Source organism: Labrus bergylta, chromosome 9 (assembly GCF_963930695.1).
Source record: "Labrus bergylta chromosome 9, fLabBer1.1, whole genome shotgun sequence".
Classification (NCBI taxonomy): Eukaryota; Metazoa; Chordata; class Actinopteri; order Labriformes; family Labridae; genus Labrus; species Labrus bergylta.
In genome coordinates, this window is record NC_089203.1 from 4095106 (window position 1) to 4239284 (window position 144179).

Consider the following 144179-nt stretch of genomic DNA (forward strand, 5'->3'; position numbering starts at 1 on the left):
AGAGAGAGAGAGAGGGAGCGAGAGAGAGGGAGAGGGAGCGAGAGAGAGGGGGGGGAGAGAGAGCTCTGGTTCCAGTCTGGAGAGTCATAGTAAGTGAATGCTGTCTAATTGTGTCCATGTGCAGATTGCTCACTAAGTCTCTATTTCTCAGTGAGCTGATGATGAGCAGCAGCAGCATTGTACCTACACAAGTGGACACACACAAACATACCCACACTAATCAAGATTTCCACAGATGCTCTAACAGGGCTGGCTGATCAGCAGAAGGGCTAGTTTCCAAGAGCGCTCGACAAACACAGGTGTGGACTCCCAAACACTTGGTACTTTCATTATCTTAGCGCCGTAGATGGATCTGTTCAGACGCCTTATGTCACCTTAAAAAATCTGATTCTAAGTTTAAAATTAACTAAAAAGAAATCGAGGAAATCAAAAAACCTATGTTTTATAAGCTAATTAGGTTATGTAAATCATTGTCTTATAGCCTATGTGTTTTGTGACTTTGGTTTATTTAAAATATATATTCCTGGGACCAAATAAATTGCCTTGAGAGTACTTGATTTACCAAACAACTGTCCACGAACAACTTCAGAATAAAAGCATTCTGTACCAACACATTGAGCTTCTGTGAAAAAGTAACATCACACTCCCAATGAGGATTTTGAATTCAGTGTCTCTTTACTCAAGCAGAGCATTGAATCCCACACAACACAAAGTCTTGTGAGATGAGCTCTCCAAATATAGAGAAGTGTCATTATTTAAACACAATACAGATAACACTTAACATACGTCATGCTACTTAGCAACAGAGAAGTTATCTCTTCTCTGAGAGGCCCAGTTGAACCACCATGTGAAACCTCGCTCTGAGCACATGAGCACAGCTTCAAGGTCTGCCCTCAGACGGACATTGGCTCCGCTTTAGCACAATCTGTTTTTTCTTTTAAAGCCATTAAAGAAAGGGATGATGTTCCAACTAGTCTGAAATTTTGCACAAACTTCTCCACTTTCACCATCGATGTAAAAAAAATGATTTTTAGTAACCAGCCTTGTCAGCACTAATGTTTCATCTCGACAACCTTTTACATCTCAGGGAAACTTGTACATTATGTTTTAATATCTGTATATTGTTCGATGTCTTTCTTCTCGTCTTATGAAATGTGTGTGGGCGTGTGTGTGTGTGTGTGTGTGTGTGTGTGTGTGTGTGTGTGTGTGTGTTGGGCGTGTGTGTGTGTGTGTGTGTGTGTGTGTGTGCATGCATGACTGGTTGATTTGTATTTTACTCGTTCCATCACTTTCCCAGGGACAACAGAAGGAAATTAGCTATAGTTAGCTAAATCTGGTACAAAACATATCTTCTCTTCTGAGGCTAATGTTTTTATGTACACTTTCCCGTTTCCCCTGATTCAAATAAACTGATAAACTAAACTAAACTAATCCCCAAGGACCCCTGCTTACTCCCACTGATCTTTAAGACTTCTATAATACTAAGACTTAATCATTGTAGCATAGCACTCAGTTACACAGATCCCAAAGAGGCTGCATGTTGGCTTTTTCTCCTTGCTGTCAGCCCTGTCTTTCTAAATAAGGTTTACCTCCATAAAGTGCATAAACTACAAGTTTTTTTTTTTAAAAGATACTCAGTTGTTGGCGTAATCCCTGGACGTGGTTTCCTGCTGCTCTCGCGGGGAACGTTGCGAGACTTGGCCAGAACCCGACGTTGAAGTTCTCTGCCGACATATTAGAGCAAAGCTGTAGGACTTTGCCACTCCAGAAACTCTTTCAAGGACAGGCCCGTCCAGAAGCTCACTCAAACAGAGCTGGTCACTCAGAGGAAAGTGGGCCTTAAAGATGTAGCAATGAACTCTGAGTGGATGTTACCTGTTATCCTGTAAATGGGAGAAGTTTATAGGCTACACTTCTGCAAGAATAGTTTCATCAGGCTGTAATTCTTTTTTTGTTTTTTCTTAGGTTAAAAAACATTGTTTTTGTGTGTCATTGTGCAGCTTGCTATTGATTTTCCGCTGGAGGCCTTTTGTTTCCTAAATAAGGTTGGTTCCCCAAACCCTCTTATTGTCTTCCCTTGCATTTCAATGATGCTGTGATGAAGACAAGGCGGTCTAACTTTGTTGCAGTGTCTCCTACTGGCATGTGAGCCATGTTTTTCCAAATCGAGGAGGAAAGGAAATCGATAGTGGTGAAGACGTTGCTGCCAGCTCATGTTGGAGGGACGCATTAAAGTCTCTCAGCCATCAGGGAGGAAAAGGCTGTTCCCTTTTAAAACTGCTGAAGTAAACTGGCTCAGCAGCAAAACATCATTGACTGTTCCTCATTACTTTTAGTCACATGTAATTCACTTCCTCTCTGTGTTGTTGGGGTTTTTTTTGTCTTGAGCCTGACCCTCGTCCATTCATGTGTGTTACAAACACCCACAAGCTGCTTCAGGCAGTTGCTGCACACGTTTCTGTACTTGTTCACATATGAAGAAATACATGTTCACAGACATGGTTATGGATGCACTAAAACCTCAAGCACAAACACTCTCCTCCTACAGAGATGCCGTAAGACTGAAGCCCTCTTCAGTGGGATGTAGCACCTCTCGTCTCTCATCCATCCAGCCCTCAGGCTCTCTCTCTCACTCTGAGTGACTGGCACTCACAGCAGGACCAGATCTAAAGACAGCTTCCAACAACGCAATGACAACACAGAGAAATGCCTCAGGACAGTGTTGGAGCTTGGTTGATTACCCAGGAACATTTCTACACTTCTATACATTCCTGCACGCTTTTCAACCACACACACATATTGCTACATGAAAAGATATTGATGGACTTATCGACTGCTCTGAATAGCATGTGTAGTGGTTGCTATAGACACAACCAAGACTCTGTAACCAGAAAAAGAGCTCGCAAGATCCAGGCAACACCTGGCAACACTTTTCTCAAGATTATAGCTGTGGTTTTAAAGCCTACCAGTTATTGACTGCAATTATAATTTAGAAAAAATACTGCTAAACTAGAATAACCACCTTGTAGTTGTTTCTCTCTGCCAACCATTCAACTTGTTATCCATCTGTGTTTCCCACAGAGTGCGACTGCTTTTCTCCAAGTTGTATGTATTTTTTAACTGTTGCCTATATTTGGATAGGACAGTGAAGAGAGACGAGAAATGTTGGTAGAAGAGAGACGGGGGAGGACATGCAGCAAATGTCGAGGGTCTGCCGTGAGGACTTCCTCTGCAATAGGGATGCACACTCTAACTCTGAAGCTAAACCAGCTTATTCTGCTAATACAAATGTTGAAAATAATATATTTAACTAACAATGTTTTATGTAGATGTACATCCAACAGAAGAGGTTTCAACAACATTACCAACAGGAGAGAAGTATAAATGTCTTCTAGCCAAGACTTCTTTTCTCATAAAAACCCTTGTCAAAGCAAAAATATGACTGGTAACTTTTGAAGTCAGAAAAGTGTTGGGACACAGGAACAGATTTTTAGTAAATGCATGCAGAAGTCAGTTATTAAGACAAAATTTAAATAAAAACACATTCTTGAATATTTTCATTCCTTCTCATTTTTTTGTCTACTTGTAAAATGTTCAAACAATCTTTCAGACTTTTCCTGCAACACTTCTCAGCACATTGTGGCATTGAGGTATGTTAGATTCACACTTTAAATTTCAATCTAAAGGGAAAGTCAAACTTTTACCCTATTGTCATTGTTTTATTGTGAACTGGTTGTTTTGCAGTACAGAAGCGACACAACATAAACAGCACAGTACAGGAGGACAGACACAGACCCCTTGGCCTCAGACAGGACAGCCTTAAAGACGGCCTCAGCACTTCAGTGCTCAGTACACACATCAAGGCTCATATTTTGAAGTTCCACTTATCCTATTAGCTGTTGATTTATGCTGGTAATGCCGTTATATCGCTTTGTAAATGAAAACCTACGAGGTTATGATGAGTTATTATCCAGTCTGAGCTTCACTGGTCCTCCCTCATCTGTGGTGTTGAGGGTCACCCAGGGACCGACAGACTAGGACAGTCAATCACGAGCAAGAGCCAGTTAGTCCCGTACCCTGAAGATTAACTGTCCCTGTTTGAGATATGTGCTTCCACATTGTTGAGGGAACTGAATACCTGCTCTGCTGCCAGGTCTCCTAAAGTTAAGGGAAAGCTGGCGCCCCTGTACCATACTTCTCCTCCTCTGTTTCCCATCCGTCCATCTCGGCGGACGGAGGCAGACGACGGCAGACGACGGCCTTGAAGGGAAGATGGATGGAGGTAGTAAACTAGCGCTGGAGACAAGAAAGAACAGGAGAGCGGGAGGGAGAGAGAGAGAGTGAGGTGGAGATGCATGACGGCCCACATCAGCTCAGACAGAATGACAGATGAGGGGATTATGGTGCAGGGCTACTTTCCACAGTGATCAAAGTTGGGGAGCGTCCCTGCACAACCCGGGTCGACTGTGAGCCAATCAATGTGCTGGATGGGGTCAAAACACAAGGTGCAGGAAATACCCTCCACTTCAATGTAATATTTCCTTCAATATCAGCCAGAATTCCTTACTCAAATGTCTCCTCTGGAAAACAATGTTTTTATTTCCATTTCCATTTGTTGAAAAGGAACTGTTCTTTGACCAGAAGAGACACTTTCCATCCTGCCAGCTTGTGCATGCCGGTGTATGAGCTGTGAGCTGTGAGTGGGCAATCTCTTCACTTTTAGAAGACAGTTGTTCTGCTCAGAGTCAGAGTTCCCTTGAAAGACACTCAAATCACTGTAGAAACCTTCTTACCTCTAAAGTTCAGCCTCTCCAAGTGCCCAATGCATATATAGTAGGTACGCAAATCAAGTTTGCCCACACAGTCACATTATCTAAATGCATTACTGCAGAAAAGGCGCATTTGGAATAATGCATTAGTCTGAATTTGTGTGTAACTCCGTGTGTGTGAGCGTCTGCAGAGAGCATGCATATATGCATGTGTGCATACATGAGTACATGTGCAGGTGTTTCTGCAGCAGCGTGTGAAGAGTGCAGGTGGGATTTTTGGTAAACACACGCTGTGAAGTAAACCCTGAATAATGGATTCAGCCCCAGTAAGAGTAATCAGTGAACCCTGAGCTCAGCCTATTGAAGTTTAATAACATTCTGAATGTCAGAACACATGACAGCAGAGGAGCATAATCCCCTCTCCCAGAGAGAGGCCGCAAACTAACTCTCCCCTGCTCTCTCTCTCTTTTTCTCTACACCATCCCCACCAACCACCAAACACACACACACCTCTCTGTCAAACAGTGTATACACACCAACAGTGGTAAAGCCTTTCAGATTAGCTGCTGTGATATAAACAGCATTTAAAGAGAGTTCCAGTTGAGCAGAGCTCGATATCCATGTAACCTACAGGGTTCTGTCACCTTATCACAACCAGGGTCCATCTGTTTGATCATTGAAATCAAAGTATCTCAACACTCTCTGCAGAATATGTACCTTATTTATTTATGTATTTACATCGGGTGATTACATCTTTCTTCTGGGAGAACACAACTTAACCTAAAACTTTAAAACCAGATCTTGATGAATAAAATAACTGAGATGAAAGATGATGGATTCAAAACAGACGCTTATCATTTCCCACTCTTTGCATCTACTTTTATAAGTACAGTATAAACTTATAGTCTAAGGAATCATAATCTAACTGAATGGCTCCTTTGGTGCACTGTTCATATATGAGAGCTATAAGAAGTTCAGACCACTTGTGTACCACTTGATCTCATTTTCAACATTGCAGAGAGATGATTAAAGGGCGGGGGAAAATATTTGAATTATCTTTAATTTTGCGTCACACTGCTGCAAAATTTGTTCTTATTGTCTTCTCAGATAAAAAATAGAATAGAAAAATAGGCTTAGGGAGTTCTTGCACTTCAGCTGATATCAGATAAAATGAATACATGAAAGTGAACAAAGTGGTTCAAAGTGATGAAACCCGTGAGAATTATCATTATGGTTTCTATCATCGATTCATCCTATGATGCAGTTTAGCCTCTTTCAGCTCAATTGTTTTGCTTTTCCTTCATAAAGTAAACCATTGTTCAAGTTTCAAAGGATGTTATCGCAGACAATGTTGGATCTCAGTTGCATACCTTTCCTCAGAAGTCTCTTAGTCCCTTTCTCACAGTAACGCCTGGCAATGTTTTTAAATCTTTTAAACCTCTTTCTGCATTCTTCCTGTTGCATTGATTCATCAGCTCTCGGCTCACCACAACTTCTTGCAGAAATTTTACAACCACGCTGATGGGAAAAGCGTCTGCTAACTATCAGGATGAAACATTTGGCTGAAGTGCATTGACACAATGCTTATGTCTTCTTTTCAGCTTGGTTCTGCAACCCAAAGAGGCTCAAGAAATGATTTTCTAAGTTTGTCTTGAGGAGAATAAATTCTTGTTTAGTCATGCTTGCCTTGTACAAAACCTCATCTGTCCCTTAATTTATTCACTTATAATCATGCAGGTACACACAATGAATGTCAGCAAGAGAAAAAACACACTGTGGCATCACAGTTTGTTGTCCATGCATATGCAATGCTAAAGAGCAAGCACATTCCGAGTCTTAATGCCACATTAACATGTGACATTTATAGGTAACCTAAATGAAAAGCACTGTGATACTCTTCCCCCTCACACTGATCATTTCCATAATGCACCTCGAAGCCAGGAGTTGATTGTTGATATTAAAAAGAGAACAGAGGAAGACAGGAACAGTGAAATCATGATGTCTAATGATGCTGCCTGTGCCTGAATGCTTCATTATCATAAGTGTGCATTAATTCACTTCTTGAATGCCTCTTTATCTCTCTCGATCTCCCTCTCTCTCTCTCTCTCTACGTCTGTGCCCCCTCACTCTCTCACATCCGTCTCCCCCCCCCCCCCCCCCCCCCCCCCCACCTGTCTTCACATTTTTTCCTTGTCCCTCTCTAATCTGTAAAACCGCACATTTGGCTCACTAGAGAGAGCGATGAGAGGAAATGTCACATTCCACTGCAAGCAGCCGACCATCACACTGGAATGTCAATTGGCCAACTGGTGTCGGGGCGGAGGGATTGAGAGGTGGAGGGATGAATGGGTAGAGGAGTGGAGGCCGACAGGAGCGGCCCTGATCCTTTTGTGTGTTTTTTAAAGACATGGCGTTTTCTGATGATTATTCTAATCCCAGCGAGGACCTTTCAGCCTGAACTGGGTGCCTTATCTCCCTTCAGCAGTCTTTCTCTCATTAAAACACAATCACAGGCCACCAACTCTAATAAACCTCCAACTTCCTCTTTGAAAGAGAGAGGGGGGGGTCCTTCTGTACGTGACATGGGGAACAGAAATGCTATTTTAAATCACTCCTAGTGGGAAAAGTCTATTTGAAAATCGTTGGGTTTGGTGTTTTTTTTGTTAAATCCATCTTGAAAAAGGTCACTCTTTGATAAAGGATACTGGGATTACAGAGTTCTTTTGGGGATTAAGGATGTATGCACCTTGATCGTTTTTTTGGGTTGCCGTGGGGACAAGAATATTCTGAAGTCACAGCTCATAGGGGAAAGTTGTCCAAACCAAGCCAACCTTCTGAAATCATGAGCTCAAGAGAAAGTTTCAACCCCTGCTGTGTACAGCTTCAAGTCTCTTCATCACATGGCCTTACAAATTCATATTGTTTGTTTGTGATGTATAAATCTGCCTGTTTTTCATGTAATTGACCAGAGAATAGCACAAATAAAGACATCAACCTTTTATGTTCACCCAACCAGTCAGCCATAAGAATCTTTAAGAGGTCACTTATTGTAGGTGAGATAACTATTCAGAGGGAGACGAATATTCAGATCCCTTACAGGTACTGTGGAGAAATTTGGGTAAAACTCCCAGCCCCCTTTTATAAATATGTGCACTGAGCTTTTAACAGCCAATAAAAGGGTCCAGCTATGGTGCACAGCATATTGGACTGCAAAGCCGTTTTCACATATGCACTACGGATAATAGCTAGATAATTTCAGGAGGACTTCTCCGGACATTCTCCCGACCTAGCTGTTCACATATGCTCCTCACAGCTGAAAACTATCCCTGTCAGAGGGGAGGGGGGGCGGAGGGTCTCCTGAGGTAAGACGTGATGTAAAAAAAACAACGCAAAGTAGTGAACTAAGCAACAGAGTCCGCTACACAACGCTATGCCTCTATATCAATGCTATGTGTAGTCCAATGGAATGACAACATCCACAAAAGAGAGGAGAACAACATACTGGAGAACAGAAAACATAATGCAGCCGTTTAATTACGTGCACGGAGATCGTAGCAATCACGTGCAGAGACTTTATGTCAGCAGTAACAGTATAGAAATGTCACTCCCCGGAGAATATCCTGCAGCGTTCTCACATCAGCTCACTCGGACACGCTGTGGACAAAACACTAGGGGTCTGGTCGGAGAAACTCCGGGTGAAGTCTGTGCTAATAATTCAGCTGTTAGCGTTCACATATACAGCTTCTCCGTGAAATATCAAGGGTTGTTCAGGAGATTTCTGCTTGTTTGAAAACGGTATAATAAAGCACTTTGGGTCGTCAGAAGTCTAGAAAAGCACTAAACTCAAGTCCATTTACCATTTTACCATTTAAATGAAAAACGACATAAAAAACAAGGCAGGTCAAAGTATAGAGAGGTTTTTTAGAGTTGTAGTTGTTCTTCATAAAGTACCTCTGCTGGCCAAAATGATGACATGACAAACAAAGATAATCTTTCCAAGAAGTGGAGATGAAACACATGTCAATAATTATTCAATACATGCAAAAATTAAAAAAGTTTTATCTCCAGGGGAATGCAAGGAGTCTGCTTGTTTAAAAGTTTTAACACACCGCTGCCATGAAGCTTGTTCTGGACTCATAAGGTTCTCTCTTTCTACTGCCAGCCTCCATGTTTCCATTGTTTGCTAGAACACTCTTCTCCTCCTACTTAATAGATCAACAGGTCAAATAATCACCATTACAAATCTAGCTTTAGCCAACAGAAAATTACAAATCAATAAAAACTTCTTGCTACCCTGTACACAGTGCAGATGATCTTCGTGTAAATCTGCAAAATGTACTTTCTTAAAGGCTTAATATGTGATTTTTCACACTTAAATGTACTATAAATCAAGTATATCCTCTGAAAATAACTCTGTGAGTCATGACTGTCTACAATGGGTGTAACACCTGAGTCCCACTGTCTGTGATGTTGTTCAAGCCCTATCTTTAGTTTGTTTACATCGCCTGGACGGCCGGCTGACTCCTCCCCTCACGTATAAAAGTTGTTTAATTGAGGGACTAGAGAAAAGAAGAATAACATACTGTACTCACTGCTTATTTGAATGTCACGTAAGTGTTTCTAGATCACGGTCATTTCGTGCAAATTTGCATGTAATGTGAAGCTACGAGCACAAGCATTAGCATGCTAACACAACAATGCAGCTTGAGTTGTTTTGGTTTCATGCTGGTACTCAAGGGCGACATCTGCTGGATCAAAAAGTTGTATATTCTTCCTTTAATGTCCTACTTATCATCTAACCCTGTTACAATATTTATCTCCGGTCGAGCTCCTGAACACATCCTCCAGATAAATTTAACCAAGGAGCTAAGCCACTCTGGGTTTGATTGCTTATTCAGTTGAACTTTAAGATATAATGATCGCTCTGCTATCGCCTCTGTTGTTTTCTAAATGTCATTTTTACCCTCTCCCTCAGGTCATAGCCTCTGTATGTATGTAAGGATTCAGGATAGCGTCCGGACCAACTTAGAGATGTAAGGAGAGGAATTTATGGAAATAATATGCATTAAAAAAGATGAGCGAATAGCCAAAGTCAGAGCAGGCAGCTGTCATTAGTAGTGATTCAGAGGTCTATGAGGCCTCTCACTTTGTTCCTAAATTATTCATGCAATCTGTCAATGCTGCTGTCTAGGCAGACTCCTCTCCCCATGTGTTCTATGACGGCAGAAATCCTACGCTATGTTCACTGCTATCTTCTGCAAATCCCTCACGGGAGACACACGAAACTTTCACAGATCCTGCACATGCTTGTGAGTGTGTGTGAGTATATACTGTAGAGTAGTGATGTATATGGCTGCCCATGTGAATCTGTCTCTCACTTCTGAGTCATTGCACATCTTTGTTGTGTGCTTTTGAGTGTTGCCATATTTCTCTGTAAGTGTTCCCTAATGCAGAACAGAAAAAGTACACTAAGTAACAAATGAATATTCAAGCACAAATGTGCTCAGGAACGCACAGCATGCTCACAAACACACAAAGAAAAACGGACAGGGTGCTTCCTCTTTCTCTCTCATCCCAGTGAGATGTAGCTTTGCTGCAGTTCCACTTCTCTTTGTGGGAGAATATAAAAGAAAGATATTCCTCAGATGTTGGAGAGCATGTATTATTGAAGCTCTCCTTAATATAGCCTCATAAAGTTCCCTCAACCTCGTGACAAAAACTCTCAATATGAATGAAAAAAAGTCAAACATAAACTTCCTCCTTAAAACACGCATACAACGAGAGCACAATGGGTGCTGTCAGTCACAACGCCCCTCTCAGGGGAAGTGGCTCGAGCTTTTTCGCTCCATTTCCTATTGTTTACGGTGAGAAGGCAGACTCAGAGGGCAGAACAAACACCTAGCTGTGGGAGTGTCACCCACCTGGGGGAGGGGCTACTGCCCTTTGTGATGTCATGAAGGGAAAATCTCCAAACGGCCTGTTTGAGCACACATTTTCTGAAGAAGTGGAGCAGGTAAAAGACGGAGGATGGACTTTTATCATAAGTTTGTAGATGGACTAGGGACACATATTAGTGTTAGAGAAACATGGTGAAGAATATTTTGCATAATATGTGACCTTTACCTATCTAGGTTAACTGATTGAACTGTCTTTTTATATAGCTTACCTACTGGTATGTGTTTATATTGTAAAAAATTATAGAATTGTTGTTTGTATATTTGGCCCTATTTGGTTTATGTTTAATGATTGTCTTTTCGTTTGTTATGCATATAGGTTAATATTATTACGGTTTTCTTTCAGTATGTAATGCGTGTGTTGGAATGTGCACTTTTGAGTTGTATTACCAGTGATGAGTAGTGTATGTGAGCAGTTAATATTTCATGTTGACTCAGCACTTTATATTCTAACGATGTTTCTAAGAGCGTCAGGCAAAGTTCACTGTTGTTTCTTGAAGGCTGCTATATTCAGCGCGTCTAACGTTTGACCGTGTTAGCTTTTTAAATGAATATTTGTATTTTGACTTGTCTTTTTTTCTGTCTTGTTATGCCTTGCTGCAAAACCAATCACCCTTCGGGGACAAATAAAGTTAAGTTGAGTTAAGTTTTCTTTGTACAGCTCTTACTGTGTTTGGGAAAATTCATTGCACTGCATAAAAAAAACAAAGGTTCATAAACAATCAATGAAAAATATGTTTTCTATTGCTCCAGCCGGGCCTGCTACAAAACCAAGTGGCAACCTAATGGGCAGGCATAAAAATAAATCCAATGGAAGATGCTATAAATTGCAGTTCCTCAAGTGGCCACTTGAAACTGGCTCCAATGCCAATCTCCAGTAGACTCCATGTTGAAATGCCAGACTCTACTGTAGATTTGAATAGAGATGACAGACTGATAAATAAAGCGAAAGTGTTTTTCTTTCTTCTTTAAAACTGTGCAGGGAAGGAGCCAAAATTATTTACTTCAAATTCTGTTTACAGCAGCAGTGAAATGTATCACGCTGAATTGGCTGAAGCCCAACCACCCCCACCTATGACTTATGGATAGATAAATTGTGGGACATATATGAAATGGAACAAAAAACACACTCAGTGAGGCTTCAAAAACCCAAATTCACTAAGACATGGAGTACAGCCATGACGTTGCTAATGCAATAAAAAATAAATTTAAAAAAGCCTTTATCTTAACCTTACCTAGGGCAGGGTGTCTTATATGTGTGTTTTTCTGCTTTTTTTTCTTTGTAGTTGTCGTTGTTGTTTTTTTTTCTTTTAATATGTATAATTTGAATGTACTCCTCCACTTTCTCTCATACAACCTGTGCTTCCTTTATAACAGGGTCGGTAATGAGTACTTAGATCTTAGATATGGTAGTATGTCATGAGTACAATGATATTACGATATATGATGAGTATACTGATATTATGATATGTGATGAGTATACTGATATTATGATATGTGATGAGTATACTGATATTACGATATGAGATGAGTATACTGATATTACGATATGAGATGAGTATACTGATATTACGATATGTGATGATTACATTGACATTGATATTGATATTATGTTCGGTAATGAACTCAAATAATGTGGTCGTAAGAGGTAGACTACTATGGACAATGTGGTATGAATTGATTACAGTGATAATAAGGACTGTAATGAGTATCTTCATGAAATGGACTGGAATGAGAGCAAGAAATTGAGTACTTTATCTTTCTTCTTTCGTACTGTGCCAAAAAAATTAATAAAAGATTAGTTGAAAAAAAAACTGCACAGGGGATGTGTTTTTTGTATATTTCACCAAATGAAATAAATAAATGCTTAGGGTGTGAGCTGTCTATTAGAGGATATTGCCTTCTTCATAGACTGCATAGTCTAGCAGCTGCTAAGCCATTGCTGCTGTCTGACCGCACCTTCTTGTCCAAGTCCTTTAGCACTCCCCCACATCACAGACCAATGGGTGATCAAGATGGCTTTGTTAAATTTTTATACAGTCTATGTTGTGAAGAAGTATGGATTTTGATAAAAGGTTCTTATTAGAAGCATTCATTGCATATTTAAGACTGCAGGACGATAGATTATGACGTTTAGTGTTTACAGCCATCTCAGGGAGGCTCAGGGGAGATACAGGCTGCTGTGACTCTGCAGGCACACACACTAATGGATGTATGGCGATGTCGAGACAGACATTAATATTTTATGCACATACATACAAACATACTTTAAATATTGTCCTTGAGAATACAGGATGTCTGTGTCCAATGCTCATCTAATTAAGAAATGCCCATGGAGCAGATTACTAATGTAACAGTAACCAAGGCCAACTGCTTTGCCTCCATGACAACCAAACCTCAAAATCTGAGTAAACTGCTGTGCTCAGTGATGCTGGGCTGCTTCAAATCAGAGCACTGATGGTACTCATATTTCATGTTTCTGGAGAAAAAAAAAATCCACTTAGTTTCTTTATTTCTTTCACCTTCATCACATCTAACTTTTCCCTTCTCCCTGTTGCTGTATATTGTTCTTTTACAACAGGACTTAGTGTAATGATAAGACCCACAGGCTGAACAGAAATACAATCTCACACATAGCTTCGACTTGCACGGTTACTATTCAGACGCCGCCTTATCTTCCACACACACCTTTGCTTTGCAACAAACTTAAATCTCAGAAATCACCCGAGGTGAGTCACGCTCTCCTGTGAGAGAACGCTCTGATGACTTGCTGCTGGGAAAATTATGACCACTGGGTGATGAGATGAAATGGACTGATATTACTGTATTTACCGAAATGTGAGTATTTGTCAAATTGAACTGGCCTCTGAATCACTCTGTTCTCTTATCTTGTTTTCTTCCCTGAATCCCTTCTCCCCACTTCTTCTGCATCATCTCACTTTTCTTCAGCTACTTAGCCTATTTCCTTCTTTCATCATCTTTATCACGATCAGTAGCCTATACTCTCCATTTTCTTTCCAAGTACTTGATATGATCTTTCACATTGTTTTTTATCATTCAGACGGCAGTTATTCAAACGTTATCTTTCGCATATGTCTCCCATTGATTCCTGTCATCCTTAAAGAAAAAATATCTCTCTTTTGAAGTTTGATGAGCTCTCCTTTTTGTTGAGAACCCGGTCTGATTTATTTTTTAGATGTCTCATCAGACATGAGTCACTGAAACCTCTAAAGTAGCCTTTAAATACTTCAATTCAATTCGAATTTAATTCAAACAACTTTATTAATCCCTCTTGGGGCAACTGGTGTGGAGCAGCTCGTACACATGAGAAAGAAACACAAACAAGGACAAGTTGATGTTCAAGCAACAGATTACACAAGGAGTTGAAACATAGAAAAAATAATATACAAACACTAGTAGCAGATGCAGAGATCACTAGCCGGTGCTAGTTGTGACTGGTTTAACACGATCAATGCCGTTGAGTTTCCATCTTTTATAGCCTCCCTTACGAAGTCGACATTGCTAACCTGTTAGCAAACAGTTCCTTTTTACAATTCAAGACACCATAGCGTTCAAATGGATTTGTGATTTTGGTCATCTGACATGTTTAAGTCATTGGGATAGTTTTGATTTTGTTTTGTGCTTCACAAATATGAGATAAATGGCAGAAAATGTCACTGCTGCCCCAAATTAAGCTAACTGCTAGCGTGCTTGTCCATACTGCTGTGGTAGTCCAGTGTACACCACACTGAAGATTTGACATTAAAATAAGTTTGAACTTCAGTCAGAAAATATCAGAAGTGTTACAGAAGTATAGAGTTTAGTTGGTTAGAGCAATTTTTTAAATCTTTTGTTTGGAAAAATGTAAAGCCCTTAGCTAGCTTGATAACTAACTGACTCTGTAGCTTAAATGTTAATGTGTTCTGAGTAAAACAATAACCTACCCAATGTTTTGAATGTACTTCACTTCTAAACTACTAATTGGCTATTCATCTCATAATGAGCATTGTTTAGTTTCTAATTCAGTCTGACATTTTTGGTTGGTTTTTGTCTTCCATGTGACATTTAAATAACTGAAGGGGGCTTTCCTGTAGGGCATGACTCATCCAGTTCATCACGACTGAGTCATTGAGTTTTGAGAGGATAATGAGAAGCCCTCAGATAGGACATTCATAGTTTCAGGTTTAGAAGACAATGGGCATAAATTACCAAGCAAATCACTCAATCAATTAATTGTTATTTATCTAATGTTAAATCATGACAAAATGAATCTCTTCACACAGAGCAGGTCTGAATCGTACTTTAGCCTTGTTCACACTTGAACAAAACTCCTGAAGTTTTCGGGGTGAGCTGCATGTGTAAGGTAATCAGCCAAATTTGTTACATGAACTTGCCAGCCCCCTTGTATTTTTTCTGTAGAAAGTACTGTTGAGCTGAGAAAGCACCAGGATATAATTGGAATAATTCTTCTCAAGGGAGTCAGATTTGGTGGGGACGTTTATCCAATGCGATCAATGCATGACCATAGATTGTCTGCATGCGACCGGTGCGATCTCCGAGCAGATAATTAAACTGTTTCATTATGATTTCCAGCGTTCTTTTTTGCTCTTTGGTTGATATCATATTTCTGTCAAACTAGCCTACATAGCATGGAAATAAAGGCAAATGCTCTCAATATAGCTTCATATAGCTGACTTTGTTGCTCAGTCTCAGAACATGTGGCTGGCCTTGAACACATAAAACACACATTCAATCATCAAAGAATCAAGCTCGCACACATCACCTTCCTTTTTATCCCCATCATGGATCTCTACCTCTGTCCTTCAGATACACAAATGTACACGAGCAACACAGCATGCTCTCAGACCACTTTACACAACTGTGAAGCTCATAGAAAAGCTGCCCACAGCCAGGTGTGCCTCATCAGGTGGTTTCTCTCCAAATCACTGAGCCATTTGGATGACATCAAGTCTCCTGCAGTGACTCCCCCCCCATCTCCCAGCAGGTGATCCCCTCTCTGCTTCATTTGTTTTTGTATTTTTTGCAACTAAAAAGGACACCTGTGCTCCCCCCCATCTGCTCCAGTGGTGCCTCAGACGATGCTTTACAGTGGGTCAAAGGGACATCTCATCCATCTCTTTTTTCATGTTAAACTGTCGATCATGCAACAGAGAGGGTCAAAATCTGTTTTTGCATCTCACAAAACACAAGTTTATGGCTTGAATCATCATGTGTCCCCTTTCTTTGGAGAGTTGAAAAGGATTTAAAAGAACAAAGAAAATATTTTTTTTGGTTAATCCTGCAGCCCTTCCTGGGCTGGATATCTTTGAGTTGTTTTTCTGTAAAGTTTTTATGATGTGTGCCATTGTGCTGATAGAGGCAGGTGGCCCATATGTTTACCTTTCTCTGTGGTACTGTCACACAAGTGAGTAGGTGCTCATGGGTTTATCATCGTGTTGACACTCAAGGGGATTATACAAAGACAGAGAAAGGTTTATCAGCTTGAGACTCATGGGAGGACACATACCCACACACACACACACACAAACACACGAGTGCACTCACACAGACACAAATATTCTAGACAAGAGACACACACACAAATAGCGAGAGAGAACTTCAACTCTTTCCCCCAATCCCCCCCCCCCCCCCCAGTCAGCTTCAATTCACCACACTTATATCTGTGGGAATTAGCTCCCTGCGTGTTGTCTTTCAGTAAAGTAAAGTAAACAAAGCGCCTTTCACTTCAAAGACAAAGTTTCTCAATTTTCTAATTGATAAATCGACTCCTGACATTGAGCTTTGCCAGACTGGGTTTTGTTGCCGTGACAACCAAGCTGCATTCATCCTCTGATGCTCTCTGTGACTGCCTTGTTGTTGTGCTATTTCGCACAGAGAGGACTGTAGTCTATTTTAGTGGAGGCCCTGGTGGGTTGTTCCATAGTAATAATTATTATTATTAAGGATTTTACACACATAACACAAACCCATTTTCATTTGTATGCTCTTCAGGACTGAGATGCTCATTTTTCTATTATTTTTTTTTGTGTTTCACAGCAGCTTGACCTTTCCCTTACATAAAGTCCAACTTTAATCCTTAACCTTAAAGTCCAAAAAAAAGTCCAGAATATCCTGTCTGCAGAGGATTTTCTTCATCTCTCGTTTCCTGAGAGGAGGAATGGTCCTCTCAACAGCACAAACACACACACACGCACACACTCACACACACACACACACACACACACACACACACACACACACACACACACACACACACACACACACACACACAAACAGCCACAGCCGGTTCCCCCTTTGTGATAACTCCTACAAAACGCCTGTCATCCTTACTCAGTCATACACAAGCAGGGAGTCAGCGCAAGCCGATGGATCAATTTAGTACAGAAAAGCTGTGGCATTCTTCAAATGTAATGGGCTTTGATGTAGACGCTGAGCTGCATTACAGAACCCCACTGAAGCCAGTGAAACCTCTTTTCATCTGCCTGCTTCCTATGCAGAGGACGTTGGCAGGAAACGTGCCTCACTTCTGCCACAATCCATTTTTTTTTTCTTCTCGTGCATACAGAAGTGCAGTTCATTGCCGATACACCTACACTCACACAACATCTTTTACAGTCACAAATTGATGCACTCTTCAGCTGCATGGGAATATCTACTTCCTTCCAGCGTGTTTTGCATGATTGGTTCTCCCCGCTGAGCTGCCAAAATTTATTTTATGACCCTTTTTTCCCCACCAAATGGCTCATTTCTGCCTTTATGAAATGGAAAAAAAAGGAATACTCTTATGAGATTTCTCCGACTTCATAAAGTATGATTCCAGCTGTAGACCACTTTCCTTTTTTTCTCCACAGCTACAGACTGCCCCCTGGTGGACGTTTTGTTTATTGCAAGACTTTGTGGCGTGTTGTTTGTTGTATTAAAATTATTATTTTCAGGATTGATTCTGCTTTGTTAAGGATGACACTTCCTCTCAAACTACATATGGGTCATTGAATGCAAAGTAGACAAAGTATTTGAAACAAAGTTTTTCCGTTGTTGGCCCATGACAAAACTTTAAAACATAAAAATGACAATATTGGTATTTGACATCTTATATGACTATATTTCTGTGAGGCTGAATACAAAGAAATAATGTTATCTAATATTAAATGAGCACTAAATATTCCCAGGGAATACCCAGTCTTATTTTAATGTGAAACAATAAATGAAACCAGAGTTTCCTCTGTGTGTTGCAGCTGCACTGTACACTCAGTTCTCCGACTAATTTGACCTGTTAACATACAAAAGTGTCTCATTATCAGTATGTGAGGCATGTTACACTCCCATAACTACTCCTCTCTACTCATTTCTGACATACTTTGAATTGCAAAATATTCGGCCCCATTTCCATTTAGCTTGAAATGTCACCTTAATGACCACAAATGTGTCAGCAATAACATATAAATAGACACACAAGAGACACTTTAAATGAAGACAATGCAGAGCTTGCTTCGAACAGCTTTATTTATAATAACATTGAAAAAGTCATCCAGGGGGGCGAGCAAAGAAACAATAATCAGATCAAGATAAGTGACTGCTTTGGAGGTGGTGGGTTTCAGTTTCTGTGGGTTTAAATTGACTCATTATGAACATTGTGGTATGTGAGCACAGGGTAGAGAATGCATGTCTGTAGTTTCTACAGACTGTAGACCACTGACCACCAGACCACATCAGTCAACGTTTCCTGTGAGCTGCAGCACATAGGAAGAACACACTTTTCACAGCCTTCCCCAGAGTCCCGAAGTGTTAAGACTCGTTCTCACGGGGGGAACGCTGCCAATAACGTGCTGCTTCTACTGCTCTCTTTTCTGTGTTGGCCATAATGTGGAGTTGGTACAAACGGTCCCAAAATCAAATGAGATGGTAAATAGGGCAAATGGACATTGAGTGTTGCAGACTGAATCAACATTTTATTCAATAATGGCTTCTGAAAGTAAGAAAGTAACAAAGAGGTAATGAAGTAGTAAGTAGTAGAAGTAGTAGTAGAAGTAATATGCATGATGTGTGGAAAAAAAGAAAGAAGAGTAAAACATGTGAGGCATGGCAGCTAAGCATCAGAGAATACACAACATTATTTCACTGTGCAAAAATCTTGGTCTTCTCTGCAAAGAAACAGGACAGGGGATTGAGATTTGCCTTAGTGGCTGCAGGCTTGTGTTCATGCGTTCGCCCTGAAGCTGATCATTTCAAAATTCTATAAGAATCTAGATCCCTTTAAGTTTTTTCGTGTCAGCTTTAAGAATGTCAGCTATCAGGAAACTGAATTCTAGGATAGATTTGAAATCAGTGAAATTCACACCGCAGAAGGAGACTGGTATGATAACTTGCACGTCGTATTTGACTCAAATCTCAATCTCAATGGCTTCGAAAAGCTCAGCATATAAACTGATAAAAAACTGTGTTTTTACCCTCAAGTAAAGTGTAAATTCCCCATTCAGAGTTAAGTGTGTAACCTGTGTTATCAGGTCATCATTGCAGCCCCAGAACCCCTCAGCCTGTCTGCTGAGTCATCCCTTAGTGGGGTATTTATTGTGCGTATTGAGTGTCATGATTTCCCCTTTAATTCTGAGCTTTGCATGCCATATGGAACGAGCAGTGCTTCTGTTCTGTGTCGTACAAAGTCTATCTGTAAGTGATATGTTGGCCATGAAAAAGATGGTAGTTTAATGTCAACCACACAGAAGGCGTGAAGTCTAAACACAACGTTCATGATGTGGACACACTCAAAGTGAGACTATTTAAGCACACTTTCCCAATAAAAACAAAGGACTTAGAAATATCTATGGCACATGTGTCAAAGTTTAAAAAACACAAAAAACTATCTTGAGCGCTAAGCTTCACCCAGTTTAGCCCGGTTAGTAAATTCACTGTTCGTAACATTGCAGGTTCAACATTCCATGGAATGTAGCACTACATCAATAAAACCGATCAAAAGAATCACACACTCATTCCTGTACAGACTCTGAAGACACACACTATTCTGGTGAGCCAGCCCAGGCACTCAAAGGCATCGTGACAGGGAGACACCATGGGTGCCAAATGTAGGTGATGTGGCCTACACAGAGGCACCACAGGGGAGGGGGGTTAGGATAGCCCTCGTCAGACCCCAGCTTCATTATTTCACAGAGCTCCCTGCAGCACAAGAGATGTTACAAGCTGTGTCCTGGGACTGCTGCTTCCTTTAGAACCTTAGTGCTCGACACCACACCATATGTACTGTCCTCTACAAGAAACAAAGAAAAAGATAATGACGATGGCGACTTACAAAACTGACTCCCTATTTACAGCTGACATCCACACTTTACCATCAACATACATATTCACACAGGTTCATAGTGTAAAAACTAAGGTGGTACTCAGGCTGCCTCCTCAAATTTACCCATTTGAATAATAAGTTGAGAAGACCTGATTCGACTCGTTTTTTTATCAGTGCTGAGAGCAACAGCAGTCTGTAAACGTGGAGAGGGAGGGGTGAAATGTTGAATCATCATTCACAACGTTTGACAGGGGGCTAAGTTATCTGCAAAGGTCTCCTCCTCCTCCTCGTCGAAAACAAATGGGCAAAGCTAAGTTACCAGAAGACACAAAATAAATTAATTTCACATCACAAAGCTGCCTCTCTTTGAATCTCTTCTGTGGGCTAACGAGATGTTATGCTAACCAAAGATCTAAAAAGTAACTAAATCATTCATAAAACGCTTTTTGTTAAAAACAACTGTGTTGACACTTCAAACACTGAGAGGGTGAACAACTGGACTTTGGGTTTCTAAATAGCTTGTGCCAGCCAAATCAGATTCAATCCACATAGTTCTGAATGAGGTGCTGGTACTGTCCGTCCTGAAGCTCTGACCCCCTTTGTCCAGTGGGAGATAGCAAATAGCATCCAAAAGCAGCAGCCACATCAGCAGCTTTTGATCATTAAAAAAGATCCTCTAACGGCTGCCCTTCTTAGTGAAGATATAAATCATTATTGCAATAATTGCTAATACTAAATAGGGATCTTAAAAGATGATTCAATAGTATAAAATTAGCCATTTTCAAAGGCTACTAAGGCTAATAGATGCAGCTAAAATTTTAGCATTACAAGTATTGCCCTTTAACAAAACCTAAATAACCCAGATTCCTTAAAATGATCACCTTAAACAACAGGAACTTTAATCCTCTAATATGCATAGTCCTGAATGCAAATTAAGTGTGCCACTAATGTTCACTCTCACTCCAAACTGCTCAACAGGCAACACATGAAAGTCCAGTGGACTGCTTTAGCTTGGCTGATGTTGTTTTTTTATGTTCCTCATAATTATTGCTGGAGAAAAACAGTGACACCTAGTGCCTGTTTTCAGCAACAGTATTTGTAAAAATTAACTGATTTAGTAAATACACGATTAATAATAATAAACCACTGCCAGTGGATCTTAATAAGCAGAATCTTTGGTCAAACATGTGTGAGTCTACTGAAATTATTCTAAAACCTTTAACACTCGGGGAAGATAATGGTCTAAGATATGCAAACCCAAACAGTAAAAACCAGATTCTATTGAACTGCTCTGCGTTTAGTAATTCACTCACTATATATTTCTGCTTTTCACTACATCATTCTGCCTTGAGCTGTGATTTTAAAGACCATCCCTTCATGATTAAAAAGTCAACCTCTCTGTGGTGCGAGTGCGTCTGTTGATTCCTCTCCATTTGTATGTACTATATTATCTAACTCTCAAAAGCATGGTGCTGCGGAGCCTAGCTCTGAGAGAAGTATTCAAGGACGAGGCGGAGGTGTCCCAGGCGGTCTTGGAGTGAGCTCAGGGACAGGACGGTGGTCTGATAGGCGGGGTCCAGTTGGAGGACAGACAGCAGCCACCAGCACCAGGCCGGACCGTTGGATGAGGCCTAGAGGATTCAAAGAATGTAGAATGGAAACATTTTACTTTGGGTATCATGGGAATGCATAATCTATACTTTATGCTACTGGCATAGATCCACCTGTGTCCTGCCTTAGAGGATATCTACTAATCTCAAGTGGACAGCTTTAAGGTCTATCAGTTCAAAGTGCACACTGAGCATTAGAGGGAGTCCTCACTTGCATCTTTAAGAGGACATATTATCCCTCTTCTCCACCTTTTCAAACAGCCCCCTGTGGTCTAAATGAAACATCTGTGCTGTGCTTTGGTCAAAATATAACATGAATCAAGCACCAGAGGAGGTTTGTGACCCTGTGTACACCAGCTCTCTCAGCTTTGTTTTGGTGTGTGTTTCTCTTTAAATGTAATGAGCCCCCCCCCCCCCCGAGCTTTCCTGGTAGACATCACTCCTCTGTAGTGAGAATAAAAATGGCGGACGTGTGCAAAAGTTTTTCTCTAGGCTGGAGGTGGAGTTTATGGGTGGAGATACCAGGGGAGGGGAGGGGATTATTTTACCAGAATCCCACTGTGACATCACAAGGAGAGCACATTTGAAACAGAGCATTTTTCTCTGTGTTGTAAGACTTATGCAGACCACAAACAAAGGACTGGATGGGTTTAGTTCACATTTTGTGGGTCAGTAGACACTCAGGTTACCCAAATATATGTTCAAAAACTCAGTACAAGTTGATTTTTTTTAAGTCACCATATGTGATCAGACCTCATGTACCAGTTGATGCGTACATCATGGTCAATATAAATTCATCATTCAGACGTCAAAGAGGCTTGAAGCAGAGAGGGAACCACTGAGCTTACTGTTTGTGGATTAATAAGAGAGATCATGTATGAATAAACATGGAGGGGTCAGAAGATCTGTATGTCATACTACAGCTCTGTGGTTCATCAGAAAAATGTTTTAGCTTCACTATAGACTGTAGTCCATGTTCACAGGGACAGACAGATGGCTCTGCAGCATATAAACATTTTTCCTCTAGGAAAGGTCTGTTGTGTATTCTAACATTCATCCTCATAATTAAGTGACAGGCTGAAAATCCCTCAGCCTGTCTCCTTGTCTCTCTTAGTGTACGAGTGGGAGTCTTTGTGTCTGTGAGTATGAGAGGCAGGCCAGAGGTGTTAGTGTGTAAGTGTGTTTGAGATGAGGAGAGAAATGAAGGGAAAGGGCTGAAGAAGTCCAAGTCCATTTGGCAAAACTTATTGGGGATTCCTGCTTTACAGGGATGTTATTTATTTATTTACAACCCAAAAAGAGTTCATCAGAGAGTTTATAAACACAGGATGGACATCTCTGTGTAACATATCAAAAGTCTACTGTGTAGTTTATACACACATGCATTAATTCAAAAACTGTATGGTAACAAAAGACTTCATATTTCAAGCTATTACTCCTAAGTGTCACACTCCCTCTGTCCTAAGCATCAACATGAGCTCTACATTATACTTCCTTATCGATTCATGACAGGGCAGTGGATAGAGTCGGAAACTGGGGAGAGGGAGAGAGAGAGGGGAATGACATTCTGGAGAAGAGCCGCATGTCAGATACGAACCAGGGCCGCCCGCTTGGAGGACTATTTGACATTCTTTTAACATGGGCCGCACAAACTAACCACTAGGTTACTGGCGGCCCAGTAAAATAAATTTAAACTTGCATTTCATTCACAAACGATTTAAAGAAGTGAGACCAAATTGGGAGTCTTTTATACTTCTCTCCTTGCAAGTGTTTTCTATTCTCTCCTTTGAATCTTAATCATGTGAACCTTTTCGTTTATTCAGATCTCCATTAGCCGCGGCCTAAACCTGACGGATGTTTTCATTGAAGTCAGGAGTTAACGCATCTGTGAGTACAGTTTGACCGGAACCATCTGTGCTGCATAACCATTGAACCTTCAATAAGTAAATGGCAGACATTATGTTTCAAGTGAAGACAAGCCTACATGTATGTGTCAACAGCTGGATTTTAAATTGCTGTAATTTTTCAAGCCATAGAGATTTCTACACAAATGCTGCACGGAGAAAACAAAACTAAAGGAATAACAAAAACAGTTGTAGTTTTTTTCTTTCAGGAGTGTTTAGCATATCATTTCTGGAAAGTGAACTGAGTGTGCTAATTAGCTGCAACATGTGTTTTAGGACATTGGCTCCATTGAACCTTTAAGCTAGGAAGCACTTAAAAGTGAGTCATCACTTCACTGGTGGACAGCATGAGTCGCCGCTGACTGACTTTCAAAACACAACAAGTGATGAGATACTCAGGGGTTCTGGGACGTTAAAGTAATAATCATATTTATTCAAAGTCCCCAACCTGAATGTTGTCATCCTTATCCGGCATGGGGCCGTACTGCCTGGTGATCTGCTCGCTAATACCGTTCCCAAGGCGCTGGTACCAGTCCTGAGCCTGCTGGTACACGCTGTCATGGAGACGCTGCAAAAGCTCCAACTCACTGCCATCAACCTGGGAGAGAGAGAGAGAGGACGCGTAGAGAGGAAAAGAGTCAGGAGAGAAACTGAGGGACTATTCATTATATCGTCAGGGTGTGTGTGTTTTTGAAAACTTTCTGTTTGACGTCAGTGACCCTAACCTTGAGGTCCTCCAGGTACTCTATGTCAGCGGTGTGGTAGCCGTCCCTCAGGCCTCTCTTTATCACCCTGAATCTGCTGCCGCCCACCGCGTCCACATAGGAGCGTCCATCAGGCAGCAGCTCCAGAGAGTTGATCTCCAACATGCAGCCGTAGTCTGCAAACCTGCAGAGCACACAAAGGAAGCGGCATGTTCACATGAATACACACCTACAGGTATCACTTATCTTTACATACGAGAGACTCCTGCCAGGCGTAAGCTCAGCAACGAGTTTCTGTTATAGTGAGAACTTGAACTATTTCTCCAAGTGGATGGCTCTATAGTATATTTGATGTATTTGTCCATATGAGGGTTTGATGTTCACATTACATATCTCTCTAGACTTGTGTGGCACTTTGCTGTGCTATTCTTTCATTTTTTAGGATTTCTTCATCTATCTCTATCACTTTTCTGAACTATAGAGTCCCCTCTACTATATCGTTCTTTCCTTGTTATACGTGACATTATGACGGTTTCTCCTGATGTTTAGTCAATCAAGTGAAGTTATTCTGGTAATCCTCAGATTACTGTAGGTTTATTTCTGCTGGAGTTGTATAATTGTTTTTTTTTTGTATTTGTGATGTCTTTGCATAGGTCCTGTAGACCTTTAAATATGAATGTCATGCATAGCTTATATTGATCTTGGTTTTGTATCACATGACCTGTCAGGTGACCTCTGGGTTGTGTATATATGTGGAGGTGTGTCCATTTCACTTGTTCATGGTCTGATGAAGAGGGAGGGCCTGAAATGTTACAGGTGGTCATTTTTCCATTACATTAAATCTAATTGGAGCAGCTTCTGGTGTGCGGACTATTTTTTCTAACTTGAATTATACTCGTGTGTTAAAATGAATCGTTTCTTGAAGAGGGGTAAACTTGTATTGTGAGGCCGACATTGACGAGAGGTTTGAAAAAGACTGTTTAATATAACAATATTAAAATTGTTTGGCCTATTTTTTAACAGGACAACATAGAGTGGAACGTGGAGAAAATATATGAGGGAGAGATTTAAATGAACAGATGAGCTCAAACCAGATTTATAACCATGCAGCTACTTCTTCTTCTTGCCACTCTCTCAAGGTAACACTGACTGATTTACACTCTGCCCCCTGTGCTGCCTGCTACTACTGCATCACTCTCTATCCCATCAGGCTCCAACCTCCTGCTCCTCTCTGTTAGAGGAAAGTCAAACACAGTCTTTTTATGTCAAGACAGCCTCTTTAGATTATTGTAAACTTCAAGATAACTGTACGGGGTCATTGCCTCGACTTTTTAAAAACTGTCTATGTCTGTGTACAGATAGATCCAGATTTTCAAATAAAAACGCTTCTTTGGGTAATGGTTGAAAACTCCAGATAAATAGCATACCCCTTTCCATGCTCATAACTGCACATGCCAAACTTCTTGGTGCCAGTCTCCATGCAGCGTCGCATCATCAGCCGATACCGAGGCTCGAAGATGTGCAGAGGGCAGGGAACGCCAGGGTACGCCACGGTGCAAACAAATATAGGGATGTCCTTAGTGAGACTACAGGGCAGGAGACAGAAAGGGAGACAAAAGGAAGATGAAGGCAAAGAGAGAAGTATTTAAAAAAAAAGAATAAAGATAAGCTCAATCAAAATCACAGATTATCGTGAGGCAGGTGCATACTTGGACAGTTCAGCCATCTCAGCATCGTGGACCTGTTTCCTCTCCGTCAGCTGTGAGGGGAAAAGGCGGGTCATGATTTCCTGAAGCACAGCTGTCGGGTTGTACTTCCTGTTTTTAAAGTACTGGGAAGAAAGAAAACACAGACATCAGCTGTCAAAGCAATATTATGATGCTCCGAGGGTATTATACAATATAAAAAAAACATGCAGAGAAATGATTACACAACGCTGACACAGCAGTTATTTAACATGGTGGTGATTTTTCAGCACTAAGCAACATACAGAAAAGAGAAACCATGAAGTTATCATTTCTGAGATAAATGTAATAAGGTAAGAGTGTAATCATCCACTATGATGACAACAAGCTAAGTTTAGTGCTGGCAATAGCAAAAGCTCTGAAAATGAAACACCCTGTAAAGTGCTAAAAACAGGACTCTCTTCCATTAGGTTTAAAATAGATGTTTGAAAGTGTCCGGAGGTGGTTACCTCTTGTAGTGGCTGTTTGCAGAGTGGGCAGCGGAGGTTGTGGTCCAGACTCCTCTCTATGCAGTTTTTACAGAAGGTGTGACCACAAGGAGTAGTGACAGGTTCAAAAAACAACCTATGAACGACAAACAAGGACATTAGCTTCGCTGTTTAAGCTATTAGTACAGAACAGCTATAAGGCTTGAGAGTATTTGTGTTAAAGCTGTATTTGTGCAAAACATTAACTAGAGAGAAAGAGAGTGTGTGTGTGTGTGTGTGTGTGGGGGGGGGGGGGGGGGTAAGCCTGTTGCATGACTCTGCAGGGGACAAGGAAAGGGCAGCAATGCATTATTGATCAGAGCAAGCACTCCAGCACACTGACCTAATGCAGAGAGGGCATTCAAAGTCTGACACAGTGAGGACAGTCAGGGTTTTCTCTCTGTGGTGACTGCTTTCACCTGAGAGAGAGAGAGAGAGAGCAATGTTCACATTCAGTGTGAGCCGCCACAGGAACACATTACACAACTGGAGATATTCAATCAAGAAATTAGCTCGTTGGTTTTGTGGGACTGGGAGAGGGAAGAATGTGTTGTGCAAACGACGACATGTGGTTTTTCAGAGATTGAAGGGACGCTGTCTGGATGTCTGAACTTCTAACAAGGGTCAGAGGTTTAGACCTAGGCAGAGACCTGGTTAAAAAGCTAACTTATGAATGTTTTAGAAGCTAGCCAGTTTGTTAGCTTGCTATGCTATATCGTTTATCTCACGCGCATCACAACCACAGCTGCCAGAAGAACTGGTCTCCCCACAGCCAAACTAACAGAACTCAACTACAGGGTCACATCCACTAAACATCCAGCTCAGCCCACTCCCCTCAGGACGCAGGTACAGAGCACTGAGGTGCAGAAGGGCTCGCCTTAGGAAGAGTATGATCATTAAAACTGCCCTGAACAAACAGGCCAGGTTGGGAACTTCTGATTGTTTGTTTTATTCACTGTGGTTTGTGTAAGTACTGTTCTTTGGAGGGCTTTGCTGTGAAAAGGAATTTCCCCATGGGGACAATAAAGTCTAAAGTCTCTCTGATGGATTGACTAAGTCATATGCATACCCCTGCTACGCTCATCCTCCTTCCTCATCATCATCTCCTCGTCCTCCTCAGCAGCAGGGAGGAAGGAAACAGCTTGGCAGAGGCTGAGGCAGCACTCCGTACCCGATTCATGCTTCACCTTTGAGCCCTGAAGAGGAACAGATTTATCTTTTAGCATTTTACTTGAATTCAAACACGTCCCAAAAATGTGCCTTTCAGTGCACAGTAGAACCGTACATGCTCTCCTAAGCCATATCAGCAGCTTACCTGGTGAGCCCCCTTCTTCCCTTTTCCCTCTCCTTCATTCCCATGTGGATGTCTGAGGCCGTCAGGGTGAGTGGGCCCCTGAGAGACACTGAGGCTGGTGATGGGACAGGGCTCTTTCAAGTACTCGGACACAACTTGCAAGATGCAGGACACCTCGTCTGGAACAGCCATGCCCTCTGCCTCCAGGATCTGAGACACGAGTAGAATGACAGACCTTCACTGAACACGATGTTTTAAATTAGTTTTCAATAAAGGCTACACATGGAGGTAGAATTTTAAAACAGCAAAGTAAATATGATGTAGTTATTGAGTCAAACGTATAATCTGAAATAAAATGTTCTACATGTCTAAAGTTACTGATTGGTGAAGTGTTTCCGGTCTTGAGTGCCAGAATCCAGCGCTCCGGTCCTCCTTTGACTCTCATTATAAGTCGCACATCCACATTTGCTCTTCTTCAATACAAGAGAGAGGAGCATCGAGGAGCGCAGGAAAAATGAGCTAATGCGCGCATTACACACCACCAACCAGAAGTAGGCAGCGGAGGGATATGTCCAATGAACTGAGCCGTAAAGAGCGAGTCATGCAGTGTCACTGGATCAGAGCATTGACTGTTTATAAAGACAGATCAGAGCAGCGGGTCAGACTAGCATGAGTCAGCTGTTTTTGTTTTTTTTAAGTTTGTCTCCACAGAGTTTAGGAAACATATGCCTGTAAGTACGAGTGCCTAGTTCCTAGGTTTTAATTATAGTGATGTTAATTGCGTTAGCCAGTTAATGGCAATTTTCAGTATGTGTTAGCATATGGATTAAGATATATATACGGGGTCATCTGTGAGAAAATGTGGTCTACCTTGGAGTCGCCACTAATGATAATAAGAACTGAACTCCTTAAATATAAAGAAACAAGTAGAAGAATACATTCTCATAAATGAAACTTTAGTCAATATAAGAAAAAAAATAGTAAATTAAATTAAAAATGTTTAAGCATAATAGAAAGGTACACAAATCAAAAGATCTCTTTGTAGACTTCAAACACTTGTGCTGAAAACAACCTAAGTGAGAGTACACAATCACAGGGAAAGCTTGTGAACTAGCGAGACATTATGTCACCTGTGATGCTAAATGCTAAATACCACGTTCCTGATGTTGTTCATATGCCATCTCTCATTCAGAGTTGATGGATGACCATGAGAGCTGTTCACAATGTGTTCTATAGGTCAATCCATTAATGCTGCAGCCTTCACTCTACGAGGCCAAAGTCTTTAAACTAAACCTCGCTGCCCTGCTGTTCGTGCAGAAATGGACTGTTAATACATGAATTGTACATCATAAATTCTTCAGCAAGATGATCAAACCTTCTTGATCTGGCTCTTTGCGGGAGCAAAGTCAGCTTGTAGATTTAGGCAACGCTGGAACTGGACGAGGGCCTCCGCCTGCTGACCCATTTCCAGCAGCACATTCCCTTTACGAAAGAAGCCCTGCACAAAGAGAAACACAAGATCAGCACATCGCTGCCTGTAAGAGTGATCGACAGCTCTACAGCATTAAAAAAAAAAAAAAAACTAAACGCAGCTTATCTCTTTCACTTCTTTAGCACTAAATGTCACTTATATCATGCATCGTTGGCCAGCTGCCAATAGCAGCAAGTGAACAGTGAAACATATGGAAACTTTCAGAGTGATATAACACACCCCTCATGTCAATAACAGTGATTCCATACAGTCCACATTTATGCATTTGCAGTGAGCCGCCCACTGGCATCAAGAGAATAAATGACATTATGACATAAGTAGCTGTTTGCATAACTTTGTGAATGACATAACATCAATAAAAGCAGAGGTAATCGCTTTAAGGGGGTCAGCTTTCCAGGCCAAATAATATATAAAGACACAATTAAAACATGACTTTCTTTATGGATGTGAGTGTCATTACATGCATGTTACAAAACCAAACACTCGAGTGGATGTTGGGTAAAAAAGGACGTGAAATGACGGCGTTGAATGTGGGTTGTTGAAGGATTATTTTAACAAGTGTTTTTGTTGATTTTCAGAAAGTACGCCTGACGTAGTGGGTCTTAACTAACACTTTCCCCATCCCTCACCTCAGTCCAATTAGGACGAAGGCAGCAGAGGTAGTCGAGGTCGGTCAGAGCGTCGGAGAAACACATCAGTCCCCTGTTGGCTTCGGCTCTGTACACCTTTAAACTCTGATCATCTGGGACTGTGGACACAAAGCAACAAGGAGAGAGAGAGGAAGGGACAGTGTTGAATAACCGCTGCAGAGCTTCAAAGATTACATTGTATTTAAAATGTGCAAACATTCAACATGTAATGATTGATGAGCATGGAGGAGCCTGCATCACCAATAGTTCTGCTTTGACTGACCTGACATTCATACTGACCTTATTTAAAAGGATCATGCCACTGCAGGTCACGACTGATCCATATTAACTTATTTTATAAGTCACAGTTATTATAAAAGTGTAACCATCCTATTTCTGTATAAGCTTTCTAGAACAATATCTTTGAAAGTTGCACAGTCACTAGATTATGCATCTGTGCATTCCAGGTTCAGAAAGTGACTATTACCTAAACCCTGCTGCTCCAGTCATTGGTCATGTTTACTGATATAATTAAGACCTTAAGGACACAATACATGTGCTTAGTAATGCACCACATTAGACGCTGAAACATTAGAACTTAAAAGCATCAGAACACAGCCTCAAAAAGGCAGATGACATAAGAAAAAAAACAGAGGTACACAAATGTGTTGGGATATCATTACACAAGAAGCAGGAGGGCAGGAGCAGCGAGGCAGCAGTGTTTAATTGGATTGGCAGAGATGGCAAACATGAAGGTAATTTAATGGAGCGCTGATTCACTTCGGTAACAATCACTCCTACAAACCCGAGGACGCCTACAGACTACATACACTCATGTAGGGCAGAAGTAGTCCCTTTTTTTTACGTCCTTGCTGCTGCCTGTAGAAAATAAGGTCAGGTGCCACGAAGGCAACTCAAAGTGTTGAGAATCTCTGTGCAGATAAGAGTTTCTGTTACAATCAAGGCATTTAGCCATGGCATTATTACAACACATGCTCTTAGACATCCCATGCTTTTATAAACATGACTAGACAGCAGAACAAACACAGCGCTTGCTCAGAAAAGATGCATTTCCTCTGCCTTTATCCAATAGATTTTTTTTAATTTTTTTTTACAGTAAACAGCTGTTATTGCTGCATCTTATATCCTACTGTGTGTTTGCATGGTGAGAAGTTCAAGTGTGAAACCAGATTATTGCTTAAATGTTTTAGGCTATAGGTCTATATCTTTCTTTAGCTGCTTATACCATTATTTAGAGTTGTTTAATCTAAAGGTTTCAGAGTGCACACAGACAAAAAACAAAAACGAGCATCTGGAGATTGTTTACTGACCCACTTATACATTTAGGTCATCAATAGCCTCAAACAGTAGATACAATGAGTCCCACTGCATCCTAGCTCCCTCCTGTCATTACACCTCCAGTATCTCACTGCTGTGCACAATATGTCAGTGTTAAGAAGTGCAGGATGGGATGCACTATCAGTCACTATCACTGAACACCAGCCGAGACAACTGCGAGCAGTGCGTAAAAGTGCGACTCCAAAACGGCCGGCCTGCCTCCTGACTCGAGTGTGATGTAAGGTAAAGAATGTGTAACAGCTGTGGTGGGGGCATCCTTTCACGCACTGTGTAATTAGCCAAACAAAGCTGCATTTCACCATTAAAAGTGATGTCTTGCACGTTGACCCTTACCTATGTCTAGCCCCTCGTTGGTGATGCGTAAAGCTTCAGTGAACTCGTTGGACTTCAGCTTCTCCTGTACATGGCACTTCATCTTGGTCTCGTCGGGGCAGCACTTCTCCACGACACTTATCAGCAGGACGTTGTTCTTCATGCTCTTCACCTCTCGCTGTTTTAACCTCTCCTTGCACGACGGGCATTTGGACGGTAGGAAACCCCCGACGCACCTCCGGCAGTACGTGTGGCCGCACGACATGGTCACCGGCTCGCACATCAGGAAGAGGCAGAGGGGGCACTCCAGAAGATCCATGGTGGATGGGGTTATGTCACCAAAACAACGTCCAAGTGGGGACGAATGTGTGGCTTTTTTTTCGTCAAAGCAACGCGGGCGTAGGAGCTTGTTCCGTAAAGTGCTGCATGGACCATTTAAATAACACGCTGACAACAAGCGATACAGTAAATGTGTCCCCACTCCGTTCACATCTGCTCGAACCAGACCCGATTCTTTCAAGCTTAGGATACGGGTAATTTGAGCTCACAAAATGCTCACCTCACAAATGTCCCTTTCGTGTTGAATTTATCCATTGAAATGATCAATTTCAATACCAATAGACTTTGGTTTGAGACACATAACGTCTTCCCTTAAGCACAGGTTGTATAAAAAAGAGCTCACAGTTCAATGCGACGCTTTCCTAACTCAACGAACACAACGCGACTCACGCAGGAATATCTACACATTAGTATGAATCCTTTTTTAGTAGTCCATGTCCGCGTTTAACCCCTCTAGCGACGTCTCCGCGACCACAGAGCTGGGTTACTGTGTAACACCATTACATTACATAAATAAAGACCACGTGACGCAGCAGCGCGCAAGCCCATTGGACGGAGTGATGGCTTTCCGCCCTGTTGTGAAACACAAGGATGCCGAGTTTCATAACGTCATTTCTGCGACAAAACTTTTGTCTTTTTAAATCAGTTAAATTAAATGACATGTGAGAAACTTAGTCGGTAGTGTGGTGAGACATGTCCAAGAAAAGAAATGACTTAGCGTTGCTGCAGTGAGTGGAAACTACCCCTCAGTGTATGTAGGGAATCCCAGCAGGGGGGGGGAGGGGGGGCAGAGTGATGACATAAACCCATATCCTAATTTTTTAATATGCTTACACAAGGAACTTATGTCGGCTTAATTACACATTAGCTTGCAACTATTGACAAGAAATAACATTCAGACATGTCAGGCCACAGTGCTGTGGAGCACCTGAGTGTTTCAAAATCTAATATATTTGTTAAACAAGTGTATGCATGTCAAGTGAAGACACCAGCCTCGGTCAAAGAGACGCTGATGGAGCCTGGTGTTCATTCTTGGATTCACATTTGTTTAGTTTGCTTCCAAACAATCCATAACCTTCAGTGTGAAATGCACACTTGAAATAGTCTGTACAAAAAACTAATGACACATTTTTCTCACATAGCCTTTCTGAGAGTCTATTTTACATGTTGGAACAGCTTCTACTTCCAAAGCACCTTATTTCTGTTGTACAACACTGAAGTACACGTGTCAGGCTTATACATCTGAAGAGATGGATCAATCTACCTGTAGTCACAGATGTAAACATGTCAATAATCAGGGGCTAGTGCCTTAAAAACTGTCATGAGTGTCTTTATGCAAAGTTTAGCCAAAAGGGGCTTTACTCTGCTCTGCATTGCAATAAAGAAATTAGGATCATTTCAGGAGTGGGATGCTTGGTAGAGTAAACCTTATTTAACAAGAGTTTCTACAATCACCTTTCAAAGGAACAAAGCAACAACACAGTGCTATCATAAAAACATGAGGTTAAAGGGATTGAGGAGTGACTATTTAACTACAGTCCACACACGATGACCTTACCATTACAACTCAATCTGGATTAAAGACCGTATGAGTCACAGTGACAGAATACATAACTGAATGTCAGCGCACATAATATTCACATAACATGTTGATGAAGTTTCCCTGAAAACATTCATAGATTTCATGAACACGATTGGGCTTTAGTTGAAAATCAATTTCATTGTCTTTATTGGTTTTATAACAAAAAACTGAAAATTGTAATCCAAGGTAATCTGTTCAATCACTCAAAATTCTCCAAATGTCTGCTCAGGAAAGTCTTTATAATATCTGCACGGTAGGTTAAATAAAAGGAACAGGATGTCGAACCTTATGAAAACATAGCAAAGCTCTCCACACGTACAATAAGTACAGCAAATAAAAGACAAACACTGATAGCAGTTCAATTGTACAACAAGAAACAAAACCACTCAACAGATAATTAAGCAATATCATCGATAATACTACACATGGCAGCATCCTTGTCCAACATTTTGTCCCTCTTTGAGGTAGGGATGCTCTTCTCCTGGGGAACTGCTGCCATACAACTGCCCCCTGCTTCCTCTACATCCATTGGTTCAGTTTTCAGCCTGGGGGCTTGTCCAGAGGAACAACCCACACTGGCTGCTGCAGTCCTTGTCCCATCACCGGGAACATCCTGACCCTCTACCTGAGGTAAGTCGTCAGGTAAGGAAGCAAGGCAACCCTGGATCATCTCCACCACCCTCTCCAGATGTTTCTGGAATCTCTCTGCCGTCTCCAGCCGTTGTCTCTTCTGCACCTCCATCATCACCCTTAGTGTCTCCCTGGCTTGATGTGGCCTGTACTCATTTATTAGGTGGTGCATATGGACGAACAGAAGCTTTAAGTCCTCCAGCTTCTCTTCACGCTTTATACTGCCGGGGCTCTTGATGAGGATGTCCAGAAGATCCAGAAAGTTCACGAGGATGGACATGTTGAGCTTCTTGAGCTCACGCTTGTGGTCAAACTGCATAGGATGGAGCCTCTCGATACCTTGGCTCTCCAGAGGCCGGATGATGAGGTCATCACACTGGAATTGGTTGCCGAACATCATGTAGCTGTCTCTGATGGGTGGAGGGGGTTTAGGGACCAGGCCCTTGCGGATGTTTTCATCTGTGTACTCTTTGATGTACTGCATAGGGGGAGGAGGCAGAGCGCTCACCTGCTGTGGTTCACCCATGATGCTGACCTGAAACAAGGACACAGAATGATCAACACTGTGTTTCTGGAAACATCTGCGATATCATGAGCAAAAGAAACCAATACATGAAGGTAGCAAAACAAACGCTAAATATGCTGTTTTACAGGTTTTTAAACATTACATGACTTACAGTAAAATAAAATAAAAGGTTGTATAAGGACATATAGTTTGATTTAATATCAAAAGCTCCAAAAAAATACTGTTTATTGTTTGAATACTCTGCTTATTGGTCACTAGGAGCGTTTTTGAAGCGTACTTAGCTATTCGGCTAGTTTGCCGCTAGTAGCATTACTGCTAATATGCTATAAAGAGTAACGTAATAAAACTCGAATTTCCGGTCACCAAAATATAGCGATGATACAACTACACACCTTTTACAGAGATCTCCTCTCAGTTGTTGAGCGTAGACTTGAGGTATTTTAATGTAAAAGAGGTATCTAACCGGACTTTTAGCTCATGACTAGCTTAGCTGCTGACATGAACGACTGCCGTTTCTGTCACACATTCCATTGGCTGACCTGCACACGTGACGATTTTTCGACCGTTCTGATTGGACCGCAGCTGATCAATAAACCTAGCTCGGATTGGTCGTAATTTTTGGACGGGAGACGATGGATGATTTTTGTACTTTTGTTTGGACGGCTTATTAGAAAAGGTATACTCACTTTATGCTCTTTGTAAAAATTATGTTATCACATTTAAGACATTGTGTTTTTATTGTTTTATTACTAAGCTGAGCTACACTAAATATTTTCAACAAGAACTATTAGAGTCAGGGAAATAAAAGACAGGCAGCATTCGAATATTATTCGAACAATTGTTTTTTTCCTTGTTTTATGTCCGTCATTTATGTAGGCCTTATAAAGTTAAAAGTCACTAAAAAAAACACTGTCTTCTTGTGCCAAATCATCTAAACAAACAAACAACAACAAAATAAAAAATAAAACACTTACAAACTTCTTATTGTTTGTGGATGCCAACAGGGATGTTGTTTTCTAGGCCATCAGGAAGCCTTGTTTTTCTATCTGGAAAAGGTTATTATATGTCTGTATGGATGGGTACAGTTCTTATTCCTTTAATCTGTCTCTACATACATGATAATAATGTGATACAAACTTGTTTTTGATCTTTTCCACAATGCAATCACCTTTCTGTGTTGTGTTGCTTTGTTTGAGACACATAGCTGTTTACTAACACTTTAACACTAATACATTCATCAAACCTACAAGACAACAATCCCAACTAACTCAGTCAACACCATTCCCCTTCATGGTTTATTGAAAGCAACTTTATGATCATATGAAAGGAAGCAAAGTTGTTTTTTCTCCTATACCCCTGCTCAACAGAAGTTATAATTTAATTTACAATTAGAATTTGTGTGTGATAATTATCAGGATGTATGATGACAGTCAAACTGTATTCAAGAAACAATGGAAATTCTAAAAGAATACAGGCAAAACAATGTTATGAAATATAGGACCCCAAGTCTTCAGAATATACCTGGCAATGACTTTTATTGAGTTATTTTTGTTTTAGTTAGTTATAAGCATAAAGTGGTTGTTGATTATATAATGTAGTGCAAATATGTCCCGAGCAAAACTTTGCATTATTATAGATTAGACTTTTTTCTGCCGGGCCCTTTGGCAGATAAAAACGTTTTTAATATATATCAACATACACAATATAACATAATATATACAGGAACATATTCCTGTAGTTATAGAATTGATCTCAAACATTGGCTGCCAAAAGTACAGAACAGCAACTTTAATGTGTGACAACAAACTGGAATAACTTACAATCCACTTTTAAAGAGGAAGGAACTTTAAAGTTAAACTGTGACATAAAACCTCCAAATTTGTGACGTCTGGTAAAAATTCATTATTAGCCTTACGTTTACCTGAAAGTACCTACATTTGTTTGCTAGCAGTGAAAAATGCTGTGCATTGCTTTTGTTAAGCCCCCCCCATCAAAACTCTGCGACCCCCCTAGGGCTCCCGCGCCCCACTTGAATCACTGGATTAGACTTTTGTCCCCAAAGTGCTTTTATTTGATTGAATATTTTCAAAAGTAAAGAGATTGAATAAAATCCACCTCCCACGAGCACATTCAACACTCTGCCTTATTGCAACATCAGTGAAAGTACATGTGAGTGCAAGTGTAGTTTGTATAAGTGTGTGTGTGTGTGTGTGTGTGTGTGTGTGTGTGTGTGTGTGTGTGTGTGTGTGTGCGTGTGCGCGCGCGTGCGCGCGCGTGCGCAGGTGTGTTTGTTTGCTTGCACAACCCATTTCATGCCGTGGATGTGGTTTACAGAGTGCAACAACTTTGTGCCGGAAGCTCCACAGCTTCTATCAAGTCACTTAAAAAAAAAAAAAAACTGTCTCGACAAGGTGCTCAGTCTCTCTCTCTCAGGGAGCCCAAAACCCCTCCATTATCTGACACCGTGTGTTTTGTTTCTGTTACTATGTTCCCCAGGGTGATTTTGAAGGGAACAATGATTAAAAAATCTCAACAAAAGAAAAGAACATCGCCGAGCAACTACAAGGAGAGGCTTTTTGTATTGGACACGCAGGAATTAAAGTATTCTGAACGCCGCACAGGGGTGAGTGATTGTCCTTTTGTCTATACGGTGGCTTTAGAAATTAAACCTACAGTCTAGAAGCTCTGTACACTTTGACTTCTGTAAAGCATGTTCATTTGAATCCATATCCTTTATACTGTTATAAAAGGAATCATTTTTCTCTCAGAAAAAGCCGATGGTGAAAGGTTGCATTAAGCTGAACACAATCAAGTGTGCCGAGACTGTGTTCAGTGATGTCCCAATACCATGCAACTACAAGTACCCTTTTCAGGTCAGTTGACATTTTATCATAGCACGCTTGCTGATAATTAAATAAAGCGTCATTGATCGTAAGTATAGCGTACAAACAAGCTATATGGGTATGACATGCCAAGAAGAAGGGATTTTCTCAAATGTAAATGTCTTTGCAGGTTTTTCATGACAACCACTACCTTTACATATTTGCTCCAGATAATGATTGCCGTCAGAGATGGGTCAGAGCTCTCAAAGAAGGTAAACAATTAGAACATCAGGCTTCAGAAAGCAGGTCATTGTAAACCCATGATTGAACAGAATTCATAATCATGCCTTTGACATTTTCACTATATTGTGCCTGAACAACAGAGACGAAGCATAACAATTTAGTGGCTAAATTTCACCCAAACTTCTGGATGGATGGGAAATGGAGATGTTGCCTACAAACAGAGAAACTGGCAGCAGGTTGCCATGTGTACGACCCAGTGGGTTATGGTTTGTATTTCTTTTTTTAAAACTTGTTTCCTTGTTTCTTTTGGGAGGTATTGAAAGTTTGTTCCTGATTTATTAGCTCATCTGGATGTAACAGTTAATCTCATACGAGCAGACACTTCTTCAACATGACGGGGTACAATCTGTATCACGATCTTAATTCAGTGTTTGTTGCGTAATTTAGTGTCCTATAAAATCCTCTTTAAGTGCTGCTTACCGCAAATGAATGTTCCCAACAAGTTCTCAAATTAGTCTGTCTCATTTCTCCACAGCTTCTAAAAAGCCACTTCCTCTCCTTCCCGATCCAGAGGTACGGCTTGTTATTTATAAATATGATGGAATAATATTAAAGTTATAGTTCTTACTTTCAAACCACAAGACAGAACAACTGTTTTTACATTTATTTTGTTGCTTTTTTGCTACAAGTTTCAAGCCTATCAGAACTGCTCTACATGTGATGAACATTTTAACACATCTCACCTCAGATAAGATTAGATTAGACAACATGTGTTCACTTTTTTTTCTTTAAAAAATGTGCATTGCCTTTTAACAAATGTACGAATGGTCTGAGAACAAATGATTATGTGTCTTTGCTGCTCTGTTAGTTACATGTTATTGCTCATATGTGGCGATTATAGGCCTCCTCTTTAGCTGGTCAAATACGAGTTGCAAAACCGAATTCAAATTGTTTTCCATCCTATGTACATATTTTGGTCTGTGTCACTTGAAGAACATGTAAAGTGTAAAAACGGCCTTGTGTTGTAAAATATGAAGAATTATGTGTTCTGAAAACACAATGCCCGTGTGTAGATGATTTATTTTTTTTCTCTCTGTTGTGTCCACCAGTTGGAAGTTCATGGTGAGGCACAGAGGACAGTCATCGCTTTACAAGACTACACGCCGCTGGGAGACGATGACTTGCCTCTTCAGAAAGACCAGGAGTACAAACTGATAAACAGCTCACACTCTTATTGGTGGGCTGTCGAGGATGACAGAAGGTAAAATACAAGTCTTAGAATGATAGAAGAATGATTGTAAGTGTGTGATTTATGTCAACTTCTTTACTCCTAATCAGGAACAGAGGCTTCGTACCCAGTACATATGTAGCCATAAAATCTGGAAACAACTTTGAGCGGTTTGGGTGAGTTTGATTTAATATCTTCTTTTATGTGAGCCTCTGCTAATCCATTTACTACTGCAGAGAGTGGATTTATTTGTGGTTTCATTTGTCTTCTCACAGTTGGTACAACAAAAACATAACCAGAGGGGAAGCCGAGAGATTGTTAATAAAAGAGGTAAAAAATAATTTCATTGTTTAAGGATGCAGTAATTATTCAAATTGATTTGTTTGCGCTTCCAGCTGCGGTTTGACAGTAAAAAAAAAATGTCCCAAATAATAATTCTGATGATAACTAGCAGGATGTTGCTCCTGTGTGACGCTGCGCTGTTTTGCTTTGACTGTGCACCACCTACAGCACTGTTGCAATTGCAAAAAAATTAATGCAAATGCACCTGCGCAACGAGAATCCAACACATGACATAGGGCATAAAAAATGTCTCACAACCACAATGTTTCCCCCAAAGCTTAATTTCCTGCTGTAAAAAATGCTTTGCTGCGTTTTGTAAGCAGGAAGAAGAACAACCTTCCAACAACACCAGAATATCACCAGGCAGCTTGTAACTGCAGCTTGAACACTCAGTGTGTCTACATGTGATGTGTGCATTAGAAATGTTTTCTTTCACGTGATTTTTTAACACATATTCAACGCTGTGCTTTTAGGGAAAAGAAGGTGCGTTCATGGTGCGTGACTCGAGGCAGGCGGGAGTCTACACCGTGTCAGTCTTCACCAAGGCACCGGGGTAATTTGACTTCCTTCATGCTTATCTTACTGATATGAAATAATCAGATCATAGCTGATAACATTTGACTGAATCGTGTAGTACAGCCTTTAGATACTGGCAGAATGATAAACATTTTACACTTTGTGCCACACACGCTTCCTCTGAAAGTGTTGCATGAGTCTATTTGCATTAAAGCGTTTTCTCTTCAGGTCAAATGGGGAGAAGAACCCGCGAGTGAAACATTACCAAATCAGACAGGCAGAAACAGGAGAGGCAACATATTACTTGGCAGAGAAGTACCTGTTCGGCACCATTCCTGAGCTCATCCTTTACCACCAACACAATGCTGCAGGTTTGGTGCATGATACAGTTACAGTCTCAAACAACTGTGGAAAAGAAGGGCACTGCCCTGACTTGTTTTTCTAAATGAATGAATGCCTGTAGCTTGTCTTATTATTGCGTTTGTGACAGGCTTGATAACCCGTTTGAGGCACCCTGTCTCTCTAGAGGGAGGCTGCACCCAGGACATTGCTGATACCTCCCAAGGTTTGATGATTCTCTTTTGTATTTGGATCTGAGTCGGATTTCAAGCAGTACTTATTACATGCATGTATTAAAAAAGGTGTTTTTTGCTGACCTCTAGTGGTCATCACAGAGGTCTGCTCAGGATGTGTTCAGATCCTTCTGTTGTGCAACAAACTTGAACCTTTCATAACGCTTTGTCTATCATACATGATAATGCATTTGTCATCTACTGGCTGCAACACACTTTGGAAGAAATCTATTAAAAGTCGTCGTCTAAACGTGCACATTTCTTGTTCACATATGACCTGCCTCTGTTATTATCTAATTGTTCATTTTATTTGATTCTTAGCGGATCAATGGGAGGTGGACCCTCAGGAGCTGACGCTGGGTCAGGAGTTAGGCAGCGGACAGTTTGGCCTCGTGCTGGAGGGGAGATGGATGGAGAGGAAGGTGGCGGTGAAGATGATCCGAGAGGAGTGCATGTCAGACGAGGAATTTAAAGAGGAAGCCAAAGTCATGATGTAAAGTGTTGTTTTCTATACACTCATATTGTTTTGTATGAATTCTCCATTATTCTCACTTTCATGTTTGTGTGTTTTATCAGGAGGTTGTCTCATTGTAAGCTCGTCCAGCTGTACGGTGTGTGCACCCAGCGCTCCCCCATGTGTCTGCTGTTTGAGTTCATGGAGAAGGGCTGCCTGTCCGAGTACCTGCGAGCCAAGAAGGGCCGTCTGTCTCAGGACGCCATGTTGGCGATGTGTTTGGATGTCAGTGAGGGGATGGCGTACCTGGAGAGCTCCAACTTTATACACAGAGATCTGGTAAAACAAACTTCATATCAATACATGTTTGTTTTGCATGAACTGTGTGAATAGTGAATCCTTCCCCTTTTACCGCAGGCTGCCAGGAACTGTCTCGTTTCAAAGAACAATGAGGTGAAGGTGTCTGACTTTGGAATGACCAGGTATGCTTGTCAATGCTGACTCATTCTTTGCCCTGCCCAGCCTAATGTTTCAGCTGTATATGTAAACTGTTGTATAATGTTTGTTTTCTGTAGATTTGTGCTGGATGATCAGTATACGAGCTCCCAGTGCTCCAAGTTCCCCGTCAAGTGGTCAGCCCCAGAGGTCATCAAATACTCTAAGTTCAGCAGCAAGTCAGATGTCTGGTCATTCGGTGTGTTCATGATGGGTCCATCTCTTTATACCTTTTTATTTACTGTATCTGTGTGCCTCACTTGTTGTCTCTGTAGTCATACAGCACAACAAGCTTTGTTTCCTTCTCTTTGACCATTTATGTCATTTTAAAATACTGTGTATAACTTTGGAATGAAAACAGCTAGTTGTGTGTGTGTGTGTGTGTGTGTGTGTGTGTGTGTGTGTGTGTGTGTGTGTGTGTGTGTGTGTGTGTGTGTGTGTGTGTGTGTGTGTGGGGGGGTTCTTACTTGTTGAAAACATATTGACTCTTTATTTCCATATGAAGAAATTGGAATTAAACAAGAACACAGTTTGGTAACAATTTTCCATAGACTCTCTAAGAGTCATGTGACAAACACACAAAACACCCTTTGACCTCCCTGAAAAACATGTTGTGTAAGCAGACGTTACAGAAGTGTTTCAGGGACACACATTCTTGAAATGTCTGGACAGATAGGAAGCATTTGTTTTTACAAGTGCCAAAACCTGCCATTATTGCTATACAACTTCTTATATTGTGCAGTGCCAAGAGATGGATTTACATCACAGAAGCTGTGACTATTTTTAATGCAAGAGCTACAAAATATATAGATGATAGAAATGGATTTGTGAATTACAAATCAGGCTGAAAGAAATGGATATCAGGTTTATAATTCAGGTTGCACAAACATTTTCCTTTAGCTAAAGCAACTCAGGGCAGTTGAGTTATAGAAGAAGAATCTTTCAAATTAAAATCAGAGTGATATGCAGCATCATTTGAAGGTGATTTAAGTCCATGTTTCCCAAGCCCCCCCCCCCCTTTTCTGCCATGAGCTTTACATTCCTTTCTTCCCATAGAAAACATTTTCTTACTAAAGACCTTTGTATAAAACCATCTAGTCACAGTGTCATCATGATTGTTGTTCAAATATGCAAACCTAGATTTGACGATGATGACAAAGCCTTCAGCCACAAACCTCAAGTAGGGAACCAGATATGTAGTTATAGCAGTGGGTTGATGAATGAATGAAAGAATGAAAGACTTTATTTTAAACCAAAAATTAAAATAATTCAGCAAAAAACAAATAAAGCAAAAGTCTGAAAAGGAGAAGGAAGAAGACAAAGTTATATAGCCCTAACCCTTTCTCACTTTTCATCTATTACATTATACCAAATATTATTCCACCAAATGCACACAATTAGTGAATTAGTGTTTAAAATGAAAATGTTTCCTAACTCTAAACCTAAGTAACATGGAAAATCCTGGAACCTCCCATTTTTTGAAAGTTATATAACCATTTAAATGAATGTATGTAACAGCGATAACATGAAACATCCACAAAACGTAGCAATGATTAACAGGATTACAAAATCAGATGCTGGTTATAGTCAAAGGACTGACCAACAGTCTGAGTGTGTTTCATACTAACTAGCATCCTGGTGGAGGGAAAAGTGGGATGCTATCTGAAGTTCTCCAACAGAAACCAGAATATAGTTGAACGTAAATACCTTATGCTGGTCTCTGATCGGTCTTTGCTGGTAGAGAACATAACGGTCTGAATTATGAGAAATCAAAAGAGAACTGCTCACAGATGATATACCTGCATGATGTAAGAAACGTGTGTACAAGGCTGTGTATACATTTCATATAAAATACAACAAAACTAAGATTAGGGATAAGGCACTAAATCAGGATGCTAAGAAACATTGAAATACATTTCATTGAATTGTTATTTATTCTGTGTCTGTTCTCTCCTGCTCAGGTGTGCTCATGTGGGAGGTTTTCACAGAGGGCCGCCTCCCTTATGAGAACCGCACTAACGCTGAAGTGGTCGAGTCCCTGAACTCGGGCCTGAGGCTCCTGAAGCCTCGCCTGGCCCCCGACGCTGTCCACCTGCTCATGGAGTGGTGCTGGAAGGAGGTGGGCTCATGGAAGAAGAGTTAAATGATGACGCACTAAACACGTAGACAGTATAAAGTGGATGTAATGATTATTTCATGTCGTGTTGTTTCCTCAGAAACCAGAAGATCGGCCCTCCTTCACTCTCCTCCTGCATGAGCTGGCCTCGCTCTCAAACCTGTGAGCCAAGAGAAGATCTGAAGTGGATAACAATAAATAGCTATATTTATTTTATTTATTGATTGTTGTATTCCACACATTAGTTTTAAACGTTGAAGGTGATCACAAAAGACAAGATGGTGATTTGCACTTTATGGGTTTGATACCTTTGTACACATTAAGTCTCACACAGTCCACTCACTCAGTGACTCACTGCTTACTGCAGGTTTATGTTGGGTTCAAACTGAGATCTTTGTGTTTAACTGCTGACAAGAAGAGTTTTTTTTAACCCTCTGTTAATAAATGAATTCATTTGAAAAAAAACAACAGTTTTTTTTACATATGTACAGCATGGAGGGGATTATTTCATTTGAAAATTCTGAGGAAACATTTCATCTATCTGTAGGGTAAAACTATGCATCATGTTGAAACATGAACTAGGTCAAAACTATATAAAGTATAAGGCACTGGTTTCCAGGAGGTGCAGGGAGCAGAAAGGGCTTTGACTTTCACACGATGTATGCAGGGATTTAGTTGTTATTTAAAATCGTCTCTTTCTTTATTTGAATACATCTATTTTTTAAATGGACGATAATCCATTTGTAAATGTGTTTACATTGTCAGGGATATGTAGGTGTACAGACTCCCTCTGCTGGGATGGAGGAGTATCTACCTGTGTATGTTTGAGAAGATTTCCTGTTACACGATGAAGAGTGTCTGATCGAAATGTTCATGTGGCAATTAAAATATAATTTTGGAGTGCTGTCCTAATTGTTTTTCTTGCACTCAGTTGTTTAAAGTTGAAAGGGAGTTGAGCGTATTTTCTCTTTCATTATTTACATGTTGGTGTACACCTATAGATAGCCTCTGATGGATTGTCTCTATACGAACAAGCTGTAATTATATTATATACCATAAGGTTCACATTTATTTATATAGAATTTATCATTTTAATTAAGATACATATGTAGACTATGACTGTATATTTCTATATTATGTTAAATTAATATTTAAATTCTATAAATGAGAAGCTGATGGTTAATGAAGTTTTAATGGAGGGGGGGATTGCTTTTCAGACAGAGCTCAGAGTTTTACTGTATTATACTTTACACTGCTTGTAATTATTATTGATTTTCCGTCTGTGTGTTCCCCTTTTGTCGTTTGTTACATGTTCAGCAGTATATATTTTTAAGTTAAATTCAGTTCAACTTGCCACATGTGACACACTGACTTATCAGAGATGAAAACGTTTCCTGTTGTTGACAGAAAAATCATCCTATTCTAATGTCAAGCTTTTTATTATTTACATGTAAAAATAGCTTCAGCTTGAATTCAGATAAGTTTGAATTGTGAGGTTAAACAGTTTCATGGAAAACCATTCAAAGACACATCCCACTGAGACTGAAATTATCATAGTTTGAATAAATGTTGGAAATGATATTTTCTTTGAAATGCAGTTCAGTAATGTTTCCATTGAACTAGTAATGTAATAAAATATCAGGACCGATGTCAGGTGGGATCATAATGTAAGAGGTGAGTTAACCAAACTACACACCACATCAGGGCACATCAAGAACTACACGTCCCAACATGCCCTCTGCTTTAAAGCTACAGTGAAGAGATTGAAGAGAATGAAGAGCTGCATTGAATAGACCCTACTGATATCTCCAAAAGACTGTCAGGATACATTTATCTGTAAAAAGTGAGTTACATGTGTCTTTAAAAATGTACAGGTTTAATCATCACAGAGATAGCACTTACTGCTTTGACCACAGGGGTCGCCAAAATCAACACAAACCACAAGTTCCTCTCAGGAGCTTTAAGTATGTTTTATTTTGTTTTGCAAAGGGACACTTCTCAACATGAGACAAGTTTAATGCACCAGTTACCCGCAATTCACACTGGATCCGTTTCTGGAACGTCAGCGCAGCCATGATCAGCTGTACACACATCACAGGAGAACTACAAGATCCCGCAGGAATTAAGAGAAAAACATGCAAACAACATGTTGCTTTGTCTTTCTGAGGATGCATTGTTGTTCATTCGGTGCCTGTTTTGACGTAATGTTGATGAAGTGATGAAAAATACGATCGCAAGTCTTGTCGCAAGTCTTGTCTGACTTGTCTGACTTCCTGTCCGGGCTGTCATATTCTGTCCAGCTTGACGCGTGCCTGCAGCGTACTCCGGCGAAAATAGACTCGCTGCGTATTTGAAACGGAGCAGAGACGTTGTACCGTCGGTGGTACACGCCGGAGACAGACCGCAGCGCGCCCTGTGTGAACACAATGATTGACTAGAGTGGAGGCTAAGTACAACGTAGTGCGCGGTGCTGACGGACCGCAGCGCGCACGGAGTGTGTGTGAATTGGGCTTTAGTTGATAGTTTGGTTTAATTCTCCCCCCTAGCTTGACTCTGCTGCTATACACCATTGAATGGCTAAGCAACACACAGATTAATAAAATGGTGCCAAAAACAAAGTGGATCTAAATACGTAGAATGAGAGAAAGAACATGTAACATGTTAATGGCAGACAGGTAACTGCATTTAAAGAGAAGCTTTAAAATTCAGCATTTTAGCCTCAAGTCTTTAAAACATTCACCAAGTCAGTAAGTCCTCTGGACAACTATAACCTACAATGATTCCAGCTTAATAATCAGAATTGAAGACATGGCTCACAATGGCGGCCGTGTCTCAGTTGGTAGAGTCGTTGTCTCTCAACCAGAAGGGCGAGGGTTTGATCCCCAGCTCCTGCAGCAATGTATGAATGTGTATGAATGGTTTACTTACTTCTGATGGTCTCACTATAGCAATTTTTACCATCAGTGTGTGAATGTGTAGGTGTGACCTGCGGTGTAAAAGCGCTTTTAGTAGTCAGTAGAAAATAAATATACAAGCTCAAGTCCATTAACCAAAATAGTCATACAATGTATCATCTGCAAGGTAATATCATGCATGACAGCGCTAGGCCTCCATACCTTTCACACATTAACATTTGCTTTTCACTTTTTGCATCATGACTAATAGGACAATATGGCACTCTTTATGTCTTGGCGACTATGGTCTAAGATGAATTTAATTAATTTGACCGCTTTCATTTGGCTATAACATGGTACTGGTTTAATTCAAAACATGACCTGGTGTTGTATCTTTAAATAATCATAATGAGACAAATCAGTAAATGATCCTTAAAAGACCCCATGTGTACGGTAATGATACACTTTCAAACTACATTGGCAGCAGAGGCTAAAAGCCAATTCAGATGAGTTCTCCTTCTAACATGACAATGCCCTTTGGTTTACAAAGGTTTTTAAAGGTCACATGATCACCCCTTCCCCATCTCTCTCACACACACACACACACACATTTACTACTGCATTTTGAAACTGGATGTATTAATGAAGTTAACAGATAAACCTACATTTTAAAGGATGTAGCATACGAACCGAAGCCCACATGGAGTGGAATCAACATGTCGGGGGGGCCCCTCATCATCATCATCATCATCATCCCCCATCACTCGGCTGTGACTGTCCCTTTAAGAAAATGCACTTGCAGCCATTTTCTGCTCTTTGTGTGGGGTGGATTAGCAGCACTGGGTAGGTACTGGGCGAAACTAGAGCATCAATCGGCACAGAAGACGAGCAAAAAAAAAAAGGGAGCAGCAAACATTGGACCGCCGTCGCAGACCGTCTCCGTGTGCCGCCGGACGGACATGTAATTTACAGGTATGTGTGGATGGATGGAGCCGCAGCGCTACAGAGGATGTGCGCTGGGTTACTGATGATGGCTGGAAACCGAAGAGCTGGGTTTTTTTTTTCCTCCATCTCCCTCTCTCTCTGTTTCCTCCCCGCATCGTCCCCCCACTACTTATTTCCTGGTGCACACAGACAAGTGGAAAAGGGTCGATCGTGGAGAAATCGCACCTAAAAGAGTTCAGAGCGTCCCGGTTTTCAGCGGATTAATCTGACACATGAATGGGATCCCCCGTTAGCTTTACATCGGCACCGTAGCTCACGCTGAGATGGGTGGGGTGAGGAGAGGGTGCCTGTGTAGCAAGTGCACTCTGATGGATCAGATGGGGGGGGAACTGGGCGATTTCCTGAGCTGATCGCAGCGTTTTCACCGTCTAGAGAGGAAGGAGATGTCCGTTATGTGAAGGAGGCGAGTGAAATAGAGCTTCATCCGGTTTCATTTCAAACCCTTTCATCATTTTTTTCCTCCTCCCCATGTATAGCCGCTTTGACCCATCCGGCCAGCAGGGCACTTGCATGTTAAATGAGAGCAGCCGATTGTGCACAGCTCCATGCAACATTTCTGCACAGCTGCAGGCGGACCCGGCTCGTTACTGATGAGCTTCAAATGACAGGTTCACCCACTTCCGTTTCACTCGCATGTCTCATGTCTCATGTCACAGCCTCTCCACTGGATCAGGATCCATCCATCCACTCATTAAGAGTCGATGTATTAATACGCCGCTGTTGCAGACTCACTGAGTTGTAAATCTCTCTGCCAGCCCCTCACCATCAAGCAGCAGTGATGTAATGAGGAGGCTGTGGGTGCTTCTCTGATACTGACCCACACTCAAAGGAAAAACCACCAACATATTTCTGTTAAATCATGTAGAGAGTGTTTATTATGCTATCCCTTAATCACATTTTTTAATCTCAAAGTGTTGAACATTTATCAGGCCTACATGATGTCACATTCCCTCACAGCCTCGGTTTGGTTGAAAATAAAACACATAATGAAATCATTTAATTGTAACGTTTGAGAAAGGAAGAATCTGTGAGAGCATCAGAGTAAGCATCCTTTAAAAAAAAAAAAAAAAAAACCCGGCACAGATATGTGATAGATGTGTTATGTAAGAGATGTCTGTCATTGGCTGTGAGGGGAGCTCAGATGTAAAAATTATTTCTCTCACTGTTATTACTGTAATCATTTCTCATTTAAGACTCATTTGTAGATCAGTCAGAAAAACGTAAAAAAAAAAAAAATGGCTGTTACCTGGTATGATTATGTTTAGCATTAATTTAAAATCTTACATCAGTATGCCACACATTAACCCCTTCAAGGTTCCTCAACGTAAAGAGTTCTCTCCCCTCTCTCTTAAAGTAGCCGTCTCTCTGGACCACTGTTTTGGACAAAGCAGAAATATCAAGAGTTCATCTTGGACTCTTAAGGGAATACTGATGGACATTAGTGTTGTTTTACACATCAAATGAGTAAACCGTTACACCAGAGGTAATTCACACTTCATGTTGATATAATGACAGCTGTGGCTCAGTTGGTAGAGTCGTCGTCTCTCAACCAGAAGGTTGGGTTCGATCCCCAGCTCCTGCAGCAACATGTCCGACGTGTCCTTGGAGAAGACACATCTGAATTACTCTCGCTGCTTCGTCAGCAGCGTATGAATGGGGTTAGTTACTTCTGACTACATAGATGCTTGCATCAGTGTGTGAATGTGAAGGTGTGAGCTGCGGTGTAAAAGCACTTTGAGTAGTCAGAAGACTAGAAAAGAAATATACAAGCTCAAGTCCATTTACCATATAACAACAATCAGGTAAGAAAGGGTGGTATCGCCATGATTTGACATTTGGTAACTATAGTCAGATCACATGATGTGGATTAATATAGGCAGGTTTTCACAGCTGGTTGTAATATTTGTTGTGGGTTTTTTTCAGTTTAGAAAAGTAATGACAGAAAACACGTGCATGTGGACAAAAAAAAACAAACAGCCACAGAAAAGAGAAGTAGAGGTTAACAACACAGACAAACTATATAAGCATAATTTTTAACACTTCTCGTTTCCTTAAGTACCAAAATCTTTACAAAGAGAACATCCTGAAGATGTGAAGGCGGGCGATGTTGGTGTGTATTTTGTTTATTATCCTCTACCTTTTTCAGGCGTGGTCACATGAGCCTGCTTCTGTATTTTTTGACCCCATTGTATATCCATGTGATGGTCATTGTTGTTTGTCTAAAAGGAGAGCATGACATCATGGGGCTCATGAGATGACAACAGTTTTGGGACACTCGCCTCTGAAATAACACAGCTAGCCTTTTTTAAATACCTCACCCAGCACAGTGTCCTACACATGGTAACACCGGGCGGGCCGCAGGGACGCTGCGCGCTGACACGTTTAAACCATAGTGTGTTTCATGGTGTATGTATGTGCGTGTCTGAATGGTCAAAGATTCCCTTTCTTCAACGCTGATCAGATCTCATCTCATGGAGAGGATGAATGTATCTTCCAAAGCTCGCCTTGGGGGGAGATCCCATTGAGTAGTGCCGCCCTGGAGTTGACACACTTCTCTCACTCTCTGTTTCTTTCAGGCAACATGTATCACACACAGCCCTAGTTGTAGTGGTAGTGACTGTCTTTGATAAGTGATGTATCATCTGTATCATTACATTTTTTATGTTATCTATCACTTTGCCTATTCTGTCTAATTCCCATATTTCTATCCAGCTGTAAGAACCTGACCGATACACGGGTTGACTGGCATGTTCTATATGCGAAATAGACTTCAGAAAACAATGCTTGATGTGATTGAGATACACTCTGACTTAATAGTTCACTGTAGTCTCAGGACTGTCTGCAGCACATAGCAGAACATCACACCTGCCCCCCCCCCCCCTTAAGTCAGAGTAAATTTATCCTCTATAAGATTTTGTATAAATATTTTTTGTATGTTCTAAACTTGTTGATAAAGACAAAAAAAGCAACAGTCAGAATAATTCCAGTTTGGTCAGGCTCTAGCTTAAAAAAACAATGATTAGATTTTACAATTTCAAGACACTGTCTCAAAACTATTAACTTATCTGATCATCAGATCCTCAGTCAGTGGCTGACACCCAAAACAATGAAAAAACAGTTTGAGTATTTCAGATGCCTTTACAAGATTGTATCTATATGAAATGTGTTCTGGCTGAATCCATTACCAAATGTCCTGCTTGATTCAACATTTAACCTGTGAGCTGCATATCTACTAGGTTCGATTCGATTTCGATTCTTGGGGTCACGATTTAATTCAGAATACATTTTATATCTACCTATCTACCATATCAGTAATCTTTGTTTCCCCTCTTAAATTGGTATCAAGAAAAGTCACAAAATAACAATATTGTTAAGGCTGTAGCTTGTATATTTTTTGTTTTTTATTTGCTTTTTCCTATCCATTCATTGGCTCCTCATGGTAGGTCACGAGGTGCTCTGACCCTTCCATTTGATGTATAGCCCAACATCAGGGGGATTTTGCTATGCCTCTGTCATTGATGTTCATTGGGTTATTTTCCCAAGAGTCCCACTGCAGTGTTGGGTTTGTAAAAAAAGAGTCCAAGTGTCACTTGGTCGTTCCGGTGTGAAACAGGCCTACGGCTCGGTTACCAAGTGTCCAGAGGGGAATGAAGAGGCCCTTTGCTTTGTAAAGATACACAGTGCACACACAGACACACACACACACCAACACACACAAACACACACACACACCAACTGTTGAACAGAATCTGGTCCAGGGTGGGAAAGTTTATTCAGCCGACCCGGGCTTCAGTCTGTGCCTGTATGCTGGAGCACAGATGGGAGTTAAGTAGCACTGAGCATGCTTGTCTGCCTGTCAGAAGCTCTTTAGTGAGCTGCATGTTTCCTTTTCTGAGCTGAACGGATAAAAATATTCAACCATGTCTTCCAGGAAGCACATAGATATGCAAAACAAGGATGTGTCGAACAGCTGTGGAAAGAAGAACACAGAAAACAATTGTCTTTTTTTAAACCTTAATATAACAAGGTAACTTTAGCATATGGACGCCAAGAAATCAAATCTGCATGATTTTTTTTGTCTTTTCATTTACCATACATATTTTGAATACAACAATCTTCAAACCTTGCCTCATAGAAAAATACTTTGGAATAAAAACAATTCCACCATCAATAATGCACGTTATTGCAGGAGTTAATTGTCGACATCAAGTCACATAAGAATAAACTATTCCCATGATACATTTCCCTTCTCACAGTCTAGATATGAATGTCTTTTTCTGATCCATTACACTAAGGTGTCATTCACTTCAGTTTCATTAGTAGTTTGATGACTCAGCCATTGGTCTGTTTTTGGCCTTGAGCCTGGCGGCTCACCTCATTGCAGATATAAACTCAGTGTATGTGAACTCTGTCAGTGTGATGTGACAGGAAACTACACCTCCCTTCTTCCTCTCACTCCGTTTGTGTTCATGCTGGTGGTGTGCCTGCACATGTGTGCATCGACGATGTGTCTCAGTGAAATTGTCTGTCATGCACAGGAAGATTGCATCATAATGTTTCATGCACTTCTGCAGGCAAATATGACGGCTTATCTTTTTATTTAAAACATTGTAAAAACAGCTTCTTGTAATTATATTCTGTTCATCAGATCCTTAGTCAGTGGCTGACATTCAAAACAAATAAAAAACAGTTTCACTATCAAAGATACCTTAATGAGATCTATCTTATCTATATGGAGTTTGTTATGGCTGAATCTATTACCAAACGTCCTGCTTGATTCAACACTTAACCTATGAGCTGCTACCTATGGCGGCAAAGAGAAGAAAGACAGACTTTGATCATGCCTATTTTCTCTTTGGTATTTGGCTCTGAGCTTAAGTTGTGCTCTTTTTGGCTGTGAAAATTAAGCTGATTATCAGCCCTGCCAGCCCCATCTGCCAGGTCAGACGTAAAACTCACATTTCTCAGAGGCACATGACGTACCGGTGGGCACATACACTCTGCTTTGGCTGGGCTGCTGTTTTGTTTATTAAGGGAAAGGACACTGCTAACGGGGTCTATTCATATATCAGGATAGCAAAATAATTAGAATAGCAGTGAATTTGTATACATGGGGAAAGAGGTGCAAACCATAGACTGTAGGAAACATGGACGTAGCAGCAGTGACGTCACCCATTGGTTACTGAAGGGGAGTTTTGAAGCCAAATGGTGGGAGTCGCCATATTGAAAATGCTGTCTCAACATAACTTTTGGTCGACATAGTAGCAGGCAAGAAGAGCTCCTGGCAAACAGCTATAACACGTCTGCTTGCAGTGAGATCAGTCGTGCCCTAATTATGCATAATATATATATTTTATCTTTTCTTTTTATCTAAAAATATATTTTTTGTACCATGCTGTAAACATCTTTATTTGTCACAATGGGTATTTTCACATAGGTATGATCGCATGGGGCCCTTGGAGCCCTTGTAGCCAGACTCAAGTGGACACTCAAGGAAGTGCAGTTTTTTGCACTTCCTCATTGGCTTCATTCTTCAAGCCTCGAGGTTGTCGCTTGGTGTACTGCATACACATGACCTGGTTGTTCATATAATTGCCCTACATTGTTTAATAGAACATATCAGGGGAGCTTCTGTGAAAAACAACATATGACAGTGAGTTCACTGCCTTTGCAAGAGAGCCAGTTATCAAATATCATTCACTGTCGGACAGTTCTCTTCCTCTCTCAAGAAAGTTAGATTTCCAGGTTTATGCACTTCAAGAATTTAACGCTTCAAAAGGCCTGGAGTCAAAGATAAAGGAAACAGTAAGAGGCCTCTGCCCATGACTTCCTCTGAGCAGTGACATTTATAAAGGGCGGATACGTATCAGGGTGAACCCGCCGCTCTGTAAAGACCACAAAGGGTCTTTACAGAGGAAGTGGGGTTGTCAAGACATTCAAAAAGAATATTTTGCATATTTTCTCTGAAGGCAAAGCAAAAGTGTGACTCTAGTCAGTGTTTCTTTTTTCTGAAATTGTAATTGTTCTTCTCTTTAATTTATTTGATTCATTTTGGATACTCTTAACTTTTTTAGCCCATTATTCTTTGTCACATTACATTTAGCTAACTTAACCGACAGCTATAGCTATAAAGCTAACTATTCCAACCAGTTAACCATAACTTTAACAAACTGTTAATCTTAGACGTTAAAACATTGATAGGCCTACGCTACATTTAACTAACTTAACCGGTAACTATAGCTATAAAGCTAACTATTTGAACCAGTTATCCAAACGGTTAAGCTTAGACTTTAAACCATTTATACGCTACATTTAGCATACTATATAGCTATTTATTTGACCCATTTGTCCTTTACTTTTAGCTGACTAATTGGATACTTATTTGACACTTTTAGCTAGCTTTTAAGCTAGTTTAAACTTTTATGCCATATATCATTTCATTTGCAGAATATTTCATTTTTTAAATAATTTAATCAAATCAAGCTTTTTGTCCATCAACTCCAACTAGTCCTCCAACTAAGAACTATTAGGTAGACGTTTCAAAGTCTTCGCTAGCTTTCATTAAAATGTAATGCATTCTTACATTCTTCATAACAACAGCACTTGCTATGTGTGGATGTAATTCTGAAATAAAAACATTTATTTTTAAGTTTTATTGAAATTATTGTACATATGGTAAAATTCTAAATAATAGCCCAGGTTTCATTTTCGGGTACTTTAGTTGATTTAAATTACCCAGCAGGCATTTGGGACAGGTGTCTATAAGAGACGGGTCTCTAATTATCTTCAAACAAAACTGATGCCCAGCAAACATGGGAGAGACCATAAAACTGTAAATGTACACCAGAAATAATATTTTACTGTGAACAAAATTAAATTATAGATAAACAAATTAAATCACAAAAGCTAATTTGATCTTTTTTTGAAAGACAGCCAATCTACTGTATGTCAACCTGCATACTATTTGTATAATTAATGCATGGGGTCTCTAATTGAGACCTGCCTTTATTTGTCACAATGTGAGGCAACACCAGGCTAGTAAAAAGAACTGGGCCTGAAATTGGAGTGGGCTTTTAATTGACGTTTTTACGGTTACTAAAAATATGGTGTAAAAGTTTCACATTGATTCATCTGTGCATCTGAAGTTTCTGTAATGGCGTCTTCTTCTGAGCCCATCTCTTATGTCATCGAGCTCTCTTTTCTTTACGTCTCTCAGACTGGGGTGTTGTGTGAGTGACGCGTTGTTACCATGACGACCCACGTTACCCTGGAGGATGCCCTGTCCAACGTGGACCTGCTGGAGGAGCTGCCCCTCCCAGACCAGCAGCCATGCATCGAGCCCCCACCCTCCTCCATCATGTACCAGGTACACACACACACACACACACACACACACACACACACACACACACACACACACACACACACACACACACACACACACACACACACACACACACACACACACACACACACACACACACACACACACTGTCCCCTCTTGTCATCATTATCCATTTATTACTACAGACCCTTTTATTATACCCATTCCATTTCTTTCTCCCTCTCTCTGCAGGCTAATTTTGACACCAACTTTGAAGACAGGAATGCATTTGTGACCGGCATTGCTCGCTATATAGAGCAAGCTACAGTCCACTCCAGCATGGTGAGAAATGTGCACAACTGTAAAACACACACAGACACACACAGACACACACAGACACCAATGCTTGCCATCATATTAGTTTTTACATCTGAGTGGCTGAATCAATTTTTTTGTTGTCCATTGTAAATAGTTGCTGTTCCCCTTTCAGTGAACACAAAGCCGACTGTGGGAAGCAGCCTCATGCCCTCAAAGAGAGCCTTGTTTAATTGTGAATTGATTATCATTTGGCTCTTTTGTTGGGATTTGGCTCGGCCCCCTGGGCGAGACACACAGACAACACTTACACACACTCATACAGACACATCCTTCACTCACGCTGGTGATTCAGCCAGCAATGGACCAGTAAAACCTCTTTCCTCCGATGGTGAATGAATGGAGAGTGTGATCTGCCTGGCAAAGAGGGGAAGTAGTGCTTTATTTAACCCCATTAAAACAGGAAGTCCCATCGAGGTTGAAGCAGGTCTATTTGAGGATGCTCCTATCTTTGTCCAGCAGGATGGAGAAAACTGTCTCGTCCTTTTTTTTTGAATGGAAGAAATGCTCCTTCCTTAATTATTCATCAAGTCTGATTCATCGGGGAATATTTGAGATGTCAACAAATATTTGTAGCTAAATGCCTTTTAGATTACCCATGGAACAAACATGTTAAAGGACTAGGAGTAATAAGAAATGAGGTCATCAGATCATGGCTTTGTTAATTGAGAACATGCTGTATCTGTGCATTAAAAACTGATGCTTCTATAAGACGTACAAAACAAGAAAGACCATCAGCAAGAAGATTTATTATTTGAATGCAGTCTGCATGTCTGTAACTGCTGTAAGCATCAGATGAGGGGATTACCAACATGCTCCTAAATCAGCCTTTTTTTTCACATTTTCCATGGCAGAGATTCTTGATGAGTGATTTGTTTGACTGTTCACAGAAAGGTATAATCCGATTTGTTGCCAGAAAAAAACACAAATCTTAAACATTTCCAGAAGTAGACTAGCACAGAGATAAGGGATCCACTCAGTCCACAAGGGTTTGCACAAAATCGACACACACACCAAAAGGTCCCTCGCTGGAGCTTTGGGAATGAATAACGTCTTCGCTGTGTTCTGTGTTTGTGTGCAGAATGAGATGCTGGAGGAAGGACACGAGTATGCCGTGATGCTCTACACCTGGAGAAGCTGCTCTCGAGCAATTCCCCAGGTAGGACACACTCAGTAACACACTTACACACACACACACATACACACACACAGGTTTGGGCTTAATAGGACACCTTATTTCTCACTTTTATTGCACCAAGTACAATTTTGTCTTTTCTCCCCCTGGTCTGATCTTGTTGCAGCAGACGAAGAGCTTCTTTAAATAAAACTCCTTGGTGCTTTGGTGCTGTTTGCTCCAAATTAAAGTCGATTATACACATTTATTCAGCGCTAAAATGGACCCCCTTCTATGCTAAGAGTTTACAAACTCTTCCACTAATAGCCAAACACAGAAAGTGTGTTTATAATAGAGGGTTTCTTTACAGTGATCCTGGCAGCAACTACACGTTTGTGTGAATTGAAAAACAGAATTGTCTGTAAATAATATTTCAACATATTATAATAATAATAATAATAATAATAATAATAGATGGTTAAGTCAGTCCAGGACTATCACACACTTTCCCAGATGCGTTTGAAAGGTGTCTGGGGTCATTTTTGGATTGGACAGAGAGTGTTATTTTATCTGGACAGCTCTTGCTCGGGCTGGAGGAGGAAGCTGAGTTAAAGAGGTTATAACTGGTATCACATCTGTTGAGTCTGGATTCACAGCAACTGTAAAAAGAGCTGCTTCCTCTCCGCCTGGCAGCTGGTGTATCAATTGCTCAGTATCGTCTGTAAATTGAACCATCAGTTCTCTCTCCCTGTGCACCTTGCTGGGGAAAGAAAAACATGACGACTTCAGCAGAGCTTGTTGAAAAAGAAGTTTGTTTGGTCCTTTATCAAACCAGTCAGCATGCTCTAACGACCAAATAAGAAACACAGCTGTCAGCATTTAGCATCTATTGATCTCTACATTGATCTCTACATTGATTGATCATTAAATTTAAATCAGATATTAACCTGTTTTTGAAATGTATCGAGCCTTACTACATAGCTGCCTCCTCCCTCTCTAACTCACGTAGTCAACACCACACTGACATTCAAATCAATACTCAAGACTCACCTTTTCCAAGAAGCTTTCAATGTGTGATTGTGCTGCGTGTTTGTTTAATATGTAATAGTTGATATGACCTGTGTGTAATGTGTAATGTTTGAACAGTGTCTTTGAGTTCTTCAAAAGCGCTTTTATAAATAAAATGTATTATTATTATTATTATTATTATTATTATTATTATTATTATTACTTTTGTTAAAGGAAGAATGTGCGACTTTTTGATCCAGTAGATGTCGCCCTTGAGCACAAGCATGAAACCAAAACAAACAGCTGTTTGGTGACACCTCCTCCATTCTGAAGCCTCCACTCTCCTCCAGCAGCACACCTCCAACCCCTCTCCACTCGCTTTCACACAAAGGAGTTATGAATCAGAACGCACCATAATTACGCACCATAATTAAGCACCATTAAGCGTCAGCGGCGGATTAAGTTGTCAATTTTTCGAGCTGCAGTCGCCTGTGTCCTGAATTGTTGTGTTAGCATGCTAATGTTAGCACACTTTGGTTAACTCGTAGCTTCATATTGCACATACATTGACACAGAATGACCGTGATCTAAACATGCTTAAGTTACAAACAAATAATAATCAGTGAGTATGTTGTTCTTCTTTTCTTTAGTCCTTTACTGAAACAGCTTTATACTCCAGGCCGTCCTGTCCATGTAAACATGATGTAAACACAGCTCTGACAACAACACAGCTGGCAGGACGTGAGCTGAACGCTGATGAAGGCCTAGTGTTTAAACACGTCCGTTGTTGTGCTGCTATTCTTACCCGCATAAAAGAAACTAAAAGGACATTTTCTTGCTGATTTTTCTGTCTCTTTCTGGGACTCAAGCTTCTCCCTCATTGTAGACAGTCATGACTCAGAGAGAAGTTTACAGAGGATATACTTGATTTACTGCTGTTTTTATGTGTAACATGTTGCAAATTCTTCCTTTAAATGTATCCCAACAGCTCTGCAGTGTCACAGAGACATTATATAATGTTTACATTATTACACCGGTACCTCTTATATAATGTGAAACAATCTCAAAAGAGAAAAGAAAAACAAAACACCAAAAGCAAAAGTCACATCTTGAGCCATAATATTGTTGTATGCACCGGCTGAACTGATCAAAGTGTAAACTGCTGTTTCTAAACCAAGTCGTGCGATGGCGCCCTCTTGTGTGTGCTAGGTGAAATGCAACGAGCAACCCAACAGAGTGGAGATCTACGAGAAAACGGTGGAGGTGTTAGAACCTGAAGTGACCAAGCTGATGAAGTTCATGTACTTCCAGGTAAGACTCACCTGCCCACCCGTGTTTTTTTAATTAATTGAGTTCTGACACATGCTTATAACTATCATTGGATTGTTATGATGGCACACATATCACCTGAGATTAGTTTTTAATGTCAAGTGGGATTTAAATATAAGTTGATGTACTAAACATTTTGTGTCTTTTCTTTGTCTCCACAGCGGAAAGCCATCGAGCGATTTTGCGGTGAGGTGAAGCGTCTGTGTCACGCTGAGAGGAGGAAGGACTTTGTGTCTGAGGCCTACCTGCTCACTCTGGGCAAATTTATCAACATGTTCGCAGTGCTGGACGAGCTGAAGAACATGAAGTGCAGCGTTAAGAATGATCACTCTGCCTACAAAAGGTGGTGACCCAAGACTAAAGAAGTGATGAATGGAAACATTGAAGAGTACCTTAAATTAAAGCTGTTTAATATGTTATCTCCTCCTCTGCCTCCAGGGCTGCCCAATTCTTGAGGAAGATGGCCGACCCTCAGTCCATCCAGGAGTCTCAGAACCTCTCGATGTTTTTAGCCAACCACAACAGGATCACTCAGGTTGGTATGCAGAGTTTAGAAAGCATTACAGGGTGTAACGTTGAAATGAGTGAACCAGGTCAGGGGGTCGGCAACCTGCAGCTTCGCCCTCCAGTGGCTTCCAGTAGCATTGCAGATAAAGAAAACCTTTTTTACATTTTTATTTTAATTTATTGATATTTTAAAGTGTTTTACATTCTCTAACTGTAAAACATGTGCAACTTTATTAAATTATTAGGCTACTATTATAATTTTAAATTTTTCGTCTTATCACATCCTGCCTCAGTGACGCTCACTGTTAGGCAATGTGTTGCCAGAAATCAGCAAACAACAAAAAAGTATGATGACAGACATCTCCAGGACAAGCACACTGCAGAGTGTGAAACTGCAAAGGATCAGCCTGCTCGGGTTGAGAGAAAGGGAGCCGCTTCTGAACCGAGCAAAGGTAGCCTACTTCAGAGAAAGTGATTCATTCTCCATTAAACTCAACCGCTGCTGCAAGTTATGTGGCAACGCCGTAAAACCACAAGGCGTGGAATGAAGCATTGGGGCGCTGACAGCCAAGTTGCTATGTTACACGACCCATGTACACAGACTATGGTCCTTGTCACAGCAGCCGCGGGTTCGAATCCGACTTCAGCCTTTGCTGCATGTCAGTCCTCACTCTCTCCTCACAGCATTTCCTGTTTCTCTTCAGCTGTCCAATCTAATAAAGGCCAAAAGAAAAAAAAATTTACATAAAAAAAAAAAAAAAAAAAAAAAAATCAGAGCATCGGACCTCAGACCACTAAAACCAAACGGAGATCCTGGCTGACTCAAGACAAAAAGACAAAAGTGATATAGGCGGTAGCTTCGGGGTACAGAACTGGAGGGTGCTGCTTTTAACCCTGAATGTTTTGAATGAGTCTCCCGTATATGATGTGAAATATAAGCATACTGTCAGATTGCCAACATCCCTGCTCTGCTCCGCTCCCCTCCCATTTCCTGCTCCCGCTCTCTGTTAAGTCTTACAACCACTCTCACTTCGCTCTGCCCGACCCTGGTAACAGCAGGTGAGATGACTCAGGTACAGGAGGAGCTCTAACTCCTAGTAAGAAGTTTGCCTCAGTAGTGACTTCTCATATAAAGATGTTTTGTTAAATGGACCACATTTCTCTTTATCCATCTGTTGTTTAATTAGCAAACCAGTGCACATATGATCCCACTGCATTCCTGTTTGTTATACATATAGACGGACAGGCAGACAGGAAGCAGTGTGCGATGGAGGGAAAACCACTGCAGAGTTTCTGCATGTTATGTGGTAAAATATATCAACCAAAGCAGATTTACATCTATTAGTACTGTGAATGGATTTATAGGCTGCATTAACTTAATTTAAAGGCTCAAATATATTTTGTGGCTCCAAACTGATTTCTCGTTGTGGAGGTGCGAGCAGAAAGGGCTCTCTCACACACACACACACACACACACACACACACACACACACACACACACACACACACACACACACACACACACACACACACACACACACACACACACCCCTGGACCAGACAGAGAAGCAGATAAAATAAGTCTTTTTATTGTCTAGAATCTTTATTTGCCGTTTCACAATTTCACAGTTCCAAATCGTTTCATGAAACAAAGCTGTAAATGTTTGTTTTCTGTTTACCACAGGATTATAGCCACCTTTTTTCTGAACCCACAGGAAGTGACTTGCTGTACAAATAGAGCAGAATGACTCACGTTTGTGTGCATGTACTGCTTTTAGGATGACATGTGACAAAGTGTGCAGTCGAATTAAAAAGTGTCAAAGTGGCACAATTTCACAATTAATGAACATCTGACCTGCTGAACAAACATGTTTGTAGCCTTCAAGCTGATGTTTTTTTACTCTTTATCGTCAGATGATAACTGCAGAGAAAGAAGTAAAAGATTACAGTTTGTTTAAAATGTCAGTGAGCAAAGTCCAGTCACAGACACCAAGTCAGGTTGAATGTTTTCTTGTGGCTAAATTAAAAGATTGCATCTCTTAGGTTGTAGAAAAAACTGTTTTAATTACTGGAATTCCACTTAAAAGCATTCGAGATTTAAAAGTTAAAGGAGCAATATGTAGCTCTGACACGTAGATTCTAAAATCGGTACTGCAGGCCAAATTCAAATTATTAGAGTTGTCTCCCCCCACCCCCTCCTCCTTAGAAAGTTGCCATGTGGCAGACATTGAAGCTTCAGTGTTTAGCCTGCTCTACATAGACCTTGAAACCTTTCTCTGCTCTAACCTCTCTCCATTTTTAAAAAGCATCTTCAGTCCAAATTTAGAAACATTGAAGAGAGCTGTCTCCCCCGTCCCCCTCTTCCCTCGATGTGAAAGCAGGTTGCCATGTGACAGACACTGAAGCTTCAGTGTTTAGCCTGCTCCATATTGATCTTGAAACCTTTCTGCGTTCTAACCTCTCTCCAATAGTGATCCTAGTTTGAGCACGTTTCTGCTCCTGGAGCTTATTAGAAACATGCAGAGGATTTTTAGGTCAGCCAGTTTGCTTGCAAGAATCTGTCGCTAGAAACGTAGAAGGAGGACATACTGGCTGCTGTACTGTTGTCTGTGAAGCCAGCACTTTAACATAGCATTTTTCCTTAATGTCTGATCACATAGTAAGGTCATTTTATGATTTAATTAGAATTTATCTGCAGGTGACCTGTTTTTCCACCTTCTCTTGTTCCTGCTCTTTTTCTCTGTAGTGCCTACACCAACAGTTGGAGGTGATTCCTGGCTACGAGGAGCTTTTGGCCGACATCGTCAACATCTGTGTCGACTATTATGAGAACAAGATGTATTTGACCCCCAGTGAGAAACACATGCTGCTTAAGGTAAATGCATTGTCACCTCCTGCTGCTTACCCACACACTGTAGCCAGCTAAATGACCTTTACTTTAATGTTAAACAATCCGTCTCTTCTTGTGTCAGGTGATGGGCTTTGGTTTGTACCTGATGGATGGGAACGTGAGTAATATCTACAAACTTGATGCCAAGAAGAGGATCAACCTGAGCAAGATCGACAAGTTCTTTAAAGTAAGGTTTTTTTTTTTTTTTGCTTCTTCAGCAGCTCTGTGATCCAGTTTTCTTTGTGTGCATGATATGACTGTGAACCATTCTTTGCTGCGCTTCTCAGCTTCAAGTGGTGCCACTATTTGGAGACATGCAGATAGAACTGTCCCGCTACATCGAGACGAGTGCTCACTATGAAGAAAACAAGTCCAAGTAAGCAGACTTGTCTAGCCATCTGTATTAAAGATTTACAGATACGCTCAGGTATTCTTGACCACAGCAGCATCTGCTCGCTTACCCTCCATCCTCTTCCATTTTGTGCCCAGGTGGACGTGCACCCAGAGCAGCATCTCGCCTCAGTACAACCTTTGTGAGCAGATGGTGCAGATCAGGGAGGACCACATCCGTTTCATCTCGGAGCTGGCGCGCTACAGCAACAGCGAGGTGGTGACGGGCTCGGGCCTGGACAGCCAGAAGTCGGACGAGGAGTACAGAGAGCTGTTCGACCTGGCTCTGAGGGGCCTGCAGCTGCTGTCCAAGTGGAGCACACATGTCATGGAAGTGGTGAGTGACGCCGTGGAGTGACTGAGTTTACTGAGTGAAGGCTGGGATAGATAGACGTGGGACATATTTTACCCACTTTCCCACCTTTTCAAACAGTCCCCTGTATAAACCAGCTCTCTCAGAACGCAACGTTTTGGTGTGTGTGTCTCTTTAAATGTAGTGACACTCCTAATACACCCCTACATAAAAATGGTTGACCAGCACAAAAGTTTTGTTCTAGGCTGGAGGTGGAGTTTATGGGTGGAGATACCAGGGGAGGGGAGGGGATTCTTTTTACCAGAATCCCACTGTGACATCACAAGGAGAGCAAATTTGAAACAGAGCATTTTTCTCTGTGTTGTAAGACTTATGCAGACCACAAACAAAGGACTGGGTGGGTTTATTTCACATTTTGTGGGTCAGTAGACACTCAGGTTACCAAATATATGTTCAAAAACACTGTAGAAGTAGATTTTTCTTAATATGTCTCCTTTAAAATGTGTGGGTTCAGGTATGACATATTTTTGGTAGTTTTGATGTATTAATAGCTCTCTTTGTCTTTTTTCAGTACTCCTGGAAGCTGGTCCATCCCACAGATAAGTTCTGCAACAAGGACTGCCCCGGCACAGCGGAGGAGTATGAACGAGCCACGCGTTACAACTACACCAGTGAGGAGAAATTTGCCCTGGTGGAGGTCATTGCCATGATCAAAGGACTGCAGGTATAAAAACGACAACAGTTACTCTTTGAAGTCTGTGCTTTGAAAGCTCTTTATATTGCCATTCATTCAACTTTAAAGGAATAGTTCAACATTTTTTTGAACTATCCGTCAGTGAGTTTGTAAAGAAGATCAAAAACACTCTCATATCAATGATGTCGATCAGAGCCAAGGCCGCCCATAAGGGAAGGGTATGGGGGAAAGATTTCTGGGGCCCAGCTTCATGAGGGGCCATAACGGGTAGCAGAAACAAAAGCCATCCTAAATCAAAGCAATGAAAACACATTTCTTTTACACCGAAATACTGAGCCTTTCTTTATAACACAATGAAAACACATATTGTTTATAGCTGCCTTTTTCAAAATGTAACCTCCCCCCTCCTTTCCATTTCTTAAAATGGTTAACCTTTTTTTTAATTGAGATTTATTTTCGGGCTTTTTGTGCCTTTAATGGAGAGATTGGACAGTGGATAGAGTCAGAAATCAGGGAGAGAGAGAGAGTGGGGAATGACATGCAGGAAAGGAGCCACAGGCCCGCTTGGAAGGCTACAGCCTCCATACATGGGGCGCGCGCACTAACCACTGAGACACCAGCGCCCCATTTATTGAACTTTTTATTGAACTTAAAGGTTAGACCAATAATGTCGGACTTTGTACACCCATACCAGGACCTGCACACAAATAAGGATGGCAGAACATAACGGATGCTCGGGCATTTGACTCCAAGGCGACAATAAGTTGTTAACAAACAGTTCCAATAGCTGTTCGGATCCAGGGAGATGTTGGCTAGGAGGCTAGCTCTAACGCTACTGATCCAATACGCGTGCACTTGCGGACCTGATCAGAGTTCCTGCTTTTATATACCTGAGTTTAGTGACTCTACAGCTTGGTAGCTCTGAGAATCAGACTTAAAAACCAGGGAAGCAGAAGACCCTGTACTACTGTTTATACTCTTAGATTTCAGATTTGAAAAATGAGGACGAGGTGAATTTAATAGATGGATTTGTCAAAACCATTTTAAGACACACATTTAAATGCAGAGTATTTCTTAAAGACAGTAAGTCTTAAAACATGGGGGTGATCTTTAATGGACAGATATGAGAGTGATATGTTGGACTGTATGTTTAGCTCTAAGCATGTTGATGATCGGTAGTGCTTGAGGTCAGGATGATGATATATGGTACTTTGTTTTAAACTGTGAAGGTTCTGATGGGCCGAATGGAGTCAGTGTTCAACCAGGCCATCAGGAATACAATCTACGCAGCGCTGCAGGACTTTGCCCAGATGACCCTGAGAGAGCCTCTGCGCCAGGCTGTACGCAAGAAGAAGAACGTCCTCATTAGGTACACTCTCAACTGGCAATTTACACCTTGTTATACATCCCTCCTCCTGGGCGATCACACACTTATTCACACTTTGCGTCAACATGTATTTCCTAAAGCGTCCCCAGTGACCACTCTGAATCCAATCTCACTTTCCCCCTTCATATGTAAAACAACACAGAGGCTCTTCGCCTACATTACACTAACATTAAAGGCCTTTGCACACTGGGTCCGTTTCTTCCGGATGTGTTTTTTGGATTCGTAATCCAGGAAAAAAAAGGGTACGCACAGACACCTTGCACACTGAGACCGATGCGTTTATTTTTCTATACTGAAAATTCGCAGTATGAGACAAAATGCCTCGTAGATCACGCAGAGTGATCCAGCAGAGAAGATGATTTTCTGCTTCTTTCACTCCTTGGAAAAAAACAAAAACCAAACAAGACCAGACCAGAGTGAGTTAAGTTTCACCTGTCAATCAAAGAGTAACCACACATGAAGCAACTGATCCTGAACAGCGGCTGACAGTTTGAGGTAGTTAAAGTTCCGAAAGAACTAAAGATGGACGAAAGTTTCAGAGTCAGTGTGCAAACATGATGGACATAACATGGGATCGTATTCTTAACGTGCGTCAATTTCGGACGAAAAAAATGGCCTCGGTGTGCAATGGCCTTAAATGATGTTAACAAACCGTGATACAAAGCTGTTCTCTCGTTCTCTGTTACACACGCACTGCACGGGCAGCAGTGATAACAGATTGATGACATGATATAAAACTTTTGATTATATGAATCGTGGTGTGACAGGTGATACAGTTCTGAGGTTTATCGTTCAATTAAAATAAAGACAAATGATTTTCACAAGATACAGTGGAGAAATATTAAATAAGTCATGTATGAGAAGGGTCTGTTAGACTACTGTGTGTTATCATTGTGTGGATATGGGGAGAGAGGGTGGACACATGAGAGCACACAATAAATAATAATGTGCAGCCTGAGCTATCATACATGTGGTGAGTTCACAACTAGCATTAAGAATGTCCTCTTTGTGTCCGATCACCCAGGATGGATGTTGATAATACTGTAAAAAGTATCTGACGGCTCTCATGTTAAAGACAGGAAGCTCTCTCTAAAATCCTCTTTTCTTCTCTGCAGTGTTCTTCAGGCCATTCGTAAGACGGTCTGTGACTGGGAGGGGGCGAGGGAGCCTCCAAATGACCCCTGTCTGAGGGGGGAGAAGGACCCCAAAGGTGGATTTGACATCAAAGTGCCGCGCAGGGCTGTAGGACCCTCGAGCACACAGGTGAGTCATGGGACAGGTCTTTACAGAGCCTTTTAAACTGGCCTGTGGGCTTGATGTTTGAGTTACAGTACAGGCCTGATGTTAACAGTTTGAACCATCCTGCATCAGGCCTTTCAAACATACATACAAAGAGCAAAGATGATATGAAGGTTATATTTCATAATGATGGCGGCCACCACCACAGCCATCTTGTTGTCCCCTGCTCGTCCTGAACGTAAACGGCTAAATGACATCATCCAAAACATTCCCATATTGGCTGCACTGCTGTTAGTTGATGATGATAATGATAATAATTATAGTTATGAATGTCTTTTAGTGGCTTCAACAGTTTGACCACTGCAGAGCAGCAACCTGTCTACAATCCTTTATTCATTTAGTTTGAGAGATTCTTCAGTTGACTTGAGATGTGAGAGCAGGCAGAGTTTTAGTGGAAGTTGTAGTAAGGCAACACTCCCATAGCTGGATCATGTTGGCACCTCAATGGAAAACAGAGAATGCAGAGTAGAAGACGAGTGAATGAATGAAACCGTATATATGGAGGCGTGTCTCCTCACTTGTTCATGTCTGATAAAAGGATAGAGCTCCAGTATACATTCCACTAAATGTGAATTGTGAATCTTCTGAATCTTCCTTTTGTCTTTGTATTTATATTTTGTGTCCAGCACCCAGTACTCCATGATTCAAATGTGTTTTTGGATGAATGAAACTGTAACATGTAACACAGTTTGGTGCGGTCTTTTAAATCCCAACACTACATGTTGCACCTCCTCAATATAGAAAAAAAGCTTAATAAAGGATATAAATGTTAGCTCTTAGTTGTCTTGAGTCAACTCGATGCTGATGCAAAGTATAAACAGGAAATCACAGCCACGTTAATGTTTTGGTACCTGTTGATGATCAATGATTCATTACAGAGATTTTTGAGCAACCCTCCCTCAGACTAGCTTCATCACTGTTTATGTCTTCACTCTCACCTTCCGCCTGCAGCTGTACATGGTGCGCACTATGCTGGAGTCCTTGATAGCAGATAAGAGCGGCTCTAAGAAGACGCTCCGCAGCAGCCTGGATGGACCCATAGTGGTGGCTATAGAGGACTTCCACAAACATTCCTTCTTCTTCACACACCTGCTCAACTTCAGCGGTGAGTGGACCACACTGAAGCCACCCTGTTTCATCTGAATCGTATTGCTAGAAGATATGTAGGTATTTGAAGAATTTCCTTTTTCTGCTCCCCCCCTGTCCAGAGGCCCTGCAGCAGTGCTGTGACCTCTCCCAGCTGTGGTTCAGAGAGTTCTTCCTGGAGCTGACCATGGGTCGCAGAATCCAGTTCCCCATTGAGATGTCCATGCCCTGGATCCTCACCGACCACATCCTGGAGACCAAGGAACCCTCCATGATGGAGTAAGACAAACACATCGAGGGCTGAAACTCTGATTGTGATTTTTTTGACTTTGAGAGTTTATTATAAATACAACTCTCTCTTCTCCAGATATGTGCTGTATCCTCTAGACCTTTATAACGACAGTGGCTACTACGCTCTCACTAAGTTCAAGAAACAGTTCCTGTATGATGAAATCGAGGCTGAGGTAACGTTGAATGGCCGTCATTTGAATTCCAAATTAAAATGTTGCAATCTCTACATCACCTTCTCTTTTTCCCCCCTTGCTTTTAGGTGAACCTCTGCTTTGACCAGTTTGTCTACAAGTTAGCAGATCAGATATTTGCCTACTACAAAGCAATGGCTGGAAGGTAGAAGTTCTTGTTTGACATTTGTTTAATAATTGAAGCATTGCAGCAGGCAGTGAACTTAATCTGCAAAATCCTGTGTGTTTCACAGCGTCCTCCTGGACAAGCGTTTCCGAGCGGAGTGTAAAAACTATGGTGTGATCATCCCGTACCCTCCTTCAAACCGCTACGAAACCCTGCTCAAACAGAGACACGTTCAGGTACTAGACACCATGAGAGCAGGTGTCAAAGCCTGTGTATTTGATTTTCTGTCTTGTACCATATTGCTGAACTCTTCCTTCTTTGTGTTGCAGCTGCTGGGTCGCTCTATTGACCTGAACCGTCTGATCACTCAGAGGATCTCAGCAGCGATGTACAAGTCCCTGGACCACGCCATCAGCCGCTTTGAGAGCGAGGACCTCACTTCCATAGTGGTAAGATCCCCCCCACCACCAGGGACACAAATACTCCCACACTAACATCAGTTCAAACTGAGCTTCATCATCCTCATGTCACATCCCGTCTCTGGCAGGAGCTGGAGTGGCTGCTGGAGATCAACAGACTAACCCACCGGCTCCTGTGCAAGCACATGACCCTGGACAGCTTCGACGCCATGTTCCGCGAGGCCAACCACAATGTATCCGCTCCCTACGGACGAATCACACTCCACGTCTTCTGGGAACTCAACTTTGATTTCCTGCCTAATTACTGCTACAACGGATCCACAAACCGGTTGGTTATTTTTTGTGTTGAATCGTTGTGTGGATACATTTTTTGTATTGGTATCTTTTTTGTCCCTGCTTTGTTTTTAAAATGTTGTTTTCTCTTCAGTTTCGTACGCACAGCCATTCCCTTCACCCAGGAGCCTCAAAGAGACAAGCCAGCTAATGTGCAGCCTTACTACCTGTATGGGTCCAAGGTATGGTGCTATATTTGATATGTTTGTGAAGATTTTCTTAAAGGGGACATATTATGAAAAATCCACTTTCTCAGTGTTTGTTAACATATATTTGGGAACCTGAGTGTCTACTGACCCACTAAATGTGAAATAAATCCATCCAGTCCTTTGTTTGTGGTTTGCATAAGTCTTACAAAACAGAGAAAAATGCTCTGTTTCAAATGTGCTCTCCTTGTGATGTCACAGTGGGATTCTGGTAAAAAGAATCCCCTCTCCTTGTATCTCCACCCATAAACTCCACCTCCAGCCTAGAGCAAAACTTTTGTGCTGGTCAACCATTTTTATTCTCACTACAGAGGAGTGATGTCTACTGGGAAAACTCAGGGGGGGGCTGGGGGGGGGGTCATTACATTTAAAGAGACACACACACCAAAACGTTGCGTTCTGAGAGAGCTGGTTTATACAGGGTCACAAACCTCCTCTGGTGCTTGATTCGTGTTATATTCTGACCAAAGCACAGCACAGATGTTTCATTTAGACCACAGGGGGACTGGTGGAGAAGGTGGAGAAGGGGGATAATGTGTCCTCTTTAAGTCTTAGAGCAGTATGTATAAAGGAAACCCCTCTTCCTACTGTTCCAGACTGACATTGTTTCTCTCTCTTCCCAGCCTCTGAACATCGCCTACTCCCACATATACAGCTCCTACAGAAACTTTGTTGGCCCGCCTCACTTCAAGACCATCTGCCGTCTCCTTGGTTACCAAGGCATTGCAGTCGTGATGGAGGAGCTGCTGAAGATTGTCAAGAGCCTGGTATTTATCTTCATTTTTCATCCCAGCCCTAAAATCACATTTTCTTCCCCGAGTGGGCTGCGTTCTGACGGTGAAATCTTTTGTTCCCTCTTTGTGCCCGCTCCCTCTCTTCCCCCTGCTGCGTTCTATCCATCTTCCCTGTCACTTTGCAGTTACAGGGCACCATACTGCAGTATGTAAAAACACTGATCGAAGTCATGCCGAAGATCTGCCGCCTACCGCGCCATGAGTACGGCTCACCAGGTGAGACTACAATCCCCACTGTCACTGTGAACAGAGGGCATGTTGGGAAAATGTGTAGTGTTAGTGTCTGTGACTAAACCCACTGCACGACATTTACGCTGTATTTTATTTGATTAGATGTTTACAAGAGTGGCAGACCTGACGGTAAATGTAAAATGTGGCTGTCATGTCATCTCTTTAGTCAATGATATAATCAGAATATGTAAATCATGTCACTCTGTCTGTGTTAGTGATAATGAGAGGGAAAAAATGAACAAACCTGACACAAGGTGCTTTGTTATATCAGCTTAATTTGATTTTGCATGAAGTTAGTTCTTTCTACAATAAACAAAGCATGAAATATATTATTATTTAAAGTTCATTTCAGGTGAATAAAAATATTTCTCATCTGAAGTACAGACGGTGTAAATGCTCACTGGTACCAAAGATGCTTTAGGGTGAGGGGCTACACTTGTCTTGTAGTCATGAAACAAAACATACTTTGTCTCTTTAAAATGGATAGAGGAGATACTCTCTGAATGCTTCATTTCAAACAGTTTCTTTAATAAGATTAATTCAAAGTAAGAGATCAAGATGTTTCCTTGATGCCTTGTCAACAGCTAAATGTTAGCCATGCTAGCAGCGTTGGTCTGTTGGTATCTCAGTTAGTCGATCATTTTGTTCTAAGGTTATGAAATGTATTTGTTGGGGCTTTAATTTGATGATTTCCTCTACTGACTTTTATGAACCCACCAGGATGTTAGCACATGTTTTCAGAAGACATTTATTTATTTTCCTGTATCACTCAGGAAGATTTTTTTATTATTCTGGTAATTCTCTGGATCGCGCTCGCATCAAGTCATAATTTTGCTCTGTCCAATATTTGTTTTTGGAAAGTCTTTCTTGACAAAACACCAAACTCTTAAATTAACATTCAAAGAAAATAAAATAAAAAATGTCGATACATTATTTGGTGGAAGATTCAGCAACCATGTAAGTTACTGAGGGTGATCACTTTTTAAAATGTAATAAATACCAGTACTTCTTTTACCAAATTTAGACCAAATACATTACCATCAGCCTCTGCTGTATTTATGTTTTTCAAACTACTTAGCATATGTTAGCATGCTATCATGTGCATAATATGCTAACGTGTTTATCTTAGATAGACTGGTAGTAGTTTTTTTTAGTAGAGCTTGGACATTCAGATATTTGACCTGCTTAGCAACAACATGTTAACATCACCACTGTGAGCAGGTTATCATTCAAATGTTAGCGTTGATCTATCAACTCTCACATAGCTGCATGGACTCTAAGCTTCTCCCCTTACTTCTGAACAAGACATCCTTTTATCCTTTTAAAAAAAACATTTTCATGGTTATGCAAGTTAGCATATTTTCTTTATGCTAGTCGATATCCTTCCATTGATAGCGAGCGTTTCCCTCCCCGTTTAAACGCCAGCTCAGCGTTCCTCCTGGTTTACCCCTCTAGTGTTTTGTGAGCACCTCTTCAAGTCGGGGCTTGGAAACAAAATCTAACTGGAATGAGAAATCACTTGGAGCAGCTGTGAAGTATTCGCAGCACATCGTCAGCAGAGGAAAACGCTGACATCATGTGAACCACTGCATCACCAGAATCAGCCAGCCTGTAGTTTAAACAGGAGAGGGGGAGTAGATGTGCTAATGTGGAACATTAGGGATTGGATGTATTGGATTTAACAAACACATTAAGACATACAAATGATCTATTTTTAAATAATGTTTACCTCTGCTAAAGAAGACTAACACCTTCACATTGAGATCAGGCACACATGATTGTTCCATGAAGTCACAGACGCTGCTTTCCCTTCATGTCTACTTTCCAGCACAGATCTCTGCGTACAGATTAGAGGTCAGTCAGATGGTCGCTCTGTATGAGGAGCGTTTAGTTAATCTGTAGATTACTGATGTTCTGTACCCAGAGTTCTGTACCTGGCTTACTGCCTTTGATCTTACTGTCAGCGGTTAATGATCCTCTCCGTCGTCTGCTGCGACGGCCTGATGCTTGGACCAAATGTGGGTCAGGGCAGCTGGGCAGACACGCTGACACCTTCCTGATTCATCCAGGTGGCAATAGATTAGACATAAGGAAGTAACAGAGGGCACACACCGCTTAGCCGTGCAGTATGTTAGACTGCAGGAATGAAGTGGTTGCATAATAATCGACTTTGTGTGCGTTCTTTTTTTTGTGAAGATTTATTTTTGGGCTTTTTGTGCCTTTATTGGAGAGATAGGACAGTGGATAGAAATGGAAATCAGGGAAAGAGAGAAGGGACTGACATGCGGGAAAGGAACCACAGGCTGGATTCGAACCCGGGCCGCCCGCTTGGAAGACCACAGCCTCCATAGCTGGTGGCGCACACTAACCACGGCGCCACCAGCGCCCCCTCTGTGTGTTATTTTAACATGTGTCACCAGAAGGGAATCCAAGCTGTACTTTTTCCATTCCAGGTATCCTGGAGTTCTTCCACCATCAGCTCAAGGACATCATTGAGTATGCCGAGCTGAAGACAGATGTTTTCCAGAGCTTAAGGGAGGTAGGAAATGCCATCCTCTTCTGCCTGCTCATCGAGCAAGCTCTGGTAAGACATTTTTTTTTTTACTACAAGCATTGATGACTATTTTTAACTATTTCATTGTTATTAAACCCCCTGACCGTATCGACGTCTGCTGTTGTTGTTGTCAATTGTGATCTTTCTGGACAAATCCATCGTCTCCCTTTTACAACCCTGCTTCCCCAACCTTTTTATGTTATTGTTCTCTGTTGTCCCTGGCAATGCTCAGTGATAGGGGTCCACTAATGTGTTAAAGTAACTGTCTTGACTGCCATGTTTTTCTGTGGGTGACCAATAACTTGTGAATCCACATCTGAAATAAAATGTCATGGACACAAACACTCCATGTGCCCCTTGAAGAATGTTTTAACATTTGATGTTGTTGGGTTTTTTTCTGAAACAAAACTCTATTTTTCATTACACGCTGGCATCGTCCTCAGGTGGTAAGGATTTAGGTTTTGTTATTGCAATCACAGAGGCAGAATATGTCTCCTTCTTTCTTACCAGTTCTTGATTTGGGGCTGCTGTCTTTCTGTTTCTTTGTTCTGTCTTTGTTGGTTCAGCACACACAGTTTATCTTCAACCGGCCACAAAAGACGAAGGACTGAGACGAGTCCTTTTCTTTGACACAGATTAGTGAAATGTCACTTCTTGGACCCTAAAGACTCAAGAAATGTCTGACATTGGGATCAGATATTTGAATCCAAACTATTTTCTTACTCAAAGCACAGATTTTGCTGCTGTGTTTTAATATTTGTAAGTCGATAGACAGCTGATAGAACTCATGTGGTTGGTTGTTGGTACAGTGTTGTGCTGAACTCTTCTGGTTCTGGGCACCTGAGAGTACCTGTCTACCTGTCTAGATAACACTACTCAGCTGTCACTTTCTCTACCATGTCTTTCTCACTGCACGTGTGTGTGTGTGTGTGTGTGTGTGTGTGTGTGTGTGTGTGTGTGTGTGTGTGTGTGTGTGTGTGTGTGTGTGTGTGTGTGTGTGTGTGTGTGTGTGTGTGTGTGTGTGTGTGTGTGTGTGTGTGTGTGTGTGTGTGTGTGTGTGTGTGTGTGTGTGTGTGTGTGTGTGTGTGTGTGTGTGTGTGTGTGTGTGTGTGTGTGTGTGTGTGTGTGTGTCTAAATCATTGCATGCCTCTGTTTTCCATCACCCTTACCTGTAGTTAAGTCTGATTCACAGCATGTGTTGACTAACAGTTGCCATGCCAATCCCTTAGCACGTTGACTTCACGTGGCAGATATATACACTAACACACTAACGTCTCAGCCAGACTGATCAGCGTTTATTGCGATGTAAACATGACCTCTTGCTGCTAAACGAGATTACATGGGATGTTGTACTTAAAAGAGTGTGACAAATGATCACCTGCTAACTGTGGCTTGTCATCGCGCCCTGACAAACATAGCAACGGACAAATTCACTTATCTCAGTCTGCGCATAAGCTTACTATCGTGTTGACTAATCCATCAATCCATCCCATGTCTGTCTTTGGAATAACGTTTAGCTTTAGATGATGTCGCTCCTTTTATAAAAGCACAACTCTTCAAACGTTTTGTGACCGAGTTAAAGGAACTCATCTAAAAACTGTCGAGCAGCATCTTTTTTTTTTTTTATCACCATCCCGTCATGGCCACCAGCATGCTCTGTAAAAGGATGTCCACGGTGCAAAGTGGGTGCTGAACTTTGAGTGACCCTTTGTTGTAATGTGTTTGAATCTTAGTCGCAGGAGGAAGTGTGTGACCTGCTCCACGCTGCGCCCTTCCAGAACATTCTGCCTCGAGTTTACATCAAAGGTAAATGAAAGCATTACAGGCAGGAAGCTTGAAAAGTGAAGTCATGTACCCACTGATGTCATCGTCTTTTTAGTACCGTTAGTACATTTCCCTGCTTGTGTTTGTGGGTTTATAGAGGGAGAGCGTCTGGAGGTGAGGATGAAACGGCTGGAAGCAAAGTACGCCCCTCTCCACCTTGTGCCTCTAATTGAGAGGTTGGGAACCCCCCAGGTGAGACCAACTGAATCCTATGTTTGCCCGACTTTGATTTTCTGTATATTTAATCCATAATCCACTTTTTTTTCCTCCATATTTTAATGCTACAAGTATTGTTGCCGTTTTTTTTATACCAGCAAATTGCCATTGCCCGCGAGGGGGATCTGCTGACCAAAGAGCGTCTGTGCTGCGGCCTCTCAATGTTCGAGGTCATCTTGACGCGCATCCGTAGTTTCCTGCAGGACGGGGTGTGGCGCGGGCCCCCTCCCACCAACGGGGTGATGCACGTCGACGAGTGTATGGAGTTCCACCGCCTGTGGAGTGCCATGCAGTTTGTGTACTGCATCCCCGTGGGCACGCACGAGTTCACGGCAGAGTAAGTAGCACATGGCTGGAGTTCATGTGTACTGCAGGATAGTTTTATAAAATGTCTAAAATCGAATGCAGATGAACTCTGAGAAACATACATATCACAGCCTGGCTTCTTTTTCCCAGAAGGAGCGTTTCCTTTATCTTTTCTATCAGGGGGAAGCAGACTTCTTTTGACCCAAAAAAGAAATGCAAAATATTGCAAAAACTTTGCTCATGGTTTATGTGGAAAAGTTGATATGAGTAGAAAGAGAAGAAGTGAAAAAAGCACAAGGGAAGCTGACTTCTTCAGTAGACTTTGATGTTGCAGTGTGGGCTTCTGCTCCCTCTGCACAAGACAAAGCATTTCAAGCATGTGTATGACTAGCCCTGTTGCAGAAGGAGAGCCTTAAAGTCAAATAAAAAAAAGGGGGGAAGTTGTAGGTGGTATATGTGACCACATCTTGGTTCAAATCCAGACAAGGAACATTATACCAGGAAAAAAAAGATAATGAAGTACTATGGATGGGCTACACTGAGATCAGAATCACACACTCCTGCACCCGTGATCCCATCACCCCCGTCCTTCATCACCTCCACTGGCTCCCCATCCCCCAGTGTATCCACTTCAAACTTCCATATTATCACATGCACACTCCCACCTGCACTCTCAGGTCTGCTGATGCAAACCTCCTGCCCCCCACTGCAGGACTAACCATCGGTCCTGGGGGGACAGGGCCTTCTCCAATGCCGCTCCCACCCTCAGGAACTCTCTCCCAAACTCTCCACCTTCTACATCGTCTACAACCACTAACAAACTCTGTTCTCATACACATCTTTGTATTGTTTTCATTGTTTTGTTTTCTTGATGTTATTTGTTGAGTGTCTGTGAGTATTCAGAAAAGCGCTAGGTAAGTCTAATGTAATATTATTATTATTATATGGAAGCACAACTCATGCGTCATTGTGCCTCTCCTTCCAGGCAATGCTTTGGGGACGGCCTGAACTGGGCCGGCTGTGCCATCATCGTACTGTTGGGACAGCAGCGCCGCTTTGACCTCTTTGACTTCTGCTACCATCTGCTCAAAGTCCAAAGGCAGGACGGCAAGGATGAGATCATCAAGAACGTGGTGGGTAGACTGCATGTGTTACATGTCCGAGCACAAAAGCAGTTCTCCATATCATCCCATTAATCATTTTTTCTACTCTGTCTTTTTTCCTTGGCAGCCCCTGAAAAAGATGGCCGACCGCATTAGGAAGTACCAGATCCTGAACAACGAGATCTTTGCAATCCTGAACAAGTACATGAAGGCAGTGGAGACGGACAGTTCTACTGTGGAGCATGTCCGCTGTTTCCAGCCTCCTATACACCAATCCCTGGCTACCACCTGTTGAAAAGAGCCTTCACGCATAGTGCACAAACACAGGCGAACACACAGAGCTGTGAAACTGATTTCTGCCTCTCATTGGTCTCATAGAGGTTAAGATTAGGCTTTTAGAATTCAAGGACAAATCTTAAGCTGTTCCTATATCTAAAACGTGACTGTCTTTTAATTCTCAAAGCTGCCTAACAGTGGGCCAGGCCAGAGGCAGAAGTGTAAACTCACACCTTTTCCTTTTTTTATTTAACTCTCTGTGGCTCTCACTCAGACTCATGCATGCCTTTGCTTCCTCCTTCTGCTGCACACCTGTGGATTGGACCACTGACTCAATTGCCAAAAGTGTAACTCTCGTCATTGAATCTGAAGCAACTTGTTTGAATTCACAGCCTAAATGCCTTTCAGAATTCACAATGAAACGCTGAGACAAACAAATTGAACTAAATCATAATAAGCTATTAAATAACGAGACAAATAACCGATTCTTAAAGTCATATAAAGAGGTAAACATGGTGCTCTCAACAGTACTAGCACAGGCACCAGTACACCTACATACTGTCATACATGCCATCTGTTATGACCCAAACCTCTTTCTTATGATTCATTTCAGCCTCTTCACTCATGTTGATCATAATCCGGCTTGCCCATGTCCATGAAGCATAACGTCTTATCATGATGCATTTGAGTACTTCTTCTTCGTCCTTTTCTTCACCTGCTTGCTTTCACAGGAATGAAGATGCATAGCGTTCTTGATTTGCTTTTATTTATCTTAACCCCCCTCCTCTTGCATCTGATTTTTTTCTTGCTTCCTCCTTAAAACACATTTTAATTCGATACCAGTCCCACTGTAAATTTCACTGTTGAACTAAGTGAAGTGTTGAGTGTTGTAATTGTTCTTGTTTTTAATAATTAATATTTTTAATTTACACATCCTTGGTATACTTGCCTCTCTACTACTGGCTGGAAACCTCATTAACTGTTTTTTTTTTGGTCTGCTGGAAAGATTTTTATATTCTGTAAATGAATACAGTGATATTATTTACAGTTGGGAGAAAAAAAAAACATCTTCATCTGGGTAAATGTTTTTGCTTTTTCAAGAGTAAAAAAACAACAAAAGAAACAAGATTAGAAAATACCTCTAGGTTGTATAAAGATAGTGCTGTACTAGATTAACCTGTTTTGAGTGTGAGTGGATGATGTTGGTCTTGCAGACCTATACTGCACATAAAGGAAAAAAACATAACTAAAATGTCAGTTATAATTAAAGGGCAGTTTCCTTAATATAGTCAGTATTTACTATTCTTGGATATTTTTCTTTAGATATAGCAGTGTTATCAAAATATGCAAAAATCTGTCCTTATTTTTCTTATGAAGGAAACAAATGAATTATGACGTAACCCTCATCAAACAGCCCTGCGATCGTTTTTCTGCTCCGTTTTGAATGAAGACCGTTTCTTTTTGTAACTCCTGTGTCTTTTTATCATATTTATTCAACTCTGATGTATTGTTAATTTCAAGGTTAATCTAGTCAAACTGAAGGTATCCATGTATCATCTCAAAACCTTAGCATGGCAAGTGTAATTTATTGTCAACAATGGCTCCATTTGTGACATGAGGCTTTGTTTATGATATTGTTGTACAAGTGACCATGTTTTGAAGTACAAAAAAAGTGGAGAAAAAGAATATAACATGTACAACAATGGTCCTGCAAAGGATTTAAAATTCAGTTGTATTTCCATGAAATAAAAAAAATGTTTAACTGAAAAATGAAGTTTTCTTTTTTTACTTTTTTTTTTATTTAATGTGGAAATTATGCTATTCTTAGTTTACAGGTAAATTGAAAGGATCAAGTGTTGTCCTGTTTTTGAAGTATTAGGCTTGTTCAGAAAATAACATTTTCTGAGCAGTTAAATAAAATGAGTATCTAGTCAGAAATGTCTGTGTGATCTAGTTATCTCATCTTTCTCTGAAATGTTAATGTCGCATCCTGTAGACTAACAATTTTTGAAAGCATGCAACCATTGATCACATGGTTCATTTAGCTAGATTACGTTATAGTTTCTGCAAATTGTAATGAATAAAGATTATTAGATTCTTAATGATTCAAAAAAATGTATAATATCTCAAAGACCGTTAATATATAAAATTAATAAACTTCACAAAGTGGAAATAGAATTAATGATGCATTTATATTTGAATTTAAGCGAATACTTTTTGTACGACAGAGGATTAGAGCCACGTTAAAAAACGTTTTTCTTTTTAATTTACGACTTTATTCTCGTAAAAATTTTTTTAGCGTGGCCCTAATCCTCCGTCGTGATTTCCAAAATCCAAATATGAAGGGACGGATGACGTAGTTCCGGACTGGATGCCCATTGGCCAAACGTACGTAAACGTGCGTGTGACGTAAATTTGAAATTTCAGCGGTGAAGCGTTTGTTGTTGTGTCACAGGAGCTGCACCGCAGCCTCATTGCTACGGTTTGAAGTGAAGAGTTATTTATATATCTCTGCTTTTAAAATGTCTTTTTCAAGAGCCCCTTTGAAAAGGTTCAACGAGCACTTAGGTAAGTTTCATCCACAACGTCGTAGCTTGTTTTATATGGTGAACTTATCCATCGAAAGTTGTAATGTCAGGTTTGTTAGCTTAGGCTAGATGAAACACAGATAATTGCTAATGGTAAAAAAACGTTTTTTCTTAAACTTAACAATATAAGAAGTACAAATAAATAACACAGTCCCTCTGCTAACAGGTTGTGCCCCTGCACCGGGATCCTATGAGGTTAAACCTGGAGACATGAGGGGAGCTGCTTCCTTCGACAGGTCTGATCGATTCAAACTTGTTAAGACAGGTGAGTAACTGCGAGGCACAGTGCAACAAGGAGAGTCAGCTTGTTGTCTTTAACATAATGTTTTGTAACACTTCTTCTTGTCCCCAGCTCTACTGCCTCCACCGTCCCCCTCCAAAGCTTTAATGTCACCTGTTCGCAGAACTATGTCGGTTGATAGGCTGGTGAGTTTTCAGCATGTTACAATGCCACTCAGCAACAGATCTGGTAGTCCTACAGCTGTTCCTAGCCTAACCCCCTCCCCCCCCCCCCTTTTTCTCTTGTGCAAACCTAGGTCGAAGGGTCAAGTGTAAAGAAAGACAAGATTGCCATGACTGTGGAGAGGAAACAACAGAAACTCTTGGAGAAAGAGGTACACTTCATCGAAGGAACATTTGTGTTTCAGGAGTTCCACATTTTGTTCCCCCCTGTAATCTGTGGCATGTGTATCATCTAGTCAGAACTGAGCCAGTGACAACAGATGTTACGTTTTGTATAGTTCCTATAACTACAGAAGTCATAACATCAGCATTTATCGCTTCCAGATAAGGTCCCTAGTTCAACAGCGAGGGGAGCAGGATCGTCGCTCACTGGCTCTGGAAGAAGAGCTGAAGAAGGTGGAGGCCAAACTGCTGGCTGCAGTTCGGGAGAAGACGGGCCATGCTGCGAATGTCACGACCCTTGAAAGACAGCGTGCTGAGCTCAAGAAAGTCAACGAGTTCTTAAAAAACAAGGTATGCTTGGCCTCAATGTCAGATGATTTTCTATTTATTTTATTTTCCTGTATTCACCAGGACCTGGATGAAATTTGTCTTAGCATTGTGGGATGAAAAGTCTGACTCTGTTTTTTTTTTTTTTAAGGTGTCTGCTGACACTACAAAAAAGAAAATCAATTCTCTCACAATGGAGTTGATGGAGGCCAGGAGCACTTTGGATCTGAAAAACAAGGTACAACATATGTGCAAATACTTCCTTTATTTAGGGTTTAAAGGCAGGGTTTGTAATTTCTGAAAACTAGCATGATTTTGAAAGTAGCATTCCCTCAGTGCTGCGTCTGCACCCCCTCCCCTCTGTGCTCCCTCTAAAGCCACGCCTCCTCACTTACATGAAAGAGCGCCGTTGCTCCAGAAGTGGACCTCAGCTCATCTCTTTGAGTGTGGGCTCGTGCATGCATGGGGTAGAGAACGAGCAGGGAGACAGGGAGGTGTGATTGGTTCATCAGATCGTTACTGCGTGGCAGACATTGGTCAAAGTTTTTACAGGCTTACAAACTGATACAGATGACAGATTTTCTTTGTTCTTTTTTCAGAGCACATGAGTTATTAATGTCTGTCAGGACCTAAAGACAATTACCAACCCAAATCTTAAAAAGTGTATCTGGAGGAAATTACCAACCCTGCTTTTAAGCTAAATGTTGAATCAGTCAATAAGCACATTTCCAGCTGCAGCAACAGTTGTTTCTTATGTTATTATTATTATTTATTTCTGTGTAGGAGTTAAGTGTACTGCACGTTAACACCAAAGGCCAACTGAAGCTGCTGGAAACTGACCTGCATGCTGCCAGAACTACAGTCACTACACTCAAAGACAGAAACAAAGACTTGGGTAAGATTAACCTTCAGCTGAAAGGACTACCAGTGAGATGAACAACGATAATAAATTAACCAGGACTGCACTGTTTTCACCTTTTCACAGAGGACCTTCATCATGTGACCAAAACCCTGAATGAAGAGTTTGAGAATGAGATTGCCAAACTGCAAGGTGAGATTTTCACTTTGATACCCATTGAGTCATTATTACCCATAACTGTTTGAAAACATAGTCTGGACTATTTCCAAGGTCTCAGTCTGTGTCATGTCCAAACCCCTTTTTGGACAGGTCGAGAGATATCTTAAGACCTTATGTGATTTAGATAATGACCCCCCTCGGTTGTGTGTTGCACTAACATGGAATCAGAAAATATTTACTGACATGTACTGTTCTCTCCATATAATGTCAAAGCTCAATGTTGCATTAGCTTCTTAAAATGAAGAAAAATCGGCTTAAACTTAATACTTTGAGGTACCTGAATTAGTCACTAAAAAATAATGATTTTCTTACTGCAAGCCCATCTTTTATTGTTCTGAAACAGGAAAAGCAGAGGGGGAAAACTTGCAAAAAAAAACACTTCCTACTAGCGCTGGTCGATATGGACCAAAACATATATCTCAATGTTGTTTTGCTGAATGAGCGATACTTGATATATTTATCGATATTTTAATTCTAAAAATAAAAACACATGGGCCTTACGCCAAATGTGTTTTATTAACAATAGGCTGCACAATGTCAACATGTACATGAACAATGAGAGAAATATTTATATACTTACTCTTATTTGTGTAAATATTTCTTGACATCTTACTTACATTCCTATTCTTTTTGATTAATATTTTATTGTATAGAACTATATCTCTACTGCTATATTGTGTTTTAGAGCAACTGTAATGAACAAATTTCCCGCTGTCATTAATAAAGTATTTCTGATTCTGATATAAACTAAAATAGCTGAACTGGAGGCTCTATGAATGACCTGTTTAACATTATTTTAATGCTACATAAACTATCCATATAAACAATGTTGTCTTACCCTATATCTTGTTCGAAGATATATCGATCTTAAAAACTATATATCGCCCAGCCCTTCTACCTTGATTGATGTTATTATCACTGATAGACTAATCATCACATGAGCCTCTGAGTTTGGCTAAATGTGGTTTATAGTTTGCATTGGATTATTTACTTTACAAATTGTGGACCTGGCAGGTTTAAACGGCATTAAGTAAACAGATGACTATTACTATTATACAGAACACGAGAGGTCAGAGATAATACTAGTGTAATGGAACAGTAGGTAAAGGTGGTTGTATGTATTACTGTCCTTCATGTAAAAAATGAACGATACATGTCACTGTGTTTTTCTGATTGTGTTTTTGTTCTTTTCCAGCTGTGATTCGGGAGCTGAGAGAGGAGATTAGAGCCCTGCAGGGATACCTGGACACGGCCAATGACAAGATCCAGGTACTTACTCGGCCCATAGGGCTCAACAGTGTGGTGCTGGAAATAAAAATCCTGTTCATATCCTGCATAGCAGATTTAATTATTAGCCATAATGTCTTAACTATCCAAGGTAGACTGACCACGAGCTACCCGAGTATAAAACGATGGTTTATTCTCCTGTAGGAGACACTAGTTTGTATGATATCAACCTGCTTTTAAGAGAATCAAGATTTAGTCAAGATATCGGTGCAAAAAAACGACACTACCCACGATCATAGAGTGTCACATCCCTGATTGGTTGAGCTTGCTGTTACCATGGCAATGTTTCCCGCCCCTCAGCGCCGTATGCTAACAGATAAGTTTCGCCAGCAGGCTAGCTAGTTAGTTAGCTAACAGTAAATGTACTAATAACCTTGTCATGCTGCAGTGAATGTAGTTTATATTTTTACACAACACAAACTACAAGATAGAACAACACTTACATTAACAGTATAAACACTAAAATAATGACAAAAGTTACTTTTAAGAAGAAACATTATCATTCCCAATGGATTGTGGGATGGGTAGTTCATTGACTTCAGAGGAACATTTTGTACACAGTCTTGTACCTTTGCCTTTTTTTCCATATTTTAATGCTGTTTTGGCTCCAAATAAACAGCACTTTAGTCATGAGTATTGGGGGTAGCTGGTTGTCTTGGTTCCAGGTGCCAATCTCTTGATATAAGGATTTAGTGAAAAATCAAGGAGGATTTGAATGGGGAAATTTACTTCCAGAACCAGAGACGCCGAAAAAGTGTGCAGTCACTGTAGAGCCCTATAAGAAAAATCTTTGGAAATGTGACCTCATTCCGGGACATGCTTGACCTGTTTGCTTTTCTAGGATCTTCGCTTGAATCTCAAAGAGCAGATGCGGGAGAAGGCTGTCGCTGGTTGTCAGGTGGAGAAAACAAAGTAAGCAAATGCCACTGGGTCCTTCAAACAAGTACGATCTCACCTGTATACCATGAAACTATTCCTTCACTTGTTTTCCTTTACAGAGAGCTAGAGACAGAACTAGAGCAGTGCACTGCTGAGTTAAACAACACTCAAGAGGAGCTGAGACGTAAAGAGGAGGAGGCTCAGAGATTCAAACAAGAGCTGCACTCTTCAAAGGCTGCTTTAGTGGAAGTGGAGAAGAGGTTGGAGGATCAGGAGCTGGAGCTTCAGTCTTCACAGACGTCGGTGAGCGACATGGAGGAGCAAATGAAGACAGCCAACCAAGAAGTCCAAGAGTCTCGAGCAACGGTCCGGCAGCAGGAGACCGAGCTTGCGAGGCTGAGGGAGGTGCTCAGGAGGACAGAGAAGGAGCTTGATGAGAGGGTGGAACATCTTGAACAGAGGTATCTGTTCTGTGAGGAAGAGAGATGTAAGTTCCCCAACATCCTGTTGCAATGTTTTAAATAATTGAAAAAGTAAGTTGACAGTCATTTGATGGATGTATTGTGGATTTTTTGTTTGTTTTTAGGCAAGACTCAAGAGCAGGGTCTGAGGAGGGTGCAGGAGTTGAAGATGGAGCTTAATTTGCTAAAGGAGGCTAAAAGAGATGAGAGCAACAGACTGATTCAGCTCGAGCAAGAACACTCCGCTCTAACTGAGGAACTGACGAAAGAAAAGGTAGCACAGAAGTTTTGTCTTTATTTGTTAGATTTAATTTGAATCACTTTGGCTGTAACTGATCCGTTGCTGATTTTCTGCAGGCACTCGTAGACTCCCTAACCGTGCTGGTGGAGCAGGAGCGGGAGGAGTCAGAGGAGAGGTTCAGACAGCTCAAGGAGGAGATGGAGGAGGTGCTGGGAGAGCTTGCTGTCTTGGAGGAGCAGGAGGAGGGGAGGCAGGAGGCTCTGAAGAGGCATCAGGAGGAAAAGGAAGAGTTGAAAAAACAGCTGAGTGACACCTGGGCAGTGTCTGAGAGGTGAGTAACAACCAAACATGCTGATAACAAGTGTTACTGGAAAGGAAAAGAAGGAACTGTCTTTGTGCTGTGACTTAGAGTTACAGGCATGCAGAGCTCAGAGCTACATCACAATGTTGACAGACATCAGGGTCGCTGTCCGATTCTAACAAACTTCAGTTTTGCAAGTTATCTCTCAACCTTGTCTTTGGAGTTACGAGGCCAGCATGTTCTTTTTTTTGAATGAGGTTCTAGCAAGCCTACAGAGAAAGAATAGTGCAGAGTGGTAGTCATGACAACTAGACTAATCTGAAGTCATAATTTAAACAAAGGCCGCATTTTGATGTTCACCTTACAGCTCTGGCTGCAATTAAAAACGTTTAATTAGGGGCGCTGGTAGAGCAGTGGTTAGTGCGTTGTGGTCCTCCAAGCAGGCGGCCCGGGTTCAAATCCGATCTGTGGCTCCTTTCCCACGTGTCATTCCCCTCTCTCTCCCATCCTGATTTCTGACTCTATCCACTGTCCTGTCTATAAACTAAAGGCACAAAAGTGGCCAAGCACAATTTCTCTAAAAAGAAAGAGAATACTTCTCTGATAAATTGTTTCTGTTTCTAACCCATCCATCAGTTCATCTGTTGTTATTTAATCTCCTCCTGTCAAAGAGTTGCTCTGTTATGTAATTCACCACTGACAGACAGATTTTGTAATGTTTGAAATATATAATAACTTTCAGAAAATGTTCCCCATTATTATCTCTACAAGTAATCAAAGTCTTTGCATTTTAGAAAAACAAATTCAAAAAGAGCTCCAATGGTGATTTTTTGGGGGCGGCTGTGGCTCAGTGGTAGAGTTGGCCGTCTCTTAACTGTAAGGTTAGGGGTTTGATCCCAAGCTCCTGCAGCCACATGGCCGATGTGTCCTTGGGCGAGACACTAAACCCCAAGTTGCTGCCACTGCTTCCTCTGCGGCGTATGAATGTGTGTGACTTGACACAGCAGCTTTTGCCCTCAGGGTGTGAATGTGTGGCATGAGGTCTAAATGTGCTTTGAGTCCATTCACCATGTTATGACAAGTATAACATGAATTATTTGTTGCAGTAAAGTCAAGAAACCTGCTTTCAACACATCTAAACTGTGCTCTTGGTATTTTTAGTAAGAACAATGATGTCGCTGCTTTAAAAGAGGAACATTTAGCTGCTAAGAGGGAACTCCAAGAAGCACTCACAAACTCACTGAGCAAGATGGCAGACGTTGTCTTGGAACTGGAGAGGTGAGTTGTACTAAGTGTTTCTTGATGTCAAGTCTTTTTGTGTTGGCGGTTACCCTAAAAATTCTGTCATAGAAAGTTCACAGACGGCTTATGTTACCTTTCAGCGCTAAAGAGGCTCTGAAGGCAGCCGAGACGAGACGGACAGAGCTGGAAGCAGAGGTGGACAGAGTAACCGACCAGATGAAAGAGGAGACGGCTAAAGTGGCTCAACAGAAAGATGAGGAGATCAACCGAGTGAAGGAGGCCTTAGAAGAGCACCAGGAGAGGCAGTCGGCTGAGGGGAAAGCCAGGGAGGAGGATTCAAGGTGTGCTTAAATTTCACTCTCTGTCTCGGGGTTAAAATAGATGCAGCTTTTTCACCTTGTAATATTTCCCTTTGTTTTTTTCTTGACTTCATAGACATTTGCTGGAGATGCAGACATCCCTCGCACAAAAAGAGGAGGAGATGAAGGCAGTGGAGGCGAGTCGCACAGCTCTGATCAGTGATCTACAACTGCAGACGAAAGAGAGAGAGGAGGCAGTGGAGCAGCTAGAGCTGCAGAAAGGTCAGAGTGTGAGAGCCCAGAAACTGCTAGAGAAGGTCAGCCAGGAAAAAGAGGAAATAATGGAACAGCTACGACAAGAAAGAGAAGAGAAAGTGAAGATCCAGACAGCCCTGCAGGAGGAAAGGGGAGCATTGGACGTTGAAAGGAAAGAGCACAAGCAGGTCAGGTCAGAGGTGCTCGGACTACAAACCCAGCTTGAGAGAGTAGACGAGGAAAGGACACGTCTTCTGTCTGAAGTAGAACTGAAAGAGCAGGCCAGGCTCGCTCTCCAGAATACGCTGAACATGGCAGAGCAGGAGAGGAATCAACTTCAATCTCGCCTGGGTGAGGTGGAACAAGGTGGTGCAAGCTTCCGGGCCCAATTAGAGCTCATGGAAGAGAAGATGCAGACTCTTCAGTTTATGTTGGAGGAACAACAACATGACAGAAGGGCTCTGCAGGAGCAGGTAGAAGTACTGACACAGGAAAAGGTCACACTTCAGTGGGAGATGGAGGAGCAGCGACAGGAACTCCACAAACAAATAAGTGAAGCCCAGGAGAAAAGGTGAGCTCCATTTCGTGTGTGTGCGTGTGTGTGTGTGTGTGTGTGTGTGTGTGTGTGTGTGTGTGTGTGTGTGTGGTATTTACAAGCATCCCTTTCTTTTTTTGATTTCTCAGCTCACAAAGTTCAGAGGTGGAACGCTGGAGGAAACAATTTGAGGAACTGTTTGCTAAAGTCAAGCCCTTCCAGGTCAGTCATTTCCAGAATGATCCTCATACTCCAGCTTATCTTCTTTTTAAAATATCTTTTATTGTAACATTTAGGAAAAACATTTGTGACAAACACCCCAGATATGTATCTACAGTAACTGTAGTTGCACTTTGCTTCATGGAGAATTTTAGTTCAGTTTCTGCTTTGGGATTAACTACAGAAGCCCTAAGTGGACATGCTGCATACTTTCCTATGATAACCAGTAACTTCTGGATGTTTTCTCAAGATCTCAATTTAATATATCTCGAGGTAACAAATGTGGGTTTCCCCTGATAACATTTTATTATCAGTCGTTTTCTTCAGGTCTCAACATATTTGTCATATTATTTGGAGATATCAAATTTGGTTTTCCTGCAACTATCAGATTCAATGCTTTTCATTATCTCAAAAAAAGAAGAGCTTGTTTTCTTGTGAGAAATGGATAACACTTGATTTCTAGTAATCTGCGAAATACTAGACTAGTCACTGAGAGGAGGATACTCCTGTTGCCCACACTAATGCGGTGAGGTACGCCTATGTCTGTGTTTTTGCAACTCAGCGAAATAAGTGAAAGTAAGTTGAGATCTTAAGAAAACGGCCAGATATGACTTGCTATCTCAGAAAAACACAGTTAATAAAATAGATGGATGCATGTCCATTCAGGACTTCTGTATTTAAAAGGCTGCACCTTCAAAGTTTTGATTCGGTCTGGTCTCATTAACTGCACTTGAAGCCCCAGAATGAGTCAAAACAATCACTTCATGCAATCTTAATGATTTCAATGTTTGATGGTGCGGGCCCACAGGAACAGCTCAATGCGTTTGCAGCGGAGCGCAATGCACTGCTCAATGAAAACGGAGCGAACCAGGAAGAGTTAAACAAGCTGTCTGACGCCTACGCTCGTCTGCTGGGACACCAGAACCAGAAGCAGAAGATCAAACACGTGATGCAGCTAAAAGATGAGAATACCTCTCTGAAACAGGTGATACACACATTCAGAACATTAAAACAATCCACATGTTTGGTCTCAAGCGCCCACACATTGCATGCTGTGTGTGTGTAGGAGTTGTCTAAGCTGCGGTCTCAGGTGAGCCGACAGAAGACTGACCTGCAGCAGCTGAAGTCGAGCCTTCCTGGAGCCGCCCGCCGCAAGTTTGATCCCAGCAAAGCTTTCCAACACGACAAAGAGAATAGGCAAAGTGACCGGACTCAACCTCTTAAAGAAGGTGAGTCCTATCAATAACCTCACTGAGACACCAAAATCTAAAGAGAGGCTGAACTTTGGAGATAAAAGTAGGTAGAACAGACATTTAACTTTTGGTTATTCATTTATTTTCATGACATCTGAGTGGAGACCTTGTTCTGTGTTTGTCTTGTCAGGAAATCATGCGTGATGGAGCTCATCGTCTTCACAAGAGCCAACAACTAATCGGGTCCCAAATTACATTAGAATGGTAATTTGAAAACTTAGTATTTTACTTTGACTCTTTTTATTTCTATATACTAAACAGTTAGGTCATCATTCTTAAAGTTTTACACTTTCTGTTTTCATTTTTCTAATAAATATTGTGTGTTTGTGTGTGTGTACAGGATTGAGAAAAAGGTCGAGTGAGCATTAAAGATGAGATGCTTTTAAGTGTTGAATGTGTCATTGAGTTAGATCTTTATATCTGTTTTAGTCATTGTAACCCTTTCATGTGAACCTTTCTTCTTTGTAAATAAAGACAGATGTTAACATTCTTCTAAACATGTCTTACTGAGATTCATTGACTTCCCAAGTGTAAAAACTCTTTAAACAAAGCCTTTTTATTTATTCATTTATGAGATCTTCTTGGCCATGTCGGTCCTTAGCCAGTAGAGAGCACTCAAGGACTGGCCACGATGTGGAGCGCAGCAAAAGGCCACATTTCATCCATTCTTTATACCAGCTTAAAAAATAAATCAAATATCACATCTTAAGCACAAAGAAGCCCCGGATTATGGGTCATGATGCTTTATTTTCCTTCAGTTAATCAGACACAGCCAGGACTAGTGGTGTGGAAGTGGACTTTACATGGTATGAGTGATGGTGTGTGAGGAGGGACGAGTCAGTCGCAGTAGCCCTCCAGGTGGTAAATGCTGCACGGCCTGTGGCAGCACTGCTCCACGATGCCTCTCTTCACCTTGGGCTCGCTATGACTCTCCATCGACCGCTGCTGCTCCTGTCTGGCCCTTTTGGACAGGAACCCTTGGAAATGAAGAAAGTTTCCACAGCCATGTGTTTAGTCTTGAGTTTGTCAAACTATCATTTATACTGTTCACACTTAATGGTTAGATAATCTCATCAGCACACTCTGTTTCATCCTTTGACTTTCTACTTCAAGAGGAGATAAGGCGGAGCTCAAGCAGAGGCATAATGCAGCCTGGACTTGCAAGTTCACTTCAAAACCCCGAGTAGACTTTTTGAGGTGGAAGATTCAAATAATGCGTTTTGGGAGTGACGTAAAGAAGCTGGGGGGATCTCACAAGATTTGTGATCTCTGGATTTGTCACATGATGTTGAAAGCAACAATAGGACGCCACAAGGCCGGCCACACCATTGGATTCAAAGACCGGCTTTGCACACTAATGATGGCTTGGACAAATACAACGGTTCATCCCGGAGGTTTTCCAGTATGTTGTCTGTAAACATTTGTCCTCCAGCTAGTATCCAAATTGGCATTCTCATTAAACTGAGTTTAAACTTTGAACATGGTGGGCAGCAGCACAAAGCCAGCCCTGGCTCTCGGGGCAATGTCATGCTGGTCCTTTTTCTGAACTCCCGCTATCAAGGGGACAATTAAAAACTTATTCTGCACACAAGTCAAACCAGAGATGTCAAACTGTTCCCAGAGTCAGTGTGGCCTTACCGAGCAGATGATCTAAATCCCGCTTGTAGGGTCGGTTGCGACTGTAGAAAAAGCCTCGCTCTCCGCAAACGAAGTAGAGGGCATCGACCAGGCGAGAGCCGCACAGGTGTTGGGCGGGGGCTGCGGACACCATCGGAGGGTGGAGCGCCAGTAGTAACAGCAGAGACATCGCCCATGATACTCCGGCCATGGGGCGCTCTATGACAGAGTACAAAAAACAAATATGGAACCCTTCTGATTAATTTAGTATTAAACTTGGTTTTCAAAGACAAACACTGAAATTTAATCCACCCATCAATTCTTAATACCCCGAGGCAGGCAGGTTGAGAGCTTGAGGATGAAGAGATGTTCAAATTTGATCAGACCTTTCTTGACAACACTTGGGTAAGACCTCTTTCTTTTAATCACTTTTGATATAGATATTTTGTGATGTTCCTGACTGGATCACCCGAGGCTTTGTGGAAATAGTTTCTTAGAAATAACACTAAAGGTAAGCAGCAATACCCCCAACTCAAAATAAGAGCTTTAGAAGTAAGAGTAAGGAAATCAATCTGTCATTGTAAATCAGAGGGCCAAGAGACGAGCAGCTGGGAAGTAATGTCATGTAATATATGATTAAAAACTCTAAAAATCTTCAAGCTGATCATGAACCAAAGCAAGCAAAGTCAGAGAATGATTATGAAGAGTGTTAAATGTATGCATTGATGACCGGGGTGGTCCTCAGGTTACCCTTTAAAGGGGGTTACAGTGAAGATGCCTCTAAACTCTTGTAAGAACGCATTGTTTTTGAAGTTAAGACCGACCCCTGTTTGATGTTGGACATTTTATAGTTCATCATGAACACAACAGTTTTTGGAGATTTGCCAACCCCAAGGTTATGTTTAATGTTACTCCTTTACAGCTCTGATTGAAGCAAATCGAAAATTGATTTTGTTTTGATTCCTTGCTTTACTTTCATCCCCCTGGTGACCCTGCAGGTTTTATCTAAGTGCCATCTTTACCAGGCGAGAAAGAAAACGCCTTGTGTGGCTGATCATCATCGTCGATACTGTCGCTGTATCCTCAAGGTCAGTCCTCACCTTGCTGTCGAGTTTAGCAGCTCTAGTGCTCAAAAATTGAATTTTTTTATTAGAGTTATTAGTTAAATCCCTTTTTTGATGGATGTTCTCCTGGGGCGGAAGTTCAGCCCCAATTTCAAGGTGAAAAACATATTTAGCAGTCATTTAGAAACTATACAGACCTTCTGTGGACCTCTTATAGTGAACTGCAGATTATTGGATCCAATATGAATCATTTTAAGCGTGTCTTTAACAATGCACCTGTGCCAGCATTACAACATTGGCAGAGCACTCTATCTGGCCTGTCACCCCTCTATCACTCTTGGCTGTAAGCCAGGCTCCTTGGCATGGTAGACTGGTTGAATTATAGATCCTGCTCAGGCTACTCTTTACTTTCATCTCTGGTTATTATACGCATAAATAAAATAAAAAAAAAGTTGAAATCTTGAGGGTATACAGAGAAACTTGCTTACCTGCGTGTGAGGCCTCAGTGCGGCAGAGCGACTGGTCGTCACTGATGAGATTTTTGGCCTTAAGTATTATACAGGTAGAGAGAACATCTCCACTTGGCTACCTTTCCCCTTTGTAACATCTTACCTCCACCTGGCCTGTATCAGCCTCAGAGGTCATTAAGCCCGTTTATCCGCTCTTGAGTGGCACTAAGTCAGTTAATTGAGTGTGCACCAACAGCAGAGTTGACATAGAGTTGAGAACGCTGTCACCCAGGGAGAATCTCAATTCAACCCCTGCTGTGAGAGGGCCTGTCTGACACAGTTTACACACTGATCGACAAACACCATATGTCACGTTCTGGCAACTTAAGTGTAGATTAGAGGACAACCAGGCCTTTCAGTGACCACTAGTGGTGTGTTAAAGACAAAGCTGTGTGCACAGTGACTTATGTGACTAAGTCGTTTTTTATTATGAATCTGTTGCACAAATCGGGAGGGAAAAAAACGGAACAATATTATGTTCAGAATTATAAGAGGCGTTCAATAATTTCTGTATGCATTGAGTACTTATGTGGCTCAGTTGGTAGAGTTGTTGGTCGTCTCTCAACTGGACGGTCAGGGGTTCGATCCCCAGCTCTTGCAGCTACATGGCTAATGTGTCCTTGAGCAAGACAGTCAACCCAAAGTTTCTCCCCCAGCTACGTCAGCGTGATTGAATGTGTATGAATTAGCTTAGTTACTTCTGATGTTCACTTTGCATAGTAACCTCTGCCATCAGGGTGTGTGAATGGATATGAATGGGTAGGTGTGACATGCGGTGTAAAAGCAAGCACATTTTCAATAACCAAGATAATAATAAGCAGAAAAAGAAAGTTTTTATTATGGAAAACACTTTTAAAGCAAGATTACAATGTTCCCCTCATAAACATCACAAAATAAATGACACACTTAAAGTCAGAGCAAACAACGTAAAATCACCTATAAAAGAAATTCATTCTTATATCATCAAAAGCTAAATAGGAGAGGTTATTAAACGTGCTTAAGAAGAGGTGGTTGGCTGTATTATGGTAAGACACTTTCCAGCAGACACATTAAGACACTTTCCAGCAGATCCAGCACTACCTAGTTGGGCTGGGAATCATTTTGGTGTCTCATGATTCGATTTTGATTTATGTGGTCAAAATCTGATTCAGAATCTATTTTCAATTCAGAATGATTGTGGAGTCATGATTCAAAGTCCATTTTTGAATGAGTACATACTTCAGGATCTTCAGGATGAAGAAGAGTCATCTGTGAGACTGGCTGAATTTATTGTTGCTCCATCTCACATTCTTCTGAGTTAAAGAGCTAGCCTTAGCACTTAGCAGGGAGTAATGAATTAGCCAAAAACAAAAGATCGATTTTTGGAAGATTCAAAATCTGTCAAGATAAGAATCTCGATCTTTATATAAATAGATTTTTTTCCCCACCTCTACTAACTGATAGACTTCCACAGCGTTGGTGCCAATAAGGACAACATTTGATCCACCTCTGTGTTTCACCTTGACCCTGGAGCACCCAGCAGGCCTAACCCAGCAGATCAAATTGGCCTATATGGACAATAAAGGGTTCAAAGGTCACTGCATGAGTTACTTTTACAAATCTCTTCTGTGTGCAAAATGTATTTCATTTTGAACTTATTTCATGAAAGAAGCGTTCTTTATGACTTTTTGCCTTCTGCTTTAGCGGTGTTTTATTGCACCCTTTGTCATGTGCAGCAGCTGTTCTTTTTAGTTCTAGCGTGCCGACAGGATCTGGGGGCGGGCCAATTTAGATGAGAGGTGACACGCTGTATAATTTTATGTCAAGTGATGACTCAACTGTCAGGCCCTGAGGAAGAAGCACACCTCGGTACTATCACCTCTAAGGCTCTGTGGTATAATTCACTTCATTATTTATAATTGAAAGTACTGTAGATATTACACTGGGAGACAGTTACTGATCTAGATGAACAAAAGTATGTAAACAGCTTGGTGATTATGGATTTGCTTCATTTCTTTCTGCGGGTTTCTTAATTGGTTGACATGTGAAATACTGTTTTGTAATATTGTATTGTAAAACTTGGATGTGATGAATATTTAGCTCTCTACCACAGACATGCAGCTCTGATTTTATAGAAACAATTCATCCTTTTAGGGCCACAATTGAACTGAACCTCTAAACCATCATTTATATCAGGGACATATTTGTAAAAGATTCACTTTACTTTTAGGACACAAAGGAACAAATCCTACAAACTCACTGTGAGTGGAGCTCAGGCTGATATTCTATCTTTCACTGCCTCTCAGAGGTCGAGTTTCACACTTTTTCAATTCAGAAAATTGAGGAGAATGATCTTGAGTTCTTCAGCTGAACTGTCCTGAAGGCAGGAATGGTGGTTTCAAAAAATGTGTCACATTCCCATTTTAGCTGTCATTGAGGCACTGAACTTAAATCTACTTCCATTTGCTTCAACTTACCTTGAAAAAACATCCAGTGGTCATTAAAAGTTTAAAGAGACAGATTTCTCTATGAACTTTTAAACCATAAAAGCCATTAAATTGATAAAACTATCATTTGTAAAAGGCCTGATAACGATTCCCCTGACTCACATCAGATTTATTTACTCTATCATATGAACATGAAGATCTATATTTGCATACTGACATGCTTTTGAAGGATCACATGGGTAGAGTACCTTTCTGTAAAGACACTCAAAGGGTACAAATTGTCTTGACTTAATTTGTAGATTCCTCCACCAGGGAATCATGGGAGTTCTCTTCGCGTTGACCGTAGTAAGGACGAACGGGCGAAACTGGCTCGAGGAAGAGAATATGTTTACTGACGATGTATCCAAGTATAATTTACTTGACGTTTTTATCCCAGCAGCACATACAGCAACAGTACAGCAGATTTCAGCAGCAGTTCACTATCCTTATGCAGAGGTCTTTGACGTAATATCCGCTGTTTCCACGGCAACGATAAACATTCTGTCTGTCATGGTGGCTCATCATGGCCGCCGTCTCGACAAGACACGTCCCGTTACAACTATCAAATTACAGACTTCTCAGGCTTTGATAACTGTTGGAAAAATTTGAGGTAACTACATCTTTAATACATTTAGATACAACACTTCACTGTAAATATTATAATAAAATTCTACTTATTGAACGTTTAAAAGTTAAATCTGCTTTTAGTTGAATCTGTTCGACTAATTTTTCATCCGAAGCTGCCCACTAACAACTAAAGTATCCACTGTATGTTTTTCTTTGGTAGAAATGCCAGCAGGGTCATGCATGCCTGTCTAAGAAAGAAATCTTCTTAACTCGTATTTTTCTGATGTGTGTTTTCCTTCAGTGTGTGTACAAACCCTTTGAAAGGGAAACATGCTAATTGGATTCTGATCTCTTCGATGTTATCTGTACTGAACATTTCAGAAATGAAATATCAAAGAGGTTCACACCAAAGCAGTCCAAATGTTACTTTGAGTAAAGAGAGCTCCAATCCGTATTATTACTGCTGGATAATGTCACTTTTTTAGAAAGATAAAGTTTCATGCAGCAGCAGAAGCTTTACTTTCCAATCTAACTAACAGGGTTTGCTTTTCCTGGTTTTAAACCTCAGAGCTTCAAACTTCTGCTTCCACAATAGAGGACGTAAAGAGCCTCATGGGGTTGTGGAAATTACAACCATAATCAATGATAAAATATAGTTAGGACGTAAGAGGTTAAAGGACCAATCAGTAAGATATCTACTGAATCAAATCAAATCATTACTATATGATCAAACATTAAGGAAACATGCTATGTTGAAGTGCTGGCTTCTCTGACAACAATGCAGCAGCCAGTATGTCCTCCTTCTAACTTTATATTCCGGTCCTGAATGCTCTGGATTTGTTTTGACCAGAGAAGGTAGGCAGTTTTATGGCTCCCCCAGACGGCCAGGTAAACAGCAAACCAACAGGTGTTGCAGTGATGGAAGCGGTCAAGAAAAGTGATTCAGATAGAAGTGATTGTACCCGACCTAAAAAGCCTCTGCATGTTTCTAATAAGCAGTTTCTAAGTTTCCACGAGCAGAAACGTGCTCAAACTAGTATCAATATTGGAGAGAGGTTAGAACGCAGAAAGGCTTCAGAAGAAGAGCAGGCTAAACACTGAAGCTTCAGTGTCTGTCACATGGCAACCTGCGTACACATACACATACACAACTCTCTACACACAGGTTTACTGGTAAAATCGTTTGTAACATATTGGAGGTTATCCATATCTTTGAGTTTTACATTAAACATTCTGATGGACTGAGAGCTGGGTTTTCAATTTTCTGACTGATGATTTAATTATAAGTGTCTCTAAAAAAATTCCATATGTGGTGATTTAATGCAGAAACGAGCCAGAAAAAAAACAGAACTTACAAACCCAAAGTTGAACTTTGTTTTTCATTTATTTTCCATGAAGGGAACAAGAGCTGTTTGTAACGAGTTGACAGTTAAGCCTTTGTAACTTTAAAGCATTTTTTTGTAATAAAATATTACCAAGCTGTCATGATCAAACAGTCTTTCAAGAAGTAAGACAATTAACATTACATTAGGGTATATGTGTGTTCAAATGACTTTTGGGCACTGAAGCAGATGTTCATTTGCTTTTAATGACACGTTTGAGCTAAATGACAGCAGAGGGAGGGCAGGTCTTTACTAATGAGAGGGGGGGTCTCTTTGGAGGGATGATAAAAGGGAAAGAGTAAGAGAAAGCTATGGAGCACCTTGACACCGCGATTTGAGGTGTTAAACGAGAACCAGGAAAGGTCCAACTTTGCCACGCTTTAGAAGTCGTTCCTCGGGGGAGCAGAGCAAAGCGGCAAAGCGCTGCGAACAACAGGCACATCCTTTCCTCCCCGGTCGCTCGGCTGCTTCAAACAGGGCACATCAAATAGCACAGAGGACTAGCAGACGCCCTAGACATGCGAGACAGACAGAAGTTGGGTGGAAAGTCAGCTGGGTCCCTGAGGTGGAGGGTTGCATAACTCGTCTTCTCTTTCTGCAGCGTTTGAGGAGATAAAAGAGAGTGAGGAGTTCATCCCAGTGAGATGTTGTTAATCTGCTCTGATATTGAGCCTTTTTACTCCCATAATTATCCTCCTCTTTCTGAGGATGGAAACTAAAGAGACTTGGAACCTCGGAAAAAAAAGAGGGGGGGGGGGGGGATCATTGGCTTTCGCAGTTTACAACAGAAACAGCTTGGATCATTATGTTTTTATAAGAAAGTTTGAACTGTAATGAGACAGAGTTCCATACTGTAAGTCAACGTTGAGTAACAGAAACAAGAGCTCTGTGAAGAGTGTAAAAGTATTTGAATATTGGACAATGCCCAAAAATCATCGCAAAAGAAACCATAACAAAGTGTCAAAAAAAAGATGAGAAGTCCATTTTTAACTTTTTGATTTTTTTTCTGCAAGGGCAAACTTGGATTGTGGCAGGTAAAGCAACCCTGTCATATGCAAACACTGTCTCCTGCATGTGTGTGTGCGGACACCAGAGACAGGCTGGACATGTCCGCCTGTTCCAGACACTGACCTCCATGTGTGTCACGGCCTGCTGGCTCAGCTTCATGACAGAACGCCATAGAGGTTTAGAAAACCTTCGCTGCATCTGTGTGTGTGTGTGTGTGTGTGTGTGTGTGAAATGTGTGTATGACTGTGAGTGAGTTAGAGAGCTGCCCTGGTGTCTGCGCTTCCTGTCCGGTTAGTGACAGTCGCTAATGCAATACTAACCTTTGTCACGACCTATACGCTGCTGCGCCACCTCTGCCTGGACCCTTACAGATCACACACATTAGTAATGAATAATGGAAATCTCTTTGTCTGAGCACATTTTCTGTTAAAACCACTTCATTCAGAGCACCAATAAGAGACACTTGAGCAGATTAGAATACGTGGTTGACAGGAACAGACGCTGGTGAGAGCACGCTTTGACAGCTAAGAAAATGACTACATGTTATAAATGTGACACGTCCCCAAGAGAGAGGTGAGCCAAGACAGAATGACGGCCGCTTTGATTCTCAGACATTTCTATTTAAACACTCATGTGACCGCCCCCTTTTTCCCGTCGAGCTCAGCGCGTCACAAGAGGATTCAATTTGGAATTGGCGTTTTTTCCTAGTCTGTGTGAGGCGTCGTTTAGAGTGATGGATTGATGAAAGAGCCTCCTCGCTTACTCACTCTTTTCACACCATATCTGAAGGGAGAAGATTGTTGTGTCCATCCCATCTGGGTATTATAACCCTTCAATTCCCCCAATGAGTAGTAGTATCAGCTTGAAATGTGCTTGATCTCGTTCATTTTCTCAATGGAGTCAGGTGTTGATTCACTCAAGCTTGGGATTGGCACGATACAGTTTTCAATTGTTGGTGCTGACTGCTTTTTGGCTGCATCCATGTTCAAAACAAGTCTTGTTTCAAATAACTTTTACAGGACAGATGTTTAAGTATTGACGGCTAAGGTGACGTTTACATTCATTCGGCCTCTTGCAAGCTCCATGTTTGATATTTTGTGTAACACAGTGCTTTTGATTAGCTAACTCTAGCTCCTGCACTCATGGCTAAATATATATACACCCCCATTGGTGGCTAGCAATCACTTAGTCTATGTACACAGCTTCATTGCACATGTTTGTGTTCAAGGCCATGCTGTGAAAATTCCCATCATACATATGCAAATGTCTTCCCCAGCTCAGCGTTTGATTTGTATTTTTTACTGTAATCATCTTATGGTCTCAACCAGATTTTTAGTAGAAATGAGATGTAAATATGAGTCTATAACCACAAACATTTGCTTGTGAGTTTTTGACACAGCTAAGGCTGGTGAAAATGTCATTTTGAAAGAAAGTTTATACAAGTTGGTATTTAGTACTTAGTAAATAGTAAATGGATGGTAAAACTGTTTTTCTAGTCTTCTGACTACTCAAAGTTCTTTAACACCACAGGTCACACCTACACATTCACACACTGATGGTAGAGGCTGATATGTAGTGAGACCATCAGAATTAACTAACACCATTCATACACATTCATACGCCGCCAACGAAGCAGCGTGAGCAATTTGGGGTTTAGTATCTCACCAAGGACACATCAGACATGTGGCTGCAGGAGCTGGGGATTGAACCCTTAACCTTCTGGTTGAGTGACGACGACTACCAACTGAGCCACAGCCGCCCTATAGTTCAAACCCTTGTCCTAAAAATAATACAATACAAGTAATCATAGAACCTGATGATGGCAGTAATGTTTCCCCAAAGTTATTACAATGTATAATGAAGGGGAACATGGCTGTTCATGACTACATCCCATTTCTAGTTATTTCAGTCTAACTGTTTCACCCTGTCATTTACAAAACTACTACCACGGCTCATCTTTCCAAGAAAGGGCATTCTGTTGGAGAATATTGCTGGTTATATGGTTTCAATGTGTACATATTGGCTAATAGAAAAACGGTCTCCAATGTTTCATGGATAACCTTCTAGTTATGGGGTAGAATTGATGGAGGTAAATCTTGAGGATTATAGCTAAAGTGTGAACAGCCACCTGCTGTAAGAATGCGTGTGTTAGTGTGTGTATCAGTGTGGCTCTGCCTATGTGTACACAAATCGATAGGGCTGGTATCACCCCCCCTGAGTCCATCTCCCCCCCTGCTCTTGGAGATTAAGTAGAGAAAGCAGACCCACAGCCAGACGTATGAGTGGGCTTAATACCAAGTGCTTATTTGCGGGAAGAAAAGAGGTAAAAAAAAAAAAAGCTGCAGATTTAGAGATTTCAACACTTTTTCATTATTTTGTGGAGAATGTGTACATCAGGTACTGTCAGGGAAAATGTCACAATCAATCAATCCAATGTTCTCTGCCAACCTGCCTCAAATTGCATATTGACTCAGTGTAACGCCTTCCAAACTGGTGGATTAGATGCATGTTGACAACTTGAATGCTATGTGGAGCTTTTCTGTATGTGGTTATTGGTGTAGCTCAGGAGTTTGAGTGGATGTTACTAAGCCCGAGCTATTCGTCTCACTTCTTCCTGCGCCCTCTCTCCCCCTCAGAAACTTTCTCTCATACAGGTGTGAATGTGAGCAAGAGAGGTGTCGTGGTGGTTGTGGAGCAGAATGCCAAACATTGTTTGTGTGTTAGGTGTGTGCGTGTAGAGCCGACACCGGAGAGAGGTATCTCGATCTGTAACTGTCTGCTATCTGCGGGAGCTGTCAGAGCGATATATATAAGTGGTGCGTAGTCGCACAGAGGGGGGATGTATGTCGCCTTGTTGGCTTCCACTGAGTTCACATATAGCATGTTGAACAGGAGGCACTGCAGCTTTGATATGATGATGAGATCCTTTTATGTCTTCGGGAGCAAATGTGTTTTACTCCTCTTGCTCAAAAGCAGGGAGGGAGATGCCTCAGATGTCTTGTCCTTTTAGTCCAGCGTCCCTCTTTGAGGAACGATGAGCCCAGGGAAACCTAACATTTCATTGTGGCTTGCCGCAGATAACGATTGAATTATCTTGTGTTCTCCTTAAGTCCCCCATTCAATTTTTTCTCTTAACGGGGATGAAAGATTTTGTCCGAGGCGCCCGAGGAGCTGCGTATCCTACTGTTTGGTAATATCTGACATTAATTCCTCCTCCTTTCCCAGTTTGTTCCCAAACAATTCAAGGGCAGTGTTAGATCCTCAAATTGAGAATTTACTGAAAGGCTTTTTCTTTTGCACCACAGCCAGTGATAGTGTTTTTGTTAGGCATAATTCCATTTATCATTACTGTGTCCTCGCACAAAACTAGCTTGTGTTGCGCAAACAACAAACCATATGTGACGCTCAATCACAAGGGTTGTTACCCATTAATGGAAGTAGATTTCTGCTCAGTGTTAGAGAGAAAAAAGAGAGGAGAGGATAAGTCTTTGAAGTGAAAGCAGAGAACTCCCCTCTGAGTTTCCACAAAGAAGAACTTCAAGGAACAGGAGGCAGGGTGGGAATGCAGAGAGGTGAAAACAGGATTTTTTTATATACGGTGCAAGAATACTTCATTCTTTCCAAGAAGGACTTGCTTCATAATTCAGTAGGATCCAGACCTGAGCTTCTCATCCACACTCTATTTCCTCTACCACACACACACACACACACACACACACACACACACACACACACACACACACACACACACACACACACACACACACACACACACACACACACACATTCACCTTGTACGCTGAGTGAATGACCTTTGACCTGGCCCAGAAGATGGCTGCCTTGGGATGTGAATCCTTCTGAATGCAGATTCAGCATCATGGTCTTGATTTAACCTGCAAAATAGAACAAAATGTAGACATGGCTAATAGAATGTGACAACTCTGCCTTTGATAAGGTTAAAAAAGGGGCTTCCTTTTCAACCCTACATTATACTTGATGGGTCTCTGGTGTTTGAGCCAAAAGTTCACTGCCGGGTCTGGAGAAGTAAAGTTTTTGACTTTAAAGTGAAAACTTTTTTTTTTTTTTTTTTTTGTATTGTACTCTCTTTCAAAGAAGAACGCAACACAGACTTGATGACACTCACAAACAAACATGGATATTTTTTATGTTTAACACCTGTCTGAAAGTCTGAAGCAGATTGTTGCAGCTCAGTCGTTGCTCAATCTTTGCTAAAATAAAATGAAGCAGCTCAAAGTTAGTGACACTTTAGCCATTAGTTTTTGGTTCTTCAGAGAGAGTTAAATTAACAGACTGATCAGAAATACTTTATTAATCCTAGGGGGGAATTGTGTTGTTGCAGTTGCTTTTAAACACAATATAGAAGTAGGACATATAGAACATATATATAGATTAAAAAATAGAATAAGCAAGAAGAGTCACAGTGCAGAGTATCTAAAGAAATAATAAGCTATGTCCATCACAGGGAATCGAATGGATGAGCAATACTTACAGACACAGATCTGTGGGAAGTGAGTACGTAGACGCCGGAAAACACACAAGCAATTATCGCTAAGCGCCAAAGGTGCCTCCAAAGAGAACAAAACAGTGATCTTAGAGATTGTTACTTTAAAGCTGAACCTTTAATCCATTAGCTAAAGCTGCTTATGAAAGGTCGTTCGGGGGCAAGGGGCGGGGTAGATCGGTTAAAAATATTGATAAGAAGAGCTCTTTATAGCTAGATATGCTAGTTTCAGACACATGAATAGGGCTTTCACACTAGCAGAAATATCCTGAAAAACTCTGGATATTTCCCGGAGGAGCTTTATATGTGAACCCAAACACCAGAATCTTTCACTCGGATTTCACCCCGGAGTTTCTCCTGACAGACCCCTAGCATTTTCTCCGCAGCAAGTCCGAGTGAGCTGATGTGAGAACGCCGCAGGATATTCTCCGGAGAATTCACCTCGAGTCAATAGGAGGGGGAGTGACGTTTCTATACTGTGACTGCTGCTCATAGAGTGTCTGTACGCAACCACTACAATCTCTAATTAAATGATCTAAATGATCTAATCAAACGGCTGCATTATGTTTTCTGTTCTTCAGTATGTTGTTCTCCTCTCTTTTGTTGATGTTGTCATTCCGCTGGTCTACACATAGCATTGATATAAAGGCAAATATTGTCTTGCGTTGCTACTTCCTGAAATGATCTAGATATTTTCCGGAGTGCACATGTAAAAACGGCTTAAGACTAGCATTTATACTGTGCCTGGGCGTGCTACCTAGTTCAATCCTTACTATTCACATGTTTTTAACACCAGAGAAATGTAGATTGTAGAAGTTAAATCCTGGATGTATATATTCTCATTCTTAGTTTTTATATTTTTAGTGCTTATTTACTTTGTATTTAATATTATATTGTGTATATTTGCTAATATTGTGTTAACCTGCTGCTGTAACGCCACAATTTCCCAGTTTGGAATTAATAAAGTAATTATATTCTATTCTATTCTATTATTGTACTTTAAAAGTTGTATCTAACATGTAGATATCAACTTCATGAAGTGGCTACAAATCAACTACACATGACATTTACTAGTGCTGCAGCTGCAGGATTCAATAGATTCTGCTGCACCAGATGTAAACAAGAAGGAGCATCTATCTAAGACAAGCAAAGATTCCCAACAGTGAGAGACAAGAAGGGTAAATATTAGTTCAGTTTCCTGCAGTAGCTACTGGCTAAAGGACAAACAGAGACTAAAATACGACCCAGACCGTGCAGAAAGTTAAAGATTCCAGCTTAAAGTATTAAGAGGGGCAGAAAAAAAGAGCTTTAATAAAGCAAACAGCACTGATGATTTAATGTGGAACAACCTGACACTTCACAGAGGCAATCCTTCTAATAGAGCCACTCTGATTTATCACCGGGACTCTCCACAATAGAGACCGTAATGGGCTTTATTCATATTTTTATTTTATGAAACACGATGAAAGGGGTCATGGTGGCCATTAAGAGGATTAATGGTATGTGTTGGGTAAAGAAGATGCTATAAAGTCTTTGAAGTTAATGCTGTCATCCGCACACTGCTGTCCTGATGGAGTGGGAGGGGCCAAGCGCCACTAATAGACATAATTCAGCCAGGTAATGTTGGATCACTGGGGGACAAGATGGATCTCACTTGGCAATGTTATAGGTTTTGCCGAGGTGTGTCGGCACATTTATGCGGGTTATTTATGCTCTATAATGAAGAGCATAATGAAAATTGGACACAACTATAAATATGAGCGGGGGAAGCGTAATGTGGAGGGATAATCATTGATGCAATTAAGGTGTCGTACACATGCAGTGCGAGCCCCTCCTCCCCTGACTTCCTCATCTTCCTTTCACTGAGGCGGTATTTTATTCTGAAACATCACATTCAATCAGCTGGGGGATGTCTGCATAAATCTTCTGGTCTTCTACAAGGAGGGATGGCATTTAAGATATGTTAATGCCAAAGCAATAAAGTCTTTGGTTCATCTATCTCCGAGGTTATTGACAACTACTGTTACATTGTGAGTAGTGTTTCTCTGTCTTAATTGGTGTGTGGTTGTCGTGTTGTTGTTGATACAGGAAAGAAAAAAAGGGAACATTAGCTTGTCTTTCCCTTGGTGCTGTTTCAGGAATGTCGAGATCCTGAATGAGAGACAGAAGGGAGGAATGGAGGGAGAGAGGGAGATGAAGTCAGGTCAGGAGATGTGGGATGGAGACAGATGAGAGAGTGGAGTCCAGGAGCTGAAGTGACCCCGCAGACCAGATGCTGATAGAGTGCCATCACTGAACGCTCTGTCAACTCTGGCTCTCTTCTGTCACTGTCACCCTGCTGCATTTCAGCCTTCTTTTTCCTCCCCTCCTTATTTCACCTCCTTTGCATCGTCTTATCCTTAACTGACTTTTGTGCCTTCTTTTTCTTTTCTTTTTTTTCCCCTCTGTCACATATTTGCTCTCACGTCTTAAACCCTCACTTTACCTTTCTTTAAAAACATTGATTTACATCGAATGTCTCACACTCAGATCATCCTGCTCATGGGGAATGACGCACAGCTGCAGTCACTGTTTTGACAGACTCATACAGCGACGTTTGAAGACCACCACAGTTGCCAGTTGCCAAATAAAAGCTGCTTTGTGTTTGTACGAGAAAGAGCTCACACATGTTTTTAATGTCATTCTCTGTTATATTATGTTCAGAGTGGTTGCTAGCCGCAATGATTAGGGATAAAAAACTACAAACTATGTCGATACTAGACATTCTTTCACAATAAGATTCAGAGATGATGAGTAATGATTTACTTAGCAGGTTTTTGGTGCTGTGATAAAGGCTGATACATGCAGATTTGTGAGAATTAAGTAAAGTATAGCCTACCTAGACGTTGATGTCCTGCTCATAAACTTCAATTCTTTTATCCTCTAGCCTTTAAAACTATTATGTCATGAGTTACGAGGCACTGCACAAGTGGTCCTGTGAGTGTTTTTTTATTTCTTCCATTGGAAGTGTAAGGGGAGTGCTCGAGCATAAAGCAGCCTTATCCGTACGCACTTATCTTTCTTTGAAACAATGATCGGATATAATGTGACACGGATGAGAGAGAACAGATGATTCAGAGTACTTCATCTTGATCTTGGGTGTATTATAGTACGAGTGGGTGTAGTGTGGTTTGAAGATGTTAGAAATCAGAGGAGCGACATGACGACTAGCACAGCTTCTCTTTTCTTTAGGGTTTGTGTTTCCACCTCCGTAAAAACACAACAAATGAAAATGATTCAAACACCATGAAGCTAGGCTAAAAACAATCATAAATGGGCTGCACTTGAACACTTTTCTATTCTTCAGACCATTTAAAGGGCTTTCTGTGTTACATGTCTCCCTTTCCTTGGCACACTGAAAGCATAGGCTGCTATGTAAAGTGTCAATCTTCCCATCAGTGTCTATATAATCATTTATACCAATTAATTCCCTACATGCTGTGCGCTCTCAGGGACGGTTTAGGAGTGTCTTGTCCAAAGTCACTTTATCATTTAGACTACCCCAACCTGTGTGGTCATTCTTTATTTTTTCATTCTTTAACATTAGATGAAATAACAAATGTGTTTCATTGGGAATTTTCACAGCATGGCCTTGACATTTTCAGACTGCTTTTCTTGCAAAAGTGGCATAACTAAGCTCATCACTGCTACATATATTCATACTGATTCTGCAATGACGTAATATTGGAGTCCCACTCTGTGAATTCAAATTGTGTTCCAGCATCATGGAGGCACAGCACAGTGGGAGCTCCACTTACTCACACCTCTGTAACACCTCTGTTACTACCTCCATAGACGGTGTTGGGGTCACTTGGTCCCCCGCCCCAGTACACCTTTGTGACATTCAGATTTAAGGCAAAGCGACACAAGGGCGTAAATATCGTGGCTTGAATCAGCAGTATGATCAGGGCTAGTGTTATATCAACAAATCATACATTTTGGTCTTTTCTGGGTTTGATTAACAAGCATGAAAAACATTTCATAACTTGAATTTGAGAAGAGCTCTTTGAATAAAGTTATTCAATCCATCTTCCAGTTTGTTTTCCTTTTTAATATATTTTTTATTTTAATAGTTGTTTTACACCACATTTGTTGTTCACTTTTGTACATGAATACATGTTGTCTGGGCCTTTTGGGTTGTGCCCCTGACAAGAATCCCATAATAGAACAAAAAAACACTAAAACTAATAAAACTAAAACATTAAATTAAAAAATAACCAAACCAGCTGTGCAAATTATCCAAAACTAGGCTTGCTAACAAAAATGTCACATTTTATAACTTAAATACCTGGTTATGTTTCAGAAACAGGTCCTGGGTTTGGTTTAAATAAGCAGAAAAATATTTGCGCCAGTAATGCTAACATATGTTTGGTCTCTACAAACCATGATTGATATAACTAATGTTAATATGCAGCTGGCATATGTTGTATAATTAAAAAGAAGTTAACATCTGGACAGCTGGTTTGAAACAGTGTTCTAAGCAGGCGCCCCATGGACAGAGGTCTGTAGTCCCATGGACAGAGGTCTGTAGTCCCATGGGCAGAGGTCTGTAGTCCCATGAGCAGAGGTCTGTAGTCCCATGAGCAGAGGTCTGTAGTCCCATGGCCAGAGGTCTGTAGTCCCATGGGCAGAGGTCTGTAGTCCCATGGGTACATTGGTCGCTGGTTTGACTCCCAATCAGCAACGATTCGGTGCATGTCATCTCCATTCTCACTTGCCAACACTCGCTGTCTCTCTTCAGATGTCCTATCTAATGACGACCAAAATGCCCAAAAAGTAATTAAAGAAAAGATGTCTATTCTGAATAAGTCAATTTTAAGTGTCTTGCCCAAGGACACGTTGTAATAAGAAATCTGTAAACCAACTGTCAAACCTTCCAACTAAGGGGAGACCCACTCTTCCACTGAGTCACAGACACGCCTCACAGCACTCTCCTACTGGAGTTATAACCTTCACTTTTGTGCTAAAATATGTAAAGGGACACTGAATGTTGAGTCCCTGTTTGGCAGTCGGGGATGGGCAGGAATCCCTCAGGTTAATCTGTCTGATAGCAACTATCCTGGCTGTCACAACCAGGCTGAGACGGCACTCGCAGGCTCAAATGACTTTGTTTTGTCCCTGTCTGAGAAAGCCCCACTGATTGGGACTGTGTGTGCGTCTGTGTGTGTGTGTCATAAAAATAGCGCCACATGGACATTGATTTGTGTTTGGTGGAACAGATCAAATTGTCCCCTCCTGCTCATACCCACTTTTCCATAGCAGAACGTGCATGTGTGTGAGGCTTAGGCGTGTGTGTGCTTGGACAACATTGCAGCCCGATTCTTGGACCAAATCCTGTCATTTTGCGCCTGTCACATTCTGTTAAGTGCAGCTCACAATCCTTCCTTAATTCTCCACATTGCCTTGTCGCCTCCAACGTCAATCCAGACGCTCATAAACAGCATCTCTCTAAATGGCATGCGATTCATTACACCCGGCTACTCGCAAAGACGGTAGAGTACCAGCACCTCTGCCTACACACAAACCGCTACAGCTTCTGGTGACCTGCTAAGAGATATGCTTAATTAGCTTTCTAATATTTTGATTTCTACTGTGCTAACTTTCAGTAAATGCTACATGGTGGACACTTTCTAAAAATATTGTTATCAGTGTATTGATATTACTTATGATCTAATTGATACAAAGTGAACCGCTTAAATCAAATGGGTACTTGATACTTGTGATACAACTTGATTGCACTGAGAATTACATACAGAAACAATGTTCACAGCTCATCTCATCACACTTTCTTTTGGTAGTATCATAATAATGTAGGCCTTTGTGGTGAAAGCTGAAATATACAACGCTTTTATGTTCAGGGTCGAGAAATTTTGCATGGTTCCACCGATCACAGGAGGAGAGATCAGTAAAGGCTCAATCTTAAAACACATATATGCCAGATGGCATTTCCATCTTTACAACATACAACACCCTATAGATCCAAAGACATAGCCCATTCTATACTGGGTTGCCAGTATAAGGTTACACACACATGTTGATTAGATATCAATCAATCATTATTTGTAAAGCGGCAATTCATACCAAGTGTTATCTCAAGACACTTCATAAAAGAGCGTATGGGATAATATTCAGGAAGGATTTCTCCTTTGTATTCCTCGTGTTCCTGTTGTCCACACTTCCTTGAGGTGGAGTTTAGAGCAGGCCGTGTATGTGTAAAGTAGTTTGACACAAGTGTCTAGGAAGGTGATAAGAAGGCAAACTCAGCAGATGACGTTTTTCAAAGGTTATTTACAGTGATAATCCCAACACGTGTTAACTTCTTAAAAACAACAAAAGTTCAATAAAAAAATCAGGTACATTAACGCATACCTAAATCAGATTAAGGACCATGTTAAAGGCAGCACGTCCTCACCTCTTCTCCCCCGCAGGAACAAATGTCTCCTGGTTTTATAGACGGCCCCATTTAAAAAATGGCCGCACCTGGGTTAAGTACAACTCACATAGGGAGTTTCACTTTTCTCTTACCGCAAAGAACTACAAATAAACCCTTACCTTTAACATCAGATCATTTCCTCAACTAAATTAACTTCAAATACTTCAATTATATTTTACCCGTAACTTCCATAAGACAGAAAACATTTCTCAGAAAACAAAACCCTTTCAGATGGTCTGCCCCAGTGATGTCAGCGATGACATCATAAACCCCATGAATACCCAGGAAGTGCTGGGCCAGCCCCTTTAACTGCATGGGACCACATGGAGAACTGGACAACAGAACAAACAAAAGTGGTGAATAACAAAAGAGCATCTCACCCACTTTGTCACAGTATGTACTGTAAGAAGATGGTGGTGGTGGTTGGGATGACACAGTCTGATGGTGGAGGCTGACTGTCTGGCGGTGGTTCGGGAAGGCCTGGGTGGTAGTAGTGCCAGATCACCCTGCTGAAGGTTGGGAGAGCTCCTACTCGAGAGCCTGGCTTCTGCTGCCGGGACAAGGCCTCCTGGATAGTGAGTGTTGTCTATTCAGGATGACAGGTATACCAGCCTTGCTATATAGAAATGTCACAACTACAGGATGAACCATTGGTATTTTATTTATTCAGTTGAGGAGCATTTAGACTTGTTACAAATGCAGAAAACAAAAAAAAAATGTAAATAACAGGAGTGTTTTAAAATGAGTTAAAATGTGAACAGGTGAAAAAAAAAAATCACACCTAGCCACTTACAGCATCCACATTGACTCCTGCAGCAGGCGGGCTGGCACTCGCGGAGCACGCCATCCAAAGCTGAGTGGCTCTCAGCAGCACTTAAAAAGAAAGAACACAATCAGGAGTGACAACCTCCTCAATCAAAGTTAATCGGTGCTCAGTTATCTCGACTTTATGTCTACTGTATCCTATAAACGTTTCTAAAAACAAGGGGATGTAAATGCAAGTCGTTGTGATTATTTGGTCTCAGTGAATTTTAGTTTTTTTGGGTTAAGAAGTTAATTTTCTAAAAATTTACTCTTTTGCTTTTGGATAAAAATCCAATCGCCCTGAATACATGGCATCGTCCGATAACATATTAGTTTATGTGCCTCACTACAGTTATAACTGAGGAATGGAAACCTGAGTGTTGGGGAGTGTGTGTGTTCACTTACGGCCCCCATTTATCCTCATAAGGAAGTGTCAGGCAGGGGTACCAGCCTCTTAATGGAAGCTAAATATCTGGCTGCTGTGACCTTTTTTTATTTACGTCCAAACAGGCACGACAGTAATTCTCTGTCAAGTGGTGGTTAATTTCTTGCTTCCTTACTCACAATGTCACTCTGTTGTTTCTGACAAATAACCACAGAGAAACAAGAAAACTCACTTGTGCAAACCACTTTTAATCCAAAGCTTGCAAAACAGGCTTTTTTGTCCCCAATATAGACCATACACACACACACACACACACACACACACACACACACACACACACAGACACACACACACACACACACACACACACACACACACACACACACACACACACACACACACCCAGTTGTTGTCTATGTTCTAGATGATGGTCTGCTTTTAAAACAGGATGCATTTCTTGAATATAGTTTTTGCAGCCTGTGGGGAACCAGGGGAGAGCATGAAGTGTTTTGGTCAAAGGAGCTTCAGCTTACTGCTGGGCGAAGGTATGAGACGAACATTTATACTGTACTTACACACTAGTGCCCCGGGCAAGGGGAAATGAAAGGGTCAAACTGGCCATGGGAGCTCCAGAATCAGTCTTGAGGGTTTCTGTGTCACCCACTGGGACACGGGACGATGATTGCTATAAAGCACTGCCATTACTGTCCTTGAAGAACGTACCAGAAGGTGTTGTAAAGTTGTAATAACAACAGGCAGCGCGGAGCAGTCACTGTAGACTAAAACTGGGTTGCATCAGACTCTTTGGAAACCATCATGAAGTTTGATCTCCCTCATGGGATGGGGCTTGTTGTAAAACAAAAACATATTCATCTTTTTCTTCCTTGAACACTTACTTAGCCGCTGAAGGAAAGAATAGCACATGATTGTAGCTTGTTTCACATTTAGTGACAGGTGTGAAGTTTTTTCAGATATGTAAAATGTCATGTTATAAGGCTTGATCAAGTTTAACAGCAGATGTCTAAAAAGCATCTTACTCATTTATTTTTACACGGTTAAAATAAGCCCCAGAAATAAATTTCAGCACATATCTGACACGGCTGATGGATAACTTGAATTGTCTAAGAGTAACAAACCATGGCAACAACAAGGCCTCATACTTGCCCCAGCATGTTCATCACTTCAAAGTGTCTCTGGGTAACACTTTCTCTGTTTGTGCCGCTAGCAGCATGTTTGTGTATTTGGTGGTGTTGCAGTATTTGGTAGCATTGTTTTATATTTGCACATCTCATCTCGTCACATTTGTTATCAAATGGTGGAGGTTTTTTGATAATTTCGTTCAAATTGAACACTATTGAGCTCTCAGGGACACCATACTTTTAAGACCAAAGTGACATAGATTGAAACTACTGAATCCAGTTGCACCATAAAAACTTATTTATTTACACATAAATTCAAAATTATGTACATTAAACTGAATCTAGAGTCTTAGTTGTCTTCAACACTGCCCAAATTACTCCAAAAAAGTTCTCTTAAAGGCTCTTAAAGTTCTTAAACTCCCTGATTGTCACTTTTAGATAGTTTACATTTGGTGTTTGGGTTAGGGTTAGGGTTAGGAAAGTCGGAGATTTTCAGTTGCAAACACATGTCTACTTGGGGCGGCTGTGGCTCAGTTGGTGGAGTTGGTCGTCTCCCAACTGGAAGGTCGGGGGTTCGATCCCCAGCTCCTGCAGCCACACATCCAATGTGTCCCTGAGTAAGACACTTAACCCCAAGTTGCTCATGCTGCTTCGTCGACGATGTATTAATGTGTATGAATGGTGTTAGTTACCTCTGATGGTCACTTTACACCGCAGCCTCTGCCATGAGCGAATCGGTATGAATGTGTAGGTGTGGCCTGCGGTGTAAAAGTGCTTGGAGTAGTCAGAAGAGTCTATTTTCTGGGTGAAACAAAGGTCAAATTTGGCCATGGGACTGAATTACAACAAGTTTGGCAGCATTGGAGCAAAACAATGAACTGAGAGATAATGTTTTGTATAGCTGAGGGGTTATCGCTCTCTTTCAGATTCACATCAATCCACTGTTACTGTTATAAAATGAACGACTATAATGATTGTTAATTTAATTGAAAAGGGTAAAAAAAGTGTTGGATGGATGAAAGGTAAAAGAAGAGCTAAAAGCAACGTTTTCAGGGAAAGGACAGTGTTGTGATTGCAGGACACACACATCTACGTTAGTGTACATTTAAGACACTTATACAACATGATAAGGGGAGGGTCCTTGATTAATAAAGTGAGAGTACCATCCACAGACGCTGTAGGACATAAACTCCTTCAGAAGGCCTGTGTGTTACGATAGTGATACATGAAGCAATGCCAGGACAGAGGATCAACTAAAAATATGTTTGTGGTATGCTCGCCTTATGATGACACACCGCTGTAAACATCAACAAATGCTTTGAGGATTTGGAGGTAATCATATCAGTGTTGTTGATAAAGATGCATGACATCTTCTGACGTTCCCTTGAGCCACATGAGGCACACAAAGTAAACACCAAGTTTCCACTGATCTTTAATCAATTTCTCCTGCAATAAGCTGCAGAAACAGGTGGAGGAGGGTGGTGCATTAAAATTCTGTTCACTTCAAAAGGGGCTTTTAATGTCTGACATCTATCCAATGAAAATGGACCTGTGTGAATTATCCCTGTATTGGACGTTCCTGCTGTCTAGTGAATACTGAATAGTTGATTTCCTAAAGTTAACCTTTGCTTGACTTCATCTAATGTCGTATAGTCCTGCCGAGGCGCTGCCCTCTGTGGGCTCATAAAACATGTTTTAAACATTATAAAATTAATGTGACACTTTATGACGTTGCATTTGTTTAACGTCTTAATATGATTTTATACCAATGATGTGCTTCTGAAGTCTACAGAAACTTCAGTTGGTCAGACATGGTCAGATACAGAATCATTTTCTTATGCTCATTATCTGATTAACTTGACTTCATCCAGCGTGTCTGCCCACCCTCATTTTAAATAATTACATTCACATCTAATTTATAATCTTTTTGTATCTATCTGTTCACAAGAAGTCTAGAACTGACTGCCAACATTAACTATGAATAAATGAATCACTTGGCAAAGGTTCAGAGTTGTGATATTTTAAATAAATTGGTGATTGGATTTTTTTCTTTCAAGTAATAGTTTGTCACCCTACGCACCTACTTTATGAGATAGTTGGATGTGTGAACACCTCCTTAAGTAAACAAAATGAATACAAATGTGTCAAAACAGAACATTTATCATGTAAAAATCATTAAATATTCTCTTACTTGTTGTGTGATAGAACATATGTTGTGTTAATGTGGTTCATTATTTACATGTCCAGATATAAATAATACACCACATTCATTTATATAATGTGTCTCCTCAGTACCTTTTAAAAACACTTGAAAGGGGAACATTTTAAACACATTGTTCCCGTCATACAGCTGTGTAACCCCAGGTTCTATTCATGATCCACGCGGAGCAGTATTGATATGATCTGCACCAGTAGAATAGGATCGTAGAATAAATGAGAGCTACAGAACATTACGAGAAGAATCCCGCTTTGAAGTGCATCTAGAAACACACTAATGAGGACTATGTTGAGTCTGAAACATACCCGTCTGTTTACAATCAGACTGGTTTTATGTGTTTTTTTATTTTCACTGGAAACAGAAGACGTCTGCCTAATAATCCCTCTAACAGATTGCTTTAAAGGTTTCCTTCCACTGAGTCCAGCAGCACCGACAACAGGATTTAATCCATGTCTCCTGCATAAATCATACACTAACCTTGAACGCTGCTCAAGCCAAACTTTCCATCTCTATTAAATCTATGAATTATAATTAACATAGCTGGCAAGTCCAGTATTACTTGCTGAGGCCATATGCTGCTCTCCCTCAGGTTCACAGCAGCTGAATCAGTTGTCGTCTCTTTTAACCAGAAAACACAATATGACAGCGTTTGGCAGGGCCTGTTTCCTCGTCTTAATGCCGCTTGTTGGTGCCAAAAGCTTATTACTTTTTGATGAAGTGAGGCAGAGCTCCAGTAGGGGGCAGTGTTGCTCTTCTGCAGGCTTCTTGGCCTCTGCTCAGGCCCGGCATTGATGAATTAGTTTATAAAATGTTGTGTAGACTTTGGTGAATTGGCTCTGGTCTGCTTTGGCTCTCCACCTCTGGTCGCAGACAGATTAACAGATGAATGGATCGCCATAGAGTATTCCAATTTATTTGGGTGGAATCAATACATATTGTCCCGTAATGGCTTCAGAAGACAGGCAAGTACCTATCCGCCTTGATTTCAAACTCCAATCTCCCAGACCTTAAACACTAACTGTGGATCATCTTAAGAAAGAAAATAATTGTATTCATTTCAATAATAATAAAAAAAGGGGTCATTGTTCAGCAAAGTAGTCCCTAAGACTAATCAAAGCTTCTTCATTGTCTGTAATAATCTATAAATGTTCACTTAATTGTGAAAAATCATATATTGTCTTGAAAATATTCATAACTGAGGTGATGGAAAACCTCTGAAGCTTTGCTGGGCTGCTATTGCTTGTTAAGTATATTGTTAATTTCAATGAAAATTAGTTTCCTTTCATTTCAATTTTGTAAGGTCAACTAACTTTGAATAGCTCAGAGAGAGTTTACCATTATCATTAAATGTGTCCTGATTGGGACTGGCCTCGAATGAGCAGTTTGTGTGCTTGAAATAGAAGAGGAAATTGTGGGTGCAAGCCTTTAGGGAGCACGATAAGGAGAATCCTCTCTCTCCTTTTTTAAAATGAATTAATTGTGTTTTCAGCTAAAGAAATTAATTTAATACCTAAATATCGCTTATTGAAAAAGACAAAGGAGTTAAACACTTGTGTAATCAGCTGTGAAAGAACAGCACTTAATTTGTCCTGAATGAAATACTAAATGAAACATCAGTAATTAGCAAGAACAATAGGAGTGGTTGTTTGAAGGATACAGTGAAGGGTAAAGGCATATGCTTTTGATCAAAGCTCGGGAGTTCAAACGCTACATTTTACTGCTCCATCAATAATGGATAACAAGTGGAATCATTCCCATCCACGTACAGGCATGCAGGTGTCAGGAAGACGAGCCACCATGTGTGTTTATAAGGCTGTGTAGATGTTAATCAGCCTGTGAGTCAAGTGGTTTGATTCAAGTCGACTTGTTAGGGCTGCATTTCTTCATGATTGTATTTGATATTTGCAGAAGTTGTTTTAGAAATGTATTTCTTTCCTTTCCTGTCAGAAAAGAAGAAGAAATGAAGATGTTTAGATGCTGTGGGTAACATGGACTGCTGAGCTTATCCTTTCTCTCTAAGGAGAAAAAAATATTATGACAGACACTGTTTTCCTTCTTCCCCGACAACATGTTGTGCATTTTCATACATAAAAATCCTTCTCGAGTGTAACAGCACGACTAGAGATTCAACAGATCTGTATAAATCTTGTTCCTCAGCTGGATTGTTGAATAATTGCTGAAGCTCCGTTTGTATTAGCGGCACAGAGTGCCCTCTTAAACCTAGGCCCTGACTTTTTAGACAACCTCTTAAGACAGTCACGCCATGAAGGTCATCGATTATTCATCACTCTGCACCCTGACCAAGCAACAAAAAAAAAAAAATGTCCCTGAGAAAGACTGCCAACCTATATTTAATACTGACCTCATGCGGGTCTAATCACACCCATTCTCTTCGAAACCATAGAAAATGGTAATTAATTTTTCATACTTTGAATTATAATCCTAATTTGGAAATGCAAGATCAAAAGAAATTATTTCAATAGCTGGCTAGAGGAAGAAATCCTTAGTGGCCGAGGACAAGAGGCTGTGGTGTTCAAGATGTCCCCAGTGGCTGCGTCACAGCAGAATGCAAAGACGGATTTACTGCTGTTTTCTTTTTTTTTTGCTGAATCACATTAATAAAGCATGCACATATTAAACCATGGCGACATTCATAAGAGGAATGAGTCAGGCTTACTTTTTATTTCTATTTATTATCAGAATGACTTGCTTTTGAGAAAACAAGTCTCTCATATTCTGCATTCCCCGGCTGCTCCCTGCACACCCCATTAGGTTGTACAGTACGTGTTTGACAAGGAGCTAAATAAGCAGTGCACACATTCAGTACATTGCAATAGGAGCAATTTCATTTGGTCGGGATCAGTTCTGCAGGCTGGATGAGAGGTCGCAGAGGTTGTGAATCACAGAGGAATCCTAATCAGGCCTTGTTGCAACTCTAATTAATTACAGCCCAGAGGGCAAGAGATCATGCAGACCTACAAGCTAGCACACATCCAAACACTGAAGAATACACACACACACACGCAAGCATGCACGTACACACACACATACATACACACAACTTGGAAGAAATATATCCTTACTCTGGTGCACATATCAATCCTTCTTGTTAAATGCTCTCCAAGAGTTGGCTGATGAGCGGTAACTTAATCTCATGTAATCTCATATTCTTCTACTTACCCTCGGCCTGTTGCCCCAGTTAGAAATGTCAAAGTTTAGACGCGGCAATCTCCAAACACATGCATGGGCTTGTTACATCATGCTGTTTTTCTGTGATGGAAACAACAATACAGAGGACGTTTAAGAGTCACAGTTTCTTATCGATTCAGATATCACTGTCAGTGTGATTTTCTAATATCACGAGTGTGTCCAGAGAGAAACATATCAAAGTTGTAGAACTGACACTAATGCTTGAAATCTCTCCCTGTTATGACTTCCAGGGAAATATCTCAACATGTCACATCAATTTCCAAGAAAAATACACAGAAAATAGAGTCTGCCAACATTTTAAGAAAAGACTAACTAGCTTGGCTGTTTCCAAAGGCACTTTAACGTTAGCTGACCAGCACCTCTAATGCTCACTAACATGTTGTCTTCAGTTTTTTAGATTTGTTCCAGAGCTTTTAACTTGGCTACAGAGCAAATTGTGCAATAACTGGGATAGGGTTATGTGCTGGAATCTCTTTGTACAGTGTATAGACATGTTGATTAATACACGATAAAAGATATACAGTGTTAATCAGTTGATAGATGGCCAACTAGTCGGCTTTTAATTCGGGCAGAGCAGGCAAGTTGTTCCTCTCTGTATCCAGTCCTTATGCTATGCTAAGCTAACTGTTTGGGGCTAGATTCTGGTGATTATATTTTCAAACCTCTAAATCGGGAAACTAATTTTACCACAAACCCACATGTACCAATACACAGATCAGTGACCCCAAGATAGCAAGTAAAGGCGCCCTCCTGAGCGCCCTGTTTAAGTTGGTTGTTAGTTTTACTCACTGAAGTAGATCCTTACAGTGCTACCTCCAGCCTGTACCAACCATTTGTGTTTGCTCGTTTTATTAAGGCTTTCTATGATGGAATTTCCACCCAGGCTGACTGAAAATGGACACTTGTAATGTGTGCAGAGCGCAGCATATCCATTGCCTGGTACTTTTAGAAGGAAGCTGTAACTCTCCTGAAGCTCTTTGGAAAACACTGACTTCCTTTTCAGCATGACAGACAGCCTACCTGCAGTTATGCAGCAGGTCCTGTTAGCATGACAAGCTAGGCTAGCTAAGTAACAGCAGCAACCCCAGGACTGATTGACAAATCAGTGTTGAAAGCATGGTGTATTGTTTTGGTTGGTTAAACTCGGGACAGGGTTTGTAAAAAACAATGGACATATTTTTTAGTTTTATAGATATTTGTGGGGACTTGGGACACGACGCTTGAACATGGGACGTTCCTGTTCAATGCTGGACGTATGGTCACATGCAAAGACATATTTACTGCAGAGATTTGGAAGCTAAAATATAGAAATCACCAAAAGTCTATATGGAAGCCTATTAGCCTACCTCCTTATATATTGAAATGTTGTCGTAACAGTGGGGTTGATTGTTGATGAGAAAATAGAGCTTTTCAGGACTGTAACAGTCTTTTCAAATGTTGAATACTGTACTTGTGTTTGTGGCAGCAGAATTAAAAGGCCAGCGTGTAGCAGCTCTGATTAACAGTGAGAGGCCAGCCGGAGTCTTTCGGGGCAGCTCTGTGTGCAAACAGCGAGAAAAGCAAGGGCAAGCCGAAGCAGGAGGAGATCACAGGGTGTATGAGAATGTGTGTGAAGGAGTGCGTGAGCGTGCATAATGACTTTTTTTTTGGTGTAAATTAGACACTGATAAGCAAAAGTCTGCTGACTCAAATTTCTGTAAGACACGTCCAGACCATCATTTGCTGTAAAATCGTGATCTTTGACAGGCCTCAGATCAAAATAGGCAGATCCAAAAAAATGAAAGTGATGAATCACTGACTAACAAAAAGGATGGCCAGTATGAATATGTTAACCTTGACTTTAACATTTTTTGCTAATGTGCTGAGTAGGGGGAAAACACTGACTTAACTTCGATAATGCCAAGTTCTCAAACTCATACTGATGCAGAGTACATATTTTCCTAATCGATTTGGGAGCAAATCCTCCACTGAAGGCAAACAGGACTTTGGTATTCATGGGGGCATGTGTGCCTCTCACTATGTTAATAATGCCGTCTTCTGAAAGGATCAGGCTATAATGAGGATTCACGAATTCAAATCACAGTCTGCTACATATGTCAATGCCATCAATATAGCCGAGCTCAGGCTGTGCAGATTCCTCTCCGTTTTCTGACACGGGTTGACTTCTTGACCCCTCCCACCCCAACAAGGAAGCGGTGGGGAAGTTATCTCTACTCCCATCAGATAATGACAAGATGATGGCTGGCCTCTGGCCCCCGGCTTCATGGTTTACAGGAGAGCTGTTGGCAAGCAAAGGGCATTAAAGGGAAAAAATAGAGAGGAAAATGGAGAGGTCTAAGCACTATGCTATTTACTACTTGTCAACATCAGTATCAGCGTATGTGATGCAAGCGCAGTCGGATGGAATTCTGTTTTACTTCCACTTTACGAAAAACAGGTTTGCAATCTCTATATTTTTTACGTGTATTCCAGTTTCTGTGTCGGTTTTTTCACAGCGTTTCCTCAAAATGAGACTCCATCTTAGCTTTAACTATGGTTAATAAATCTTTAATAGGATGGGTACATGAGAGTCAATCTAATTTAGCCGCGTGCTCCCGCTCTCTGTGTATTGAACAGTTAAGTGTTTATGTAAATGAGAGCTGGTCTAGCAACTCTCCCTCTGGTCTGGTCTCAAAGGATGTTGTTTAAGAAGGAACTGTTTATGCATCAACTCAATCGTTGAGTAGATTGTGATTGTTTTGAATTTACAATGTTAGCATGTTGGCCAAATGAGCACCTTGGTAGCTCCGGCTCATTTTCTCAAACTCCATATCATCATTAAACAAAAGACTATCCAAGCTGCAGCGCTCGTTTGCTTCAGTATCCCTCGGACTCTCTTTAAGCTTCCCGAGCCACTCCTCTGTTGAAGACTTGTACTTCTAAATAGTTACTTTGAAGAATGAACTTCAGGTCATTACAGCCAAAGTACTTGATTAATTAAGTCGTTAGAAGAGAAAACACAGAGCAATGGTTTGCTGCCTTTCGGTCAACACTTGTTTGCTTCTGTTTATTAAAACGAATCCTTTGGGTGGGGAGACCTCTTAAATGGGGTTAGAGCTTGTTGAAAGCAGCATTTCGCAGTGAATAATTGGATTGCAGCGTCGAGAACGCATGTGTTTAAATGTTGGGATCGAACAGTGCCTGGGGTGTGTTTACCTGCGAAGGCTCTTCCACCTCCTATCCTTCCTCTTCTCCCTCCCACCATCCATCGCTGCTTTCCTCCTTTCTAATCTTTGTAATAACGGATATCCTTTGCACAGCCGTAGCGCTGCAGCAACAGATTAGGCCGTGTGCAGGTATGCACACACATCGTCTGCTGTGGAAAGATGATGGCAGGGGCATGTCTGCACTTTTAATTTTACTGGGATGGCTCAACTGGGGATGCCCTATAATGCAAGAGTGTGGGATGATGTATGTGTGCACACCTACTATTAAAACCTATTAAAACATCACAAAAGTTACTAACATTGTGTTGAAATACAGCACGTTTGTACTTAAGTCCCCTCCCTCACAAGTCATATAGTAAATGATTGTGAAGTATTTTGGGGTGGCCGATCCAAGGGGGGCTTTTGCCACCAACCCGTGGACACACCACTGGAAGAAGGTAGGCTGCTGGAATCAGCATGCTTACAAACAAGAGTGAAGCATGCAGGCCTGTACAGTGGAGTTTTTTTTATTGTTTAATTACATGACAGACACATCATACAGTGAGATTAGCAGTACATCTTTCTTACTTCTGTCTCAGCATTAATACACATATAAACACATACAAAACAGTCAAGACATAACACACAATAAGGCGAAAATAAATAAATAAATTAAAGTTTAATGAGCGTGTAAACTCAGCCTACTCCAAAACATTGTTAAACACTGTTTTACAAACTCGTCTTAAGATCTCTACAATACATCGGTTGTGTAAGAAGGATCATTGATTATGAAAGTCCAAAGTATTTACATCGTCAAAGACTTGGACATATTTTCTCATTATAAAATGATCTTTTTATATGTTTTGCAACTTTCTGAAGCATATAAAAGGAAGGTCCTACAATGATACATGAACCTATACTTTTCAACTTAGAAAAGACAAACTGTTCATCTTCAACCCATTCAGGGACACATCTCAGTTTTGATGCATAGTGTTGGTACAACAGATTGGGTAGGGCGTATCCACCTTATCCTATGGGAGATTGAAGCTTTTGTAATTTGATTCTTGGACGCTTATTTTTCAAAAACAAAATTGCACTTTGTATTGAGTTACACATATTGAAGGGAATGCAGGTCGGCAACATCTGTATTGGGTTCAATAAGCGAGGAAGGACGTTCATTTTAATAATAACCTACGCTGATTGGTTCATCCACCTCTGCAGGTCTGATTTAATTTGATTAACAATAACAAGTAACACGTTTAATTTGATTAAATCAGAGAGCTTTGGTGGAATGGAAACACCCAGATATTTAAATCTGTTCTTAGCCACCTTAAAAGGCAGGTACTCTTTTTCAAAGTGGTAATACCAGAGATCTATAACAATTTATCTCGTAAACAGAAAACATACTAAATCCATCGATAATATCAAGTAAAGCTGCTGTGGATTTGTTATCATAAGAATACAATGAAATATGTGTTCTGTCCGTGATTTGAATGCCCTTCACATGGTCATGTGCTCTAATAGATTTAGCAAGAGGCTCTAGGGCAACCCTGTTCTGTCTCCCTCTCTCCAGCTGAACTATCTGACATGTATAAGAAGTAACAGATACAGCAGCTTGTGGAGATATGTCAAGCAATATATATATCAGGAAAAGAAAATTAATTAAGTGTCATAAATAAACACCTCCACTGTCCTCGGTCGCTGCTTCCTCTGCATCCAAACTAACATCACTGCACTGCCCTCGTTGTACCCTATGTTCAGCATAATTCAAAACAATCTTCCAGTATTAGACAGACAGCTTTGACGTCAGACTTCTGAATCTGGGTTTTGGAGCAATATGATGATGTAATCTCTGGGTGTTTTTATTTTTTGTCCTTTGGGAATTACTCTTAAAGTGGTGTGCTGAATTGATTTTGTTAATTTTCTAACCTGAAAAGAGAGCAGAAACGTTTTTGCTAATAAGGGTGCAAAAAATGGATTTAAAAGTCTTGTATACACTGTGGAGTTAGCTCAGTCTCAGACTTGAAGAGTCTAACAAGCAGAAGTGAGTGGCTCTAAGAAAATTGGTCAGTGCTGATGAATTGGTTTGTGTGTGTGTGTGTGTGTGTGTGTGTGTATGTGTACTTTGGCTAACAACACTTGGAGTAATAAGCAGGTTGCCCCTAAAGTAACCTCTGCATGTTGAGTAACAGAGATGGATGCTCTCTTGGACGGCTTACGCATCAAGGTGTGTGTGTGTTAGTGTGTGTGTGCGTGCCTGCCTGCGTGTGATGCGTGAATGTGTGTGTGTTCTGTGTGCGTGTGTGTATTTCTGTAAGTTTGCAGGACGACAAAAGGACTTTATATCCGGATACATGACCGGAATCCTCTCGAGGTGGCCACAAATGTCCCAGACTTTTATGTGATCACGGCAGCGTCAGACTATTTGTGTGACTATAAACACAGAGTGGAGCAGAAGGGCTTGTTCAATGGCTTTTTACCGTTCTGGGAAAGGTTGTACAGAGACTGGCTGCTACTCTGTCAATGGTGCACGAGATGCCAAGTTGGAAACATTAGTTGATAGTGTTGCTGATTTCAGATGTTTGTATTTACTCTGAGCATGAAATGCCACCACTCAAGCTGTTTGTGGCACTAGAAAGCTTCTGGTTCTGTAACCTCCTGTTGGCACGTGGTGGACTCCAAAACCATTGTTCTTGGAATAAACATGCCGTCGCTGTGGCCTCCTAAGAGAAAACTAACATGCTTTACTTGCAATAGCTTTCAAAACTCCATGGAGGGATGCATTAAATACTTTACAGCATCGTCTATCTGCAGCTGTACGTTCTTTAAATGCACCATCCTGCCACTTTGTGCCATTCTTTATCAAAACAATGAAGGAACAAGCTCTTTGTGAGGAATTTACATTGGACAATTCTTGTTCCATCTAACTACACTCCCCATTTTGGCTCCCAAGTGAGACAGGCGTCTTTCTGTGAATAAGCTTGTGCATCATTGTGCCCTCATTTAGCCTTCCCCGTAGCTGAATGGAAGCTGTTACGAGCCCGGATTCTCACAACCTTGACAGCTGCGGCAATCAGCTTAAATCACACACTTTTATGACCCCGCTTTCTACCCTGATACACTGCGCTGAACGAGATGTTTTATAATTGGAGAAGCGCTGCGCCGTAGGTGGCTTTAGATTTACAGTTGATGGAGTTATTAAAACACAAGTCAGTGGTGCCTTTAATGCGCGTGGCTGTTTGTGTCGTGTGATGCTGCTATTACAGCATGAAACGAAGGACTAAACACACACTGATTCATGGTGTTGGCACCATGATGGTCACATCTCTCCTTGGCTGGCTAGTTTATTTAGCCAATAAAAAAACTTACCTTGACTGTTAAAAGTCAGAGGTTTTAATATTTGGAAAGTTACCTTGAAACAAAGAACAGCCAGGTTGTTGTTTTTTAGCAGAGCAAAATATCCAGAGTCCAAAAGTGAAAACAAACAGAGGGAAAGTTTTTGTGGCAAAATTGGAGAAATGCGATTACAGATTCATGTGGAGAAAGGTTCAACCTCTACACTATCACACAAGGGGCAGTTTGCTCTGGCGAATGCGCCTGCATTTACACATTCTCTTTAATAAGGTCCTGAACTTCATCAAGACACGCGGCAGGGTGCCATTATCTGCACCCAGAGAGCCACGCTGGGCTCCAGTGGCTGATGGGATTAAGGAACAAAGAGCATCATGGGATTAGTTGGGTTTGGGAGACTGCCAGAGTCTGAAAGGCATTCATTTGGTTTACCTTTGTCTTTATTCTTTTTATTCCATTTCCTCAGTGTTGTGTTGTGACTCCCTGTCAGGGGGGCGGTGCAGAGTGATATCTTGTTTGGCTCCTGACAGCACCACTCGGAGAGAAAAATTAAAAGAGATGGTGATAACATGGAAACTCACGCATTCACACACACCTCCTGCCGGCCTGTCCACCTCACGCTGTTCATTGGGCAATTCAGGCCTGGCAATTTAGGGGCCGAGTTAAAGTGGAAGGAGAAGCCTAAAAATAGTGAGAGGAGGTGAGAGAGTTGGGGGAGGAGAGAAAAAAAAAGAGACCTGGGGAGTGATTGGTGGAATGGTGAGCGACAGATGTAATTTTCAGATAACGGCAGGGAAGTGATGTAATTTTCTGGATGCAATTTGTGTATGAGTGTTTGTGTGCGTCTCTGCTTTAGTATGTTTGTGGTCTGTCACAATGCAGATGCTAAAGTAGCACTTGGATGGAGGGCTCCTCGACCGAGGGGAACAAAACATCTCATTTTGTTGCCCTGTTTTTTTTCCTGGAGATCAAAATTGATACAAGTTTTTGGGGATATAATGACCACATTTCAAAACAAAAGAAGGGGTTTTCATCTTGTTTTTATGCTTTACTAGTTTGGTCACAAAAGACATTTGTCTCTAGAACACATTAAATGAGCTTTGTCAAGTATTTCTAACAACGCAGTGATAAAACAACATGCGCAGCAACTGTAATCTCAGGCAAATGAGCTTTACAATTTGAGAAGGGCACAATTGATATTGCCATCAATGTAAATTGTGACTTTTATTTTGCCTTCTCTGTTGGACTTGCCAAACTAATGTTTCGCCGAGACAACATTGCTTGATGCATTATGCTCCTGGCTGTCTTGGTAGACAATTAGCTTGACAGATGAATTAAAGAATACAAGGCCGTTTTCCGCAGGAGATGGATCCCTCCCGCCTAGGAATTTATCCATTTATGGGGGTCTTATTTCATATCATTCAAGGGAGAAACATTAAACTTTAGTGTTTGGTAATTGAATGGTTTAATGGCATCACTCTCAAAGTGAACCAAGGACATATTTGTTTATCAATTTGAACTCTGAATGCAAACTTTAAATGCAATGACAACAGGAAATGAGTCAATTGAGAAAATAAGGCAATGTTTATTTTACTATCAACAAATCCTATTAAAAGAGTCCAATGATGAATATATTTTAATTACAAGGACTCCATGTGAAGACAAGGCCTGATTTATTCTGTTCCTTTGTGCCATAGGCCCCAATTGTTGTCAAAAAAATTACAAAAGGTTTTCGAGTTAATAACAATTCACCTTTCTTTAACCTATGTTCATTGTTGTATTGGCAAAATGTATATCTATGAGCTGTGGCTAAATGTCTACATGATCGCTGAGAGAGGTTTGTAAGCTTTCAAACTTATGAAGCTAACGAGAAGATCGACAAGGAAAGAGACACCTCTATGGCATGAGATGGATTTAGTTGTATATTTGTATGCATGCCTGAGGCATAAATTGGGTTAGCTGTGAGGTGATATCAGGCTCTTGTTGTCCCCGCTTGTTGTCTGACACAGGTTTGACTCCATGCTGCCTCTGGAAACTAAGTCGATTGTTGCCTTTAAAAAAAATAGATAGGATGCAAACTGTAAAACCAAAACAACTAGCTCATAGACACCATTGCAAACTTTAATTAAAAAGTCTTCTAATATCTTTTTTTCATCTTGAAAGTTGGCTGCTTCTTAACCAACGATGCGACCAATATACCAGTATAAAATGCAGACACACACCCTGTCATAACCGTGGATGCAGCCACCACAATCACACACTGCACGCCACCTGACACGATTAAAAATACATCCCCATTCATTGTGTATTGAAAGCTGATTGCATGCTGTACATCCATAATTTTTATATGGATATCTAGGAAGTCATTGCTTTCAATTTCTACATTTAAACCTGACTAAAGCTTCTTAACCCTCTTGTCTACCTTGGTCATTTTCAACCCTTTAATTAAACTCAGGATTTAAGGTGAGTGTCACATTTAATTCCTTCCTCCATAATTGTGACTGACGGTGTTAAATTAATCGAAATAAAGCCGCCAATGTCACATGGTCACCATAAACATGGCAGAGCTGGCTCCCGTTGTTAAACCGTCCGCTCACCTCATTCGTCTCTCATTATGTGGACAGCAGGTCAGCCATGAGCTTAGATTGGAAAGACAGATTCTGACAGTTACATCCCCTGCTGCTCTGAGTATTAATCAGGCTTCATAAGCTTTATTGGGCTGTGTCATCATGTGACTGAGTAGTTGATATAGTAAATCTTGTAGCTAGAGGTTACAGCATAAGGCAGATAAACAAAAACAAAAAATCCCTCATTTAATTGGGTAATTTAAAAAGAAGATCTTATAACCAACAAGGGACAAGAACCAATTTTTAAAGGTGTAAACACACAGGTTGTGACCACATCAAAATCACTAAATCTATGCAGCCCAGCAGATTTTATTTGTGCACTCACCTGGAGATAAGACCGAGTTTACTGGCTCCTCTTGTGACCTCCTCGTCCTTGTGAATCTCAGCGGGACTGTTAGTGTCTTGATGGAAGGTTACCTCCCAGTATAAAACACTCAACAACTTTATAGAACACCTGTGGGAGAGCGGGATTTTTACGAGCTCGACGGCTGCATGATTTTACATTTTGCGCTTAGCAAAAGTGACATATGCTGCGGGAGGACCGAGTCCTCGAGACACCTGCATGCAAGATGGCAGCGGTCCAGAGTCAGTCATGTTGTTCCATGCCTAAGCTCTGTGACCTTTATTGTCCTACTGAGATTATACAACTAAGATTTTAAAAAGGAATATGCATTAAAGTATTCATCCTGAACCATGGGGGCCAATTCTCAAGGAGACTTTTTGATGATTTCACATAAATATGCATCATTACATTTCGCCATAGTCAAAGTCAAAGCGATGAGTCAACAACAGTCATCCAAAGTGTTAATACTCAATTAGCACCCTATTTTAAGTGCCTCCTATAACTACGGCAATTTGCATGCATTTTACATAGCCACGCTGGCAGAGGCTGAATAGAGAGAGCAGCGGTTATATATCTCCTTGCAGCAGAGCACGTGGATCCTTTTGGGGGCCGTTGAAATTCTGCAGAAGCCCAGTTTTCATTTTCATGGCTGCATTTACATGCTGTCCTACTGTCTGCCCCTTTGAGTTATATCAGGGGGCTTTATCACCTGAAATAAAGCAGAGATAAATGTTGCTGAGAAAGTGATATCAGTGTGTATTGTGAGTGCACGTAAGTGGGCACGTGCACATCTTTGTGTGTGTGTGTGTGTGTGTGTGTGTGTGTGTGTGTGTGTGTGTGTGTCTGCGTGTGTGTTTCTGTGTTATTTAATGCTCTAAATCGTGTGTGTAAACTATGAGCTTTCTGCAGACTCGGCTTCTAACGCAGTTCTCGTGGTTCTGCTGAGGCTGCACTATCAGCTCAGGGCTTGCGAGAGGTCACTGTCTGACAGAGAACACACACACACACACACACACACACACACACACACACACACACACACACACACACACACTCGCACATACACATACACAAACTTTTCAGAGACAGCTGGATCCATATGTGCGTCAAATGTCAGAAAAAGGTAGGTACATGTATGAGTCCACTTCCCTGGTGACATTTACCTGGGGTCACCAGTAATCATTAGTGAAGGTCAGTTTTATAGCTTCTGCACGGGGAGGGGGGGAACAAACCCGACGATACCATCCATACCACTTCAATGGGCTGTATAGTTAAGACTGTGATAGATGCACCACATTTTTAATGAACATTGTGAGGAATAATATCTTTAGAAATGCAGCTCATCCTCTGACACCACAGTGCCTATAGGAAACTTTCAAACCCATTCCTCAATGTATCCCCCACTATTCAAGACTGGATTCTGTTTGCTTACAACTATCGAGCCTCTGTTATCTCGTTTGTATTTAAGCTGTTTTCCCAGACTTGAGCTGCTTTGTTTGGGGGATGTTTTGGTGAACTTTTGAGCCCTCCTGAGTGTCTGACTCCACTCCCTCTGAAAACACAACTATAGAGACTAAATCAAAGAGCTCTGCTGAGAAATATACTCTAAATACAAACACATTACGTATTGAAAGTGTCTCTATGTTTGTAGCTGAGAGGAAAGAAGTATCAGTATAGTGGGATTTAAAAGAGACTTATGCACATAGGCCTTTTCTGAATAATTACTTTCGAAGACTAACTCTCTATAATCCTCATGGAGACAAAAAAAACCCTGCTAATTTCCTTTTTTATTCTATGCACAACCTCGACGTCTCACAATACATCTACTTATAGTGGAGTGTTCACTAACTTGGGACTCGGTGAAGTTTCCTATGTGCATAGTAATAAGAAAATCCAACCTTTACAGCTCACAGATGCAAATAGACTCATAGTAAAGCGACCTGATTGGCTCGATCTGAATCAGTTGACGTGAAGGGACAGAAATATTCTGATCATGTACCACTGGCGTAAGTTATTTCTTTTCACTCTCTCTGCCTTTTTTTTCTCAGTGATCCACGTCTCAAATGGCCGAGCTGGAGAGTCTGCGCAGACTGAGAAGTGGTTTAACTGAGCACTGCAGAGGATCCCCAGTCATTTAATGATACCGCATGACACAAATATGGGATAAGAAGCAATATGACGGCATAATCCAATTTAGACATACCTGGGAGGAGGAGTGGGGGGGGTAATTGATGGAGTAGGTAGTAAAACAGAAAAACAAGTAAAATACGATAAAGAAAAAAGGAGAGATTTATTTTCAAGCTACAAGTTTATCCCTAAAACTTTAGTGTATGTTCAGCACACATACTCACATGTACTCACAGGTGTCTGCACTGGAAAGCATCTCAGAATGTCAGAAAACACACTTCACATTGTTGATTAAAAACAGAATGGAAACACATTTGATTCTGACCCAGCTCAGAATCAAATGTGACCCAGTCAAACAGACTGAGAGAGCAGGAGACATTTCTGTTTGAAGCTCTGCAGTGCTGAGCAGATTGGGGATCCTGTGCTTATAGCCACACAGGACAAAGCTGGACGGGACTGGACCGGATTCCCTTGCCGTGACTTGCTGTGACACCCCAAATCAGTTAGGGGAAGAGGGACACACACAGGCAGGTAGGACACTGGCTATTCATGCTGTAGGCTGTTTGGAGAGCCTTCTTCTTCTTTTGTACTCAGCACTTCCTGCGGCTAGCTTGTGGAAACAAACTTTGTTCCAGTCCAACATAAAAGAGTTTTTTCCTTTCTGTCAGCACAATTCTCTGTTTTTGTTTGGTCTGAAATAGCCTTTCAGTGGATACACAAACACAGAGTGGAATTCTATTATCTACCAAGCATATAGTGGACCTTTGTTCTTATGTAAGATCACACACGCAGACAGATCTAACATGTTCAAGAATATGTAACTGCATTCTCAACTGGGAAAAAAATCAATCATGACAATTCAGAGAATCCTGCTCTTTGGGCCGAGAAGAGAGAGAAATCAGCATGAGCTCAGGGAGGTGACAGAGAGGCTGCAGGGTCTGAAATGAAACACCATTCAGGTGTTTATTGGTGTATTGAAATTATTATATTTTCAGTCTACTAATTAAGGTAACAAATCCTGAATACTAAGGGACTTTCACGTTAAGGTTACAATATATGTTTTAATGTAACCTATCCAACAGCTAGCTGTAGTGGGCGAGGAACCCAACAATAGATTTAGATTTTAAATCAGTCTAACTGATTCTGAGGAGGCTTGGTTGTAGATAAAACGTTTGTAACAGCATCCAGCTGGTGCAGGTGTGATGGTCACTGCTTTAGTTTATAAACAGGCTAAAACCAAGCAGCAACCTGCAGTCTTGAAAAATGAAGCCAATGGGGAAGTGAAAAATCCTGCAGTTTATTGAGTGTCCGCTTGAGGCTGACTGCAGGAACACCGGTAGTCACATGACTGGCAAAAAAGACGTTTTTACAGCAAAAATAAACATATTTACAGACAAAAATTCAGTCTAATTCGTTATCGTTATCACTGGCACACACTGTATGGGGTATGATCAATTTTGAAAACAATACGTGTTATCCATAGCTGTCATGATTGTCAATGGTAATGGTTCGTAAAGAGGCTTAAAACCCACCTCAGCTCCAGCTCTCAGCCTGTCGTTAGGTTGACTGAAAGTTAGGCTAAGACAGGATTTCCAACATGGCGGCTGCTGCTGATGAGCCTCCAGAGCCCCCTGCAGGAACAGATGGGTGACGTCACTCTTTACAGTCTATAGCTATAACTAATCGTTTCTGTCTCCCTATTCCTAGAGGATTTGGCTGGCCCAAATTAGAGTACCCCAGGTACTGTTGCTTTATGGGCATAAAAGCCCAACCCCAGGGTATCTCTCTCTTTCCCTCCCTCTCTCTCTCTCTCTCTTTCTCTCCCTCTCTCTCTCTCTCTCGCTCTCTCTCTCTTTATCTCTCTCCATCTCTTTGGACTTTGTTACATTTTGCTTCCCAACATCCCTCACCTTATTTATGCCACACATCTACACTCACACCACTGACCTTACTGACGGACACACTCCATGTTTGCAGTTGTCATGTCATTAGTTTACTTTCTTACAATAAATCATTATTATTTGCAGTTAACTGGTGTCCTTTCTCATATTTGTCATGGCCCTTGAGCCAGGTTATGACAGCGGGTTGGCATGAAGTTTGAGTGCCCACACGCACGCAAATAAATAGCATATAATGATCCTTTCTTTCTCCACTAATTATAAACTTCTTATATTAAAGCACAGATCCAGATGTAAAATAACACAACAGATTGGCAAAATGAAAGCTTTATTCTTTAGGGACAGACAGACAGACAAACAGACTAAAGTTAATGAGCCACATTGAATAAAATAGAAAGGTTGTAGCAGCCTGTTGCAACACAGACAAAATAGTTAATTTAACACAAGTCCCACCTCTGACCAGGCAAATAGCCAAGATAACAGGCCCCGAATTTGAGGGCTGTTGCCAGATTTTATTTTTCCTGTAAACAATAGGGACAATATGAGACAGGCAACATGTACAGTGTTATTGTTTTGCTTCTGTTAGTCTTTATTTACACACATGTTTAAGTATTTAATTTGTACTTTTTCCCATTTTCAGATTCAATAACTTTCTTTGAACAACTGAAACAATATGCATGCAAATATACATATAAAACTCACAATTTATATGTATTACATGCAAATTCTCAAAGAAATGTTTGCTGTAATCATTCATTCATAAAATACAGAAATATGTCGAAACGTATTTGGTCCGACGCTTAAAATCTTCTAATAAGTTCATAATGTTTGCAATCAGGTTTCCAGTCAAACTGGACAAGAGGATAATCATTCTTGCTTAGCATGATGCTAACAGCATAATAAAGGGAAATCTGAGAGAGCCGCTGACCACACCAAGCTTTCTCACTGAGAGGCCAAACACCCTTGAGGCCTAAAAATTGGGACTTAACTCAAAACAGATTTTACACAAAATCCTGTTTGCAAATGTATGGATACAAATTAAACATTATACACAACATAAAATACCTAATGTGGCAACATGTTTCAGATCATAACATCTATCACAAGACCTTTACACATTGCCAGTTCGAGGTGGGATATTTAAGCCCCTTTTATGTCCCTGAGCTGAACACAAGGTGACAAGAGGGAGCAGCACTACATGTTAGCGTGTGCTGAGTATGTGTTTATACTGTAGGAATCCCCCACTGTTTGTTCATTAGTCGGGCCTCTCATTCTTCTGCGCAGTGGAAAACAACGTGAAATAACACACTGGGACGCAAGCATTACGTCGCTGCGGATATTGTTTCAGTGCAGAGGGGAAATGTTGGCGTAACTTTGTGACATATTGCCTCTGGTTGGGAGAAGTAAAACACAAGGTTATAAACAGAGAACTTCCTCAGGCTATGCTTACAGGGACAGTGTTTACACAAGTTCACTCAATCTGTTTATGCAAACCCTAAAAATGAGATATTGCTCATGAGAAAACAGAAGCTTAAATAAAACCAGACAAAGTGTCTTCAGATACATGACTGATGGACGTTTTGTGCAGTGTGTGTTTATTCACCCAGTGTAACAGGTGTCTCAACTGGACAGATGTTAGCTGTAAGCTAGCTTGCAACAGGCTTGCTTACCATGTGTGCACTTATCCTGTCTGTGTTCAGCTCAGCCTCAGGCTGAACTCAGCACTCACCAGACACAATATTTCTTTCTTTTATTCCCCTTCTGTCTCCTTTTTTCTCTCATCTCTCTAGATTTCTGAAGCACATTCATTACGCCCCTCTGATCAAAGTGAAACATTTAAAACTCATCAATTTAAGCCTCTACCTTAGGGAACTTTGTGTCTAGTTGTGTGTCATTTTAATGAATTTCTTCACCTCCAACTTTGACCTGTTCCGAGAGAATCACTCCCATGATTCCCCACCAGCATTGACATCATCTTTTGTTATTGTTTTGATTGAGAGCCCCCTGGTGTCAGATTTTTCATACTGTGAGCTCCTAAGGTGCAAAACTATTAGAAGAGGTGAGGACTTGAGAGATTATCAAGCTGTATTTCTATGCCCATTTTCCAGAAGATAGCATTTTTATTATTTAATATTATTTTTTGGATCAGCCAATCACAGCTTTTGAAATTATGTTTCATACCTTTAGCAAACCGGGGTCAACCTTATCTTCTCACTAAGGTAAAGGTTTCTCTTCCTTCCTTGTTCTGAGTTGCTCTGAGAATGCTCCTAAATCTCTCCTTATATGACTCCTTGCTAGAACAAGCTTAGTAAGGAGCTCTCTAAGACTATTCTCAGAATGTTTGTGAATACATGTGTGAACACAAACAGCACTTTGTAAAACAAAAGTAAAGCGATGCTGCAGCATGCATTTATCTGTAAGACTCTCCAATGTCCACATAATTTGATAATTATAAACTATAAAAATAGTTTATAATAAACCACCCCCACCTTGGAGGACGAAGACCTCTTTCTACCAATCTACGAGAAGAACTACCAAGTCTACATGCCCAACACTCGCAATGCTATTCTTTTTTTAGCATATTAGCTTAACTTGCAAGCACTCGAGCATGTACTAAAGCTGCTGTGTATGTGCCTTCGAGGCTGGTGGGTTGCATGTATTATGTTCTAAAGTTTGGAGAACTTAACTTTCTGTAAACCTTCATGGCATCCATATTGTTGATTTGTATCATTGATGGCACCCCACCCGAGCCACAAAACCATCCCTGTAGAATCACAAGGCAAGAGATACAAAGTTACTCATATATATTTAAATGAACATTTTTTGGGACCTTTGCATATATATATATATATTTCTACTCTCTATACTTTATTTACAAAAAAAATGACAAAATCACTCATCAACATGCAGTGCACAGTTTGAATCATCTGCATCATAAACATGTATTCACACAATGGACCGTAGAGACCATGGACATGAACCTTTAAAAAAAACAACTTGAATCTCTCTGCATTTGAGCCAAACAAAATGAAACAACTGAGAGGTTATTGTAAGGACACTTGTGAATTCATGGCATTTTATATTGTTTTTGAGTGTTTTATGTCAACTGTTTTGTTCACATACCCCAGTTTGTCCAGGGGACTTCTCATATTTTATTCACAACGAGGCAACATTGGCTATTCTTGTTTTTTTTTCTTTCAAAGGAAGGAATAAGAAACAAATATGCTGAAGCAAAAAATATCCAGAGGAAAGAAGTGTTTGCATGGATTCATCAAGTTTGTCAAACTTGCCACAGCACTCCACGTGGGTAGCTCCCTCAGTTTTATACCCACTGAGCTCCAATGTCACAGGGATAAATTGATTGTCAGTATCTCTTATGTAGAGACAGAGGGGACGAGAGCAGAAGATGAGTTCAGGGGACAGTAATTGAATCCTGGAGTTATTGATTCAGGCAGAGTATCACAGTGGGAGACCACGATAAAGTTGTCTGCAAAACTCTGATTAGTATTTTAATAGTTGGCTTACAGTTATGGTTTCTCTTTGTGCTTTTTAGACTGGCCTTCTCTTTCCTTTATTCTCTGTCCCTCAACATGACTCCCCTCCACAAACATAAAGTACAGTAAGTACTACTCTACTTTCTCCTCCATGTCTGATCCTCCACCTCCCACTTGTTCTTTCCGCCCCTTTATCTCGCTGCCCTCAGCTGAAGCCAAAACCCCACAGAACCTTTCTGCTCTCCCACCCCATGTGTCTTATTCCCTCGGTACTTCAGGAAAATATATATGCTTGCGACGGTGCACACTTCTCCCAGCAGCAGAAAAAGTCATGTTTCTCTTCCCTGGGCCTGAAGCCAAAGGCCAGTGTTGGTGTTTTACTACAAAACCTTAGTGGAAGCACGGGCTGAAGTGCAGAGATGGCACTTTCCCACCTCAGTCCCTGGCCTCCACTCTCCAGCCCCTCCAGCCCCTCAGCCTCTGGGGATCACTGAAGATAAGGATTGAACATCTCCGGATGCCACTTTGCATAAATGTTTAATAGCAGGGAAAACATTAGCATCAGTAATTAAAGCAGTAATTTAGGCCTAGACGCCATCAACAGGCAGGCTACTTCCACGCTGGAATAACACTAGTGAAACACAGTAATTAGCTTTGCTTTGATTGGACGGCAGACTGAGTTCAGAAGAACGTGTGTGCCTTTGTGTGTGTGTGTGTATACTCTAAACGCTTAGCTACTTTCTGTGCAGCGGGGAGTTTTTCAAATACCTTGTGCTTGAACATGACTCTTGATTGATCTTCAGCGTCTGTACCACAGATTGATTGGGTGTGAATGTTTGTACAAACCCAGTGCGTCGATGTGTGTAAAATGGCATTTGACATTGGTTTAGACAGTGTTTAACACTGGCCTGAGGAGGTCAAATATTGTCTAGCACGTCCCTAAGGAAATTGATGTTGTCCTGTGTCATCATCTGTGCCCCGTGAGCCCCAGCCTTCCTCTAATTCCCCCCTAAACTCTAGACTCTAACCTTTCTATCTGTCAGGGACCTCTGGGACAGAACCCTGCATTCTTTTTCATTAAAGTGCTATGATAGCAATATGGCTGAGAGGGGGGATGATATGTTTTGCTTTTTTCCACTGGCATCAAAAATCGTTAGGAGAGCAAGGAGGTCAGCCTGGCTCGTATCTGGCTTTTAATGGCTCCTTAAAGCTAGGCCCCAGGGATGGGTGTATATACACACACACAGACACATGGACACACAAACTGCTGGGTGTCTGAAACTGAAACCAAGCCAAGACCTTACTCTCATCCCCCTTTGCTCTTTATTTCATTCCTTTTTTCTTTTTTGTTCTTTTCTCTTCTGGCTACCTATTCGGACTTAATAGCTGCAGCAGCCTTTGATGTATTTCAAATGACTATTGTTGAAGCATCAGTGCTGTTTTATGATTCTCACTCATCCTTGGCTCTGGCGGGAATCTGCACCCCTGATTGTTTCTTTATCTTTTCAATTCCATCTTTTTTCATGTCATTTGAAAGCACACCTTTTGTCCGTGTGCATTCCTATCAAGCTGCTGTCAAAATGTTTTCTTCTTCATGTATCACAGTTTAAACCCGTGACCTTTGAGCTCTCTCGAAAAATCACTTTTCACTTGCAACGGCGCCCTGCAGCTTGCTCTCAGCATGCTGATAGAGTTTCTGAGCATTTTAATTAAGCTTATTGAGTTTGCATCAGCAGCGGGGTGTTATACGGCCAACTGGATACTGGCGCACGCTCGCAAACACTCACTCCCTGTGCCGCCGCGCACACTCCTATCCATCCCAGCTGACAGCTTGTTAATTGCCAGGGGGTTAACTGGAAGTGGTGGTGTAATTGCATCAGAGTTTTAATTTACCCTGGCCTCTTATTTATTTACCTAGCCGTAGATTTTAAAGCAGCATCAATCGTCTGGGTGAGTCAGGACAAAGTGGGGGATCGACAGGCAGGATGTCAGCCCAGACTCGGTCCAGACAACTTGTAGAGCGCCCTGTGATACTTTAAAAAGTAGAAATCTTAAGCACTGTGAGGAAATCAACTGGGTTTTTTTGCATGTTCTCAAAGCAGAATATTTAAAGCTTATTGAAAAAGATCATAATTGAGCCACTGTGATGTTCTTTAAGGCTTCTTCTGCATGTATCCTTCCTGAGCGGCTGCAGTTCTTTATAATCTGTGGCAGTGATGTATCGGCTCTGCATAGCTGTCTTATTATCAACTCTCTTTGCAGCTTGACTAGTCTAAAAAACAGGGAATATTGTGGCTTATGAGGCCTTGATGCTTGAATGCGTGGCATTTCATGACTGCATTGACTTTTTTGTTCCCCTCGTCGATTTTTTTTCACTCCTGACCTCGGAGACACGGCAAAGCAGGAAAGGCCTTGGTAATCAAATTTATTTGACGGGGAAACAACTTAAAAGCTCCGCTGCCGCTTTAGTTCAAGGCTTTAGCGGGAGGATGAGACATTCCAATACCTATGAAACACACTTTAGGAAAATGTCATGTGCTTGATCTATCTGACCAACATGGCTTTGAAAAACGTCTCAATTAATTGGAAAATCATGAAATCTGTTTGAGCCGAGGTGTCTTTTTTAAGTTGAAAGGGCTCTTTGTATCTTTGCACTTGTGTGTGTTTGTGTGTGTGTGAGCTCTGTTGTTTGTTACGTTGTGCATCAGATTGACTCGGGGTGAGGAATGTCAGGGAATAGGGTCAATTCCCAGAAGCAATCCAAACCTACAGCTTGGTGCCTCGTACTTTTATCTAACCAACCCCCCCAACGTACCCTAACACACGCGCGCACACACACACACACACACACACACACACACACACACACACACACACACACACACACACACTAACTCCTGTCCTATAAGCCCATCCATCCATCTCCTTGACATGATTGTTCCTCTCTTGTTACTTTATGTTCTAATCCATCAGCTATGAGTAAAACGACAATTACAGCGAGCCATCGATGCAGCCAGCAGACAGAGTCAGAATTATGGCATGGTGCATTACTGCAAATTGCTATTAAAGTTCCTTTTTTTCCCCACCAGAGCATGGGGACCAAGTGGAGAGTAATGGACATTCATAATACGGCATATCATTAGGATAGATTTAGTCATCTCACGGTTTTAATTGCAGCCTGAACATTTATCCACACATGCAAGTGTCTCCCCACAGAGTTTGAGTTGTGGTTTTTCTTTGCACTGCCCTTTTTTGCCCCTGAAGTCAAAGTTCTCACTTTGTTTTGACGAAACTGTGCCACTTCCGCCTGCTTTTTATCAGCACTCTCTCTTTTTTCTTATCATTTTAACCGCATAACGTTCCTGTGAAGTTGTTTACTAAGAGCAGCTAGGATGCATCATCCTCATCTAATGCGTGCTTAAAAGTAAAAACTGCCACATGAAATATGGCCGTGCCTTTTTGATATATCAGAGTGATGCATGAAACTCTGCAAGAACAGTCCCAAATTCAATTACTTAATGAGCAACAGAATCACCAACTAGTGACATGTGAGGACAGGAAAAGATAGCATATGTTAAAAACAAAAAAAAGGAGAGTGATGGAGGGTAGATGAAGAGAAAGGTGAAGTGATGAGCGGTGTCCTATATGCCTGTGCTCCAGGAGATGGATGGTGTACGTGTGGGTGGAGTTGTCCTTGGTGTGGTGCAGATTGTGTATGAGGTGGTGCTCAGCAGGACAGATGGTGCTAGTGGGCAGATGAGTGAATAATGACGTTTCACCACAGAGCAGTTGCTGCTCCTAGGCCCGCATGGTGGAATATATGCACTGTATGATGCTGACGCACAGACACACACACACACACTCATGCGGTCATGCATGTCTTCATGAATCCCCTCATACAGCGTGTGCATGTATGTATGAACATATAAACAACACTGCTGTTCTAATCTCAGGATTGATAGAGAGACTTATCTGTTGCAACACTCAGTGATGAGAAGTGTGTGAGAGACTTAAGCACACGTTTTAAATCAGGCTGAGTCTTTGCACCTGCATGGGAAGCTGCTGCACTGAAATACGAGTGTTAGTGATTTTACAGCACAAGGTATTATGAGGTTCTTAAATCCCATGGTTTCCATCTTTGGCTGTCAAGTCTACAGATATTGGGGCTTCATAATGTTATTCAAACCGACAAAAAACATCAGAGTCTGAGTTTGTCTTTGTGAGGTTACTTCATTTAATATGCATTGATCTAGAGTTTCTTTGTTTAACTCTCACAAATCTAAAAGTACTTCTGCTTTGTCATCAGCTTTGTGGTTGGAGTGTACTGGTTATCCACAACTGACAGTGTTTCCTGGTGGGAAGCCAGAGAGAGATGAGTGACTCAAGGGATTGTTGGAGTGTAGATTAAGCTGCAAAATTAAAATGTAGATTTTAAATTCAGTCCTTGCCAGTGTTTGTGTTTCAAATGAAAACCACACACAACAAGTGTTTGCATTGCAAGCAAAATAAAAACACATGAACTACAAATATAAAAAGTCCAGAATACTTCTCCTTAAAGGGGACATTTCAGTTAAAGAGACACACACACCAAAACGGAGCGTTCTGAGAGAGCTGGTTTATACAGGGTCACAAACCTCCTCTGGTGCTTGATTCATGTTATATTTTGACCAAAGCACAGCACAGATGTTTCATTTAGACCACAGGGGACTGTTTGAAAAGGTGGAGAAGGGGGATAATATGTCTTCTTTAAAGGTTAGTTCTGTAACAACAACCCACATTCCCAATTATGACAAATCAGAAACAGTGTTTTAACAAAGAGATACCCCTCCCCTTTTTAAAGCTGTTCTAACCAATATTTCAATGTAATACCAAAACTATGAGTACGTGTGAATGGAGATAAATCATAGTGACAAATCCATAGATGATAATCATCTGACTGAGGAGTTCTTATTTTAATCAGATCCTATCAAGTTCTAATAACTTATTATTTGGTTCTACAGGCTTAACTTCACTGTTGTGATTGTTTCTCGTTTTCATCAGCATCATTTCCAGCAGCAGGCAGCTGTTTTCAGTGAAAGGTCTCTCATAAATCCACTGTACACAACCCGCTCTGCACCAGGCAGCTGACACACACAGTTAGTGACTAGCCTGGTGGACATGAACACTTTGGTGCATTTAGCAGCTAAAGAGCCGGATATTTCCCTGGTGAACATTGGACTTACATTTATCAGGTGGCCAGGCACACAGCCTCAGATGACTGCAAACATTGCTCTGCCATGATATGTAAAAATACATGTTAGCCATTGCAACGTACACGACGATACTGTTGCAATGCTTTGTGGACAGAATATTTTCACTGCCCCTGAGAAAAAGTTGATATTCAGGGCACCTTGAAGGAAGCATCATTTGTCAGTTTGTGCACAGTCTTTTACTGTGTCGGAAGAATGCAGAAAAGTTAAACTGGTGAAGAAAGATGGACTGGTGGTTTGTGATACATTTTTTACCATGCACACACACAGACTCACAAAGACACACACTGGAGCTGACAGGCCAGTCTATGGCAAGACTACCAAACAATGTTTTTGTGCTGCTAGACTGGATTAAGAATACTCCCGGTGTTTCAAATGGCCAGCCGTGGTCTGCTCCCTGATACTGCTAGTCTGCTTTGTCCAGTGTCTCAGCCTTAAGAGCTGCAGGATCTTTTAATGAGTCAAATGTGAGCTGGATCCTACTTTATTTTTGTGTGTGGATTTACTTATTGGGGCACAACTAAATATTGTTTTTCCCCCCAAATTAATGTGGATCAAACAACTCCCCACTCACAAGAAAGAAGTGATGAATGATTAATGCTCGACCATCTGAACTTCACAAAACTGTTTATAGGAGGCACCCGAGTGTGTCAGAGATATACGCAGGCTTCCAACAGCATCATTAAATATCAAAAATGCAAGTCACCCTTTAAGATGCTTTCCGCCTGTGATGTGCAGAACTGATGTTAAATATGAATAAATGCTAATGTAGATAATTTCTCTGTTGTTCGGCCTGCAGTTGTATCTGCTCTGGATACTTTAAATCTTTTTTCTTTGCATTTCTCTGTGGACTCTGCTTTCCCTCAGATCATTTACATAGAGTTACTTATTGCTGTAGCTGACGCACTATAGGAATATGGCAGCGGTATATTTCTTTGACTTATAGAACTCATGAATTGCAAAGAAAAGAAAAAATGGCTAAAAGGGAAACGGGGTCCACAAGTGTTGGACATGTTTTTTTTTTATGATCAGTGTGAGGGGTTTTTGTGAACAGAGAAACACTCTCAAACATCCACGTAACCAGACACCAGCTCACTCTCTTTGGTGGTTGATAAAATATTTAAGGTAGTTGTTGGCGCTCTGGTAATTCCTCGGTTTCATGAATGTCAGTGAAGCTGGTTTTAAACGTCCCCCATGAATCCACCCTGGACCTATTCTACCTTTTTCACATGAAGTGTTCAAAGTGCAAAGTTTTGGTTATAAAATGTCAGTTTCACTACCTTTTAAAGAAGTGGTTCTCAGCTGGTCGAGTGTCAGGACCCACCAATGCGACCCAAATTTCTGATATTTTTCAATCAGCCTGATTTTACTTAATAAAATAATTGTGCAGTTTGGACCTCAGACAGTAAAAAGCGTGACAGACCAAAGAAACTGAATGTTAAAAAAGTGCTTCATAGACTTTTTGACACCATTTTTCTTTCAGGCACACATTAGCAACCCACTGAAAACAGCTTCGCGACCCATTTTTGGGTCCTGTCCCACCAGTTGAGAACCACTGCTTTAAAGTATACTCTACTTCTAAACTGGAAAAGAAAAACATACTTAATTTGGTACTGTATGACTTCTTTTAGGGTTTGCATGTATATACCTACACAAATATCAAAGTTACAGCTGAAGTGATCAGTATTTAAACATTTAAATAAATCCCATTTAAACTGTGAAATGAAGAGACATGAAAATTATCTTCTGATTTGGAAATTCCCAAGATAAGTTGATGAGTCCCTTAGAGCTTGTTTTGTATTTTTTTTTCAATTTTCGTCCACAACATTAAACTCACTAACAGCCTTATTTACAGCGAGCAGCTATTTTAAGTAAAACGATAGGATATCTTCAGTGTATTATGTCTTTAGAGCAGCCATCAACATGCACACAAAGTGAGCGCCTGGTTTCAACTTAATAAGATGACATGTCAGTCTTTTATTTACAGCGTGTTGATCCAAGAGGCCAACAAATGAATCAGAAGTTCAAAAGAAATATTCTATTAGATTTTTTAAACCAGCTTATTAAGTGTATCCTTTTAAAGGCGATGTTCACTTGACTGTCCAACCACTCTTTGACTATGAACAAGGGATTACAACATCTCTCTTCCTTTAATGCTAGTAACTACTGCACCAAATCCCAGAAGCAGTACGTCTCAGAGAATTCACTCATCAATTAGGAGCTGCTTTGTAGAACTTTGCAGCACACTGGATGAGAAAAGGCTCTCATCTACAGTACAGATGTGAGGCAGAGTATCATACGCAGGTCACCAGTTTGCTTTTTCCACATTCTGCAGCTGGCTTCCCCTGGTCCAGACAGCAGCCACTTCATCAAAATCAGCTGCTGGAAAGTCACACAAATTACCCACAGGAACCTACGACAGAGCTTGAAATAGCAATCAATTTCATCGTTATCACAGCTGATGTCATAGGCGGTAAACACTGCTGTGCATAGCTTATGCTAATGACGGAGGGAGGGAAGGAGGGAGCGGGAGAGAGATGGTCCTTAGATGATAAAGTTCTTTATTGTGATTGGTTAAGTGATGAGCACTGGTGCAAGATGCTAAATAAATTACCCATGGGACAGGATAGAAGCCTCTCAACACTAGATCACTTGTAATAGTGATCTATACAACAGCCGACAGATCACAAGATTACTGCTTTTTATTGCAGTGCATAGAAAAGACCTCTGGGGCATTTTCTTCAAATCATTTTGAAGATAACAGAGGAATTCTTGTTAACAATTTGCATGCCTTTGTAGATTTCTAATATTAGGGTCAATTGCTATCCTTCTTTTATCCATAAAGAGTTCATTGATCTCAGCGATGTAAACAGCTTTGTAATCATATATCATCAAAGCCTCTGGAAACTTGACTTAGAATCTAAATATTCATAACTATTCGAAAAACGGCTTATTTTACTCGTTTAAATCATTTCACACGCCCACACAGGCCTGTCCAGACATGTCAATTAAAATTCAGCCCCATGAATTGTGCATTGCAATTGTCGATTAGCTGCTCAAAGCATGCTGGGATATCTAGCCGCACAAACATAGCTGGCCAGGTCACTCTTTAACAGCTTTTCTCCCTCATAAAAATCATCCATACATAGAAAATGGTAAGTATAGGTACGGTAAACCCTGAACTTGCTTCCAGCCAACCGTACTCTTATTTGGTAAGTGGAGTGTAAGCCAGATGGAGATAGCCGCGTCAGCTATGTAATAGTGTGACATCATAACAGCCCAACACTGTGTAGCCATCTATTAATTAAGTTAAACATTCAAGAAGAACAGGGACACAGTGAAGAAGGGACCCTTTAGGGCTAGATCGGTACCCTTGGCACTCCAAAAGTTAGGGTACCAAAAAAGTAGGATGGTACGGATCCCTTATTTTGAAACCATTCCCAACTTTTGACGGCAGAAACGCCAATAAATGGGTACCGTCCCGAACCGAACTGAACCGGACTGCTTGGTGAAAACGGGGCTAGCCTGTGGGCCGGCACAGGAAGGCTGAAGTGTAAGGAGCGAGTGGTTTTGTTGATTTTTATTTGCAGGGACATGTGTATATTTTTTTATTATTGGTCTGAAATGTAATGCGTAATAAATCTCAGCGCTAACCCCGCCCACTTAACACCCATTATTCGAAAAAAAAAAGGAAATTCCAAAATTCCAAAAATGCTTGGAAGGTCATTTCTGATACATTACTATAGTTGCAGATTATGTGAATAAGATCATCAATAACAGAGCTAGAAGCTTTATGTGGATTTGGGTTTCCAGCAAAGCAAAGTCTCATGGCTCTTAAAAATTTGCAGGCTGCAGAATTTCTAGGATTTCCAATCGTTTCTAGTTCAGGCTCAGCTTATGAAAAGAGGGCAGATCAAAGTTTATTTAGGCTCTGTTTCTCTTGAAAGATTATTGTAAATGAGAAAAATGAAATCCCCTGTCCGGATTGTGATAATGCTTTAGTGAATCAATGGGCATCTGTGATTCTGCAGAGGCAATGCCCTGTCACCAAACTAAGTCGCATGGCGCACGACTATAGCCTCCTCTGATCCTCCAACACTCCCTTCCCTGTCTCCTCCTCTACCTCTCAGAGGGGATGTATCCTCATCTCAAAGGGCCGCCGCGCCACTAACTCGACACTTTCTATTTCAGGAGGAGGAAAAGTTAGCGAGTTTGTTCCTTCGTCTGATTTCTGTGTCGTTTCATCTTCCCCTCTCTCATCCCCCTGTGGGCTATGGAGTGGTTGGTGGACTTGTTGAAGATATACCATACTCTCTCTTCAACAAATCATGCCCGACATATATATCTTCAAGAAACATCACAGAAAACTCCCTGGAAGATACCTCAAGGCAGCGAGCTCCTGTAGCCGCAGAGCAGTTGAGAGATGCTTGAGTGAACTGTGTTTGATAAAAGTGGCTGCAACACCTGCATTTATGGCAAAAAGCAGCAGTTTGCAGCTCTCCGCTCTAGACAGGGTTTTTATTCGGACTCATGTATAACTATATATTCGGGCATTTTCTTCAGACATAAAATATTACCTACTGATGCGAAGGGAAGGCCGCCAAAGCTTTTCTTCTACTTTTGATTTCTTTCGCAGTATCTAGCTATCCATTATCTATACCATTTTTCCTGTTCAGGGTTGCAGGGGGCGGAGCTGATCCCAGCTGTCATTGGGCGAGAGGCGGGGAGGGGGTACACCCTGATCTGTTTGCAGGTCAATCACAGGGCTGACATACAGAGACACACTCACATTCACACCTCACTAATTGACCTAACGAGCATGTCTTTGGACTGTGGGAGGAAGCGGGATTCAAACCAGGAACCCTTTTTCCGCTGTGAGGCAAGAGTGCTTCTAGTGCAGTAGCCACACATCATTTCCCAAGTCTTCAAAAATCATAAAGCAGACTCCAGCTGTCCCATACAAGCTGGTTTTGTTTTTCTTTTTGTTTGTCAAACGCAACCTAAAGTTGTTTTGCTGGCACACATAAATAGACACAGACACTAAGAGCGAGGACAAGTATTTGAAAATAGAGGCTGGAGAGTAACATGAGGCAGTACGTGTGTGTGTGTGTGTGTGTGTGTGTGTGTGTGTGTGTGTGTGTGTGTGTGTGTGTGTGTGTGTGTGTGTGTGTGTGTGTGTGTGTGTGTGTGTGTGTGTGTGTGTGTGTGTGCGCGCGTGCGCCTAGTCCAGGACTGATCTGTAGCTAAAGTGGCAGGTCTGATCTTGCAAAGGTCATCCATGACATCAGGACTCGGCTGCTTTGGACTTGATGCCTATTGGTGCTGATAGCTGCGCCACTAGTGAAAACTCTGTCCTCTCTTACTCTTTTCTCACTCTTTCTCCTTTTTCTTTACTTTTGTTTTCCTTATTACACACACACACACACACACACACACACACACACACACACACACACACACACACACACACACACAGAAATGAAGACTTTTTATATAAACAAGCCTCAGGTATTAAGTGTATCTGAAAAGGTCAGTCCCACTCATTCACTCTCTTAACTGCTGACCAGTGGGAGTGTGCAATAAAAGCTTTCATGATGTCCTGCCACAGAGGATATGAGTGTGTGTTTGTGTGGGTTTGTGTGTTTGTGATTCCTTTTGCTAGAGTGAGAGTTAGGGAAGGGATAAGTCAGGACAAAGTCAACAAAACAAGGACAGTAACTCTAGAGATATGGACCTTCCATCTGCCACATCTTAGCTGACACATTTAACATCAGATATTCTTAAAGGGATGGGTCGGACACTTAGTAAAATATTCTTACTCAAAAGGTTTGTGAACTAGCTCTTACATTAAGTCCTAAAATTGTGACTTTTTTTATTACCTCACTGGCAGAAAGAAATAAGCTTTTTATATTTAGTTGGGACAAGTTAATATTGAAGGCTACATTTTATTCCTAATTTTCTCCTTTCAGTATTCAGTATCATCCCGGCTCGCTCTCACCAATTTGCATATGCATAACAACCTTTTTACACTTTTCAATTGCATTCCCCGCTCACTTTTTCTGAGTGTTCTGGCAAAATGTGATGGTCAAAGATGTGTTATCTCTTTTACCCTCCATTTACTCTCTATCTGAGGTGATTTATGTGCAGTGAAGCCTGGATTGTGTAATAAACTGTAGGTGTTTGTGCACCGGGTGACATTGTAATATTTTTCATAGTATTGATTTTCTGTCGAGCTATCAGAGCTGTGTCCGATATATTTGTTTTGAAGCCGTCGTGGTGTTTGATTAAATCACTGAGAAAAGATCTGTGATGTCTGTGTTGCTGGTTTTTGGATAATATTACATCAAATCGTGGGTTTTCATGATGGACTTGGGTGGATCCTCAGTAGCTTTGGAAATGTTGTACTACTAGGCCTCTTTGAGGGATTGGTTGCTTAAACATAGTTTTACATTTTGAGCTTTTGTCTTTTCCAAGAAAATCACAATATTGGGTTGGTTGGGGATCTCTCTTGGCCAACGACCAACAACAATATCTTCATTGAAGCAATACGACCTTAAATTGGCAGAGACTATGTCATTGATTATGTAGCTTTTATTTTAAGCTATAGAATGAAGTTTCAGAATTGAGGAGACTCTTAGACCTTAATCTAAGAAATGTTCTCAATAGTAGAAGGCTAATGTTAAGAAGTTAGACCAGGAAGTAACTTCTTCTAAAATGTCAACTCAGATTGTTTGCCTTCATTGTGATCATAGGTGCTATTGTTATTGTGTGATTACACAGATTGATGTGATGAAATCAGACAGACGGCTGGAGAGAAAGAGCAGCAGCTGATGGAGAAAGAGAGAGAGAAAGAGAAAGCGAGACAGAAAAGCAGCAGGTAGAGAGAGGTAAACGATGCAGACACTTCACATCATTCATTTTATATGATTGAAGGAAAAACACTTTGTAATGATACAATACACTAACGCTAACATAGGTGAATTCAACTACTCTAAAACTCTAAACATAAATGTTTCATGATAGAGGGTGCATATACTTTCAGGTGCATGTCTAATACTAATTTAAATGA

General features: G+C 41.1%; 6 protein-coding genes across 9 annotated transcripts; 3 read left to right on the forward strand and 3 right to left on the reverse strand.

Annotated features, from left to right (window-relative positions):
• Window positions 1–18229: 18229 nt before the first annotated feature.
• lonrf4 (LON peptidase N-terminal domain and ring finger 4) lies at window positions 18230–32400 on the reverse strand. The gene is made up of 12 exons (XM_020629669.3): window positions 31577–32400; window positions 29885–30003; window positions 29139–29261; window positions 27785–27973; window positions 27539–27665; window positions 26813–26888; window positions 26452–26566; window positions 25967–26088; window positions 25685–25843; window positions 24279–24441; window positions 24002–24151; window positions 18230–21670 (listed from the first exon to the last, which is right to left on the reverse strand). Exons 1-12 carry the CDS (start codon window positions 31872–31874, stop codon window positions 21521–21523), a joined length of 1791 nt encoding a protein of 596 aa, XP_020485325.2. The 5' UTR covers window positions 31875–32400; the 3' UTR covers window positions 18230–21520.
• Window positions 32401–33606: 1206 nt separating this feature from the next.
• On the reverse strand, window positions 33607–35174 carry med7 (mediator complex subunit 7). The gene is made up of 2 exons (XM_020629670.3): window positions 35025–35174; window positions 33607–34641 (listed from the first exon to the last, which is right to left on the reverse strand). The coding sequence occupies exon 2, from the start codon at window positions 34630–34632 to the stop codon at window positions 33874–33876; it is 759 nt and encodes a 252-aa protein (XP_020485326.1). The 5' UTR covers window positions 34633–34641; window positions 35025–35174; the 3' UTR covers window positions 33607–33873.
• Window positions 35175–35253: 79 nt separating this feature from the next.
• On the forward strand, window positions 35254–44320 carry itk (IL2 inducible T cell kinase). 2 transcript variants are annotated; one of them, XM_065958873.1, is made up of 18 exons: window positions 35254–35308; window positions 37129–37255; window positions 37401–37505; window positions 37645–37726; window positions 37838–37963; window positions 38233–38270; window positions 38807–38958; window positions 39036–39101; window positions 39201–39255; window positions 39741–39820; window positions 40012–40154; window positions 40274–40348; window positions 40677–40848; window positions 40932–41148; window positions 41227–41291; window positions 41385–41503; window positions 43266–43423; window positions 43521–44320. In XM_065958873.1, the coding sequence occupies exons 2-18, from the start codon at window positions 37148–37150 to the stop codon at window positions 43584–43586; spliced, it is 1827 nt and encodes a 608-aa protein (XP_065814945.1). In that variant the 5' UTR covers window positions 35254–35308; window positions 37129–37147; the 3' UTR covers window positions 43587–44320. The 2 variants fall into 2 exon arrangements, with proteins under 2 accessions (XP_065814945.1, XP_020485378.1); XM_020629722.3 differs by lacking the exon at window positions 35254–35308 and having other exon boundaries at window positions 37015–37255.
• A 2797-nt stretch (window positions 44321–47117) lies between these two features.
• Window positions 47118–77659, forward strand: cyfip2 (cytoplasmic FMR1 interacting protein 2). 2 transcript variants are annotated; one of them, XM_020629721.3, is made up of 30 exons: window positions 47122–47286; window positions 54536–54685; window positions 54896–54985; window positions 56100–56177; window positions 58350–58451; window positions 58631–58812; window positions 58908–59004; window positions 61723–61851; window positions 61949–62053; window positions 62154–62242; window positions 62356–62593; window positions 63141–63293; window positions 64493–64632; window positions 65766–65913; window positions 66901–67054; window positions 67158–67314; window positions 67403–67499; window positions 67586–67662; window positions 67751–67859; window positions 67953–68072; window positions 68171–68370; window positions 68470–68557; window positions 69205–69348; window positions 69501–69591; window positions 72060–72190; window positions 73894–73966; window positions 74082–74176; window positions 74299–74537; window positions 75492–75639; window positions 75737–77659. In XM_020629721.3, the coding sequence occupies exons 2-30, from the start codon at window positions 54569–54571 to the stop codon at window positions 75902–75904; spliced, it is 3759 nt and encodes a 1252-aa protein (XP_020485377.1). In that variant the 5' UTR covers window positions 47122–47286; window positions 54536–54568; the 3' UTR covers window positions 75905–77659. The 2 variants fall into 2 exon arrangements, with proteins under 2 accessions (XP_065814943.1, XP_020485377.1); XM_065958871.1 differs by lacking the exons at window positions 73894–73966; window positions 74082–74176; window positions 74299–74537; window positions 75492–75639; window positions 75737–77659 and adding an exon at window positions 72604–73786 and having other exon boundaries at window positions 47118–47286.
• A 662-nt stretch (window positions 77660–78321) lies between these two features.
• Window positions 78322–87971, forward strand: hmmr (hyaluronan-mediated motility receptor (RHAMM)). Of its 2 annotated transcripts, none has more exons than XR_010666894.1 (20): window positions 78322–78453; window positions 78640–78738; window positions 78826–78899; window positions 79010–79087; window positions 79260–79448; window positions 79576–79662; window positions 80208–80319; window positions 80410–80475; window positions 81698–81771; window positions 82631–82701; window positions 82788–83155; window positions 83255–83403; window positions 83487–83701; window positions 84833–84949; window positions 85054–85254; window positions 85349–86038; window positions 86152–86224; window positions 87030–87206; window positions 87288–87517; window positions 87605–87971. XR_010666894.1 is itself a non-coding variant. In XM_020629660.3 (20 exons), exons 1-20 carry the CDS (start codon window positions 78408–78410, stop codon window positions 87616–87618), a joined length of 3063 nt encoding a protein of 1020 aa, XP_020485316.2. In that variant the 5' UTR covers window positions 78322–78407; the 3' UTR covers window positions 87619–87971. The 2 variants fall into 2 exon arrangements, 1 of the variants encoding a protein (XP_020485316.2); XM_020629660.3 differs by having other exon boundaries at window positions 87288–87450.
• A 213-nt stretch (window positions 87972–88184) lies between these two features.
• insb (preproinsulin b) lies at window positions 88185–90751 on the reverse strand. The gene is made up of 3 exons (XM_020629757.3): window positions 90644–90751; window positions 89113–89310; window positions 88185–88451 (listed from the first exon to the last, which is right to left on the reverse strand). The coding sequence occupies exons 2-3, from the start codon at window positions 89300–89302 to the stop codon at window positions 88312–88314; spliced, it is 330 nt and encodes a 109-aa protein (XP_020485413.2). The 5' UTR covers window positions 89303–89310; window positions 90644–90751; the 3' UTR covers window positions 88185–88311.
• Window positions 90752–144179: the final 53428 nt, after the last annotated feature.

Excerpts from the sequence above, each read along its gene's own strand:
- lonrf4 (XM_020629669.3), bottom strand. The coding sequence starts at position 31,874 with ATGGATCTTCTGGAGTGCCCCCTCTGCCTCTTCCTGATGTGCGAGCCG. Across the intron at positions 29,262-29,884 it reads TTCGTCCTAATTGGACTGAG|GGCTTCTTTCGTAAAGGGAA; the intron begins GTGAGGGATGGG and ends CTCTTTGTGCAG. Across the intron at positions 25,844-25,966 it reads GAGATGGCTGAACTGTCCAA|TCTCACTAAGGACATCCCTA; the intron begins GTATGCACCTGC and ends CCTGCCCTGTAG.
- med7 (XM_020629670.3), bottom strand. The coding sequence starts at position 34,632 with ATGGGTGAACCACAGCAGGTGAGCGCTCTGCCTCCTCCCCCTATGCAG.
- itk (XM_020629722.3), top strand. The coding sequence starts at position 37,118 with ATGTTCCCCAGGGTGATTTTGAAGGGAACAATGATTAAAAAATCTCAA. Across the intron at positions 38,271-38,806 it reads CTCTCCTTCCCGATCCAGAG|TTGGAAGTTCATGGTGAGGC; the intron begins GTACGGCTTGTT and ends TGTGTCCACCAG. Across the intron at positions 40,349-40,676 it reads CATTGCTGATACCTCCCAAG|CGGATCAATGGGAGGTGGAC; the intron begins GTTTGATGATTC and ends TTTGATTCTTAG.
- cyfip2 (XM_020629721.3), top strand. The coding sequence starts at position 54,569 with ATGACGACCCACGTTACCCTGGAGGATGCCCTGTCCAACGTGGACCTG. Across the intron at positions 54,986-56,099 it reads CTACAGTCCACTCCAGCATG|AATGAGATGCTGGAGGAAGG; the intron begins GTGAGAAATGTG and ends GTTTGTGTGCAG. Across the intron at positions 59,005-61,722 it reads ACCACAACAGGATCACTCAG|TGCCTACACCAACAGTTGGA; the intron begins GTTGGTATGCAG and ends TTTTCTCTGTAG.
- hmmr (XM_020629660.3), top strand. The coding sequence starts at position 78,408 with ATGTCTTTTTCAAGAGCCCCTTTGAAAAGGTTCAACGAGCACTTAG. Across the intron at positions 78,900-79,009 it reads CTATGTCGGTTGATAGGCTG|GTCGAAGGGTCAAGTGTAAA; the intron begins GTGAGTTTTCAG and ends GTGCAAACCTAG. Across the intron at positions 83,404-83,486 it reads AGGAACTGACGAAAGAAAAG|GCACTCGTAGACTCCCTAAC; the intron begins GTAGCACAGAAG and ends GATTTTCTGCAG.
- insb (XM_020629757.3), bottom strand. The coding sequence starts at position 89,302 with ATGGCCGGAGTATCATGGGCGATGTCTCTGCTGTTACTACTGGCGCTC. Across the intron at positions 88,452-89,112 it reads GGATTTAGATCATCTGCTCG|GGTTCCTGTCCAAAAGGGCC; the intron begins GTAAGGCCACAC and ends TTCATTTCCAAG.